A 119909-nucleotide genomic window follows, 5' to 3' on the forward strand; every position below is an offset into this window, starting at 1 on the left:
AGCTCCACTTCCCATCCAGCTCCCTGCTTGTGGCCTGGGAAAGCAGTCAAGGACAGCCCAAAGCCTGGGACCCTGCACCCGCGTGGGAGAAGCAGAAGGAACTTTGGAAAATGGAAGAACTTATACCTACCAAGAGCTACCTGGAAAAATAAAGATGTAATAGCAAGGAAATCAGCAAGATCAAAGAAGTCATGGTGGAGTGAGAGGCCAGCTGCTTTCTCAGTTTGTTTCGCAAACAAAATGGTTCAGGTCCATTTCTGGACCTTTATCACCAAAGAACGTGGAAGATTCCTCACCTTGGCTAGTTAGCATTTTCTAAATGTCCAACACTGTCAGAGTTTTTAGAAAGCAATTTAACATAAATGAAATATATTTTTATTCATTAAAGATGTCATTCCAGGAAGTTTCAATTAATATGCTGTTGGTAAGTTGCATTTCACTTAATTTGGAAGAATTTTAGGTAACTTCCTGGAAGTGTGTCTTCCTATAAAATTCTGCCATATCTTCACTGCTTTTCACTGGATTTTTGGCCACTTTCTGGGTCTTTCTGCTGGGAGCATAAAATCATGGTGTTTCAGAAGTAAAGAAGTTGTGGCCTTTAGTAAATCGTTGTCTCACATCCAAAGCCACTCTACTAGATTGCTCGAAGAAGCCCGGGCTGAATATTCAGATCCTTTGCTTTGTCAGCTACTCCTTCTAGGCTTTGACAGTAAAAGAGGCCATGGGAGGAAGAGACTTGCCGCTTCCAGCTTGTCTCTGCTTCCCTGGGCATGACAGTAGCCACGTTTCTGCACACAGCTGTGTGTGCAAGTAGCAACGCTGATTTAGTTTGCAGTGTTTCCAGTGCTCACAGACCAGCATGTGCCTCTCAGACACCAGCCCCAGCTGAGCAGTGCTTGCTTCATCAGAAACAGAACAATTGAAGAAACCAAAAACTGTCCCACATCGATACACTGGCACGTGTGGGTAGAACAGAGTCACCAATCAGTCTGAAGTTGATCACAGCCCGTTTCGTGTGAACGCTGTTTGAAGCAGCCTCTGAAGAAATTTGACCTGTTTAGGTGACAGAATGAGAAACATTTGATTGCCGATGTAGAATGATCACGAATTTATTTACAAATTGTCAAACAATATAATACAATTATTGAAATTTGAATCTCTAAACAACTGCAATGTGTACTGAGCAAAGAGTATGTTCTATTTTGTTTAGTCTTCTTCATGGGCCAGATACTAATTTTTTAAATTCTGATTTATTTGATTTGAAAGAAAGGAAGGAAAAAGTTCTGCCCTTCCCAGTCTGATGTACAATGGTGCTTCCTAACACAGCTTGCAAGCATTCCACGGGTGAAATCTCTGAGGTCCCAGATTCAAGCAATCCATGGTGAGGCTCAGGCTTTGGGTCTGCTTTAAAGCATTCTAATGATTCTAGCTTGCAGAGTGACAATTGATTCTCTCCCCAGCTGCCCACAACAGCCAGGACAAGACCCGGCTGAAGGCAGGTACATCCAGGTCTCCCATGTGATTGACAGGAGCCCAGGAACTTGGGCCACCACGCGCTGCTACACAGAATGCATTAGGAGGAAGCTGGATCAAAAGCCTAGAGTAGCTGGGACTCAACTGAGCATTCTGGTAGAGGCTGTGGACATCCCCAGCTGTGGCTGCACCTGCTGCGACACCTGCCTCGACTTAACTGCTTTTTAAAAAACATTTCATATTGCTTGAAAATACTGTAAGTAAAAGATTGTTAAAATGCACACAAATATAAAAATACTCCATTGTCATAGCCCTCTTTTCTTATGCAAACTACTGGTTGTGTTGTAGAATTTAACTGTTACAGTATGAAACAATGAGCTAAGGGAGGAAAGACACGCAGGGCAATATTTAGATTAAATGAGTCAAAGTTTTAGGAAGAAAACCATGACTTAAGGCTGGTTTGTTTCTTTGACACTGGGAAATGGACTGGAATGGATTTTCTTCTTCATGCCTGGCAGTCAAGGCTCGGTCATCCTGTTGGTGGACTCCTGCCTGGGTGGTCCACTTGGCTCTCATGCCCGATCAACAGTCACCAACTTTAGATCTGTCTGCCCTGTTCTCTGGCTGCCACTATCAGTGAGCGGCCATCTTTGGGTCATGCACTTGCTCCTCAATCCTCTTGACACTGTCCTTCTCTGGGAAACAAGTGGATTGGCTGGTTCATCTGCCAGGAGACTGCGGGGTTGTCCATTAGTCCTGGTCACAGGTGTCTAGCAGCTGGCAGCTCCTTGCCTGGCTGGCAACAGGCAGCTCCTGCCTGGCTGGCAGTGGCAGTGGCAGATTTTTGGCTAGCAGTGGGCAGCTCCTTGCCTGGTTGGCAGTGGGTATGTCTGTGGTGTGGTTTGTTAGAGTCAGCATTCTAGAAGCATAAAAATGTCCCCTACATACCTGCCTGGTTACAATGCTTCTTAGTCCCAATCTGTAAACCAATTTCCCTCTGGCTAGCTTCTTGTTTTCCTTCACCAAAGCACACACATTCTTGTGTTACTGGTGCCAGGCTACTGAACAGATTTCCTTTTGTTTCAGCTAGACCTCTGGTAGGGGTATGGCTCAAGGACCAAGCATGGCCTGCGACCCGTTTCTCTAAGTGAATTTAATTGGACACAGCCACACCCCATTGTTACTATGTTATTTCCACCTGCTTTCATGTTGCAGCATAAAGTGGAGGAGTTAGAACAAGCTGTGCAGCCCACAAAGCCTGAAATATGTTACTGCTGATGCTTTACAAGAAAGACCGACAGACTCCTGAGCTGGGTCCACTAGGATCATCTGGACCAGGTCGTGTTTGCAGTCTCAAAGACCATGTGACTTCATACCCATGGTAATGAGGTATGAAGGATAATGATCCTCAAAGATGTCCGTGTCCTGGGGCTGGCTCCGTGGCGTAATGGGTAACACCAACATCTCATATGGGTGCCAGTTCAAGCCCTGGCTGCTCCACTTCCCATTGTGCTAATGTGCCTGGGAAAACAGCCAAAGATGGCCCAAGTGTTGAGCCCCGGCACCCATGAGAGAGACCTGGAAGAAGCTCCAGGCTCCTGGCTTAAGCTGTTGTGTTCGTTTGGAGAATGAATCAGCAGATGAAAGTCTCTCTCTGTAACTCTCTGTGCCATTCAAATACAAAGAAATAAAGATGCCTGGACTCTCTGCCATTGTCCATGCTGGCAATGATGGACATATGGCTGTTTATGAAGAACTATGCTGTAATAATAATACGGGGGAACTTGGTGGGGGGAGGAGGGGACTTGGGGAGCTGGTAAGAGAAATCCCAGAGCCTGTGGAACTGTATCATAAAACGATAATAATTTTAAAAAGAAGTAAAATAAAACATTTTTAAAATAAAAAAAGAGAAAGAGCCCGTGACTCTGTTGCCCTCGCAGGTGTGAGTGCTTTGGCATCTTGAGTTGGGAAGGGAGCCTGGGTTACCCAGGTGGGTCCAGTGTAAGCCTCATGAGGTGTTTATAAGAGGGAACCTGCGCACTGAGACCACACTGCCGGCTTGGAGGATAGCGGGGGGCTTCCAACCCAGGGACGCAGCAGCCCTTGGGAGTCAGAGAAGGTAAGTCTCCGAAGGCGCTGGCCCTGTGGATGCCCCAGGCTGTGGCTTCTCGGTTGGTTTTTTAAGCTGCCTAGGCTGTTACAATGTCTTACCGCCAGTGTTGGCCAACTGAGGTCGGTTTCAGGTCGGCTCACTGATTTTTGTTGAATCCTGCTGCCATTTGAACCTGGGGGAGCCCTGGGTGAAAGTTGGCTGGGAGACACAGACACCCACCCGGCTCATCCTCACTAGAGCTAGCCTGCTCACTGAGAGGCTGTGCTGTGTTGGCATCAACAGCATCACCCAGGCTGGCCCGGCCTGCCCCATGCGAGGCTGCCACGGGGAAGTGCTTAGGGCCTGGCTCCTCTGGGGTGCCCCGCAGGCCTCTGGGCCTGGCAGAGCTCGCCCCTGCTCTGCTGCCGAGCCCCGCAGCCTGCTGGCACCCAGTGGGCGAGCTCACTGCTTCCGCCTGCCTGGCTTCTCCAGGGGCCACCGCCTCGCAGCTTACCGCGGGGGAGCGCTCCCCTCTTAGGGTCGTTTTTGGAGGGACACGAGGTAGATAGCCCTGTGTGGCTTATAAAGTCTGATTGGTGGTATGAAGCGTCCACTGGCAACCAAAGTAGAGGCTCAAATTGTCCATTCCTGTGTGTCCCTGCTCGTGGCACCGAGTGGCCTGCCGCACCACACCAAATACAAAACGATAGAAACTTCATCCGTGGGATGTGTGTGAGGGGGTGGTGGTCGGTGCAGCGGCTAGGATGCCCTTTCTTGGGATATCCACATCCAGTTATCAGACTGTGCACCTGCTTGCCTCTCCCCCAGGCTGTTCGTAGAGTATAATTGCATGCTGGACTTTGGTTGGCCACAGGAGGCTCTGTAGCCAATTAACGGAGCTCTAACGACGCAGTCAGGCAGGCGTCTGTTGGCTGGGTAGCGCAGCTGCAGCCGGTTAAGTTGTTTGTCTTGCTCGGGTTGTTCTGTAAGTGCTGTGGGGGTGCATTGCTCGCCGTGGATCTCCCCACTCGGCTCCGGGAGCGGCCGTTGGTGCACGTTGGTGTGCTATTGTCGATTTTGTATTTTTCTGTGCTCAAATACACTCCATGATATTGAGGGTCTGACTCTGCCTTCCAAGAGGCCTGCGATTCTGCAGCTGACACCCTCTCCATTAAAAAAAAAAAATGCCAAGGCAGAGTCTAGTCCAGTGGGCGAGTCGCCGATTGAGCTGCCCATGGGCACATCATAGGACCTATGAGGGTTCTGGCTGCCGATCCCACGTCCTGCTAACGTGGGCCTGGGAAGCAGTGCTGATGCTCGAGTGTAAGACCTGGACTGAGTGCCAGATGTAAGACCTGGACTGAGTGCCAGATGTAAGACCTGGACTGAGTGCCCTGCTGTGGCCTTGCCCAGCTGCACTCATGGTAGACACGTGGGTGGTAAACAAGCAAATGGATGTGGTTTGATTTCTGTGTGGAATTTTTTAAAAGCTTTATTTTCATTGGAAAGGCAGATATACAGAGAGGAAAATCTTCCATCCGTTGATTTGCTCCCCAAGCAGCCACAACATCCAGAGCTGTGCTGATCTGAAGCCCGGAGCCCGGAGCCTCTTCCAGGTCTCCCATGCAGATTTAGGGTTCCGAGGCTTTGGGCCATTCTTGGCTGCTTTCCCAGGCCACAAACAGGAAGCTGGATTGGTGGCAGGGCTGCCAGGATTAGAACTGGCACCCATATGGGATTCTGGCACATGTAAGGCAAAGACTTTAGCTGCTAGGCTACTGTGCCAGGCCCTCTGAAATTTTTAAGACCACCTTAGAAATCTCCTAGACAGATGTTTAGACAAATGTGTTTCAAACTTGAACACATATCACCTGGGGGTGTTGTTCCAATCGACTTTGATTCGGAGGCCTGGGGCTGGCATTGCCAGCGAGTTCCCAGTGACACGGGGTGAGGCGCTGGGCTGGGACCACAAGTTCAGGAGCGTGGCCTGGAAGCCTCTCCAGTTCAGAAAAGTGGCCATCTTTTCACTGACTGGCTCTCAGAGCAGCATCTCCCTCGTGCCAGCGGGCTGCTGTGTCTGAACTTTCTCTTTGATGCTGTTTTTTTTCTCCTTCTCAAAGTCTCTGCCCAAGTAAGTCAATTTTGTTTTCCTCAGAGGTTGGTGTTTCTTTCCTCTGGGTCTGTCCTCTGGCTGAGCCAACTGTTGGCGTTCAGCTGTCCCTTAGAGAGTCCCCGAGGGCTTCGGGCCTGACCAGCAGATCGCAGGGCCTGGGCTTGGCTTCCCAGCTCTCCAACATGCTCATTACTGCAAGTTTGGTATTTTGCCACAGAAGGCATGCTTAGTTTTAACAAAGTGTGGTGCCAACAACATGGTTTTTTTAAAATCTGTTTTATAGGGCCCAGTGTGATAGCATAGCAGCTAAATTCTCACCTTGAAAGCACTGGGATTCCATATGGATGATGGTTCTAATCCTGGCAACCCCACTTTGTATCCAGCTCCCTGCTGGTGACCTGGTAAGGCAGTCGAGATGACCCAAAGCCTTGGGTTCCTGAACCCACATGGCAGACCCAGAAGAAGCTCCTGGCTCCTGGCTTCAAATTGGCTCAGCTCCAGCAGCTGCAGCCACTTGGAGTGAATCATCAGACGGACGATCTTCCTCTCTCTCTCTCTCCTCTGTATACCTGCCTTTCCAATAAAAATAAATCTTTTTAAAAATTGGTTCTATAGATGTATCTGACAAGCAGAGGTGACTCTTAAACCACTGGCTTGCTCCTCAAAGGTCCGAAGCGGCCAGGGCTGGGCGCGGGCGAAGCCAGGAGCCTGGCACTCCACTGGATCTCACACGGAGTTAGGCACATGGGCAGGGAGCTGCACTGCAAGCAGACCAGCTGGTACTCCAACTAGTGTTCCCAAGAAGGTTGCCAGCTGGCATTGTAGGCACCAACTTAACCCGCTGTGCTGCAATGCTGGTACTAACACATCTTTAGAGAAGATCTTTATTGGAAAGGCAGGTGTAGAGGGGAGAGGCTGTGAGCTCCTTCCAGTGTGTCCCATGTGGGTCCAGGGGACTTCGTGTTTGAGCCATCCTTTGCTGCTGTCACAGGCACATTTGTAGAGAACTGGATGGAAAGTGGATCAACCAGGTCTTGAACCAGTATCCATGAGGGATGCCAATGCCATGAGGAATGGCTTTACCCACTACACCGCAACACTCGGCTCCACAGCTTCAAATGCGGACACATTGCAGGATGCCTAGGTTAATGAATGTGCATCGCCTGATATCTTTATCATTTTTATAGTGAAGAAAGTTTGGGGCTGGTATTATGAGATGATGTGAAGAGGAGATGAAAGAGGAGCTGCCAAGTTAGGGGGGTGAGAGGAGGAGCAGGAAGCGGGGATGGGGCAGGAGGAGAGAGGGAGAGAAGGGGTGGTGGACAGAGATTGGAGGAAGGTGCAGGAGAGCAGGGGTGATGGGGGAAGTGAGAGGATCAGGGTGGGGACAGCGAGAGTGAGGGTGTGGGGGACAGAAGCAAAGGGTGGAGGGTAGGCGTGGGATGGAACAGCAGGGACAAGTGGCAAGGGGGAAAGCAGTAGGAATAGATACGGGGGCATCAAGAGTGGGGGCAGTTGTAGACGGGGATGGGTGGCAGTGGTAGCAGGTGCAGGAAGATCTCAGGGCACAGTGATTGTGGTGGGGGAGGGGAGGAGGAGAGGAGGGGGGCTGGAGGCCAGAGATGAGAGTATCAGAGCGAGGGGAAGACAGGGTAAGCAGAGGTGGTTGATGGGGCCGCTTGGCAGAGGGGGCCAGCAAATGGGATAGGGTAGAGGGGGGATGGACAAAGGGGGTGGGAGACAGAAAGTTGGAGAACTGGGGAGAAAAGGATGACAGAGGTTACTGTAGACAAGGGTGGGACACAGAGGGGCAAGGAGGCCGGGACAGAAAGGGGTGTGAAGGAGAAAAGAATATGGGGAACAGAAAAAGTAGCAAAAGGGAAGAGAAGGGTGGGACAGAAGTGAGGGGGCAGGGGTGTGGGGGGAGAGGACAGATGGGAAAGGTGGAAACCGAGTGAGCAGAGGCAGGAGGGAGGTGCACAGGACGGCTTTCCTGATGACTCCCCAGATGCCTGCGACAGCGTGGGGGGAGCGGGGAGCCACAAGCTGGAGCCAGCACGTGCTGCTCTCTGCCCGCTGGCCTTCCCCAGCCCCTCGTGAATCCCAGTGTCTCTGTCTGCCACTTCCAGGACTACCCGCGGGTCCCCCAAGCTTTCTTCACCCCTTATGTTTCTTCTCCCTGACTGGGGGATGAGCAGTAGCCTACCATCACTCACTCTGTGTGGTCTAGTCTGCTATCGATGGCTTCTATCATATATCAAATGTTTAATGTCCTGGTCATGGCAAGGGTTTGTGATTTTTCAAGTACTTCCATCTCTGTGAAGTGTCTATATTAGAGTGCTTGAATAGTTCTGTTGGAACTGAGTTTCCTAACAGCTCTTGAATTCCTCCTCTGGGAACTGTGTCGTTGGCCATCTGATTGCTTTCTGGCATTTTATGTTTAGGCAAGGGCATGAGTCTGTACAAAAAATTCTTGTTTAATTTTTTTTTATTTGAAGGGTAGAATGTGATAGCCTAGCAGCTAAAGTCCTTGCCTTGCATGCGCCAGGATCTCACATGGGCGGCGATTCTAATCCTAGCAGCCCCACTTCCCATTCAGCTCCCTGCTTGTGGCCTGGGAAAGCAGCCGTGGACGGCCCAAAGCCTTGGGACCCTGCACCCGCGTGGGAGACCTGGAAGAGGCTTCAGGTCGGCTCCGCTCTAGCCGTTGCAGCCACTTGGGGAGTGAATCAGACAGATCTTCCTCTCTTTCCTCTCTGTCTCTCCTCCTCTCTGTATGTCTGACTTTCCGATAAAAATAAAAATAAATCTTTTGTTAAAAAAAAGATAGAATCGGGCCCGGCGGTGTGGCCTAGCGGCTAAAGTCCTCGCCTTGAATGCACCGGGATCCCATATGGGCGCCGGTTCTAATCCCAGCAGCTCCACTTCCCATCCAGCTCCCTGCTTGTGGCCTGGGAAAGCAGTTGAGGACGGCCCAATGCATTGGGACACTGCACCCGCGTGGGAGACCCGGAAGAGGTTCCTGGTTCCCGGCACCGGACCGGCACAGCACCAGCCCGTTGCGGCTCACTTGGGGAGTGAAACATCGGATAGAAGACCTTCCTCTCTGTCTTTCCTTCTCTCTGTATATCCGGCTTTCCAATAATAATAAATAAATCTTTTGTTAAAAAAAGATAGAATGGCAAGCCGATAGAGGGAGTGGTTTCTCGTCTGCTGGTTCGTTCCCCGAGTAGCCACAACAGCCAGGCCCGGGCCAAAGTCAAGCCCGAGGCTGGAGTTTCTTCCAAGTCTCATGTTGTGGATGTGAGCCATTCCCTGCTGCCTTCCTGGATACCATTAGCAGGAGCTGGGGCTGGACGTTAGTGCCACAACGACTCAAACCCAGGCACTCTGGCATTCCAAGGGGACCTTCTTAAAAAAAAATTTATTTTTCATGATGATTACATGATTGATCAGGGTGGGAAGGATTGAGGATTAGGGGAAAGTGGGTGAAATCATTGTTTCCAAAGTTGCTATTTCTTGTTTTGGGGGGAAGGGGAATGATGAGGGGGAAGACACAGCTGGCCTCACAAATGTCCCAGTCCCCAGGGATGGGGAACCGCCACCTGATATCCACCCAGGGTCCCGCTGTGTGCGTGTTCTGAGGGCTCTGCCCAAGTGGTTTGGATAGTTCGGAAATGCTGTCAATTTCGCTGATCCAAGGGTGATGTAGCGCTGCTAATGTCCATTGGCTGCCACGGTCAACCTCAAGTCCCAGATGTTTTTGTCATCATTTGGCTGAGGTAGTTGTCCAATTTGTTCTGTTCTGCCACGGTACCAAATGGGCTGCCACATCCTCCCTGTGTGTCAGGGTCTGGATTCACTCTCCGCCTTTTCACATATTTTTGCAGGTGGGCCTAATGGTCCCGGACCAGGCTGCCGGATCCCCCACCTCACAGGCACCAGATGCAGGCCAGTGACCCTGAGTGACCAGGCCTGAGTCTGGCACCAGAGCCCCACTGAATGCCTAGGGAGCCTTTAACCAGTGTGCCGATCACTGCCCGCCCCTGAACGCTCTTGGTGTTTGTTGGAGTACTATGTTGTCCATGCTCGAAAGGATCCTGTGATTTTTCCAGGCTTCAAGCTGGCTTTGTTGGTGGTTTTTGTTTGATTCTAAGCAACTTGCTTATTTATTGGAGTTGGTGGGCACTTCTGCTATTGTAGCACTAGATGGCGCCCTAAACTGAGGTTTGCCTGCACTTATTGCAGTGTTGCTATTTTGGCACTAGAGGGCGCACTGCAAGGAGGGTCTCAGACTGCAGTTGGTGTTAAGAAAGCATCAAAAAGGGCTGCTCCAGGCTTTGCCAGCCTCTTCAGGGACGGGGGCTGTGCAGACACCGAAGCGGCCCCTGACGTTGCGGGGCTTGGTCAGACCTGCCAGCGCCTCCTGGGGAGTTCCTGTGGTGCTGCTCAAGCCTTCAATTTTTTTTTTTTTTCAGTAAATAGGTTTCATGTGTTTCATAGACAAGGTTAGGAACACACTTCCCAGGGGCCAGCATAGACACGGCAGGCTAATTCTCTGTCCCGTGGTGCTGGCATCCCACATGGGCACTGGGGCAAGTCCTGACTGCTCCACTTCCCATTCAGCTCCCTGCTTGTGGCCTGGGAAAGCAGCAGAGGACGGCCCAAAGCCCCGGGTCCCTGCGCCTGCGTGGGAGACCTGGAGGAAGCTCCAGGCTTCCAGCTCTGAACCCTTCTACTTTGGCTGTTGCAGTCATTTAGGGAGTGAACCAGTGGATGAAAAACCTTCTCCAACTTTGTCTTTTCCCATAAACTCTTGTCTATTAAAAACAAAAACAACACTGTCCTCTCTTCTCCCTTTCTCTTCTCTTTCCTTTGAATTTTTGTTAACACATTTGTAATTTATAATCACGGGCTGAATGCACTCACAATGTAGTGTTCAACAAGTGGAAACCAGAAAGGCTTGTAGGCAGGCTATAGACAATAAGCAAATCCTAAGATGTCAGTTCTTACACATTCACTATTGTGTTCTTGTAAAAAAGCTATGTATTAGCTATCACAAATTGGAGGAAATGCCCCTTGTGTTTTGGGAGTTGGCTTATCGCTAAGCATAATCTCTAGTTGCATCTATCCATTTTGTTGCAGAAGATAGGATTTCATTCCTTTTTAAAGATTTTATTTAAAGATTTAATTAGAAAGATATACAGGGCCCAGTGCGGTGGCCTCCCCAAGTGGCCTCAATGGCTGGAGCTGAGCGAATCCTAAGCCAAGAGCCCGGAGCTCTTTCAGGTCTCCCACGCAGGTGCAGTATCCCAAGGCTTTGGGCCGTCCACGGCTGCTTTCCCAGGCTACAAGCAGGCAGCTGGATGGGAAGCAGAGCTGCCGGGATTAGAACAGGTGCCCATATGGGATCCCGGCACATGCAAGGCGAGGACTTTAGTCACTAGGCTACCATGGTGGGCCTGGGATTTCATTTTTTAATGGCTGAGTAGTATTCCATCATGTATCAATACAACTTTTTCTTTATCCAGTCATCAGCTGATGGACAGCAAGGTTGATTCCATACTTGGCTATTGTGAGTCAAGCTACTATAACCTTGGGGGTACACATCTGTCTCTCCTACACGGATTATTTTCCTTGGAGTATGTCCCCAGGACTGGCATGGCTGGGCCGTATGGTAGGTCTATTTGCACATCTCTGAGGAATCTCCCTACCGTCTTCCTGCAGTGTGTTAGGCGCTTTTTTCTTTGGCTCGCTAACAGCATTTATTTTCTGATTTGGGGTCATAGCCAGTGTACCTGGGATGGGCTGCAACCTCACTGGAGTTCCTGTTCGTGTTGCCCGGATGGTTCGTGATGCCCAGCATCTTAAGTGTCTGCTGGCTGTTTGTGCTCCATCCTGTGTGCATATCCTGACCCAGTTCTTACAGATTGCTTTGCTGAGTTTCTTGTTCCTTACAGATTCGAGCTACCGGTCCTTTATCAGATGCCTAGTTTGCAAATATCTTCCCCCAACCTGTCACTCACTTCCTCACTTTGTTGAGCATTTCCTTTACTGTATAGAAGCTGCTTAGCCGGATCCCATTGGTCTCTTTCTTTATTGCCTGTGCTTCTTGGGTCTTCTCCAAGGAGTCTTTGCTCATGTCAATGTCTTGCAATGTTTTCCTTGAGTCACTCGAAGGCTTCAGGCCTTGGGTTATGTCCTTGATCCACTGTGAGTTCATGGTCAAAGTGTCACCTGGGGGTCTTGTTTCAAGCTTCGTGGGTAGAGCTCCTGCTCTCCCAGCATCATTTGTTGCAGAAGCTGTCCTTGCTCCAGAGAGGGATCTTTGGCTCACTTGTTGAAGGTTAAATGGCCGGAGAGGTTCCAATTAACTTCTGGAATTTCCATTCTGTTCCATTGGTCCACTTGTCTATTTAGCTTCAGGCTGTTTGGTTGTAACTGCCTTTTAGTATGTCTTTAGATCTGGTCTTGTGGTGCCTCAAGATGTATTTTTCTTGATTTGGAAGAGTTAGAGGGAGAAAGGGAGGTCTTCCGTTTTCCTTCATTTGGTTCATTCCCCAAATGGCAGCATCAGCCAGGGCTGGGCCAGGCTGAAGCCCAGAGCCGGGAACCAGGCGCCTCCCCTTGCTCTGGCATTGGCTGCAGGGACCCGAGGACTAGGGAGAGCCACCCTCTGCTGCCTTCCCAGACGCATGCGCAGCGAGCTGGCTAGGAAGGGGAGCAGCCAGGACTCAACTGGTGCCCCTAAGGCATGCTGGCACTGCTGGCAGTGGCTAGACACCAGATCCATTTAGCTGTATTAATTGATTTCATTATTTGGGGGTCTCTTGCATTTTCATATGAATTATAGGATCTTCCTTCTGTATCTGAGCATGTCTTTGATATATTGGGCCACCCTGAATCAATTGCTTTGTGCAGTGTGGACATTTTGATGATATTCTTTTAATGGACGCAAAAGATTCTTACCATGTTGTGTGATCTATTTTTTTCCTGAGTTAATATTCTGTTCATTTCCTTCATAGATAACTTTCACATCTTTGGCTAAACGTATTTCAAGGTTTTAAACAATTCTATAGCTATTGTAAATGGGACTGGTTTTAAAAATTTTCTCAGCGACGGCATTGTTTGTGTTTTAAAGGTTGGTGGTTTATGTGTTAATTACATCTCCTGCAGCTTGCCAGCTCGCAGAGTTCCAATGGTGTCTCCGCATAGACTTTTGGTTTCTCAAAATACAAGGGAACATGTCACGGGCTGGTGTTGTGGTGTGGTGGATTAAGCCACAGTCCCTGATGATGGCATTTTATAGGGGCATTGATTTGAGTCCTAACTATTGCACTTCAAACCCAACTTGCTATTGATGCTATTGGGAAAACAGTAGAGGTGACCCACGCAACTGCTTGGGCCCTTCTTCCCATGTGGGAGACTCCTGGATGAAGCTCCTGGCTTCAGATCAGCCCCACTCACCTGCGGGACGTGAACCAGTGGATGGAAGATCTTACTCCTTCTTTGTCCCGTCATCTCTTGATTATTTACTTGAAAGGCAGAATTATTTTTTTGAACAAAAAGATCATGTCATCTGCCGACAAGGATAATTTTACTTTCCAATTTTTATCCTTTGATTTCTTTTTCTTGCCTAATGGCTGTGGCTGAAATGTCCTGAACTGTGAGTGCTCATGGTGGAAGTGGGTGTCCTTGTCTGATTCCAGCTGTTAGTGGAAGTGCTCCCTGCTGTTCCCATTCGGTTTGATGCTGTGTGTTCATAATATATTGTCTTGATTGTGTTGAGGTATATTCCATCTGCATACAATTTAAAGCTTCTAAGTTTGGTCATGAAAGTTACGTTTTCTCTCCTGAGATGTCCTGTGGTTCTTTTCCAGCTTGTTAATGTACTGCAGCATGCCTACTGACTTGCACATGTTGACCCATCTCTGCATGCCTGGGACATATCTCTCTTGGTGTGGGTGGATGATGTGTTGTTGAGTTCAATGGGCTGGAATTTTGTTGAGGATTTTTGCATCTGTTCATCAGAGATCGGCCTTTTATTCTCTTATCTTTTTGTGGTTTTGGGTTAGGGTGATGATGACTTCACAGAAGGAGTTTGGGGGGGGGATTCCCTCCATTTCAACTTTTTAGGTAGTTTTAAAGGAGGACAAACCGATCTGCTTAAAGTTTGCTCAAGGGCCCGGCAGCGTGGCCTAGCGGCTAAAGTCCTCGTCTTGAACGCCCCGGGATCCCATATGGGCTCCAGTTCTAATCCCGGCAGCTCCACTTCCCATCCAGCTCCCTGCTTGTGGCCTGGGAAAGCAGTCGAGGACGGCCCAAAGCTTTGGGACACTGCACCCGCGTGGGAGACCTGGAAGAGGTTCCAGGTTCCCGGCATCGGATTGGCGCGCACCGGCCCGTTGCGGCTCATTGGGGAGTGAAACATCGGGTGGAAGATCTTCCTCTCTGTCTCTCCTCTGTATATCCGGCTTTCCAATAATAAAAATCTTTAAAAAAAAAGTTTGCTCAAAATCAGTAAAGCTATCCAGTGTTGGGCTACTCGTTGACAGTATTACTGACTTAATATTCATTTGGCTCTTTGTTTAGATTTTCTGTGTCTTCCTGCCTCAGTATTGGTCAACTATACTTGTCTTAAAAAATGTTTCTCCTAGGCGTCCCAGTTTATTGGAGCATGGCTGTGCTTGTAGTAATTCTGATTCTTTTTCTTTGCCATTGCGTTTTCAATTTTAATTCATTGATACTTTTAAAGATTTATTTTTATTAAAAAGTCAGATATACAGAGAGGAGAGACAGAGGAAGGTCTTCCATCCGATGATCCACTCCCCAAGTGTCTGCAATTGCCAGAGCTGTGCCAATCCAAAGCCAGGAGCCAGGAACTCTTCTGGGTCTCCCACGCGGGTGCAGGGTCCCAAGGCTTTGGGCCGTCCTTGACTGCCTTCCCAGGCCACAAACGGGGAGCTGGATGGGAAGCAGGGCTGCCAGGATTAGAACTGGCGCCCATATGGGATCTCAGCATGTGCAAGATGAGGATTTAGCCACTAGGCTACCGCACTGGGCCTGAGACTTTTTTTTTCCTGTGGCCCAGCATATGATCTAGCCTAGAGAAGGTCCCTTGCACTGTGTGTATTCTGTGGCTGTGGGGTGAAACATCCTGTGGATATTAATGAAAACCGCTTGACAGTGTAGATTCGCTCTATTTCTGACTTTATTTTCAGGTCTGGCTGCTCGGTCCTTTAAGTAGAATGTTGAAGTCTCCCATTACTTTTGGAGCGTGTAGTTCTCTTTTCATCACATAGTGTTTGTTTTCGACTGCCAAGTTTCCCAACATGAGGTGCATACGCACTACCTGTACTCACGTCTTCCTGGACAGCCGATCCCTTTGTTACGAAGTGAGCTTGTTTTTGAATGGTTTTTGGAATATCTTTTCCCTTCCTCACTTTCACTTGGGTATCGCTGAGCTGCTGCTCGTATGCAACAAGCAGATAGGTTTTTTCTAACTTGTAAGTGGATAATTGAGTCCACTTACATCCAAGGCTAAGTAATGGTGCGTCCTGGCCCTTTCATGGGAACACTTCTTGCTTTATTAGCAAGAGATCTTCTGCCTTCACATTTTTTCCCCCTGATGCTGGTATTTCCTGTTTCTGTGTGAAGCCCTCCTTAAGGCTGGTCGATGGTGACAAACTTCCAGTGTTTGTCTTGGAAGGTCTTCGTATCATTTCTAAATGACAGCTTTGCTGGGTACAGTATTCTGGGCTGACAGGTTTTTTGTTTTAAAGATTTAAACTATGTCCATACTCAGCCTGTAGGACTTCTGATAAGAAATTTGAGTCTAATTGGCGATCCTTTAAAGATAATCTGGAATTTTCCTTGTGCGTTTTTGGGTAGTTATGTTTTACTTCAGGAAATCTGAAGATCTTTGATCATGTCTATTTGGAGTTACGAACTTCCTGTACTTGGGTGTCCATATCTTCTCCAAACTGCAGAAACCTTCTGCCATTACTTCACTGATTAGATCCTTGTAACCACGCTGTTGCTCCATTCCTTCAGGAATTCCTCAGACATGTATGTTGTTATTTCATGGAGCATTCACACCGTGCATGGATTGCAGTCACTCCTATAGTTTATTCTGTATCTCAGTACTCTTGCAATCATTCTTTTAAATTCCTTTTCAGGGATTTTGTCAAACTTGCCTTCACAGTGTAATATTTCTGCATTCCTTTCGGGGTAGTCATATTGTCTTATTCATGTTTCTTCACACTTACTTCTACATATCTGGGAAACTTTCATCTCTGTTGAGGGCCTCTGAGGTATGTACCTCTGTGGTCGAGTAGAAGGCCTTCCCTTTGGGTGGGCAACCAGGCGTGTGTGCTGGGTGGGGTCTGGGAGCTCTGAGCGCTGTGGATGGAGAGACCTGAGTGTCACCCGAGTTGGGTGTGGTCCTGCCCATCACCCACGGGCAGGAAGGGTCTGGCATGGTCATAGCCTCAGCCCTTCTCTGCCTTCCCCCTGCTGTGCACTCCACCCACACAGGTGCCTGAAACTCGCCAAGCATCTATGCACTTTACCATGGGAGCACTTGTCCTCTGAGGTGCTCTCAGCACGTGAGAGTCCTGGGCTGCTGCAGTCTGATAGGCGATTGCCACACCGCACACCCTTTTTGGTTTCTGGGATGTCGGGGGAGCAACATTCCCACCCTTCAGAGAGATAAGAGGGTCCCTGTCCCCCACAAGCACTCCAGGCTGGATTCAGTGGTGGCAAAACAGGGTGTCGGGGTGATTGTTTCGACAAGATCACCGGCAGGGCACCAGCTGATGAAGCACCATCTCAGGTTAAACATGGAAATCAAGAAAACATACTCGTGGCCATTAGAAATGCTTTTATTTATAAAATAACTACTTAAATATAAACATCTGTAAGTAGAAACACTGCATGAGACTGTTCCAGAGCCACGGGATGGTGACCCCCGGAGCCCGGTGCCTCCAACTGCACCAGGGTTTGAAGGCCCAGTGGGAACCTGGAGGAGCCAGGGGCTTAAGGCTGTCTTCAAATTCCCTTTCTGCAAAGATAAAATTGCTTCCTGTTCTAAGGCGGGCTTCGTGTTGGGGGGATGACTTTAAGAATAAGGACTGTGCTACGTCAGAACTTCTGGTGCCATGCTGAGGGCAGGGTCGGCTGGACTTCGGGGAGATAGCACCAGGCACTCTCGAAGCTGGCTGACTGCCCACCATCTCTGATGCGTGGAAGTCAGCGGCCAGAACTACTCTCTGGACTGCTTACTCAAATCCGAGCGTGTCCCCTGCGGTGATAACTGGCACTGAATGGTAGTCCTGTGCTTGAGGGAGAGGGGTTACCCTAGGCTTCCCTAGGCTGCACTGCTGTGAGGCTGTGCTGGGACTAATACTTGCATGGGGCAGCTGGCATGCTGTTGCTGGTTGGGCTGGCTGACTGCACTGTGCCAGAGAATAGAAACTTTCAGATGAAGGTGCAAGAAAAAACCTAAGGCCTTAAAGGCTGCATTGCCAATCTGGAAATGCAGTGAAGGAAGGGTTCCAGGAGGCGCTAGTTTAGAGACCTGTAGTGCGTAGCTAAAGCTTCAGGCTATGCTGAACAACTCCTTGCTACAGGCAAAGCTCAGCCTCAAAGGCCCCTGGGAACCTCCAGTCTGTCTTCTGCCCCAGTCGGATTCTGGTCGGCTGCTCCCAGCACACGGCCCACCTCACGCTCGGTCTGGCTACAACCTGGCTTCTTGCACACACAGAACACTGGTCTTCCGGTTGGCGGTCTCATCTTCTGGAGCTGGGGCCCGGGCCTTGCCTTTCTTCTCAGGACCAGGGTCCATTTCAAATTCTAGAAACACTAGTGAGCATCAAGGTTTGCAACCCAACCAAACAGGACTTTAATCGTGTTTCCACCATGCCATGACCCGGCGAGGTGGCAGGGCCCATGTCTTGGGAGCGGGTGCCCCCTCCTTGGCCTGGCAGAGCCTGCCGTAGGCCGAGTGTGAAGGCAGTGAGGCGGAGTGGGAAGCAGGGCCGCTCAGGTGTACTCGGTCTTGCGGATGTAATTGGATGGCACGTAGCCTTTCTTCCCGTTAAGCTCGGCCAACCACCACTCTGTGTTCCCTGTGACGTCTCTGAACTCCAGGATCTTGAGTCTCTGATTGGCAGACACACTCAGCTCATTCGGGTTTCGTGCAGTAAAGCTATATACAGCAAAGTAGACCTGGGGTTAGGGGAGAGAAAGCGGGTTAAGTGGGAAACGGCTGGAGGTGACGCTGTCCACCAGGACTTGGGGCGGCAAAGGGGCTGCCTGAGACAGCAGCACTCACAGGGCCGGGGAGCTGGAGAAGGGAGTTTTCAATACCTAACTTTTAAAATGCAGAGTTATGGACAGACACAGAAAGCCACAGCGACACATGGAGTCCAAGACGGGGAGACACAGCAAGAGTGACAACCAGACGCCCAGTGACGCAGGAACAGAGGCAGACAGTGAGCGACAGAGCTGTGACACATGCGCACAAGTGGACGCAGAGGTCTCGCTTTGTCCACACCTCTGCCTCTCGTGGGCCGTCCGTCGGCCTTGTTCTCAGAGTGACACAGCACAAGAGCCAGTTTGGTTCTTTTTGTGTCTGTGTCTCTTGCTCTCGTGCTGAGATACAACAGAGAGCTGTAGATACTTCATCTGGATTCACTCCCCACATGCCTGTATTAGGGCTGGGGCTGGCTGGTCTCCCATGTGGTACTGGCCCAAATGCTTGGGTCATCTGCCAGTACTTTCCCAGGCCATGAGCAGGAGCTGGATCAGAAATGGGGAGCCAGGACTTAAACCAGTGTCCATATGGGATGTGGGCACTGCAGGCAGTGGTTTAACGAACTCACCATAGCACCGGCTGCCCCACTGATCTTATTTGTCGCTTCCATTTCAGTATATGGCTGGTGTCTGCCCTAACGGATGGGCCAGATCCAGTCTTTTCACTCTGACTTGCCTTGCAGAACAGCCAGTCAGTAACGATGGAGGAGACAGAAGGATGCCCTACCCAGTCAGCGGGCATTCTGAACTGTGGCCACACGGTAGGAAAGGAAGCTGCCTAGCCACACATGGACCAAGAGAGTGAGGATGGTGCCAGGAGGGGGGACCCTGTCACTAATCGGAGTGGACGAGGCTAGGACCGAGTGCCCTGCTCAGGCTCAGAGTGTAAGAAGGCCCTGTGTGTCCCCTGGGTGGACCCAGCAGGACCACAGAGAAGCAAGTTTGCACTGAGCTTAGTTCTTGCCCCAGGGACCATGGCCTGGAAAGCTGGGGCATGGGTGGGGGAAAGGGGCCTTTGGGGCCACAGCCGCCGGCAGGGCAGCCCCTGCATGGCCCAGATCAGAACTAGGCTCTTGACTAAGCAGTCCCAGCCCCACGATGGGAGCTCAGACACATGCTGTAATGCCCACAAGGGGGAGACTAGAGGGCTATGAGAGCAGGCGGGCTGCAAGGAGCAAGGTGGAACTGCAAGCAGTTTCGGGCTGCCCTTGAAGGCCATGCCCATGTTTCCAAGCCAACAGTAAGCTGTCACAAGAGGGGACAAGGCAAACAGTAACAGAACAGATTTCACTTCTAAAGTCCAGAAATGAAGTCTCTTGGATGGCGAGAATGGGTGGGCTCCGCAGGCAGCTTCGTGCCCCTACTGGAGGAGCCTGTGGGTGATGTGGGTGGGGCGAGTTGCTCACCCTCATGGCTTGGAATTCCTGTATACACATCCCCACCTCCTCCCCCATGGTCTGGGTAAGCCTTGCCTGCACCTCTGCCACCAACCCTACCTGGTTGCCTTCTGCCTCGATGCTTTCCGGTTCTTTGCTTTGGTATTCTGCGGGCTGGGCTGCTCGTGCACATCCTCGGGGGAGTTCTCGGCCCTGCCCGTTTCGCCCTGGCACGGAGTAAGCAACCCCCTCTGGGGGCCTACTGCTGCGATAGCTCCTCAGGGTGGCAGTGGGCTGGCTTGTGTCTCTGGCTGCATCCACAGAGTCCCCTGCCCTGGGTGGGGAGGAGGTGGTTGGTTCTGAAGGACCATCCTCCGAGCTACTCAAGTTCAAGGAGGCGCTCCAAGTGCCAGCGTCGCAGTCCTTGGATGCACCTGCGTCCTGAGGCTGCTTCTGGAAGGCCACAGCCATGCTGCTGGGATTGAAGGTCAAAGTGCTGCCACTGTTCTGCCGGGGGAACCGGGGGGAGGCGCCGCTGTGCTCGGACTCGGTGGAGGAGTGGCTGCCCACAGAAGCGTCCGAGTGGCTGCGGCGGGGGTTGTAGGGCTTCAGGAAAGAGCTGTACACGAAACCCTTGGTGACTGCAGAGGGAAGCATAAAGGGTTAAAAGTGAGGGGCAGCGAGGAAAAGCCATGGCTGCCAGTTCGTTCCTGTTACAGCCCCTGACAGGTGACCCAGGCGGAGGACAACGGGGGACAGTGGCCACAGCTGTCAGAGGGCAGTAGGGGGCGGGGCTAGCCTTTAGCAGGGTCCTGAAATCATGGCCAAGTGAGATGCCACGAAGCATGGGAGCAGAGGGATGTGAGGGCCAGCTCCCTTCAGGACACCTGCCGTCTTGCAGAAGGCAGTGCTGGGCTGTAGGCCAGGCTTTCCTGCCCGAGGAGGGCTGAGAACGCAGGGAGCTTGTCTTCAGGGCCCTGCCCAGCTCTTACAGGGCTCAGGTGCTGAAACTGTCCCATGAGTCTTAAAGGGAAACCCACAGTATGTAACTTTTTTTTTTTTACTGCGTCTTTTATACACTATGCATGACACTTATGCTGGCTTTCCATTTCTAGGTCATTAGATTTTTTCCCCCTCTTAGAAATTACTTCGTTAGACAAATGCTGCTCCTAAACCATGTGCAACAACAGCTCTTGTGAAATTGCTGGTGACTGTCATGGATGAATTCCAGCTCCCCAGGGCCAGGAGCACCTGTGACCTCCCAGCAGTGGGCCCAGGTCTGTGGGAAAGGCCTGGATCGGCTCTGTCCTGCTTTTCCCTAGATGGTGACTAACACTTACTTAGCACACCTGCTTCAGGCATATGCTGTTTGTGATCTGGGCAAGCAAGACAACAGTCCACCCAAGGAACATTCTGAGTTCCAGACAGTGCTTAGGCCAGACCCTTGGGATGCGGCCCTTTCTGATTTGGGGAAGGTGGTCATGGAGTGATCTACTCCATGTTTCCTAGCATCCCCACAGGCCCTGGGACAGCAAACCGGGCTGGGAGTGCGCATGGGTCCGTGGAAAGCGGACTCCACACGTACCCTCACGGGGTTCACAGAAAAAGTGAGTTACAATGAAAGCTTCAAATCACTTGGTGCAGGTTTTGGCCAATGGAGTCAAAAGAAAAACCTTTTTCTTCCCCAATTACAAACTCCAAGAAGCTTTAGGAAAAATTATATATAGATCAGCATCACTTTTCATCCTGTCAATTCTATCCCACCCAAGGCTGGGAGCCGGTTTAAGTTCATCTCTAAATAGGCAAATTTTTGGGAGTGGGTGGAGAGAGTTTTTTCAAAAAGTAAACACCACAGCACAGGTTTGGGGGGGCAGGGTCAGGAATGGAGTCCCTGGAGGCAGGAACCTGGAAGGCCTGCTAGTGGAGCTTGCCAGGTGAGTCTCCTGGAATCCATCAAAACAAACACAACCGACCACACGCTTTTGTTTTGCTAATCTGGGAATTTACTCCCCGAGAGACTGAGGGACCTTGCAGGGCTGGTTTTCCCTGAAAGTTACCGCCCCGTGGGATCCCGAGAGCGCCCCAATCCACAGTTCTATCCCACGGTTGGTTGCTCGGGGCTCTCACCTCCGTTGTCAATCAGCCAGCGGTTCTGACTGCCCATGGGGTCCTTCTTTTTGACCACCCCCACCAGGTCGCCCTCTAGGAGTGAGACGTCCAGCTCCTGAGCCGCGTTGAAGTTCCGTTCTGCCTGGAAGAGCTTCTCAGGGGGGTACCTGGCCAGGAGGGAGGCCCGGAGCTCCTCGGACTGCAGCACGTAACCCGGCTACAAGGTGACCAGGGGACACATCAGGGAGGTGCCACCCACGGGACCCTGGGCAGCTGCCTTCCCAGCAGCCATGGGTGCCCCTCAGTGACCTTGCTACTGCCCCCAACGCAGTGGCCATGAGGGAGCCACCACTGCCTACTCAGCTTTGAAGAAAACATTCACCTTGTGACAAACCACTACCCTAACGCAAGGGCGTTTTAAATTCCATTTTCCTATGAACTGTTTCAAGAAATTTTGGTACAAGACCTTTGAAATCCATGCCTATATGAGGTTTTCAATATTATAAAGTATGCACGGTTTATTATTTTTTTGCGACAAACTTTAGTTCGATTTTTTAAAACTCAGTTCTAACATCTCTCAATCTGGCATATCTGAGCCTTTAGTGACTGTGGGCTCACTGTCTTAGAGCCCCAGCGTCACTGCTTGCCACGTTCTTGCCACCCAGGATCCTGTAAACACCATTTTTATGGCTGGGATTTTCTCGCAGAACGAGAAGGCTGAGAGGGCACTTACTTTGACCTGGCAGTATTTTGTCACAAGGGCCCTTACGCAGTTACCCACGGACAGGGAGGAGGGAGACCCGCGTGGGTAAGCCTCACACCCTGGGGCCTGAGCCCAGGTGGTCTGGCCCCAAGCTCCGCCCTTGACCAGAAGCCACACCGCCCCCTACCGGCTGCTGCTCACCATGCCCAGCAGGGGCTTCCGCGCCGACTGGCGGTCCGTGGTCTTCCTCTCAAAGGGCTTCCGGGCAGCGGGAAGGGCCTCGGGGAAGAAGGTGAAGACCTGCAGCTGCTGCAGCACCCTGCTGTGCTCCTCGTGGAAGATGGCGATGAGGTTGCCCTCTCGGCCGGCCGCTTTCAGTAACTGCAGGGAGAGCACAGATGAGGTACCTGGGCCCGCAAACAACTCTCTCTCCTTTTTCTTTAAAGAAAGATTAATTTTTTAAAGCCATAGATTTCACGGCACCATGGAAGGAGCAAGATCGATGCCCCCCCCATGACCCGAGCAGCAACTCACAGAGAGCAGCGGCTGCAGCTGCTCCAGCGCTTGCTGCACGAAGTCACGGTGGGCCTCGGCGTAGCCGTGCACGCAGTGGGCGAAGAGGCCCTGGGCGCAGCGCTGGAAGCGTGGCAGCTCGTCCAGCAGCTGCGCGTTGAGCGCCTCGTAGTTGTTGCGGGCCGACTGCAGCTCCTCCAGCGTCTTCTTGTCCTTGAGCTTCTCGGCCCGCTCGGTGCAGTTGTAGAAGTCGAGGAGCTTGTCGAAGCGCTTCTGCACCAGCTTGTGGGGCCCCGTGAACATGCTCAGCAGTTGAGTCAGCGGGGAGATGACCAGGCGCTCCGTCCTCTCTTTCTGCGGGATGGGGAAGGCATGGCTAGCTCAGTCCCTGGGCTTCCCAAGAACACGGTCCAGTCCCCAAGCTGTGCTCCTAGGGCACAGGCTATGGTTCCAACAGTGACTCCCCAACTTCCTCACTGTGCTCCTTATGCGAGGAGTCATCCCAAAGTGCTTAAAAACCATGCCTGTCCCAGCTCGGCACCCAAGGGGTCAGCGCTGAAGTCCTCGGTTCATTGGTGACACATGCGCGTGTTTTAGGAGAAGTCTGAGCTAGAGGAACTTGTGCAGAGCTACCCTACCTTCCACCACGTGGTGATGCCTGGTAATTCCCAGGCTTTCTCTCCCTAGTTCGTTCTAGTAGAAAGGACATGGACAGCATTAAGTACCTCACAGGGCACAAACAGGAACTGGCTAACCAACACCTTCCCGGGGCCACCAAGCAGCCAAGTCTGCACATCTGCCGCTGCCTCAAGCCATCCCGGGCTCTCCAACTCCCGCCCCACCTAGGTCAGTGATCCTGTGTGTGTCTGTTCAGAACTCCCTAAGCAATTTGACCTCTGACACTCCTTAAAGGTTGACACTTCACTATCCCTACTGGCTACTTTGAGCAGACTTTTCAACAGTAGCCTTGGTTAAATTTTCTAGTTTTGTCCTCAAATTTCTTTTTAACACAGTTTGAACCCTCCAGCTCCTACCTGTGCCTCTGGAAGTCGCCTTGGAGTAAAGGCCCTGCCTCACACACTGCCGGAGGATGGGGTGTGTCTGGTGTCGCGAGTGAGAGTCACTTACAAAACTGGTGAAGAGCTGGTCACTGATGTAGCGATGCACCTTCTCGAACTGCTCCAAGTCTCGGTGCCCCCTCTCCACACACACATCCCACATGCTCACGGCAGCCACCACCTTCACACACGCCGACTCCTGGAGCCACAGTGAAACAGCAGACGCGAGTGAGAATGAGACGTGCTTTCTAGCTAGAAAAAGTACTCTCCCTACAGCAGTCAGACAAAAGGGACCCACACCTGCAGTTCTTCCTAGGCTCGTAGTTAAGCTTGGAAACAGTATGCTCCTGTAAACCATGACAGATGCTGAGGCACACAGAAAACTGAGGAGTCTTCAAAGTCCATGGGCTTTTCTGTAAGCATGTCCTGAATGTAACAGTTTCTTGATTCACCAACAAGTGAAAAATTAGAACCAAGACAGCTCCTCCAGGGGCTGACATAGCCGGATAAAACTGCTGCCGAGGCGCTGGTATCCCATGTGAGTGCTGGTTCCAGATATGGCTGCTCTACTTCTGATCTAGCCCCCCCACTATGTGTCTCGGGAAGCAGCAGAAGTGGCCCAAATCTTTAGGCCCTTGCTACCTGGTGTGAGACCCAGATGGAGCTGCTGCTGGGTCTCCCGTGCAGGTGCAGGGTCCCAAGGCTTTGGGCCATCCTCCAAGGCTTTCCCAGGCCACAAGCAAGGAGCTGAATGGGAAGTGGAGCAGTTGGGAAACGAACTGGCACCCATGTGGGATCCCAGCACTTGCAAAGGGAACTATTGCACCAGGCCCTAAAAGAGAATTTCTACAAGATTACAGTGAGGGCCTCACCTGCCACAGGTCTTGGCCCACGAAATCCCCTTCAAAGACAACAGGCCTCATTGTCCCACTGACCGTCACAACCCCACTCCGTCTGAGGGCTGTGCTCTGCCCCATTGTGTAGAGGAGTTCACCAGTGCTGCTCGTCCTCCTCTGACCCCCCCTTGTTAAAACTTGAGCTCCCGAGGACAGAGATCTGAGACTGTCCGATTTGCCAACTCCTCACTCAGATTGCCCAAGAGGCCATAGGGGCACCCCTCCTAATTAATGACAGGTCTTTAATCCCGGGTGGGGACAATGTTGAGCTGTTGCCTGCTTCATTTAAACTTAAGAAAGGACTATTTTGATACTCAGAATCTGATCTGTACTGAAAACTTTTGTATGTTATAAAAGTTCCCTAATCCAAATCTTCAGTGTCCCATCCATTGGTTTGCTGTCTTAAGGCCTGTCTGCGTGAACAGTCAAGTGCTGCCAGAAGGGGAAATCTTTGTACTTCCTGTTGAGTGGACATCATCCCACATCAATCAGGGACTTGGCCACTCTGCCCCTTGATCCCCTTCCTGCTAATGTGCTGGGGAACGCAGCAGCAGGTGGCCTGAATACCCCTTTGGGAGACCTGGAGGGAGTGCCTGGCTCAGCCTGAGAAACTGTAGCCAATTGGAGAATGACCGCTAGATGGAAGATCTCTCTACTCTGCCATTCTTCCTTTCGAGTCAGTCTTTTTAAAAATATTTTTTTAACTGAAAGATTTACAGAGAAGGAGAGACAGAGAAAGATCTTCCACCCTACTGGTTCACTTTGGATTGAGCTAAGCAGGAACCAGGAGCCTCTTCTGGGTTTCCCACATGGGTACAGGGGCCAAAGGACCTGGCCCATCCTCTACTGCTTTCCTAGGCCTCAAGCAGGGAGCTGGATGGGAAATGTAGCAGCCTGGGAAATGAACTGGCACCCGTATGGGATTCCAGTATTTAGAGCGGGGGAGGGATTAGCCAATTGAGCCATTGTACTGGGGCCTCAAATCAGTCTTACAAAACATTTGATAGGAGCCAGTGCCACGGCACAGTATGTGAAGTTTCCACCTTTGGTGCTGGCATCCCATAACAGCAGATTCAAGTCTCCACTGCTTCACTTCCCAGCCATCTCCCTGCTTGTGGCCTGGGAAAACAGGATAGCCCAAAGCCTTAGGTTCCTGGCTTTAGATCAATTCAGCTCCAGTCGTTGTGGCCATCTGGGAGTGAATCAACGAGTGGAAGACACATCCCTCTTCTCTAACTCTTTCAAATGAAAATAAAATCCTAAAAAAAAAAAAATTTTTTTTAAAGCAAAAATCATTTGCCAGTGGAAGGTGTTGGGCCTGTTTAGACAGGCTCTGTTATAGCACCTGGGCTCAGCACCTGGCGCTCCGGCTCCTGATGCCAGCTTCCCGCTATGGTGATGAGTGGCATAACTGGGTTTTACGTCATATGGAGACTGGAATGAGGAATGGGTTTCCGTTCAGCCCTATCCTAGCCCTGTGGGACTCTGGTTAGCGAACCAGTGGTTGGGGGCTCTGTCTCACATTGGAAAAGTTACTGCAATCATGTTGGCCATCTTGGCATTTAAGTTCTAAAAAGTATACAGAAATCCCAAGAAAACTATGTCATGGTATAATGTTCATTATGTGAGTTCATGTTACTCAGCGTTTGATAACTAATACGCTGTAAGAACAGGAACACAGAAATGTACTGTCCATGAGTGGAACTATGGGGATGTCAACACTCACTCGAATATGCTGGAGGTAGAGGGACAGGTCCCGGATGAAAGATTTGATCAACCTTTCCTGCATTCGGAAGTTCTTTTCTGTTTCTTCAAATGCTTCATCTTTTATCTGTTCACGACAAGTAAGTGCTGTTAGCAAATTTGGACTCTGTCATCTTTCATTCAATTCTTAAAATTTTGCCGGTCTCTTGCCTCATAGTGAGCTGGGTCCTGACACCGGCAGGTTCTTTGGGAGCCCGCCAAGGCACACGCAGGTCCTCAGCAGTTCCCTCTGCCCTGCATAGATCACGCCGCCTTCCCCGCTGCTCCGGCTGCACTGTCACCTACCTGGTCAGAGCTGTGTCTTCCTCTAACTTTCAGATGACCTCTGAAACCCACACTTAACTCTCATCTTTCTAAACAATACAGCACTTAGGAACAAAATGTAAAATAAAAGTGAGTCTTTCCTGGTAACGTTTTCCACTGTATCAGGGGCCAATGGCAGGGCAGGAAGGAGTGCAGAGCCTTCGGGTCTACTCCTAGCACTGCTGCTGAACTGCTGCTCGCTCTCAGGCTCTCACATCTTGGATTTTCTTATGAGTAACATAACATATCCCACCAGGTGATCACGTGAATCCCTTCTAGCTTTTGTCCACCACCTCCATGAATTACAAGCTCCTATTCGTGTTGGAAACCACCACCTCGCCTTTGCACACCATGTAAGCAGCTCGAGGCGTACGAGCAAGAGGTGGCACGGGGGAATTCATGTCGTGCAGCCAAGCCCACCAGCTGGCAGAACCTGAGGTGGGCCCAGACAGCTCCCTGCAGAGCACAGAGAAGCTGCCCCCTATGGTAGGCGCTCACCTGGGGAGCAAAGCCAGTGAGGTGCTTCAGGTGGCTGCTGACCCGGTTGGATTTCTTGATGATAGAGTGGATATTCAGTTTGGAAATCTTCTCCATAAGGCTATCTTCATCACCTTTACGGTACTTGAGGACTGGAGAGTGAGTGAGAAAAGGTACTTTCTGAGCCTGGATGTACTACACACTGATCCACAGGCTAGGATGACCAACAACCGGAGGCAGTGCTTGTCAATGACCTTATAGCCAAGTGCACAGAACAGTACCTGAAGAGTGGCTTTTGGACACATCTGGAGCCTGAATGCCAGTGAGAGATGGAGAAGGCCAGGAGTGAATGAAAAGCCAGCCAAGGTATGGGGGACGAATCTAAGGTTGGAGCCAAGGAAATTTCTGTGTCCTGGGACTGTTACTTCATGAAGGTACAACATTAGTAAGTCATTAAATTTAAGCCTTGCTTTTCTATTCCAAAAAAAAATTTATACTTTATAAAAACATATGAAATGATCTCACGTGAAAAAGACTATGTTACTCTAGGAGATAAGAATCGAGAGGACGTTCAGATGGAAGACATTTCAAAAGCCACAGTCAGGTCGGCACAGCAATGCAGCCGATTAAACTGCTGCTTCCGATGCCAGCGTGCTGGTTCCAGACCCAGGAACCTGAGTGCATCCACCACCCTACCAGTGCACCCAGGAAGCAGATGATGATTTAAGTACTTTAGTCTCTGCCCACCCACATGCGACTCCCAAGCTCGAGTTCAGCCCAGCCCAGTCCAAGTGAATCAGTGGATGGCAGGTACTGGTCTCTCTCCGCTACTCTGCCTTTCAAATAAAGATTTTTAAATTAAAATTTTTAATTTATTTTTATTGGAAAGGCAGATTTACAGAGAAAAGGAGAGACAGAGAAAGACCTTCCATCTGCTGGTTCATATCCCCAAGCGGCTGCAATGGCCAGAGCTGAGCCAATCTGAAGCTAGGAACCAGGAACCTCTTCCGGGTCCTCCCACACGGGTGCAGGGTCCCAAGGTCTTGGTCCATCCTCGACTGCTTTCCCAGGCCACAAGCAGGAAGCTGGATGGGAAGTGGAGCAGCCAGGACATGAACCCACATGGATTGCCCTTATGGGTGCTTGGCACGTGCAAGGCAAAGATTTAGCCACTCAGGCATAGTGCCGGGCCCTCAAATATTAAAAAAGAAAAAAAAAAAAGCTACAATCACTACTACATACTAATGTAGGTGATGTGGTTGCAACAGAAGACATAGAAAAGCATTTTAGATAATTAAGTGTGGAAAATAGAGGGAACTTGGACACAGAGAAGGGTTCAGTGCACTGTACACTGTAAAGCAGATGGTGTGTAGACATTAGGGCTGGGTGCGGAGGGCAAGGGAGGGCAGGCTGGTGGAGATGGGCAGGAATGAAGAAACCAGGAGGGAGGCATAAATGGTTTTCTGAAGATAAAAAGTTCTTATTCTATCAGCGCCGGTGAGCCACCAAGTCAGATTTCAACATGGACTGGAAAGGACTGCCCCTCCTCAAACACACACAGATAGGCACCCCAGTGCTCCTGGGAAGGCTCTGAGGGTTATCAGCTTATCATAGATGCCTTCTTCCCAGTGTTCCAAATGGGGTCTCCAAGGTTGTTACCCAGTTCTACCATCCAGTTCTACCCCTGCCCTGCCCAATCTTGGCTGACACATTTCATTCTTTGAGAAAACCCTTCAATAGGGCAGAACTCCTTTTCAACGACCACACTTTCCTCACCTAGATCCTTTCGCCGTTTGTATTCGTTAATGTTCACATTGATCTCCTTGACCACGAGCACCGCGCTGGTCAAGGGCACCTTATCCGGGTGGGACTCCGGTGTGGAATTCAGCAGCTCCATCAGCAGCAGCGGGTAACGCATGACTCTCTGGACTGGCTTGATGAGGAAGGAGCCCAGGTTAATGTAGTTTGTGCATCCCCTATAGGAGAAAACAACAGAGACTGCAGTCAGTAACACGACGCCTGTGGGCAGCATCTGCCACCCTTCGAGTTTTCCTCCCAGTTCCATTCACTCAGCAAATGCTTGCTGGGCACTGGCTGAGCTGCTGCAGGCCTGATGGCGACCAAAAAAAAAGAAAAAAAAAAAGAAAAACAACTTCCTGCCTGGGTGTGAGAGAAAAGACAGGCAAGAACACAACCCATGTTTATGTAAAGTGCTGTTTAATGGAACTAAACAGGTGCTATGGAGGAAACATAGCCAGAAAAGTCTACTTTAAGCATCTATGAAGAAAGTGGTAAAATTGGTCTTTTAAAGGGTAGAAGACTGAAGAAATGAAAGAACAAGGGGACTTACCATTCATTGTACAGGCTCCTACAGGGCAGCGGCATGAAAAGAAGAGAGACCGTGTTAGGGAGACAGCGCTGACTTCCACATTCCTCACACAACATTCCTATTTGCTGGAGCACACAGGAATCACAGGGGAAGAAAGTCTCTAACTTCACTCTGATCTTATCTTTCGACTGTACTTCCTTCCGATCAAGGAGGTAAAGAATAATAGTTCTTGGGGTGCCAGCATGCCGTATGAATGCAGTTTGTGCCCTGGCTGCCCCACTTCCCACCCAGCTCCCTGCTTATGGTCTGGGAAAGCAGCAGAGGATGGGCCAAGTCCTTAGGCTGATGCACCCGTGGAGGGAGCCCGGAAGAAGCTCCAAAGTCCTGACTCTGGATGAGCTCAGCTCTGGCCATTGCTGCCATTTGGGGAATTAACCAGAGCATGGAAGACCTCTCTCTGTAAATCTGCCTTTCAAATAAAAATTTTAAAAAAATCTTTTTTGTTTTTAAAGAATAATAGTCCTTGATCTTCTTACCCACACTTTTGGCTTACTTGGACCAAACTCTTCCTGGATGATCTTTTCCTAAGCACGTTCATTGATCCTTAAGAGCCTAGATCAAAGTGGTGTCAGGGGACCAAAGTTTAAGCAAAAAGCCACTTAAACACATCTAGGGCCTGGCATGGAAGCCTAGTGACTAAAATCTTTGCCTTGCATGCACCAGGATCTCATGTGGGTGCTGGTTCAAGTCCTGGCTGCACTGCTTCCCATCCAGCTTCCTGCTTGAGGCCTGGGAAAGCAGTCGAGGGCGGCACAAAGCCTTTGTGACCTGCACCTGCGTGAGAGACCGGGAAGAAGTTCCTGGCTCCTGGCTTCAGATTGGCTCAGCTCTGGCCATTATGACCACTTGGGGAGTGAATCAGCAGATGGAAGGTCTTTCTCTGTCTCTCCTTCTTTCTGTAAATCTGATTTTCCAACAAAAAAATCATGATAAAACAAAACAGGATCTATAAGTACACAGCAGAATCTATAGTAACACATCATGGGTGTTCCACAGAGGACAGTCAGATGTCCTAAGTTTGGACAAACACACGGGGGTGGCTCTGGAAGGCAACACAGGAGGGCAGTGGTGGATACGGAGTGGGCAGCACTCCTACTTGAGATCTGCCAGGGCGTCCTGAAGATGCTTCTGGATCTTCTCGTCCTTCTCGTAGATCTCTAGCAGAGAAATGGCCTCGTCGTGATTCTGGCAGTAAACCTTGTAGGTCCCCTCAAGGTCATCCCGCTGATCAAGAAACACAGGCCCTTGGGAACAGACACAGGGCTTTCAGTCATACTGCAACATGACTATCATCACATGAACACGACATAACCTAAATGTGTAATCATGTAAAGTGGAATTTTCAGAATCCTGGCATCTGTGTATCTACTTTTCAGAACACACACACACACACCAGGCACGTGTGCACCCACACACGGCTGGTCCAGGGAGGCAGAGGGAGGCAGCTGCTGGCTCTCCCCAGGGAGACACTGAGCAGAAGCCTGCAAGGACCCTCACGCTCTCTCATCTCCAGCCAGATCACCACAGGATGCAGAACTACTTCCACAGTGGTAGTTTCTAACTTTGTACATAAATTCCTTTTTTTTAAAGATTTATTTATTTTTATTACAAAGTCAGATATACAGAGGAAGAGAGACAGAGAGGAAGATCTTCCATACAATGATTCACTCCCCAAGTGAGCTGCAACGGCCGGTTCTGCGCCAGTCCAAACCCGGGAACCAGGAACCTCTTCCGGGTGTCCCACGCGGGTGCAGGGTCCCAAGGCTTTGGGCCATCCTTGACTGCCTTCCCAGGCCACAAGCAGGGAGCTGGATGGGAAGTGGAGCTGCCGGGATTAGAACCGGCACCCATATGGGAACCCGGGGCGTTCAAGGTGAGGACTTTAACTGCTAGACCACGCCGCCGGGCCCAAATTCTTTACTTAGGACTACAAGTAATACCATTTTAAAATAACTATCATGTAAAAAAAAAAATCTGTGACATGTACTTTTTATTTTTCCTTAAAATTCATGTATCTTCACATTTGAAAGGCAGTCACAGGAGAGAAGGACTGAGAGATATCCGCTAGCTGCTGGTTCACTCTCCACATGACCACAACTGCCAGAGGCACTGGCCCAAAGCTAGGAGCCAGGAGTCTCCTTCAGGTCTCTCAAGTGAGTACAGACGCCTAAGCACTTGGGCCATCCTCCACTCATCGCCCAGACACATTAGCAGACAGCTGGATTGGAAAAGGAGCAGCCAGGATCTGAGCCAGTGTCCACGTGGGGCGCTGGTGCCACCGGTGGAGGATTAGTGTGCTATGCCAAGGCACTAGCCCAGGTATGTACTTCTTCATGAGGTTGTAAATAATAAGGTGAAGCAGTGAGGCTGGCTGGCTCAGGATGGGGACCAACATAAGAACTGGTGACCTTGGCTGCTTCTGGTTGAGTGGTGCTGAGATGTCAACTCCCTAATGTGACATTAGCATGTGACTCCAGGAGGTGATAAACTCACAGGTGCTAATACTGTCTATGACAGGAGGTTGGATAACTGAAAGACCTGAGTCTGCCAGTCCCATCAATTACCTGCTGTGGGGCAAAAACTTCTGTAAGCCTCTGTTTCCCATGTGTGGCTGCCCTCGTGGTACAGCAAGTTGAGTTGCCACCTGCAACACTGGCATCCCAACCTAGCTTCCTGCTAATGGGCCTGGGAAAGTGGAAGATGGCCCAAGTACTTAGGCCCTACCACATAGGTAGGAGACTGGGATGGAGTTTCAGGCTCCTGGTTTGGGTCCGGCCCAGTCCCAGCACTGTGGCCTTTGAGGAGGGGGCCTGAGGATGGAAGCTCTCGCTCTCTCTGGAACTCTGCTTTTCAAATTAATATCTAATATATTTAACTTAAAATATGTGTATATATATTGAAAATAAGATTAAGAATACTTAAATTGGGCCCAGTGTGGTAGCCTAGTGGCTAATGTCCTTGCCCTGTATGCACTGGGATCCCATATGGATACCGATTTTAATCCTGGCTGTTCCACTTCTCACGCAGCTCCCTGCTTGTGGCCTAGAAAAGCAGTCGAGGACGGCCCAAGGCTTTGGGAACCTGCACCCGCGTGGAAGACCCAGGAGAGGCTCTGGGTTCCTGACTTCAGATTGGCTCAGCTTCAGCTGTTGCGGCTGCTTGGGGTGTGAGTCATTGGACAGAAGATCTTCCTCTCTGTATATTTGACTTTGCAATAAAGATAAATAAATCTTAAAAAACAAAACAAAAAACAAAAAACACTTAAATCTCAGAGTTATAGGGAATCACTGGGATCCAGGCTGGCATACACAAGAGGGTGTGTGTATACCATAAGCACTCAGGATACATGAAATGAATAACGCTGCACCGTCTGTTACTCCCCCCACATTCCTCCAGAGGGCAGAACCCTAATTTTGTTCCCAGTTTCCTTTTTCTCCGGCTAATCAGGCACATAGCTACCTGGTCAGAGCCAACCACAAGACTCCACCTGCCTCCTAGCAATCAACTTGTACACACATGTGACTCAATTCTGCCAATGAAAATTAGAGGAGCAGGATGGGGCATTTTGGAAAGGCCCCAGGGTCACTTGTCCCTTGTGCTAGATGTTGTCAGGCGTGCAGCAGGATGGATGGACCCACTGTGGGATCTCGTGATGGAGTCCGGTCAAACAGCCAAAGAGCCGGACATCCCAAGACACACTGTACTGGGCTGGTGTGTGACCAACAGAACGTGGCGGAAGTGATGATACGTCATTTCTGAAATCCAATCGTAAAGGATACAGTGGCTCCTGCCACGGTTTCCTCCCTCACTGGGAGTGCTCCTTTGTATGGCTCCTGACTCAGCCATGTCATGCAGGAGGAAATGAGCCGGGTTGCGTTGGTGGTATATTGGTGAGCATAGCTGCCTTCCAGGAGGAAATGAGCCCTGACGAGCTCAGTGAGGGAGCGGATCTCTGAGCCCCAGGTGACATCCAAGGGCCTGGCTCCAGCTTCCTGAGGGCCTGGGCTCGAGCTAAGCCTCTTAGATTCCTGGCCACAGAAACATTAATGTTCCACATGGGCACAGGGGCCCAAGCATTTGGGCTGTCCTTCTCTGCTTTCCTGCGTACATTAGCAAGGGGCTGGACAGGAAGTGGAGCAGTCGGAACTTGAACCAGTGTCCATTTGGGATGCCAGGACTACAAACTGAAGTTTAACTTGCTATCCTTTTTTTTTTTTTTTAAAGATTTATTTATTTTTATTACAAAGTCAGATATACAGAGAGGAGGAGAGACAGAGAAGATCTTCCGTCCGATGATTCACTCCCCAAGTGACCACAACGGCCCAATTCCGGGAACCAGGAACTCTTCCAGGTCTCCCATGTGGGTTCAGGATCCCAAGGCTTTGGGCCGTCCTCAACTGCTTTCCCAGGCCACAAGCAGGGAGCTGGATGGGAAGTGGAGCTGCCGGGATTAGAACCGGCACCCATATGGGATCCCGGCGCATTCAAGGCGAGGATTTTAGCCACTAGGCCATGCCACCGGGCCCTTTACTTGCTATCCTACATCACAGGCCCTGGAATGTTTGCTTTAAGCTGGTAAGTTTTCGGGGAATTCTTTTAAAGATTTATTTGGGTGCGGCATGGTAGCCTAGTGGCTAAAGTTCTCACCATGAAAGCACCAAGATCCCATATGGGCACCAGTTCTAATCCTGGCGGCCCTGCTTGTGGCTTGGGAAAGCAGTTGAGAACAGTCCCAAGCCTTGGGACCCTGCACCCATGTGTGGGAGACCTGGAAGAGGTTCTGGGCTCCTGATTTTGCATCAGCTCAGCTCTGGTTGTTGTGGACACTGGGGAGTGAATCAATGGACAGAAGAGCTTCCTCTCTTTGTCTCCTCCTCTTTATACATCTGACTTCCCCCCAAAAAAATCTTTTAAAAATATATCTATCTATCTATTTATTTATGAAAGGCAGATTTACACAGAGAAGAAAAGAAATAAAGAGTTTTCATCTGCTGGTTCACTCCCCAAATGGCCAAAAGCCAGAGCTGAGCCGATTCAAAGCCTGTAGCTAGGAACTTCCTCCGGATCCCCTACATGGGTGCCTGAGGCTTTGGGCTGTCCTCTGCTGCCTTCTCAGGCCACAGGCAGGGAGCTGGATGGAAAGCAGAGTAACAGGGACATGAACTGGTACACATAGGAGATCCCAGTGCTTGCAATGGGAGAATTAGCCAATTGAGCCATCATGCTGCGCCCATTTTCAGGGGGAATTTATTACACAGCAATTGATAATCAGTAAGTTCCTTGATACAAGAATTAGATGAAAGTGCTGGTGTGTGCAAGAGAAGTTGCCTCCCATGCTGCCAGGATCGCTTAAAAGTGCCAGTTCAAACCCCTGCTGTTCACTTCCAATCCACTTCCCTATTGGTGTGCCTGGGAAACAGTGGAAGATGGTTCAAGCGTTGGGTCCCTGCCCCCTACCGCGGAGAGCTACACACAATTTCTGTCTGTGGCCTAGCCCAGTCCTTGCTATTGCAACTATTTAGGTGGTGAGCCAGTGGATGGAAGATCTCTCTGTATCTCCTCTCTGTGTATGTGCCTTTCCAACAAAAATAAATCTTAAAAATAAATAAATAAATAAATAAAAGGACTAGATGAATACTTTCAAATATTTTTATAATGACCCACATAAATAACTTAAAAATATTATACACATATGTAGAATGCAAATAGTGCTATTACTTATGGTATAATTTGATGTTTTCCATTTTATTTTGTGGAAAAATACATACTGTGTGCAATCCACTACATTGATGATCTCATGACTCACTAAAGGATTGCTACCATCAGTTTGAAAAACACGGTGCCATATGATATTTAAAACTTCTACTGCTGGGGCCCCGCGCGGTAGCCTAGTGGCTAAAGTCCCTGCCCTGTATGTGCTGGGATCCCATATGGATACCAGTTCTACACTTGATCCTAGCCAAAAGGTTGAGAAGCGATGGATAACGGTTCTAATCCTGGCTGCTCCACTTCCCATCCAGCTCCCTGCTTGTGGCCTGGGAAAGCAGTTGGGGACGGCCCAAAGCTTTGGGACCCTGTACCTATGTAAGATACCCGGAAGAAGCTCCTGGCTTCAAATTGGTTCAGCTCTGGATATTATAGCCACTTGGGGAGTGAACCAGTAGACAGAAAATCTGCGTCTCCTCCTCTCTGTAAATCTGCTTTCAATCCAACTTCTATTCCTGAACTCCTGCATTCTCTCAAGGCAGGCTGGGTTCAAAGGAGGAGCATGGGTCCTCTTCCTCCTGTTACTACTCAGTCTCAAAGAGGCCTCCCCCAATCCCAGGCCACCCGTGAAGGTGAAGGCATGAATGCCTACCTACAGCATCGCTGGTTTCCAGAGCAGCCAACAACTGTTTTGAAACCTTGATCACCACCTGCATATTTCCAAAAAGTCCCTCAAAATCAATGTTCGGCACCTGAGAAAGGGAATAAAAACATGAAGATGTATAGAAAAGAAATTAGTAACATGTTACTCACATTAGGGACACTGCCTCAAGAATTGTACAAAACTCACTCAAGGTCACTTTCTTCATTTGCTTGCATGAGGTTTCCAGAACAAAAACATGAAACACTATCTTTAGTGGCACCCAATTTTGGCCTCCATCCAACTACTCTCCGCTCCTCCCTCCATCTTAGCAAACTGATGATGGGACCACAGTGGGCAGTCATCACACTGAGACACTACTCCCATGCAGCATCTAAAACCTGCTGTCCCTGCCCACGCCTTACTTTAGTACTTGGGTATGAATGCCCTAAGAGTACAGCTCCAAGTAAGGCCCTGGGAGTGAAGCAGCAAGAAATGAAGACTGGAAATCCTTGAGATATTATTCCACTTTTTCTTTCAATTCACAACCACTAGGTTTGCCCTCATCGTACCAGTTGTAACACAAGGGCTGCCTGAATAAACTCTGTGGGCAGGTGTTAGAGCCAGGAAACGCATCATCCCAAACTCTGTTACATAATCATCCAGCCTGCCCAATGGAAACACAATTCAAACAGGACATGTCCTGTGTGTTGGTGCGGTAAGCATGGTAGGCTAAGAGCAGAACTGCTGGGGAAAACACTGGGGCACAGCAGGCACAGTTAGCACCTGCAGTGCCGACATCCCATGTCCTGGCCCCTTCACTTCTGACCCAGCTCCATGCTGATGGCCTGGGAAAAGCAGCAAAAGACGGCCCTAGTGCTTAAGCCCCCATCACCCACATGGATGACCGCAAGAAGTTTCTAGCTCCTGACTTTGGCTTAGTCCAGTCCCAATTGTTAGTCATCTGGGAAATTAGCCAGTGGATGGAAGAGCTCTGTCTCCCTGCAGCTGATTTTCAAATCAATCAATCAATCTAAAACAAAAGAGTGGACCTGCTAAGTTACAGGCCCTTGCATTAGCAGCAGCAACAGCAGCTGGAGCCTCTATTTCAAACCCAGGAATTCTCTGAGGTGAAGGCTCCTACCTGCTGAAGCTCCAGGCTTGGGCCCCACATTCAAGGTCAAGCTGTGTCCGTGGTTCCTACCTGGGCCTGCTGCAGTGGTACCATGATGTGCTCAATACACATTTCCAGATCCCGAATGTAGTCTCTTTCCGTCTGAAGAAGTTCTTCCACCACTTTGGCTCTCTTCTCCAGCATTCTCTGCTCCGGGTTCTCCGTGGACACAGTTGCAGCAGGGGCTGCCAGCGAGGAAGACTGGGAGGAGAGCAGCGTCATTTCTACAGGGAAAGACAGGAGTGCTCACAGCCCTGCTGTGCAGGTGGGGCTGGGCCCAAGAGAACACATTCCTTGGGAACCGAAGGCTTCACTATCGTTGGCCACCAGGAACCCTGCCACATGGTCGGTCCTAGATGGGAACAGAGCTGGGATTCAGACAGCCGCTCCCACAGAGGGAGCTTGGACTATGTGATGCTATACCACATGGGGCTGGCACTGTGGGTGAGGCCACTGCCTATGATGCTGGCATGCCATATGGGCACTGGTTCAAGTCTCAGCTGCTCCACATACAATCCCACTCTCTACTAAGGGAAAGCAGCAAATGATGGGCTCTGGCTACCTACATGGGAGACCTGGAAGCAGCTCTGGGTTCCTGGTTTAGGCCTGGTCCAGGCCTGACTGTTGTGGCCATTTATGGGGGTAAACCAGCAGATAGGCAATCCCCCTCTCCCTGTCTCTGCAACTCTGAAATAAATTTTTTTTGTATTGTCTTACAAAGGAGCAGCCGGCCGTTTTGAGAGGAGACAGCGGCATCCATGGGCTCCTCAGGAATGAGGCTGAAAGGGGTGTTCCTAATCAACTGCTGTCACTTCACCAGATGGAAAACCCGTCCCACGACCTGAGCAGCAGCAAGGTCATGCAGGAGACCAAAAGTATCGCCACAGCATGTCAAAAACATGTCACGGTTCATGTACAGGAACTGACTTGCCAAGGTTCAGGGCCCACCTGAGCTCCAGGGGCTTCCCACAGAACCCATCCTTTCATTCATATTCCCACCTCCACCATCCTAAAACCCAAGCTTCACGCAGTCCCCCCTGTAAACACGTCAAACACAGATCCTCCCTGTCAAAACATTAATGGAGATTTATGGCAGGCCTGCCACTTGAAATGTACTTGGAGACAGTTACAGACTATCCACAGAGTTCTTCAATGACACCTGCAATTTAAAACTCTACAAAATAGACCATATAACTCTAAAAGTGAGAACAAAATACATACCTTGTGTCATTAGCTTTTAAAATTACCTGTTACATAGATACAGGATGAGAGAAATTAACATCACACTCTAAAAATTCCACAGGGGGACCGGTCTCTGCTTAGTGTCTTTCAAATTCCTTCAGATCCACTTAAACCATTGCAGATCTTTTAAGTAAATACACTAGTAATTCTAAGCAGGATGAGAAGATCTAAGAAGCAAAACCACAAGTACTCAAGCTATTTAGGGAACTAAAGTGTAATGCTAGGCTTTCACAGATTTCATTCTCCAAAATCTTTCCCACTGCCCTTGCTCAAGGAATGTAGGAATTCACTGTTTCGTGTGTGTGTGTGTGTGTGTGTGTGTGTGTGTGTTTACAGAGTACAACCTAGATTGCAGTTTCTCAAACCCTTCTCAGTAAAAGGGAGTGGAGTTCTTACAGAAAAAAAAAAAGATTCATTTTGTTTATTTGAAAGGCAGTGTTATAGACTGTGTGTCAGAGAGAATTGAGAGGTTTTTCAATGGCTGGTACACTCTCCACATGGCCACAACAGCCAGGGTTGGACCAGTCTGAAGCCAAGAGCCGGGAGTTTTGTACAGGTCTCCCATGTGGGTGCAGGAGCCCACACAGTTGGTCTGTCCTCTGCTGCTTTTCCAGGAACATTACTGGGAAGCTAGGTCAGAAGTGAAATACCAGGGTCTTAAACCAGCACCCATTTAGAATGTTGGTGCTTCAGATGGGACCTTAACGTGCTATGCCACAGTGCAGACCACAGGGGCAACATGGCTAGTTCCAGAGTCAGAATGCATGGATAAGCCTGAAGCATCTGTGGCAAAGGACACAAGAGCCCACTGGGGAGAAGGGGCTCCCACTGGTCCTCGTGGCACAATTTCAGAATCAAAATATCTAGGTACAGCAATGTAATCGACTCGATAACATGCCAGTCTATATCACACTGATAACGGGAGAATAGAAAGCTTTTGTTTAGTTAGAATGTCAATGCAAAAAAATAATAGAAGAGAAAAATCACCCACTTGGGTCCAGTGTTGTGGGGCAGCAAGTTAAACCACCATGTGCAGTGCCAGCATCCCCCAAGGGATGGGTTCAAATCCCAGCTGCTCCACTTCAGATTAAGCTCCTCACTTATGTGCCTGGGAAAGCAGCAGAGGATGACCCCAGCACCCATATGGGAGACCCAGAAGGAGCTCCTGGCTCCTTTCCAATAAATAAAATACATCTTTAAAAACAAACACGAACAAACTATACACTTTCCAACCAGCAAGTGCAAATCACCAAGGAGTGCCTGCAGCAGTGGTGGTAGACGCTGATATGTGCTTGGCTGAATTCCTCCCAACAATTCACAGGATTAAACATCACCAAAAAGCAGACAGACATGATATGCTCCCAAATGTCATGTCCCCCAGGCAGCATCCCAGCCAAAAAGGTCATAGAAAATGAACCTTGAAGAAACATCAGACAAACCCAGACAGGATTCCTAGTCTGTAACAGGTCAATGTCACGCGAAACCAAACCAAACCAAACCAAACCAAACCAAACCAAACCAAACCAAACCAAAAAACAAACAAAAAAAACCCCCAAAACCAAAAAACATGCCCCAAAGAATCGTTCCCAGTGAAATATCACAGGACATGCTGTGCAATGCTATTCCCAGATTCTAGTTCAGAGCAAATTTTGCCACAAAAAAACCCAACAATGGACAGGAGCTGGTATGTGGTGAATTAGGTTAAGCTGCTGCCTGTAGCACCTGCTCCTATTTGGACAAGGATTTGAGCTCTGGCTGCTCCTCTTCCAGTCCAGCTCCCTGCTAATGCACCTTGGAAAGCAGAAGATGCTCAAATACTTGGCCCCTGCACTCTATGAGACACCTGGCATTGGACTGGCCCAGTCCTGCCAAACCAATGGACAGAAAATCTCTCTCTACATCACTGTAACTTGCTTCTAAAATAGAACACTGGAATCTACACAGGAAATCTCACACATAATTAAATCGACCTTGCATTGTCTGAACTGGCAAACAACTGTGATCACATAAGAGAGTACCCATGTTCGTCTACACCTACGTGAAGGGTACATGTGGTACACTCTGATGGGTTTGGGGGAAAAAAACCTACACTCACAGGGGTGGGAGAGGGAATGAAAATGGAAACATCAAAATTTTAACCACTGGGGACTCTGTGGCGTAAGTTTTGCAATGTGTTGTCAGGCAATTCCACTCCTGTTTACACAAACTAAGGTGGCTGAGCCCATCCCCAGACTCATTCTACATGCAGAATTACTATCCTAACATGCAGGCCATAACGGATCAAAATGTCATTACATGGCAACGATCTTAAGTGTAACTAATGTAAAATTTCTTTTTAATGGCACTTGGTCCCGGTGTGGTCTCACTGGTGGCAACCTGAGAAATCTATTTGCTGAAACCTTACAGCAAGCCAAGCACTTTAGAGATCACATCTCTGAACTCACTTAGCACACCTAAGCTTTGAAGTGGGTGTTATTATTTGCAATTAGTAGATAAGAAAACCTAAGCTGAGAGAGGCTGACCAACTTGCTTGGGGTCAAGCAAGGAGTAAACGGCAGTTCTTGAATTACAACCTAAATATAATTAAATCCACATCTTATGTACTTAATTCCACACCATTCTGTCTCCCTAATTCAGATCTTAACCACAAAAGATCAAAGGTACTTCAAATGTTAAAAATTCTTTGTAAAATGTTCTCTCCTGGGAATCGAAGTTCTATTAATTATAGTTTTGGAAGGGATTAAGTACAGGTAAGCACACACTTATGAATCTGAAGCCAGCAGCCTACGTTAAGAATCTCAATAGGATTTATTTATATAACGGAGAAATAGTAAAAATTATCTTAACCTGCCAATACTTCCCCCTCCCCTTTGCAGATGGGATTTATAAATTATTAAAGAGCCTTTAAGAACAAAACCACTTGGGTGTTACTAGAAACCCCTGGGACATGTGTTTGCTAAACTGCAGTTTCTGATCCAACAAGCCTGGGTGGGACCCAGGAACCTGTGATCTTAACAGAAGCCAGTTGATCTTCAAGATCCACATATGAATCACTGCTTAGTTTCCAAGCATTAAGCTCAATAAGAAGTATCTTGCTTGAAATAACTCTGAATGCACAGTTGCTTTTGCTTTACTCCACAGACATTCTAGGAAATTACTGACCTCAGGTTTTAGTATCTGGGACAGGCAAGTGAGAGAGAGCAGCAGTGGACACAGAAGAATGCAATCCTGTGCCGCCTCAATGTTTCTCACCACTTCCTTTTTTTTTTTTAATTTATTTTATTGTATAGTTGTTGACAATCTTTACATAGTTAATTATGGTTAACAAAAAAAGGTTCAGGGGGTATAGGGAAGTGGGTAATACTATTATGTCCATATTGTTTCCATCGTGTATCTGAAGTAAAGGGGGATATTGAGAAGCCCCACCCGGTTTCCCGCCCACCCTAAGTCCCGGATGTGGGGCATGCTCTGAGATATTTGCTCAAGTGGTTTTAATAGTTCTCCAGTTATGAATCGCTGCCAGTTTCGCTCGATGAGGTCGTCCACTGATTGATATGGTCCATCATAAAGTCTCCGTTTGCCCCATATTTCGCTGCCAACATATAGCTGATATGAATGATTGACCTGTTCTGTCTTCTGTTTTTTGAGGGTCCTATTAGCTTCTGGGCAGAGTTGTAAGGGAATTACCCAAGTCAGCCACTCAACCAGAGGTAGCCCCATCCCCCACAACAGGCCAGAAAGAACCCTCTGCACCAGGAAGGAACAGAGGCCTGGAGTAGAGAGGGCCGCGTGCCGGGGTCCTACAATCCTGCTTCTCTAGCAGGATAGCCAAGCTGGGAGGTCAGCAGACACAGGGAGAGTGGCCCAGTATCAATCGCACGTGTAGCTGAGCCCCCACTTTCTTCCCAGCATAGCCTTGCAGGCTTTAGGGAGCAGGGGCTAATCTCACTGAACCACTCTGTTAAACAGCCCTAAGTCTGGGCCTCTATTGGCTGCCGTCCCTCCTCTTCCCACTGCGGCCCCCAGCCCCTGAGTTCATGTCCTCTCAGGGTGACCCAGACTTCACTCAGGTGGATGTACCAGGCCCATTTCCCAAAGTTCTAAGCCTTCCTACACGTGCTTTCAAGCTGTAGGACAAATTGGTGTCCCCCTCCTTGGGAAGCTGGTGTCTCCCGGAGCCAGCCTGGGGCAGGGACCCCGAGGATGTGCAGGTCCACCCACCCCCAACCCCAACCCCAGGAAGTACCTGCAGCGGGCACGCAGGCGGACGTGCAGGCCGAGGGCCAGGGTGCCTGGCAGAAGCTTCCCAGAGCTCTCTGGAATGCTCCACAACCCCCTGAAATCCTTTGAATAGGGTCGGTATTTCCCCCCCAGGCTTTGCCTATTTACATATGAATCGCCCCAGTCAGCTGGAGGGCTGGTTCCAAACGCCGGAGCTGGAATATTCGCCTGCTGGACTGAGCGGTAGACACCTTCCTCTGCCTGGTTTCCTTCCCAAGTCCTAACACCCTCAAATACTATCCGCAGTGCTCCTAACCCGAGATCATCATCTCTTTTTCTTCTCCCCTCTTTAAGCTTGGTTTTCAGGGAAGAACTGCCACAGCCAATCCACACCTTGTGATCACAGAGTAACCGTGAAATGAGCAGCACCTGCCGACTGTCTGCCCCAGGGCCTTTCTTTGCAGCCCGTGTCCCTGGCCAGGCGGGGCTTTCCCTCGGCTGGAGGTCTCCTGCCTGCATCCCTAACCTGAAGCCACCACAGCTGTGAGCCCTGCGCCCCACTCCAGTCTTGCAAATATTTGCACTTTAAAAGGATCTGAACCAGAGAAAGTTGCACAGACGTAAGTCATTTTTTAAATAACACAATGAAGAGAAAGAAAAGGGAAAAGAGAGGGAATCTGACAGAAAGGAATCTTTCCACACACGTAAATACTAAGGAAGTGTGTGGGAAAGGACTGGAAAGAAAACATACCAGTTTCATCAGAGTTTACCTTAAGGAAGGATCTGGGATTTGGGGTAGGGTTAAGCCAGCCCTGGCTGCCTCCTAGGGTGTTCCTGAGCAGCAGGATGCTGGAATTGCAAGGAGTGCCAGGATTCAAACCCAGGCAACCCCAAATGAGAGGAGATCCAGGTGTCCCAAGTACCGACTTTCAAAAAAACAAGTATTCATGGATTTATTCTCATTTTATTTGAAAGGCAGGACTCACGCACGCGCACGCACACACAACTGCCCTCTGTCAATCCACTCTTCAAATGCCTACAGCAACAGAGCCTGAGCAAGGCCAAAGCCAAGAGCCCAAAAGTCAATTCATGTCTCCTGTGTAGGCAGCAGGGACCCAAGTGCTTCAGCCACTACCTGCTGCCTCTCAAGGTTGACAGCAGGAAGCTGGAATTGGGGACAGAACCAGGACTCAAACACAGGTCCTCATATATGGTGTGCAGGCATCCAACATCCACCCCAAATTACATGTATTTTAAAAGGAAAGAGTGTTGAGGGCCTGGCGGCAAGGCCTAGCAGCTAAAGTCCCTTGCCTTGTACACACCGGGATCCCATATGCACTGGTTCTAATCCCAGCAGCCATGCTTCCCATCCAGCTCCCTGCTTGTGGTCTGGGAAATCAGTAGGGGACAGCCCAAAGCTTTGGGATCCTGCACCTGCGTGGGAGACCAGGAGGCAGCTCCGGGCTCCTGGCTTCAGATCAGCTCAGCTCCAGCTATTGTGACCCCTTGGGGAGTAAATCAACAGATGAAACGATCTTTGTTTCTGTCTCCTCTCCGCTCTGTATATCTGACTTTGCAATAAAAATAAAATATAAATCTTAAAAATTAAAAGGAAACAGTGTTGAAGAAAATTGCAATTTTCTCCTTTTGTTTTCACTCACTCTTCTAGTATTTCAAAGGTGAGCATGTAATAGCTATAGGACAGAATAAAAGTGGGAAAACCCTGCTACAAAATCAGGATATTCTGCTCTCAGCCATCCTATTAATCCATTTCAACTTTCCTCACTTTTTAATGACCTGAGGTTTCTTTTGTGACCTAAAATAATAAAAGTGACAAACCACTGCTAAAACAACGACTTGCAGGGAAAAAAAAGGAAGAAAAAGAAACCAAGAGAATAGGAAAGAGAGGAGGGAGTGCAGGAGGGGAGGAGGGAAGCAAGGGGAGGGGGTAGAAACACGGCTGCCGGAGAAGCAATCCACCCCAAGCCAGCGGTGTACAGGGTCCTTCTCCCCAGACCGGCCTGGAGGAAGCCTAAATCCTGGTTTTCCTTATTCCTTCAAGTTCAGCCCAGCGCAGCCCACCCAGCCCCCAGCTCTCCCTCCACACCACCTTTAAGCCTGCAGGCAAAGTTTACCCTGACCCTGGGAATTTTCTGCTGGGCTCTCAGCAGACTCTTTCGGAATCACAAGCTCTGGGGGTGAGTGAGTGAGATTTAAATAGCACCTGAAAGATCTTTCAGGGGGCTTCCGCTCAGGCTTGCCCGCCCCCTCTGCAAGCGGCTGCAGTAAAACCCCGGTGGGAAGGATTCCACGGGGAGGCCGGTGATAAGCTTCTCACCATGCTGTCTGTCTGCCACGTCCCCACCAAGGTGTCTGAACTCTGGGGGGTCTACTGCCCCAACTTCCAGGGGGTTCCAAAACTTTGTGTAAAAATAAAAATAGGGGCTGGTGAGGTCTGCTCAGCTGATACAATGCCACCTCCAACCCTTCCAATCCAGCTCCCTGCTAATGCCCTGGGCCCAGTGTCGAGGCCCTGCCACTCACATAAACCAGGATGAAGTTCCAGGCTCCTGGCTGTGCCCTGACCCAGTCCTGGCCATTGTAATCACTAGGCCAGTGACCTGTGGGCAGATGAAATATCTCTCAACTCCCCTCCCCCCATCATTCTTTCAAATAATAAATGTCTTTAAAAAAAAAAGAAAAAAAAAAGCAGTGCTACAGAGGGCATTGCAAAAGTTGCTTGTCTATTGACCCTCTGGCTACTTTTCCATCTTACTCTATAAAACCAGATTTTTCCTTCACTTTACAGTGGGAGGTCCACTTTTTATTCCTTCTACCGGCTCTCATCACATACTGACACATAGCAGTTTTACGCGTGTCTCAGGTGCAGTGTGCTATTTGCTAGATCTTTCCAAGGGAATAATGATCCAATCAGGGCAGTTAGCACATCCACCTCTTCAGACATCATTTCTTTGTGCTGGAAACATTAAAAATCCCTGCTTTAGGTTAATCTGAAATATATAATAATTTTTAAAAAATTTGAAGCAGGGCTGCTGGGACATGAACCAGTGCCCATACAAGGCGAGGATTTAGCCACTGAGCCATCTGAAAGGCAGAGTAAGAGAGAGAAAAGAGACTTTTTACCCACTGCTTCATTCCCCCAAATGGCTGCAACCACAGGGGCCAGGCCAAAGCCAGGAACTCCATCCTGGTCTTGTATAGGAGTGCAGGGGCCCACGCACTTGAGGCACCATCTGCTGACTTCCCAGGTACACTGGCAGGAAACTGGATCAGAAGTGGAGAAACTCGGACTCAGACTGGCACTCTGATACGGGATGCCAGCCTTGTAAAGAGGCAGCGTGGCCCACTGCACTCTGTCCATCTCCTGGACCCTTCCCCTTCTCTGGTCTGTTATTGATTTTCTGTAACTGTGTGCCCACCCCAGCAGATGGTCTGAATTAGGATCCCATGAAAAGTGTTAATTATATAAAATTTTTTTTAAAAAAAGAAAAATGTTAATTATAAAAATGTAAGAATATTTAATAACAAAATTTTAAGCAAAGTGCTGGGAGAACAGACAAGGGCACAAAATGTTCAGAGTGCACCTAGAACCTTCTGTAAGATGTTTCACGAGCTGACTCGAGCAGCAGTAAGACAAGTGGGGTTAAACAGAGAGTATGTAGAGTTATGTGCTTGCGAATGAATGAATCAGTTCACCGAGCAAGGTATCAATCTATGAAACGGAAGAATGCTATGAAACAAAATTAACTGAAGCCCTGTTTAGGCTATATTTAAATGAATTGATCCAGTATATCAAAGATATTTCCAAGGGACAATCATTGACAATTTATAGTTCACTATTTTGTTAAAAACTATTCAGGACCTGGTGCGATGGCTCAGTGGTTAAATCCTCGCCTTGTATGGGCACTGGTTCATATCCCAGCAGCCCTGCTTCACATTCAGCTCCCTGCTTGTGACCTGGGAAAGCAGTCGAGGATGAACTAAAGCCTTGGGACCCTGCACCTGCGTGGGAGGCCTAAAAGAAGTGCCTGGCTACCGGCTACCGATCGACTTGGCTTTAGTTGTTGCTGCCACTTGTGGAGTGAACCAACAGATGGAAGATCTTTGTCTCTCCTTCTCTCTGTAAATCTGCCCTTCTAATCAAAATAAATAAAGCTTAAAAAAAAAAAAAACTGAACCTGTCAATTACTTATGTAGCTGAAGCCATTTCAGGCAGAAAATGAGGCCCAGCCAATTAAGCCACCCCTTACGATGCCAAGCATGATGCCAACATTCTGGATCTGAACAATGGTTCAAATCCCCGATATTCGGCTTCCAACCCGGCAGGCTGCTACTGCGCCTGAGCCAGCCACGTTGTAGACTGGGATGGCATCCCAGGCTTTGGACTATAAACTGGCCCAGCCCTAGCTGCTGTGGGCATTTGAGGCAGAGTCAGCAGATGCAAGATTCTGTTTCTCTCTCTCTCTGTCTCTCTATCTCTATCACTCAGCATTTCAAATAAATAAAGGAATCTTAAAAAAACAAAACAAAACAAAAAAAACTTCTCAGTGGGCCTGGAGCAGTAGCCTAGTGACTAAAGTCCTTGCCTTGCACGTGCCAGGATCCCATATGGGAACCTAATACCAACAGCCCCATTTGCTATCCAATTCCCTCTTTGTGGCCTGGGAAGGCAGTGAGAATGGCCCATAGCCTTGGAACCCTGCACCTGTGTGAAAGACCTAGGGGAGGCTCCAGGATCCTGGCTTCAAACTGCCACAGCTCTGGCCATTGTGGCTGCTTGGAGAGTGAATCAAAGGACAGAAGATCTTCCTCTCTGTATATCTGACTTTCCAACAATACAAAAAAATTTTTTAAAGAAATCATCTCAGTTTGAAGCACATCAATAGTGTATCTTGCCAGAATTTATTTGAATTTCCGAATAAGTGGCTCTTGGCCACTTGAGACGGCCACATCCCATACTGCAGGAGCTGGGTTTCATTTCCAGGTTAGCTTCCAAGTCTAGTTTCCTGCTACTGTGTGCCCTAGGAGGTATGGGAGACGATTCAAGTGGCTGGGTCCCTGCCACCCACACAGACCTGCATCCTGGCTTATGCCCCAATCCTCAGAGGTGTCTGGGGACAGAATCTGCAGCCAGCAGCTTTATCTGTCTTTGTCTCTCTGCTTCTCAAATAGTGCTTTTTTAAAAATTTTTTAATTTTTGAAAGAATAAAGCTTTCAGACTAGAGGTCAAAAACCTGAGCTCTTGCCCTGTTTCCCTCTGACTTGTGTGGTCCTGGACATTGTATTTTGGCAACCAGAATGCACATATCAAAAGTTAAACAGTGGAGCCAACATTATGGTACTGCAGGTTAAGCCACTTCCTATGACGCCAGCATCTTTTACTGGAGCAATAGTTCCAAGTCCCAGCTGTTCTGCTTCCAATCCAGCTTCGTGCTAATGCTTTTTTTTTTTTTTTTTTTTTTGAGTGTGTAACAAAGGAGTTGCATCCTTTGGTTCCAGTTCAAAAATTCCAATATTCGGGGCCCGGCACAGTAGCCTAGTGGCTAAAGTCCTCGCTTTGAATGTGTCGGAACCCCACATGGGCACCAGTTCTAATCCTGGAAGCCTCACTTTCCATTCAACTCCCTGATTGTGGCCTCGGAAAAGCAGTTGAGGATGGCCCAAAGCCTTGGGACCCTGCACCCACGTGGGAGACCTAGAGGAAGTTCCTGGCTCCTGGCTTTGGATTGCCACAGCTCCAGTTGTTGCGGTCACCTGGGGAATGAACCATCAGACAGAAGATCTTCCTCTCTGTCTCTCCAATAAAAATAAATAAATCTTTAAAAAAAAATCCCAATATTTGACTTCATTTACTCCTCTGAGAGCTCATTAGCTTCTCCCTGGGTCCACAGGGCGCACCAAGCTGTTAGCCGGTGAGGCTCCTCTGGACTCACCAGTTAGCCATTTCCTTTCCACAAGCCCAGAGCACCACACACTTGCCGCTCTCATGGAACCTGGAACCACACAGCTTCATGATCCTTATCACTACCTGAACAAGACAAGCCCTGCTGTGTCTGCACCTTCCCCAACTGGCTGCTCACCTACTGTCTCTTTCAAGCTTCTCTGGTCCTTGGATCACTCTTTTCTCTTAATTGTCACTTCTCAACTGGCAAAAGAATATAACCTTTGCTATTCACATTAAAAAATATATATATTGATGTGAAAGGGAAAGTGACAGAGAGAGATCATCTGCTTGCTAGTTCACTCCCTGAATGGCAACAACCACTAGGGCTGGGCCAGGCCAAAATCAGGAACATGGAGCTCTAGTCTGGTCTCCTGTGTGGGTGCCAAAGAACCAAATACTTGGGCCTTCTTCCACTGCACTGCCAGGAGCATTAGCAGGGAGCCGGATTGGAAGCAGAACAGCTGCTCCAAAGTGGGATGCTAGCATCACAAGCAGAGGCTTAACGGGCTCTACCACAATGCTGGCCCTGCTATTTACCTTTGGTTACACACTCTCTGGTTCCCAATAGAAAATATTCTGCTTGGCAACAAATAGTTACTGAGAATCTGTCATAATTCCACATTAGTTCCTGGAAACCCCCGTCCAACTCACTGTTGCCATGGAGCTTGGATTCAACTGATCTATTCCACATACCCAGTGTATCCTTAATGAGCACCGTAACTAGCATTGCATAGACGGCAACCATTAGCAAGCAGTAAGCTCTGCCATGATTGTGATACAAGATATTACACAAGGGTTTTAGGAAATCATCAAGTAATCCTAACTTCTGTTGGCTTTAACTACTATAGCTGCCACCCTCGCTTAGGATTTATGATCAACGAGGAGGACTAAGGCAGGATTCCAGTCTAAGAGAGATGGGGTGGGGCTGGAAAACAGAAGACGCCGAGTTCCCAGACCACAAACCACAGAGGAACGAGCCCGAGAAGCTCCACAGTGTGCGTGACTGAGCATCATTGCAGGTCCCCACGAGTCAGCAGGTGCTGAAATGCACATTTCTCCCACATATGCTACCATCTCTGAAATCAACAGCATGTCCTGGTTTAATGGGCAACCTTCCCTCTAGTGCTGCAGAAAACCATGCTGTGCTTCGGATTCAGCAAAGCCTGATCCATTTCACTGATTATTTCCTCTCAGTTTGTGATAAGAAAGGTGTTTCTTGTTACACTGTCCTGCTGTGGAGCCTAAAGATGTCTCCTCTGCAAGCCTTGGCTGGGCTGAAACATCCAACAGTAAAAAGTGGAATGGATTGAAGACTAGCAAAGAGGGTTGGCCCATGGAACCACCAGTATGCACAAGATCTGGCATAGGGAGAGGTTCTGATGGAGGAGCTTGGGAAACTCCTCTGTTGGAACGCAGTCCCACAGTGAGATCCAGGGAGGGAGGGGCAAGGCCGACAGGGAATGTGGGCTCCCCTGCTGGACAACCACTCCCACTGGAGAGCGTGAGTTGGGATGGGGGCAGACCAGACCAAGCAGGGCTACAACACCTGTGGCTTCATGTGAGCTAGATCAGGGAAAAGCCAGGCTCGGCTGACTGTTCTGACTGGTGCAAGCATAAATTAGAGTGGGTGAGGGTTGGCTGGGCTTTGCTGCAGCATCAGTTGGCAGAGGCTGGCACTGGGGGCTTAATCTATCAAGTTAAATTACAGACCCACCTGCAGAGTGCATAATCCCGGAGTGGGAGTGGCCTAGTAGGGAAATAGTGGGCACCTCCCTCTTGGGTTACCACACCCACTGGAGAGCAAGAAAACCAGGACAGGGGCTGGGATGGCTAGACAGAAAGGCAGCCACCAGTATGTGTGTAGGCTGGATAGTAGGGTTGGTTGGGTTGCACTAGGCTTCGATACCCATTGACATGTAAGAGAGCTAAACGGGATGTGGAACAGACTGAACAAGTCTGCGGTATATACTGGCCAGCATGGGAACCAGGGCAGGGGGCGGGCCTGGTGGGGGTTATGGGGAGTCGCCCCAACTAGGCTGCAGCTCCCACTGGTTCGCATGAGGACTGAGTATGAAGTGGGCAGGATTGGGCTGGACTACAACACCCATTGGTTCCAGTGGAAGACAGGGCTAGAAACAGAACTGACCCAGCAATTGCAACGACCAGCATGTATAAGCTGATTGGGAAGATGGACTGTGCCAGACCCTGTACTGGCAAACACACAAGAATCAGGTTTGGGATCATCTCAGATGAAGTTTCTTTGGAGATCCCTCCAACTGAACTGCTGATCTCAGAACCCAGCCATGAAGAGACTATGTCAGCCAGTGGATTCTGAATAGATTTCATTGCGATTGGAACGGCGAGATTGGCAGCAATTCAGAAATGTTGAACTATCAAAACTGCTTGAGCGGGACCCTCGGAGCATGCCCCACATTGGAAACCTGGGATGGGTGGGAGGTCGAGTGGGGCTTCTCCCTTTGTTTCTCCCCAACCCCAGATACAAGGAAAAAAGTGATGATATTAGTGTGGAAACAATGGTCTTACCCACTTTCCTGTAGCCCTACCCTTTGTACCCTAATCAACTAAATAAGATTATTAAAAAAAAAAAATGTCTTCTTTGGCCTCACGCCGCCAGCACCACCACACCTCTCTGGCCTGACCACCTGACGTTTCTGCACAGCTATGGGCACTTCCTTGTTCCTCAGTAAATAACAACTTATAAAATGCTGAGGTGCCAGGGTGGGTGTGTCAGGTTTCTGAGTTCCCACCCGGAAAAGCCATGACATTGCAAATGATCTGCCTTAACGTAGCCTTCCCCCATAGCACCTCCTCAGGCCCCTAAAGAATGAGAGCCCTGGAGGACAACAGATCCTCCCTCCACGTCCTGCCTTCCCCTGACACCTCCAGCTCATACAGGGACTGGGAACTCCCCAACCAGTGTTCCTTCATGGTTCCTGGAACATCATGCAAAACTAACTTGAGAAGGAAAGGAAAGTGATTCCTTAAGAATACAGCTCATGACCCCAAGAAGCAAGGTCTTGGGTTGGATGTGATTTGGCCAGATCGGAACACTCTAACCTCAGAGGAGGAATTCCTTCTTGTCTCAGAAGCTTCAATTACCTCCCAATTTGAAAGAAATAAGGCTTCAAATTTACTGCTCCTTGTCTCCTACCCACCTATTTATCTTCAATCACTGAGACCCTTAAAAAAAAAAAAGTGAGCTTGTGCAGATGAGCTCAACTCCACGTCCCCTTCACCAAGGTCAGATCTCTCTTACATTGTCCTAACAGCGGCTTACGTGTCAGTCCTTAGGGCCTCATTCTCCCAGATTTCCTTTGAAATCTTTTGCAACTGATTACGTATTCTCAGTCAACACTCTCCTCTACAAATCCAACATGGTGGCCATTCTCTCTAAATTCTGATTTTCTCCTGACCCCAAATGCTCTGGTGCCACTCCCCCTTCCTCCTGCCCTATAACAGTGGGCACCTCCCAGCCCAGTTCTGACATGCCTGCTCTGCCCTCTGGGAAATCATCTGCTCCCACATGTCATGATTACATCCAAGGGGATGACCCACACCACCCAAATTCAGCTCTGACTCCTTCTTCAGGCCAGATCCTAACTCGTGTCTGGTTTCTAAGACTTCGAATTGCTATTCTCCCTCTCCAACTGGGTCCCTCACCTCCTTCACACTCTCCTATGCCACCACAACTCTATATGGTTGTTCACATGAGTTCCTCAAACAGGAAATCACACCCATATTTCTTTCTCCCTGTCTCAACCCCACTATTTCTGCCAGTTTTCACCAAGTTCAAATATCTCCCTGAAGTGTTTTCCAATGACTCAAGTAAACAGTGATTTTCCTCCCTTCTGATTGTTCATAGCACTCACTGCCTGTGGTGTATATGTCTGTACTTTAGCTAATTGTTCATATTTTACATTTGTCTTTTCACCCAATCAGCCAACTCCAGTATGCGTGGGGAGAAGGGGAAGCCTTCTCTACAGACCTTAATGCTTGGCATAGTACCAACCACAAAAAACTAGTTGTTAAGACACTTGTTGAGCTGCATGGAAAGGGGATATGCCAACACACTGGCATAATGAGAACAAACTTGAATATAGTCTGTGGCTGCTGAGAAACCATGTCCACAACCTTGCAATGAAAAGAAACCTGAATATCAGAGGCGTAGGTAACGCCATCGGATGTGCCTCCAGACTGTGCTGCCTTGGCTTCTTCTGGGAGAAAAACACCACAGAAGATCCCTTGGACCCTTCATCTCGAAGGTCAGAATGTGCAAGAAACTGCCGGTAGCTTTCCCGCGCTTCCCACCTGAACTCCCAACATTCACTCAGTTCTGCCACACCAAGCGCCGGGTCTCTCCCAGACCTCACCCCCACCTGCGGCTCTGCTTGTGCTGCTCCTGTTCAACCTCCCTAACGGTACGGTTTGCTCTTCCAAGTTCATTTACGTGGAATGCTCTGGCTACGATTCTAGTTTCCAAGTGTGGCAATGCAGCAAAAGTGCTGGTCAGGCCTCTAGACACCCAAATGCTGTTCCTGACCTAACACTTGGGTGGGTCACCCTGAACACACATTTCAATTTCTCTGAGCTCTCTGGTTACATATAAGACAAATGTGTTGCATTTGAGTGCTCTTCAGACATTTTGTAATTGTAACCCAGACTTCCCATTGTGACTCAGTGCAGATGAGGGTGCCTCAAAAAGTGGAAAGATGAAATGAAATGAAAAGGTATGTTTATTTGGTGCACTTTCCCACCATAGTGACTTGCTATTGGCAAATTCAAAACCTTGCAGCCAACTCTCTACTGATGGGACAACAGCTTATATTGTTCTGACGTCCCTGCTGATAACTGTGAACAACTCAGGACAAGATCTTCAAACAATAACAATATTCATGCATTGGAAAGCAACCAAAGGCAGGCAGAAACTGGAGAGAGTCTGGATTTAAAATAAAAAGAACCAAGCTAGGTACGGTTCATAGTTACCCAATTTCCCCTGAGGGCAACCAATCTCTTTCCCTTCGGCAAGCAAGATAATAAGGCAAAAGGAAGCAGCCAGCAAGGGGGAGATCTTACTGGGCTGTGGCAGCCAAAGCTTTGAGTCCAGGGCACTGAGGGGGTTAGATTGAGGGGGACAGCCTGGGAAAGAGGAAGCTGTAGAAGAGGGAGCCCCAAAATCTGTGCAGAAATCCCCCTCAAACTGCACCTGGCAGTGAGGAGACTGAGGGGTCCAGCCCACGCCTCAGTCCCAGCTGCTATGGGAAGGCACCTTGAGGAGGGCCTCTGAGTTACAGGGTTCCTTCATCAACACAGCCACCTTCCTCCTGAAACCTCAGAGAAGCCACACCTCAGCAATGAGAATCAGCTCCCAGGAGACGGGCCACACCCTGGGACTAAGGGCAAAACCATAACATTCCTGCCCCCACACCACCCCTGGAGGCCTGTGGCAGAAATAGATCTGATAAAGCAGGGGAGAAGCCGGCCTGGTAGGGAGAGAGCTGCCACCACCAGGCTGCAGCTGGGGAGGTGGGAAGAGCAGGAGCAGCAGGGAGGAAGGAACAGGGATCCAGTTGGACAGTCAGCTTGAAGCCCTGTAAGGGCTCAGGGAGCACAAAGTCACAGCTTGGTGGGATGACATGGAAATGGGGAGGAGATTGGGAGGAAAAGGTACAAAGTGGTGGCTATAAATGAGCACTTACTATGTCCCAGACCTACAATTAAGTGTCTTAGTTAGGTCTTTTCACTGTGTGACATATTCTACCATCTTACTTTTCAAATTGGGAATCTAAAGCTCAGAGAGGTTAAGTAATTCGTCTGAGGCTACATTACTGGTGTATGGCAAAGCTGAGAATTTAACTCAAACAGACCAACCCCAACGCTAGTGTCTTTTCTGGAATTATACAATACTGAGTGACATTCAGCAAGGGAAGTGGTTCATATCTTATTGTATGGTGGCTAAAAAGAAAGTCAGAAAAACAAAGGTTTCTATTAAAGACCAAGATTTTAATACAGCCAGGGAGGAAATGAGGGGCATACAAGGGATGCCAGCTTAACCTAACACAAATACACTTTCAGCAGCTGAGACCTCAAATACAAACAAAGACAGTTGTAAAATGAAAACGTTACTGGGTGTACCTGAGTCGGGTACAGCGAGATCATAGGGCACGTTACAACACCCCAGGGAGAAGGGCCTGGCTGCTGTTAAGCCAAACAGAATACACGCACTTTGATTCCAGTTAGGAGGCTTAATACAATAAGGAACTAGAGATAGAAAACAAAGTTCACTGGAGAACCGGTGTGGGGGAAGGGAATCCGAAAATTGGGACTTTTTCAGCTGGAAGGAATTTAGAAGTCACTTAATCCTTCTTTCAGGCGGAAAAAAAAAAGGCTCCTAGAAAAGAAATACCTAAATACCTCAGGCTACCAAGCTGGGTTTGGTTTCACTCTTATCTTACAAGCACAAGTGGAGAGCAAGCTTTGTCCAAAATGGTGTCCTGAAGATGGGAGTTCAATCAAGCTTGCGCAGGTGACACTGGATGCCACCTCGGCCTCCAGTATAACAGCGGGGCACCCCTTCTCAGTGTGGGATTTCTCTATAAGAAATCTCCCACTTCGGGACAGGGCTGTGAGATGGCTTTCCACATCCGGCCTGTTTTCGCACTTAAACCCTTATCCTCTGGTGGCCTGAACTCTCCCACATTGACCAGAATTAGAAGGGATGTGGGCCCGAGGAGAGTACCCAACAGGAGTCCTGTTTATAAAAACAGCACGGCCAAAATCAGGGGGAAAAAAGTTCACTCAGGAGAATCAGAAGACAACAAGGGCAGGAACTCTCTTCATAACGAACGCCTATTAATTTCCCCATTTTTGTGATCATTTCCACAATACTAAAAAAAATGGAAAGATACTGAATATGACAGACGGCCCACAGAAAGAGAAGGAGTAGACAAGTTCCCCTGAGAGCGCAGATTTCGAAAACCACGTGACCCACGGACACTATAATAGACCCGCGCTCTCCAGAGCAGCCCCACAGGAATGGAGTCTCCGAAGGGATCGTTCTTATCCAACTACGCTAGATCAGAACTTGGGGTGTCAGCTTCCTCACATACTCCAGCGCCCTGGGTCCCCAGGATGACCTCTCCTCCCGTATCCGTTCATGCTTCACCCTGATGGCAGGCTTGCTGGGCTCCTACCTTGTGGTTTCTTTCTGTTCTGCACAAACTCCGAGCGCCTCAGGCTGCTGGGTGCGGTGCGGCGAAAGCAACTATTCCTTCTCCAACTCTCGGGGCCACTGAGGGTTCTCTCTTCTTCCAAACGCCAGGAGTATTCCCCGCATGCAGGGCTCTGAGAAACCCCAGATTGAGGTCCTCGTGGGCCTTCCCTCACAGACCGAGCCTGCACACCACCCGGGCTGACCCTTCTGCCGGAGCCATTATACTCCTCTCCTTGGTAATTCGATTTGTCCTCAGCCTTTGCAAGCAAAGTACCATAGTTTTTATTTTCCACGTCCAAATTACCCTGATCCAGGGAAGGAGTCCTGGCTGTGAGATAGATTTTATCATTTTCATTAGCATTTCTCTCCCTTTCAGAGTAGTTGGTGAATTCACCTTCATTGGCACCACTCAATTCTGGAAAGCCTACAGACCCACCATTAGAGTAACTCCTGGGAACATGATATAAATCACTGAGGTCTTCATCGTACAAATGAGTTTCATTATAATCCTCAAGATGAGCATCCAACTTCCTATAGTCCACGGACCAGTTCTGAGGGCAACCTACATTCCCCAATGCATCGTTCAGGCCCTTGTAGCTGGTTCGTTTTTCAGTTTTGTTCAAATCCTTGGGATTGTAATTCAGACCTTCACATTCAGCGTAGCCATTCGTCTTCCTGTGTCCTCCAGCTTCCCAGGACACATCTGGGCTTCTGGAAAGACACTCACCCTTCCTCCCAGAACTGGGACTTGCATAATCTGCGTTTTCTGGATTCCTATAACCATTATAACTTCCTGGGAACACATAATAGTCCTTTCTGGATGTGTTGGCTTCCCCATAGTCCATATACCTTGGCTCACTTGGCTCAAAATCCCAGTATCCACAATCCCTTTTCCTGTAGGGCCGATTCCGCCTTTTGGCCCAGTATCTGGAATCCAAATCATTTTCTCCATAAAGGCCATCCAGCTCTATGAATCTGCTTCTCCGTAGACTCCGGTAGTCTGCATACTCCCAGCTGGGGCCCCAGGGCCCTTTCTTTTCCACTTCTCTTTCTTTTCTAATCTCTTGGGTTTCACACATGTTCAAGGTGCTTGAAGACCGGAGTTTCACTTATTTTTTCCATGGGTCTGAGCTGGGCGCAGACAGGTGCAGTCTAGCCTAAGGCTGGTTCACTCCTGCTAAAGATGGCCACTCCTCTTGCTGCGCTCTGCTCGGAGCACGGAGAGATGTGGAGCTATTTCCACCTCGGGATCCAATGAGTGAGCTACTCTACCTTTCCCAGAGAGACCAGAGGATAATTAGTAACCAGAGTCCTTGTGATTGGAGCTGGCAGCTGGTTGGTGCTTCCCAGGAGCTGGTCAGACTGGCTGGGTTGCTTTACCTGCCCGAGGTAGAAGCATTCTGCTTTTCTAAGGGTTTTGCTGAAAAGGCGGTGTGAACGCCAAAGAGCCCTCCTCATGAGCCACAGAAAAGGTTCAATATTCCTCTCACCTGCTTCTGTATTCCTTTCACGTACCACCATGGGTGCAAACAGGTGTTTTTCCTGAAGCTCAGAGCTGCCCCCTCCCCGATCCCCACAGCAGGTGTAGCTTCTGACTATGTGATCAGCCAAAACTTAGGCACAGGCAGAGCTTTTCCTCGAAGCAGGTGCATGCTTTACTTTTATGGGATTCGAGTTGGCTGGAGGTTTACTCAGTCACAAATTGGTGAAGTCCCACTAGCTGGTATAGGAGACACCACATTAAGGAGAAACACTTTTGACTCGGCGCTGGCATGTGGGTGATTTTATAGTAAAAAAAACTCTACCCCATAACAACAGTTACGCATGCTTTCACATTCCCTAGATACCTGTCAGGCTAGGTACGTATCAAAACCAGTCATTACCAAACCCCTACTTTATCTAATTGATATAGCACATTTAACAACAGGATAAGGATTAGTGTAAAAGCATCTATTTGAATCCAACAAAATGAGAGAGATAGTCACATGTGAGGTGCTTCTCACAGTGCAAGGTAAGAGCCAGGGTGATCAGTGCTTTGAAACACCTGGATCATGACAACCAGGCACAGCTGTGGCACACCAAGGGAGCGCTTTCCTGGATACGGTGAAGTCTGAATCGTGCTTTCAAGAACAAACTTTACAATCCAGGTCCCTGCTAACGTGCCTAGGAAAGCAGCGGACGATGGTTCACACGCTTGGACTTCTGCACCCACTTGGGGGACTCGAATGGAGTTCTGGGCTTCTGGCATCAGCCTGGCCCAGCCTCCGCCCTTACAGCCATTTACGGAGTGGGCCAGTGGATGGGAAGCTCTCTGCCTCTCTCCTGTTGCTTCTTTTGTAACTGTGTCTTTCAAAAAAATAAAAATAAATGCTTGCTTTTTAAGAATAAGTAGTGCTTCCACAGACTTTCTATCTGGGGAGTGTGAAGAAGCGGGGAATAGTTTGAAGGACCCACCCTGTGGAGGAAGGAATGAGGTAAGGCTGGAGGGGCAGACCCTCAGGGGCCTCTGCCATTTTCATTCAGTGGTTAAAGAGGAGATCCTAGAGGGTTGTGAGGGAGCAGGGCGTTTAGACAGGTATTAATTAATCTGACTGCTGTTTAAGTGACAATTTACTGGATGTCCAGAAGAGATTCCTTCAATTCTTATTCAATCTATTTATGAAATAGCATAAAGATCTGACATTAGCATTCTATGCTTCATCCACAATTATACATTTACCCTTGGATAAACTACTTATTTTCTCTGAGATTCAATCTACCCATCTATAAAATGGGGCAGGTGGCCTTGATGACTTCTCTGATTCCTCCAACTCTAACAACCCATGGTTTTATGTTTCCTCAACACTTCCTTTCTTTCCTCAAATACCAAATGCGCTACCAGGTATTCTTAGGAGCCTCTCCTAATGGTTACTGAATGAACCCCTAACTTGTCAAAGTTCTGATGTTCATGTAAGCGTTCTTGTCCATTCTGTTCCCTGGTACCTTCCAAACCAACAGCAGTAGCAGTCTCAGAAGCTTCTGTGTTTCCAGTGTGTGTCCTGTGCTAACATCAGCATTAGCAAGATGACACAAATTTTCTTTTTGATCTTCACTACCTTGCAAGGAAGGTACATATTATCCTTATTATCCAGATAAAGAAATCATCTGAGAGTTTTAACAACCTGTCCAAGGTCACATAAGCCACTGCATGGCAGGGCCACAATTCAAGCCAGTATCTTACTTCATGGCACGAGCCTAAGAAAACTATCTGAACATGAAACCTCATTTTCTCTGAGCCCAAGTGAACAAACTTTATCATGATGGAATGCACAGGTGGACCCCCCTGCCACACTTCCATTCCTTGTCTTCCAAATTGCAACAGTGCTGCTGCTCAGCACCTAGCCTTACGGAACACACTGTCTGGCCCAGAACACACGAGCCTGCCCAGTACTCATTCAGCAACTTCTCAAGATGACAGACATTCAGCAGGTGCTGTGGAAAACAGTAAGAGTTACAGGATTGGGGCTGACACGCTGGCTCAAATGGCTAGCTTTCCACTTCTAAGCGCCAGCATCCTGTATGGGCGCCGGTTTGTGTCCCAGCAGCCCCACTTCCCATCCAGCTCCCTGCCTGTAGTCTGGGAAAGCAGGTAGAGGATGGCCCAAAGCCTTGGGACCCTGCACCCACATGGGAGACCTGGAGGAAGCTCTGGGCTCCTGGCTTCAGTTCAGCTCAGCTCAGCTCCAGCTCTTGTGGCCATTTGGGGAGTAAACCAGCAGACGGAGGGTCTTTCTCTAGGTCTCTCCTTCTCTGTAAATCTGCCTTTCAAATAAAAATAACTAAATATTAAAACAAAAATTATAGGATTGAAAGTATCCTGTTGGACTCAGCACAATGGCTCAGTGGCTAAATCCTCTCCTTGCATTTGCCAGGATCCAATGTGGGTGCTGGTTCATGTCCTGGCTACTCCACTTCTCATCCAGCTCCCTGCTTGTGTCCTGGGAAAGCCATGGCCTGGGGTCTTGGGATTCTGTACCCACGTAGGAGTCCTGGAGAAGGCTCCTAGCTTTGGATTGGCTCAGCTCTGGCTGTTGTGGCCACTTACGGAGTGAACCAGCAGGTAGAAGATCTTTTTCTCTGTCTCTCCTCTCTGTTAATCTGCCTTTCCAATAAATACAAATTTTTAGGGGGGAAAAAATAGAGAAAGTGCCCTGAGGCAGAGACTAGAAAGTGAGCAGTGGCCATCGGAAGCCAGTGGGAAAGTGATGTCCCTTTGGGTGACAACATTTGCAGCATGAGCTGTAACTGAGTGACAGGATGATATGGAGAGAGCAGCCAGGAGGAGAGAGGACACCCAACTCCTTGAAGTGAATCACTGCTATCAACAGTTAAATATAACCTCTTTGGCTGTCAATTTCTTTACGTGTGAAATGAAAAGGCGTATAGTGTCTCTGCCACTTTATTGCTCAAAAGTACTGTGACCTTGCTTATTTCTATTCAATTAAAAGTAAAGATTTATCTTTGCTTAACTGTTTTAGAAAACAAAGTTCTCTTGAGCAACTCACCTTTGAAAGAGTTAACCTGATAAGAAAAACAACCTCATAAACAGATCAAGAGAAGAGATAAGAGGAAGACCAAAGGATAGCTAAGACAGATGCTAGTTACAAAAGCATCCAGGAAAGAGGTTGTGTATAGGGCAGCATCAAGGGATGATCACACATCCCCTGGTACTGATGTGGCTTGACAGCAAGGAGTGGCTCTCTCTCCCTCCTCCCTTGTGGACACAGCAGAGAGAGAGAGAGCGACTACAACGTGTGTTCCACCCACCTGCCTTCATACCTGACCCTCCCCACCCTGATCAGAGGTCCACATGAATTTGCAGCAGCTTTTTGTGAACAGCTTCATTGATTTGACAGATAAATATTTGAACCTGAGGTATCAAAGACAGAGGTGCTTCCTGGGCTTGCAGTATTCTGTATCTACAAATAAAGCAGCAAATAGTTTTGTATTTAGCTAATAGTTAACAGATGAAATTATTTTCTAATATATCTAGAATTAGTAAAATTACCAAAATGAGAAAATGTTAGGTGAGAACGTTGTTATCACATCCTTAACTACCACCGTGCCCTTCCCCTCCCATTTTTGTTTCGAAGATATATCGCCCACTAAAAAGTGTCCCATTCCATTTCTTCTTACAGAGAGTGGGACTATTTTCATTGCAAGTTGGACTATATAAGAAGTCTAAAATTGTTTTTCTCATTTATACCTAAAAGTAAACTTGAAAGAAGCTGAAAATTGTTCTTTTTATAGGTATGTTTTGCCTGGTTTAAAAAAATGAGGGTGTATATAATTAAAACATTTGTAATTTTTACCAATTTACCAAAACAACAACAAAAAAAGACTGCAGCATGTGTCCTCCCATCTACCTCCCCATCAGAGGCCCACATGGGTGTGCATCCCTCTCAACTATTAAACAATATTAAAAAATAAAATAAAAGAGGCTGTGTGAAGCTAAATGAAATCACTGCCCAAGCGTTGAGTGGGGTGGGAGTTTCACCTCCATGTGTGATGACCCAGACCTCAGGCAGACTGTGATGAGGCTGACGGCCACTCTTCTCTTTTTCTAGGCTCTACCTTGGCAACTCATATTTCTGTGGTCCCTGCTGTCACTCAGAGCACCTTGCCCCTGTGACTTCATTGTACTTGTTACTGAAAAGCTGGAAGTTGCTGGAGGGTGAGCGCCCCATCTTAATTTGCCATTAATTCAGCACACTCTAGCTATGAGAACAGTCTAGCTTTGAGGTTAAGACTTCCGGGCCCAGCGCAATGACTCAATCAGTAAATCCTCACCTTGGAAGTGCTGGGAACCCATATGGGCACCAGTTCGTGTCCTGGCTGCTCCAGCTCCCACCCAGCTCCCTGCTTATGCCCTGTACTGGGGCTGAGCAGAAGTGATTCCAGCACCCTGCCAAAGTCAAGTGGACACTCTCGTCCAGGAATGTTTGGAATGCTGAATCTGCGCAGAAGGTCAACACCTACCATGATGACACATCACAAATATCGACTGATCTATCTGCCACCAGAGGCACCCCCCAACACCCTATTAAAACAAACTCATGAGACTACGTATTCCTGCGAGTCTTTGGTAGAACTCAAACTACCTTTCAAAAAGGGCTTTTGATAAGTAATCCCTCCCTCCATTTCTATGGACGCCAGCCTCTTCAAACATCCCATTCCTCCCCCAAACCATCGTGAGATGGCCACCTAAAGAACACTGCACCCAAACTCAGCTCAAAGAAGCTATAGAAGGGAACAACATCCCTTTTCCTTTATATAAAACAAAGGGAAGGAATGTGAAGAGTGACTTTAACATCAGCCCAGAAGATTGACACGATCCCCACAATCATTGACTTGGCGCCTTCGCCATTTTAAATACCATCCGCTGTAACTTTGCAACCCTGTTCCACCAATCCGCTGTCATCTCATGGCACTGTACCTGATGTCCCTACCAGCCAATCCCTTGTTGCCCCTCCCCTCAGTACCCGCCTACCATCACATCTATAAATCCCTCATGGCTCTGACAGTCCTATGTACAAACCCCTCGCAGCCTGCCCATGGCCCTATCCACCAATCCCCTCAAGACCCTAAGTTCCCAATGTCAGCTCCTTGGCCATAGAGACATGCTCCCACGTGCATGGCCTCCCTCAGTTCTTGGCTCTGCCACTCAGCTCTCTCATTGGCCTCCCTTGGAGCTCCCTCCTCACTATGGCAGGGAACGTCTCTTCTTCTATCTGCTCTTTGCTTTTTCTCTCCCTTCCCAAGGCCATCTTCTGCCCTGCTTTATCTCCCTTTCCCATGCCCACCTCTTCCACTGGAATAAAGACCTCCTGTGTGACTCGCTACATCTGGCATCTTGGGTTACTGGCGAAAATTCCTAACAGCCTGGGAACCAGTGGAGGATGGCCCAAAGCTTTGGGATCCTGCACCTACGTGGGAGACCCGAAAGAAGTTCCTGGCTTCAGATGCGACCATATGGGGAGTGAACCAGTAGGTGAATATCTTTCTGTCTCTCCATAAATCTGATCTGACTTTCCAATAAAAATAAAAATAAATAATTAATTTAGATCCCTTTTTTTGATAATTAAGATCTTGATCTTCCCACCGACTAGCTCTTTAATTTAAAAAAGTGATTTAATCCCTCCAAGCCCAAACCTGTCTCCACATCCAATCTGTACACTACTGTTACCTGTACCCATTTGCCCTGCCTCCCTCCTTTTATCTGATCTGGGAGAAATGTCTTTGCTTTGATTCTAGGCTAACCTCTTTGTGATTCACAGGACCCCACCTTCTCCTGAGCCTTAGAGGCCCTTGATTTCCCACAAGTAGTCCTCTCCTATTGCTGAGGTGCCGCAGTTTTGCATTTCCCATACTTTTAATTTGAAAGGCAGAGTTACAGAGTGAGGAAGACAGACAGAGGTTCCATTGGCTGGTTCAATCTCCAAATGACTACATCCAAAGCCAGGATCCTGCAGCTTCTTCTGGGCCTCCTACATGGGTGCAGAAACCTGAGGACCTCAACCATCTTCTGCCGCTTTCCTACATCATAAGCACAGAGCTGGACTGGAAGCAGAGCAGCCAGGACACAAACTGGCACCCACATGGGATGCCCCACTGCTGCAGGTAGAAGATTCACTGGCTACACTACGGGGCCTAGCCCTGGAATTTCCCGAGTTACAAACATTCGTGAGCTCCTCAGTCTAATGTTGCCTCCAGCTTCCATGTCGTTTCTTTGCCTTCTTTTACAGGAAGAAAGACTTTTGTGCAGGCCATATACTGACGGTCTCTGTGTCCTTACTTCTCATTCTTTTTTTTTAAAGGTTTATTTATTTATTCATATTGGAAAGTCAGATTTACAGAGAGAAAGATCTTTCATACGCTGGTACTCTCCCCAAGTGACCGCAATCGCCAGAGCTGAGCTGATCTGAAGCCAGGAACCAGGAGCCAGGAGCTTCTTCCTGTCTCCCACACAGTGCAGGGTCCCAAAGCTTTGGCCATCCTCTCCTGATTTCCCAGACCACAAACAGGGAGCTGGATGGAAAGTGGAGCAGTCAGGACATGAACAGGAGCCCATATCGGATTCCAGTGCATGCTGTGCTGGGCCCTTCTTATTCTTTCCTTTTTTTTTTTTTTAGAGGTTTACTTTATTTATTTGAAAGGCATAACTACACAGAGGGAAAGACAAAAACGGTTAGCTCTCTCTGCTGGTTTACTCCCAAAATGGCTGCAACAGCCAGGGCCATGCTGGGTCAAAGCCAGGAGCCAGGAGTTTCTTCCAGGTCTCCCACACAAGTGCAGGAGCCCAGTGGATTCCTGATATCCCAGGTTCATTTGCAGAGAGCTGGATTGGGAGCAAAACAGCCAGGGCATGTAAGAAACTGGTGTCACATGCAACAGCTTAACCCATTATGTCACAATGCCAGCCCCTTCTCATTGTCTGGCTCCTCTAGTATCATCATTATCATTTCAATGAAACACTCCTGCCAGAGCCAACAAATTCTATGGTCATGAGATTGGGTCATTCCTGGTCTCTTGGAGGCCTGCTCTGACCCAGCCATCCCTTCTGTGGGCCTGCTTCTTCCTGCTCACCTGCTTTACCCTCCACATTAAATTTTTTTTAAAGATTTATTTATTTTTATTGGAAAGATGGATATACAGAGAGGACGAGAGGTAGAGAGGAAGATCATCCATCCGATGGTTCACTCCCCAAGCGGCTGCAATGGCTGGAGCTGAGCCAATCTGAAGCCAGGAGCCAGGAGTTTCTTCCTGGTCTCCCACTTGGGTGCAGGGTCCCAAGGTTTTGAGCCATCTTTGACTGCTTTCCCAGGCCACAAGCAGGGAGCTGGATGGGAAGCAGGGCTGCCGGGATTAGAACCGGCGCCCTTATGGGATCCCGGGGCGTGCAAGGCGAGGACCTTAACCACTACACTATTGCACCGGGCCCCCCTCCACATTATTAAACCCTGCCTTCACCACCTTGGTGAATGTTGACTGGTGAACAGCAACTCCAATCCCTCCAGGTGCTCGGCCGCAGGGTCTTTCTCAGCTCTTCCCATTCGCTTGCATCTCACACCCAGTCCACCCCAAGTCCTGCTGGCTGTAACTCAAAATATCCTAGGGCTAGGCACCCACATTGCTACTGACCTGGGGCACACTGCCGCCATCTCTCAACTGGGTCACCATGGCTACCTCCTGCAGCGTCTCTCCCTCTGCCCTACATCTCCTATCCACAGCACCCAGCACAAGTCAGGTGATATTACTCAATACCTCCCAGTGGCTTCTCTCGCTCTGCATGGGGGATGACCAGGCCTATGCCACCGCTCTGGTGGACCAGCCTCCTTGCTCTTGCTCACATACCTCACATACGCTTACTTGCCCTCCAGTCTGCTGGGCGGGCACATTTGGACCCCCTCCCCAGAATTACATAGCTGGTTCCCCAGCACCTTCCTCAGTTGTCACCTCCCAGGAGAGCTTTGACTTCTGTACCCGGGAGGGCCAAGAGCACTGCCCAGGGTGGGGCAGGAGTTGAACACTCCTGGCTGAATGGTGGCTGCCCTCTCTTTCAGGTCTCGCAGCTAGGGAAGTGGGTCTAGAAGAAGGCAGCAACAGGCACGTGCAGGTAGGGGTGTGACAGCATGAGGGTCCCATGCTAGCTGAAGACAAGTTCTTCTACTGTGTGCTGCAAGGTCTTGGTGAAATCAACATGACACACCAAGAACCTTGCTCTGTTCCAGCGTCCCCACCCCTGTGCCTGGAGCCGAGAGCCACGCAGTGTCCCAGAAGGCACACGACAGACTAAGAACGAGGCTAGCAGTCAGTTCTGACCGAGTGGATCCCACTCTCTGCTACACTGAACACATACTTACCTACGTCACCTAAAAGGAAAAACTGCTTTCTCTCCCGAATGAACACAGACTGCTGATGGGTTCTGCCTGTAATTGCTGTTTTGCGCCAGGAATAATCCTCTAGAAGTAACTGAGCTAATTTGCAGAGAGCCAACACCCTCGGCCAGATGTCACTTGCTTTCTCTTTCTTCTCATATTCTGACGCACAAGGAAAAAAACAAGACGATTGTTCCTCTTACATAAGCTTTCACTTTCTTAGAGGACCACAGACTGCATTGTCTCCTACCAATCTGAGAAACAAGTCTTAGACCTGAGGCATTCCAAGAAGCCTTCAGGAGGACACTGTTTCTGAACATAGGAAAACCATGCTTTCCAACTGCAAGCATCGGAGCAGTAAAAGATCACTTTGGGATAAAGAGCTTTAGCTTGTTGCCCTGCCGGAATCTGCCCAACATCTGCGGAAAACACTACTTCCCTGAAACACACATACACACACACACAGATTTTATTTACAACAGTTATCATTAAAATTACCCTGTTAGTCTCTAGTCAACCTTCCTCTTGGCTTTGTCTGAAAGGCTGCGGAGAGAGGGGCTTGGGGGCAGGGCTCCTGCTGTGGGGGAGGCTGACTCAGTCTGCAACTCCCCAAAATGCTGCTACGCCTACAACAGCCAGTCCTACAACAGACCTACGACAGCTGGATCCAGGCACTGACCCATGGCTGAATTCCAAGGCTGTGACTCAAAGGCAGCCAGACACACAGCATGATTGGCTACAGAGGTCAGTATCAGTATGGTCACCAATGTTTCAAAACACACAAATATGAATCAACGTGTGGTCAGTGCCTGGCTCATAGTCCATGCTCAAGAAATATCTGAGTAAAGAAATGCACACCCTGACTATCTGTCATACTCAGGTACTAGAGAATTCCTGAGTGTGAAAGGAATAGGACTAACTAACCCTGGAGAATTTACAGCTGGCTTCGTGATACCTGAGTCACCGCAGGCATGATACATGAAGCCTCGACAACTACTGTTTCCATGTGGAAATTCCTTCTTAGTATTTCAAGGAAATGTATGTATGTTCAAATCCTAACAAAAACCAGTTGACCAATCTGGAAAGGAGAAAGTCCTAGAATCTTCCTGTAAGGATAAAGCTTAACAACAAGCTAGAGATGCTTCCAGCTCAAAGGAGTCCCCCAGTGCCGGGCTGACAAGGGCAGAAACACTGACACACAGAGCAAAAGGTCACGGAGAACACAACCAGCAACCAGCAAAGAGTGGGCAGGAGAGGGGGTCATTACAGAAGCCACTCGCCCTGCTCACAGCTGTGGCTGTGCCACCCACGGGTTCTGAAGAGTGTGCGCTCACAGCCCTGGCAGTGAGCCTTCTTACAAAAAAAAAAAAAAAAGCCCATTTTCACAGCAGAAGCTAAATAAATCCTATTAATGATGGTCCAAGAAATATCAAGCTTTGGAAGCAAAGCTGTTATGACGGCAATTCTGACACATGTTCTCTGCGGGGTCATTGAATCACACTGACAGAGGTGAAGGTTTCAACGCTGCAATATTTTTCAATGTTTGCCTAGCTTTTTCAAGTTCAATATTTGCCACAGGTTATGGTTCTCAGTAAATATTTTAACAGAAGAAATGCAAAGAGAAATATTCCTACACAATCAGAAATTTATCTAAAATTTGATTAGCAAAACCAATGTGGATTTCAATGACAAAGTCAAAACTGGAACAAACAGCCAGAATACTTTCAGTGTTGGGGTGCATTCATTCTGGTGCAACACGTTAAGCCGCCACCTGTAATTCTGGCATACCATATGAGCATAGGTTCAAGTCCTGGCTGCTCCACTTTGGATCTGGCTCCCTACTAATAAATCTGGGAAAGTAACAGATGACCGTGCCATCCACATGGGAGACCCAGATGGAGTTTCAGACCCCTGGCATTGGCTTGGCCCAGCTTCATCCACTGCAATCACTTGGGGTTAAACTAGCACATGGGATGATCTTCCTCTGTAACTCTGCTTTAAAATAAAAAAATTAATAAACCTATCAAGAAAATACTTTTGGGATCGGCATCCTGTCATAACAGGCTAAACCTCAGCCTATGACCCTGGCATCCCATAGGGGTGCCAGTTCAAGCTCTGGATGCTCTTCCAATTCAGCTCCTTGCTAATGGTCTGGGAAAGCAGCAGAGCATGTCCCAAAATCCTTGGGTCCCTACACCCATGTGGAGATCCAGAAGAATCTCCAAGATCCTGGCTTTGGATTGGCTCAGCTCCAGCCGTTGTGGCCTCTGGGGAGTGAACCATCAGATGGAAGATCTCTCTCTCTCACTGTCTGCATTGCATCCTGGAGTACTTGATTTCAACCCCAGATCCTTTACTTCCAGTTCCAGCTTCCTGCTGATGCCCACTCTGACAGGCAACACATGATAGTTCAAATATTTGGGTTCCTGCCACCCAGGCTGTTGATATTTGGGGTGTGAACAAGGGGATGGGAGATCTCTGTCTCTCTGCTTGTCATATAAGTTGGCAATAAAAATATTACCGAAAAATAAAGTTAGCTTATAAAAAGTAATACACAGGGCCCCGCGTGGTAGCCTAGCAGCTTAAGTCCTCGCCTTGAATGCGCCGGGATCCCATATGGGCACCAGTTCTAATCCTGGCAGCTCCACTTCCCATCCAGCTCCCTGCTTGTGGACTGGGAAAGCAGTCGAGGACAGCCCAAAGCCTTGGGACCCTGCACCTGCATAGGAGGAGATTCCTGGATCCCGGCTTCGGATTGGCACAGCACCAGTTGTTGTGGTCACTTGAATCATTGGACGGAAGATCTTCCTCTCTCTCTCTCTCTCCTTCTCTCTGTATATCTGACTTTCCAATAAAAACAAATAAATCTTTTTTTTTTTTTTTAAGTAATATGCAACCAACATCAACACAAAAATGAAAACTTTTTTCCTGGCCCCAAGATGTCAGTCACAAAACAAACATCAAAAACTACCAGAAAGGACAGCTCATATTTTGAGTCTCCAATCCCCTCCCTTAAAAAAAAAAAAATTTTTATTTTTATTTGAAACGCAGACTTAGAGTGAGCCTGGAACTTCTTCCGGCTCTCCCATGTGGGTGAAGAGGTCCAGAGACTTGAGCGGTCTTTCACTGCTTTCCCAGACACAACTGCAGGGAGCTGAGTTAGAACAGAAGCAGTCTGGATTAAAACACAGCTCCAACTCATCTCATATGGGATGTTGTCATCACAGGTGGAGACTCAACCTACTACACCACAGTGCAGGCCTCAAATCCCATTTCAAGAAAAGATTTATTTATTTTAAAGGCAGAGAACAGAGGGAGAAGGCAAGACAAAGAAAGAGACCTGGTTCACTCCACAAATGGCCACAATGCCCATGGCTGGGCCAGGCCAAAGCCAGGAACTTCATCTGGGTCTCCTCTGTGGGACGGCAGGGATCTAAGCCCTTGGGCCATCTTCCAGTGCTTTCCTAAGCACATCAGCAGGAGCTGGGTCAGAAGCGAAGCAGCCAGACTAAAACTGATGCTCCCCTGGGCTCCTGATGTCACAGGTGGCAGATCAGGCCACGCTAACAAAATGCTGATGCCAGGAATAATTTTAAATTACTAAATATTCATGGTATTTCCCTTCAATTTTTAAAATATTTTTTATTTGATATTTGTGTTGTTCTCCTCTTTACTCTTTTATAATATCATACGTTATCATGTTAATTTTCTGTATTTGATATTCTATAGTTATATAAGATGTTCAGGTGGTAAAGCTAAATGAATAGTGTACATGAGCTCTATTATTTCTGTGACTTTTTATAAATCTAAAATTATTTTGAAATAAAAAGTAAGACATTTCAAAAGTGTTACTAATGGGGGAAGCTGCACTGTTTTTTTTTTTTTAATATTTATTTATTTTTATTACAAAGTCAGATACACAGAGAGGAAGATCTTCCGTCCGATGATTCACTCCCCAAGTGGCCGTAATGGCCGGTGCTGCGCTGATCCGAAGCCGGGAACCAGGAACCTCTTCTGGGTCTCCCACACAGGTGCAGGGTCCCAAAGCACTGGGCCTTCCTTGACTGCTTTCCCAGGCCACAAGCAGGGAGCTGGATGGGAAGTGGAGCTGCCGGGATTAGAACTGGCGCCCATATGGGATCCCAGTGCGTTCAAGGTGAGGACTTCAGCCACTAGGCCACGCTGCCGGGCCCCTGTGCTGGTTCTACATGAAACTTCTCCACATGTTCCTCTCAGTTGTGCTGGAATCCTAAAGCTGCTCTAAAAACATCAAGACTCATTCTTGTTTAAAAAACTGATTGTTATCAGGCAGAGAACCTCTCAACCTGCTATTGAAATACATAATCATATCACAGCATGTAAATTCATGATAACAACCATGTACTTATTTCATACATATGCATGTATATAAATGAGGGTACTTTGAAAAGTTCATAGAAAAATAGAATTATGTGGAAAGTTGATAAGTGCATACTTCTATATGTTTACAGGTATATAAACAACTATAGTATGGAATAGCATTAGATGAATGTTATACTAAATGTGTGTAAGTATTTTTAAATCCATACCTTTTAAAAAATATACAATTTAGATAAACTTTCTGAAGTACTCTCACATAAATCACTCCTGAAAATTTAGGTGTAATCTTTTCATGGGATAATTATTCACTGTTGATTATTTTTTAAAGATTTATTTATTTTTATTACAAAGTCAGATACACAGAGAGGAGGAGAGATAGAGAGGAAGATCTTCCATCCAATGATTCACTCCCCAAGTGAGCGCAACGGCCGGTGCTGCACCGGTCCGAAGCCAGGAGCCAGGAACTTCCTTTCGGGTCTCCCATAAGGGTGCAGGGTCCCAAAGCATTGGTCCATCCTCGACTGCTTTCCCAGGCCACAAGCAGGGAACTGGATGGGAAGTGGAGCTGCCGGGATTAGAACCGGTGCCCATATGGGATCCCGGCGCATTCAAGGCGAGGACTTATAGCCACTAGGCCACACCGCCGGGCCCTATTGTTGATTACTGTAGTCACAACTTCAATTCAAACATGGAAACATATATAAACATGGGCCAACTCTTCCTCAGCCTGGTTGTTATCAGGACCCAGCAGGGCTCTTGACACTATTCCCATCACTTACCTCTGAGCTGCTGGAGCTCCACGGTCAGACTTTCAATGTTACTCTCATAGAACTCGAGATTCTCAAGGGTCTCGGCCCTCAACGACTCGTCTTGCTTTTCCTCCAGCATTAAAGTCAGCTCCTCTTGAGCTCGGCTGTACACGTCCAAGTCCCGCTCCACTTCCTGAATCCTCACCAAGACGAAGGGGTGTGGGGAGGTGTGGTTTGGGCTCCCCTGCATGTGTTCAGGGTGCTCCTCTTCTGGGGTGTCACATCTGGGATGGGGACCAGCTCCAAGCTTGGGGGACACTGTGCTCATCCTCTGCTGTGCTGAGGGAGGGAGGGGAGCTGGGCGGGAGGGGCGCATGGCCAAGGGAGGTGTAAGTGTCTGGCTCTGGTCAGTAAGCAGACGGGGAGAAGCAGGTGCAGGGACGCAGGGCCGGGGCGGGGGAGGCCTCAATGCCCTCCTCCTCTCTGGCAGCTCCTGTAGGGAGGCTGGCTTGGGACAACCCCGCACGATATCCTTCTCGGAGTTAAAGTCCATGATGGAAAAGTGGCGGAAGGCTCTATCTGGTCCGGTGCCAGGGCCTGCCAAGCTCTTCTCAAACTCTATTAGCTGCTGAGTCAACTTAGAATCCAGATCAAGGCTGCCCTCTGCCTGGGGAGTTGCTGGAACTTCCAGAGTGGGCCAGGCTTGCGGGCCAGGCTTGAGTTCTGGTTGCTCTGGTGCATAGCCCAAACCAGTGGCGTTTTCTTTGCACACCTGGTATTTCTTAGCACAGGGAGCTGGACCCTGTGGCTGGGGACTCCAGGAGTTAGGTCTGACTCCTCGGCAGGCTGGAAGGGATGAGCCCCTCTGAAGGGCAGGCAATGGCGCGGGCAGAGTTCTCGGCTGGGAACCAGTCCCTCTGGGAGGTAGGCTGGCGTAGTCTCTAGTCCTGGCTGCTGAAGGAAGGTCAGGGCACCTTGCTGAGCCCCGGGGTCCCCCTCCTGCAGTGGTGTAACACTGGGTTCTCTGCAACTTGGTGTGAAAAGGTGCCTGTGGCTGGGAGGAAAGGCCATTGACGACCCCTGTATGACCCGATGTGGAGGAGTCTCTGTCAGGAGGCTTTGCGGGTCCCCCCGGGCCTCTTGGGGGCCCTCCAGAGGCACCCTCACCATGCTGAGCATGCTGGTTGACGGCACACTCAGAGGTCAGGTGGTGGTGGGCTGAAGGGGATGTTTCAGAAACAACCTCACTGGCCCTCTGGGCTTCCTCCACGGCTAAGCCATTCTCTAAATCCTCCGAGGGGGGCTCGATGATCTCAGGATGGTCGCCTTCCTGCGGTGGGGTCTCCTCAACCCGCTGGTCAGGACACAACTTCACGAACCGGTAGGGAAAGATGCCCGTCCTGCCCCTCAGGGAGCCTTCCAGCCAGCCATCCTCCAAGGTCGCCAGAATCCGGATTTTATCCCCAACATCAAAATCCAACTCGTTGGGCTCCAGGGCCTGGAATCTGTAGAGGGCAATTCCATAGGCCCCTGGCTTCTCATCAGTGTCACCTAGCTCACTCTCTGCTTCTCCGACAGGCGTTTCCACATCACCATTCACAATGCAGTCATCCTGCTCTCCAGAACTTACCGACTCATCCACAGTCCGCAGGGGCCCCAAGAGCTCTACAAATCCTTCTGGGAAGATGCCTCTGCGACCCTCCAGCTCCCCTTCAAACCAACCTGGTTCTGGAACTCCGATAATAGTAATCACGTCCCCTTCCCTGAAGTCCAACTCCTCATCCAGCTGGGCAGACAGCCCCATCAGGGCCCGGGCTTGTCCCATGGAATAGTCAGGAATCTGAAGCAGGGCACTCTGGGAGTGCCACCGCTGACTCTGCGAGGACAGGTAGAGCTCCCGGACACACGAGGATGGGAAGAAGCCCCGGGCTCCCCAGCAGCTTCGACCCTGAAGCCAGCCTGCCGTGAGAGCGCCATCGAGAACCACCAGGTCACCTGGAGAAAGAGAAGCCAAGGTCACCCCAGCCAAGGTTTACTGTCACGAACAAGACAGCTTGTCACTGCAAACACCCATCAAACTCAAGGGAACAAGCCTAGGGTTGGAAGGGTCCATGTGACAATTTCCTGAATGTGGAGCATTCCAGTGGGCCTGTGGTCTCTGCCGAGCCATCCATGGAACCCAGGGGTGTGTTCCTGAGATCCGTTCTGAGATCAAAGCTACTTCCAGAGTTCAGACCTCACTATCAGGTCTTCACTGTGCTGACTCTTGCAACAATTGTGCAAAAGCCAACAATGGGTAAAACTGCTGGTAATATGTACCAAGGCACTGAAAGAGATCACACACATGGTTGCTGTCAGACCATTGTATTCCTCACTGCCAAGCATGCAAGGCTTGTTTGTTTTTTTTGTTTGTTTTGTTTTACTTGTTTTTTTGAGGTCAGTTTCCGTTAAGAATGTCTTTGGTGAGGCAACACAAAATATTTAATAAGCCTCAATCTTTGGGAATGTTTCTTTTTTAAGATCCTGTGTGATGATAGGGGAATTGCTTTCAAGTCCAATTCCTGGCTGTCTCCAAGAAAAGCTCTTGAGCGCTGGGATTACAAGCTTGAAGTGGTAGCGTTTCTTCACAGTACACATCATGTTATGTAAAAACAGTGATTGACAGATGATGATTATTCAAGGTTGGACACCTGGCAGATATTTTCTCTAAAAGCAAAGGAGGAAGTCTGTAATTTCAGGAAAACAAGCAACAATACATGTTGCCAATGATACAGTTCCAACTTCCAAACAAAAATTCAAATTTTGGAAACCTTGTGTCTCCTTGTGACCCTTTCTCATATGTTAATATTTTTCAGGGCCTGGCGACGTGGCCTAGCAGCTAAAGTCCTCGCCTTGAATGTGCCCCGGGATCCCATGTGGGCGCCGGTTCTAATCCTGGCAGATCCACTTCCCATCCAGCTCCCTGCTTGTGGCCTGGGAAAGCAGTCCAGGACGGCCCAGAGCATTGGGACTCTGCACCCAAATGGGAGACCCGGAAGAGGTTCCTGGTTCCCGGCTTTGGATCGGCGCAGCACCGTTGCGGTCACTTGGGGAGTGATTCATCGGACGGAAGATTTTCCTCTCTGTCTCTCCTCCTCTCTGTATATCTGACTTTGTAATAAAAATAAATAAATCTTTAAAAAAAAGATTTTTCAGTTGAGCTCACTAGAGATATTAATAAATGTCATTTTTTTGTATATCACATCTAAGTACTAACGAGACCTATTTTTTGGACGTTCTACAATGAAATGATCAACCTTTGGAAAAATGAAGTAATTCACTGAATCAGTTTTCTCCAAGTTATTGATGATATTACAAATCCAATTATGGCTAAAAGTTATTCCAGAAGCAAGATAGATGAATAGATTGTTATGTAGTAATACGAAAAGTTTACTGGCACAGTTTTGGATCCTACACTGCAATTAAGAAACTGCCACTTGGGGCCAGCACTGCAGTTCAGCAGGTTAAGCCATCACCTGCATTGCTGGCAAACCATATCCAAGTGCCATTTAATTAAGTCTCAGCTGCTTCCCTTGTGACTCGACTCCATGCTAACACATCTGGGAAAGCAGTGGATGATGGCTCAGATACCATGGTCTGTCACCATATGGGACACCCAGATGACATTGTTGGCTCCAGGCTTCATCCTGGCCCTGGACAGCTCCAGGCCACTGTGGCCATCGGGCAGCAAACCAGCGGATGCAAGATCTTTCTCTCTGTGTCTTCCTCTCCTGTCACTTTGACTTTCAAATATGTAAAACAAACCTTTAAAAAAAAAACTCACTCTTCGCATTTTGTTGTGGTATTAAAGAATACAGGCCACTACCTCATAGATTATTTTTTTTTTTTAAAGATTTACTTTATTTTCATTACAAAGTCAGATATACTGAGAGGAGGAGAGATAGAGAGGAAGTGGAGCTGCCGGGATTAGAACCAGCGGCCATATGGGATCAAGGTGAGGACCATAGCCACCAGGCCACGCCGCTAAGCCCTACCTCATAGATTATTAAAACTCTTCTTTCTGTCTCAGGCCTGGCGCGATAGCCTAGTGGTTAAAGCCCACACCTTGTGTGCCACGATCCCATATGGGTGCTGGTTCTAATCCTGGCAGCCCCGCTTCCCAACCAGCTACCTGCATGTGGCCTGGGAAAGCAGTAGAGGATGGCCCAACACCTTGGGACCCTGTACTTGTGTGGGAGACCCGCAAGAGGCTCCGGGCTCCTGATTTCAGATTGGCTCAGCTCCAGACACTGCAGCCACTTGGGGAGTGAACCATTGGACGAAAGATCTTCCTCTTTATCTCTTCTCCTCTCTGTATATCCGCCTTCTAAATGAAAATAAATAAAATCTAAAAAGAAAAAACCCCAAAAAACCCAAACTCTTCTGTCTCCTATTATGTGAGGCAGGATTTTTTTTTCATTACTTCAACAAAAAGCAGGAGATTGAATACAGAGGCAAGTATGGGAATCCAGGTGTCTTTTATTAAGCCAGCCAAACATTAAAAAGACTTTTTAAAAATGTAAAGCAATTGGAAAACTATTTGTAGATTACGTGATGGGTTTTAAAAGAACTGATATGTAATTTTTAAATTCCCAATATTAATAGCTAATATGATAAAACAACCATTATAGCCCAAATCAGAATTTCCCTTTGAGGTCTCAATAACTTTTTTTTAAATATTAATTTTTTTGTAAGAGTTACAGAGGGAAGGAGTGAGCCAGAGAGAGAGAGAAGTCTTCCATCCACTGATTTGCTTATCAAACAGCCTCAACAGTAGGGCTATTTTCCACTCATTGTTTCACTCCCTAAGTAGCTATACCAATCAGGGCTGGGCCAGGCTGAAACCAGGAGCCAGGAGCTTTCTCCAGGTGTCCCACACGGGGGCAGGGGCCCAATCACCTGGGCCATCCTAAACTGCTTTCCCAGGTACATTAGTAGGAACTTGCATCAGAAGTGGAGCAACTAGAACTTGAATCAGTGCCCGTGTATGATGCTGGCGCCACAGGCACTGACCATAATGTCTTTTTTTTTTTTTAAAGATTTATTTTATTTTTATTACAAAGTCAGATACACCGAGAGGAGGAGAGACAGAGAGGAAGTGGAGCTGCCGGGATTAGAACCAGCGGCCATATGGGATCAAGGCGAGGACCTTAGCCACTAGGCCACGCCGCCGAGCCCCTGACCCTAATGTCTTAATGTCAAAGGACACAAAAGGATTCTGAAGTCTGAGTCTAATAAATAAGGTTGCTATAGTTCTTGCTATTAGATGAGTTTATAAGTGATTAAGGACTGAGATTTAATACAGCTCTTTGAACTGGGTTCACCAAAGATCTAATTTCTCACACTAACTCTTATTTATCACTAACTCTGAACAGTGAAGAACGAAGTCTTCAGGAATCGGTTCTCGGTTGGAAGGGCACAGAATGGGCAATAAATTAGCTCTTCCTTCATTTTTTCTCAGGGGGCTTCTTGCACTACCCTATCCTGAAGAGACACTAGCAACTCTGAAAACGAAGTTCCTGGTGCCTGTGTGTCATAGTGAATTAAGCTGGCACCTGTGACATTGGCATCACATGAGCACCTATTCAAGTCCTGGCAGCTCTATTTGCAATTCAGATCACTGGCAAAACAGCAGAAAGATGGCCCATGTGCCTGGAAACCTGTATCCACAGAAGACCCAGAAGACCCAGACCCCATCCAGGTCCCCCACAGGGATGGCAGACGCCCCAGCTGTTCTGGGGGCATGAGCAGGAAGCTGTGCCGGATGAAAGCAGAACAGCCTAGACTGGAACTAGTGCTCTGTTATGAGATGCTAGCATCGCAAGAGATGGCTCAACCTGGTGTGTCTCAATACCAAGCCTCAATAATCTTCCTCTTATTGCCAGCATGGGGCCACACAGGGAACTGTGTGTTTGACAATCCAGACTTAAGGGCCTCTTGGTGCATAGGAAGTGTAAAGCTTGCCCTAACTGCCACACTGGGGGGCTGTGGAATGAACCCGTTTCCTTAAAGCTGGGGAATTAGGGTATTTTCTTTGTTTGCCTATATCTACACAAACTCATACAAAAAGGCTTGCTTTCCTTTCTATTTTCAGAGGGACAACTGTTTTTGATAAGCGCTATTACCTGGCAGACTGTCATTCTGTTGGTTATTTCCACATTATAGGTATATTTCCAAAAATCACAATTTAAGCCTTGAAAAGCACTTTTGGGACTATTTCCTTCAAAGCCTTGCTTTATAATTTCTGACTATTACTGAGTTTTCCTCCTGTGAGTCTCTTGTTCCCACTGGAGAGAGGCCTGCGCTGCTTCCCTGGGATCCTGCTTGGGCCCTTGGGGACAGAGCTGACCTAGCGGTCGCCTGCAAAATTCTAAAACAGAGCAAGCAGCTCCTGGAACAGTAGGGCTGTATCTGAGAACAGAACATGAGGAGGTGTGGTGACCCTTAGGGGTCCCCAGGCTCATGTCCAGTTGACCCTGGTCATGCTGCTCATTTCCTCTGGTGGGATAGGTTCTATTAGAACAGGAACTGCATTAGGAATAAAATCCCAAAATGGATACAGTCTGATGTCAACTGACTCCAGTGTTGGGTTTCCCACTGACTCTTTTTGCGCCTCTCTCTGAAGCCAGACAATGATTTTATTTAGGTTTCCACACGAGCCCTAGCAGAACTTTAATCCTGAGATCTCACGTGTATGGCACTGACAATTTAACAGAATACGCCCTGATTGATAAATGCCATTTAAAACTGGCTAATAAATCAACTTACCAATTTATTTTTATTGGCCTTTTGTTTCTTTTTATTTAAGGTTTTTTAAAAATTCATTTGAAACTCAGAGAGAAAGAGAAAGAGAGAGAGAGAGAGAGAGAGAGAGAGAGAGGGAGAGAGAGAGAGGGAGAGAAGAGGTTCAGAAAGAGATCTTCAAAGCACGGTTCATTCCTCTCATGGCTGTAACAAGCTGGGGCTGGACCGGGCTGAAGCCAGGAGCCAAGAGTCTCTTCCTGGTTTCCCATGTGGGAGCAGGGGCCTAAGTACATAGGTCATCCTGCTTTCCTAGGCACATTAGCAGGGAGCTAGATCGGAAGAGGAGCAGTCAGGGTTTGAACTGGTTCCCAAATGGGATTCTCGCAATGCAGGCAACAGCTTTACCCTGTTATATCACAGCACAGGCCTTTGGTTTCAGAGTAGGGGCTTGTGGCTTAGATTCGGCAGGTCTATCCAAGGCATAAGGTCATACCCAAGGCATGAGACAATGACTGTGAGCCTAAAAAACCTGTAATTTTGTCTCTTGTTTCTGTCCTTTTCTTGTCATAGTCTCTTGTTTTTGTTAGTTTCGCCCCTCTGTTGCTTTTATTTTTATCAGTGCCCTGGCCCTCTCTAGGGATTCTTCTGGAGTCTATTTCCTGAGTTTAAATGCAACGAAAGGTCCAAAACAATGGGGTGGCTTTAGGAAAAGGAGGAAGGGTGACACCTACTGGAAGAACCACAGGCATGCACCTGTACACGTGCACACACACACTTCTCAGAGCTCTTAGGAAACAAGGTGCTCAGAGCATATCAAGGAACTCCAGGAGGCTGGCACAGTGGTGTAGTCTGATAATCCTCTTGCAGTACTGCCATCCTATCTGGGTACCAGTTTGTATCCTGGCTGTTCCAGTTCTGATTCAGCTCCCTGCAATGGCTTGGAAAAGCAGCAGAGGATAGGTCAAGTCCTTGGGACCTGCACCCACATGGAAGACCTGGAAGAAGCTCCCAGCTCCCAGCTGCAGATCAGCTCACCTCTGGCCATTGTGGTCATTTGGGGAGTGAACCAGTAGATGAAAGACCTCTCGCTTGCTCTCTCTTTCTCTGTAAAATATGCCTTTCAAATAAAAATAATTGAATAATTGAAAGGAACTCCACAATACTGGATAACACTAGTAAAAATAACATTTACCAAGTGCTAACCTTTGCCAGATGGTTTACAAGTTTAACCTCAGTTAAATGCCACAGCTACCTTGAAATATGTAGTATTACACCCTTTTATAGACATGAACATGAGGCCAAAAGATTTAAGTAACTAGGCCAACATCATGTTGGTATTGTATTTCAATCCAGGGTTGTCAAGATTCTTTTCCCCTAAGCCATCCTGCCTGCTCTTAATACAGAGGAACTTCAAAAAGCTTACAGGAAAATGCAGCAAACTAAAGACAGAATCACTTGGTGTAAAAATTTTTGAGATCCATGCAGGAAAAGTTTTCAGAAAGTTCATGAAATCTGTATATTATTTAAAAAAAAATATGGTGATGGGGCGCGACACAGTGGCCAAGCAGCTCAAGTCCTCGCCTTGAACACACCAGGATCCCATATGGGCACCGGTTCTAATTCCAGCAGCTCCACTTCCCATCCAGCTCCCTGCTTGTGGCCTGGGAAGGCAGTCGAGGACGGCCCAAAGCCTTGGGATCTTGCACTCACATGGGAGACCTGGAAGAATTTTTTGGCTCCTGGCTACGAATCGGCACAGTACCGGCTGTTGCGGTCACTTGGGGAGTGAATCATCGGATAAAGATCTTCCTCTCTGTCTCTCCTCCTCTCTGTATATTTGCCTTTCCAATAAAAATAAATAAATCTTCACAAAATTAAAAAAAAATTTTGAATGGTGGTGGGCGTTAAGACCCTGGTTAGCGGTCTGCATCCCATCCCAGTACCCAGATTCAGATCCCAGCTTCAGCCCTCAATTTCTGTTTCCAGGAAATGCAGCCTCAGGGAAGCAGCAGGCTATGGCGTAAGTGGCTGGTTCCCTGCCTCCCATGTGGGAAACCCTGATGGAGTTCCTGCTTCCTGGCTTTGGTCTGGCCCAGCCCGCCCCACCTATGGAGGGTATCTGTGGTGTGAGCTAACGGACAGGAACGTGTACTCGCTCTCTCTCAAATAAGAAAAAGAGAAAGAGAGGAAGAAAAAATGGTGGGGGAAGAGGGAGAGAGAAAGAGAAAGTGTGTATGCACAGATTTCCAAAATGTAGCTTTTAACTCCATTTTCACAAACTTTCTAAAGTATCCCCATAATACATATTTATGTATACCAATTACATACATATATCTATGTGTAATTCTTCTTATGAATATTAATCATACTTCTTAAACAAGTAATAACTGATTAAAAAGGCAGTCTGGTTGCACAGAACAGATCTCAGACATTACCCCATATACACTGGTGGTTTCCAAATTCCTTTGTGACACATTTTATCACCAGAGTTTGGTTTACACAGAAGAGGAAAAGCTACACCAAGGAGTACTAAGCAAAGATAAAACAAACGGCGGACATTGGGATTAACAGTGCCAGAGAAGAGGAAGGAGGGAATGTATAGTGCTCAGGGCTGCCATGCTGAGCTTATGGAAAAAAACAAGTTTAGCACAAGTGTAATCAACTCTATGTAGTTTAAGACAGCATTTTCGTTTTGCTTCCAAAGAAGAAAATTAATTCCTGCTGATGTGGCCAGTCATGTATTAGAAAGCAAGAAGAATGAGACTTACGGCTGTGTCTCAAGCTAAGCTTTCGGGGAGGGCTGGGGAATGAACTGTGTGAGAGCAAACCTGATTTGCCTACCCTCAAAGGTCGGTGTTTCCAGCTCAGATGACACGCAGAGCTAAAGACACATGACGAAAGGGCTCACGGGCAGTCAGAGCATCACTGGTACGGCAGGACAAACCACCAGCAGGAGCCTGCTCAGCAGCCTCCCCTTCCTCACCTACCCGCCGCTGCACGTGACCTTTCTTCAGCTCCATTTCTAAGCTTATCAGACTTAACTGGTTAACCAGTCACCAAGATAACATCTAGGGATTCCAGCATTCGGCCTGACTGCAAGTCCATCCTGGTACAGGTGACTCAAGGCTGAGGCCAATGCCAGATCCTTCCTGAGGATTTCTCAATGGATTTGAACCTCAAAGAAAGTTTAGAGCATATTACATTAGACCGGTCTTCCTAGGTAGGCATTTTACAAAAAAAAAAAAAAGTCTGTATTGTTAGTATGGAAGACATAGTTATACACACGTAATTTTTTTACAGAAAAATCTGTATTGTTAGTATGGAAGACATGGTTATACAACACATAATTATCAAACAGAAAAGCTAATTCCAGAAGCCACATCCTCAAATCTGCATTAGGTTGCTTATTCCCACACAGTGCATTCTTTTGCCCACTATATATTCAAGGAATTGGGAGTAGAAAAGCAAAACTTGATGCTGTCCGCACACTCTGCACAGCCCTGACAGGCATCCCTGGCCCCTGCCCCTTCTCCATGTTATCTTGGAGCTGCCTCAGGTGGACTCCAGACCTTGGCTGGGTGAGCAAAGGTCAGACAGAGCCCAGCTCTAATCTCGGCAGCTGCCTCTATCAGCCTTCCCATCACTATTTCGCAAGGGAGTATACAGAACACAGTATATCCAACCATCTTAAGAAGTGTACTTGAGGGACGAGCTTCTTGGCACAGCTGGTAAAACCACCACCTGCAATGCTGGCATCCCATATGGGCACCAGTTCAAATCCTAGCTGTTCCTCTTCTGATCCAGCTCCCTGCTAATGTGCCTAGAAAAATAAAAGAGGATTGTCCAGTGCTTTATCCCTGTACTCATGTGGGAGATCCAGTAGAAGTTTCTGGCTCCTGGCTTTGGCCTGGCACAGCCCAGCTGATGCAGCCATTAGAGCAATAAAACAGTAAATGGAAGATCCTCTTACCAATCCTTCCCTCTCCGCAAATTTGCCTTTAAAATTCATAAATCTTTAAAAAAAAACCCACTTAATTAAAAAAGAATAATAAGGGCCAAGCACAGAGGCTCAACTGGCTGATCCTCTACCCTCAGGCACTGGCTTTCCATGTGGACCCAGTGCATGTGTTGGCGGCTCTCCTTCCCACCCAGCTCCCTGCTTGTGGTTTGTGAGAACGACAAAGGATAACTCGGGTCCTAGGGACCCGGCATCTGTGTGGGAGATCCTGAGGGGGCGCCAGGTTTCTAGCTTCAGATCAGTTCAGCTCTGGCATTTGGGGAGTGAACCAGTGGATAGAAAATCTTTCTCTGACTCTTTTCTCTATGGATCTGCCTTTCCACTAAAAATAAAGTGAACCTTTAAAAATAAATAAATAAGAAGTTCCTATGGAGTCAGCATTGTGGTGCAGTGGATTAAGCTGCCCCTTGAGATGCTGGCATTCCGTAACTGAGCACTGGTTGAAGTGCTGGTTACGTCATTTTCCTTTGAATGTGCCTGGGAAGGGAATGTGTTCAAGTACTTAAAAGACCCAGATGGAGTTCCTGGCTCCCTGTTCTAGGATGTCCTGGCCCTAGCTGTTGTAGTCATTGGAGAGTGAACAAGTGAACAGAACCTCACTCTCTCTGTGCTGTGTCACTGTGCCTTTCACAATATTTTTGGGGGGTATGCGCTAGCGTAGCAGCTAAATCCTTGCCTTGCATGCGGCAGGATCCCATATGGGTGCCGATTCTTTTTTTTTTTTAAGATTTATTTATTTTTATTGGAAAGGCAGATATACAGAGAGGAGGAGAGACAGAGAGGAAGATCTTCCATCCGATGATTCACTCCCCAAGTGGCCACAATGGCTGGAGCTGAGCCAATCTGAAGCCAGGAGGCAGGAGCTCTTCTGGATCTCCGACACAGGGGCAGAGTCCCAAGGCTTTGGGCTGTCCTCAACTGCTTTCCCAGGCCACAAGCAGGGAGCTAGATGGGAAGTGAGGCTGCCAGGATCAGAACCAGCGCCCATATGGGATCCTGGCTTGTTCAAGGCGAGGACTTTAGCCATTACACTATCATGCTGGCCCTGGGTGCAGCTCTTCAGGCCTCCTCTGCTCTCTCCCAAAGCTGTGCTGAAGAGCAAATGAGACTGTATCTGCCAGAAAATACTTGGACATTGTGAATCGCTACTAAAATCTAAGTCATCATTGGGGCCAGCACCATCCTTGTGTGCCTGGGCACTGCCTAGAGGTTAGTCCACTCATAATACTTTAAAAAGGTCTAGGTCCACATGAGCAGACTCCCCTGACCGCATTTCGAAACGGCCCGCCTTTGGAGGATGAGCTTACCTCGGTGGAGGGGGAGGCTGTTCAGCTCTTGGGAGGTAAATTCACTGATGCACACGAGCAGTCTCTCTCCCTCCTTGAGACTGGGAATGGTTACAATCTCCACAAAACTGCTAGGGAACTGTCCTGAAAATAAAACAAACACATTGAGCTTGAATTTCCTCTTAATATTGAGATTTATCTTTTCTGGTTATAAGCATGGACAAAAACTTTTTTTGAGTCCATTCATGGACTCTGAATTGAAAATATACTCAGTATTGATAACTGGAGACTGTACTTTCAAAATGGTGTACAGCCCAAAGCAAGATGTAGGCAGAACCCAGAAGATGCACTTTGAGTCAGTAAGCATTCACGGGGGAGGTGACGGGGACAGCATCATGGTATAGTGGATTGAGCAACTACCTACCTGTGACGCCAGCATCCTATATGGGTGCTGCTTCATGTCTTGCCTGCTGCACTTTTGATCCAGCTGCTTGCTAATGCGCTTGGAAAGCAATGGAGGACAGTCCAAGGCCTTGGGTCCCTGCACTCACTTGGGAGACCTGGAAAAAGCTCCTGGCTACTGGCTTTGGTCCAATACTGGCCATTCACCACTGCAGTCATTTGGGGGGTGAATCAGCACATGGAAGAACTCTCTTTCTCTTTCTCCCTTTCTCTGTGTAACTATGACTTTCAGATAAATAAAATGAGCCTTAAAAAAAAACCACTTAATTGGGTGCCATCCCTGTGCGAGTTGCACAGCAGAGAGAAACACAAATAAACAGCATTGGTCTTCAGAGATCTGAAAATCTGATTCACATACAAAGTCTGATTCAGGCGTAAGTAACCAATCTTGAGATCCAGTGTCTCAGCACAGGAACACAACTTGCTACAGAAGATTGCAGAAGGCAGATAATAGGTCAGGAGGAACAAAAAATTACATGAAAAAGTCAGCATTTGAGTCTGAAGATGGGTAGGGGTTTCATGGGCAGTGGTAGAAAGACAGGGACAGCTGGAGAGGATAAGAAAGCCTGACTGGGTCTCCCTTTGGAACCACTTTGCATCTGTCCACTCACCTCCAGATCTGCTCCCTTACTCCGAGCCACATCACCTCTCACCTGGAGGGCTGCGCCAACCTCCAGGCCTGCTCCCTGCCTTCACCTCCACCTCCCACTAATAGATATTTTAATGAGTGAAAAGCAATGGTGCGAGGATGTGGGTAGGCAGGGAGCACTCAAGGGTTGTGAACTGTGGCTCCAGGAAGGAGTGAGAAAAAATGACTCATGTGGCTTTAAGAGTGAAAGGAAGGAAAGCAACAGTCAGAGGACTCAAGATGGACAGCACTTCCAGCTCACAAACCAGAACGAAGCCTTGCCATGAAAGGTAATGGGTGAAAAACAGAGGTCCTGAAAAAAACTCCTATTTATAAAAAATTTTTTAAATATTTATTTATTTTTATTGGAAAGGCAGATATACAGAGAGAAGGAGATACAGAGAGGAAGATCTTCTATCCACTGGTTCACTCGCCAAGCAGTGGCAGTGGCCAGAGTTGAGCCAATCCGAAGCCAGGAGCTAGGAGTTTCTTCCATGTCTCCCACGTGGCTTTGGGCCATCCTCGACTGCCTTCCTAGGTTACAAGCAGGGAGCTGGATGGGAAGTGGAACAGCTGGGACATGAGCCAGTGACCATATGGGCTCCCAGCAGATGCAAGGTGAGGATTTAGCCACTAGACTATCGTGCTGGACCCCTTAATACCAATTTTCTATATTATTTTTTTTCTATTTTTATTTTTAATACTAAGGAGGGAAGATAGGTGGTCTGCTGTGTGCATCAGGAATTATGGACCTCTCACCTGTGACATCTTCTTTCTTTCCTAGAAGCCAAAATTCATCCACCACTGCCAGCACCTCGATGACATCGCCCACAAACAGTGGCAGCTCTTCTGACACACTGGGGCAGAAGTCAAAGATGGCGCGAACCACTGAGCCCGTCTCCATGTCTTCTAACCTGAAACAACAATACAAAAGAAATAAAAGGTTTCAGTATTTAAGATTTTGACATACAGATCTATTTCTTCAAAAAAATTTTTTTTTCATTTTTTTAATTTACTTGAAAGACAGAGAGAAAGAGAGAGGAGGGAGGAGGTGGGAAGGACAGGAGGAAAGAGCGGAGGGAGAAATGAGATCTCCCAACCTTGGTTCATTTCCCAAACACTCTCAACAGTCAGGCTGGTCCAGGTGAAAAGCAAGAATCCAGAAGTAAATCTGGGTTTAACTGCCAGTGGTTGGCACAGACTCAGACACTTGGCTCCTCATGACTGCTGCCTCCCTGCGTGAGCAACAACAGGGAGCTGGCATCAGGAGGGGAGCCAGGATTTGAACCCAGGCACTTCCTGGGAGGAGGACATCCCAAGAAGCGTCATAATCACTGTATCAAACACCTGCACCCACAAGAATGCTAAAGTTTATGATATAGTTACTTATAATGAACTCAAAGCTAAGGAAGCAAGTCTGTATTGTACTTTTCCAAAACCATAGTGCTTTCACATTTATTTTTAAACATTTATTTATTTTTATTACAAAGTCAGATACACAGAGAGAAGGAGAGACAGAGAGGAAGATCTTCCGTCCGATGATTCACTCCCCAAGTGACTACAACGGCCGGTGCTGCGCCAATCCGAAGCCAGGAACCAGGAACCTCTTCCGGGTCTCCCACACGGGTGCAGGGTCCCAAGGCTTTGGGCCATTCTTGACTGCTTTCCCAGGCCACAAGCAGGTTGCTGGATGGGAAGTGGAGCTACCGGGATTAGAACCGGCACCCATATGGGATCCCAGGGCTTTCAAGGCGAGGACTTTAGCCATTAGGCCATGTCGCCAGGCCCACATTTATCTATTTTAAAATAGCAATTTCCTCACATATTTTTTTAAAGACTTATTCATTTTATTACAGCCAGATATACATAGAGGAGGAGAGACAGAGAGGAAGATCTTCCGTCCAATGATTCACTCCCCAAGTGAGCCACAACGGGCCGGTGCACGCCGATCCGAAGCCGGGAACCTGGAACCTCTTCCGGGTCTCCCACGCGGGTGCGGGGTCCCAAAGCCTTGGGTCGTCTTCGACTGCTTTCCCAGGCCACAAGCAGGGAGCTGGATGGGAAGTGGAGCTGCCGGGATTAGAACTGGCGACCATATGGGATCCCAGGGCTTTCAAGACGAGGACTTTAGCCGCTAGGCCACGCCACCAGGCCCTCCTCACATATTTTAAATTTTATTTTCAAAGTAATCCTGGAATTGAAAGTCAAAAGTGACCTGTCTCTCTCAGGAACAAAAACAGATTCTAGTCACAATGTGAGTTTTCTGGAGTGTCTCAAGAAAGCAGTGAGAAAACTGACATTTTTAAGTCACCAGGTAACACGGTAATTTAAACATACAGCATTTAAAAGGCAAGGATTTTAAACATGCATTTCATTTATTTCTTATAACCATCTTAAAGATTTGGATACTAAGCCCAGCAAGGTTGGAAACTCCATTTGTCCAAGACCACAGAGCTCATGGCAGCAGGCCGACGCACGTGGAGGGCCTTCTTGCTCCTATGTGCTGTGTCCGCACAGAGCTGCCCCGGGGCCTGGGGAACAGGTACCAAAGCACAGATGGGAAGAGAAGCTCACACCTACAGTTCAGCAGTGACAATCCATCCATGAGGGAGACGAAGACCGAGTTCTGGGGTCCTAGCTTTGCCATAGCCCCGCCCTGGCTACTATGATTATTCAGGGAGTGGATGCAAGACTTCCCTTTCCTTTTCAAATAAAAATGAGTATGAACACATACAGTTTTCAAAAGAAGTTTATTTGGGTGCACTTTTGAAATTCATGCCTCATCTTTGTGCACCCGTTGGATGTCCCTGTAGGCGTGTGAGTGCTAGAGGACAGGAGAGCATGGGTGACTACATGTTCACCTGTATGCAATAAGCCCCCATACGCGCTACAAGCAGCAGCCAGAGAGCCCAAGGCCTGGGGTCTGTTTTCTTTTATTCACCTGAAATACTCATTTGGCATTGGTAGAGATGAGAATTCCAATCTCCAACTCACACACAATTATAACTAAAGCAAAAAACACTAAATGCCTAATTACAAAAAGATTGTAGCACCAAGCTAGTATCTTAGAAAACACTGAAGTAAATGAACTTATTAGGTATACCGCAAACAGTTCTGTATTTTCTGAAAAATGCTTATTTATTTCATCTACTTGAAAAGCAGAGAGGACGGCAGAGGGAGACAGAGGAAGAAGGAAAGATCTTGTATTTGCTGTTTTATTTCTCAAATGACTACAAGTTGGGCCAGGCCAGGACAAAACCTGGAGCTACGAATTCCATCTAGGTCAGGCAAGGGCTCAACCACTTCAGCCATCATCTGAATCCCATGATGCGTTAGCAGAGAGCTGGATTAGAAGCAGGGCAGCTGGGTGGCAACTAAATACTTAGACATGGCAGGCAGGCATTTCAAAGGGCTGCTGACCTGTGCCGCAGCACAAGCCACCACCTTATAAGACTTTAATTAAGTCCTGTGACATAAACATTACATATTTAGTTCGTACTAGTGAGCAGAAGTGGTTTATCTTTTATCACTGGGACATTTTTTCTTTAACGAGATAACTTGGGGCCACAAAAGAGAAGCGAAAAGTTACCCTTCCCACATCCTCTGTCTTCTACCACTGATGTTCTTTACGTACTAAAAACAATCCAAGCACAGGCTGAGGCAGAGTAATTCAATGCAAAGCACTTCAGGAGCCAAAGACCCAGGCCTTAACCCCAGCTCCACTACTTATTAGCGATCAACCTTGGATATATTTATTTAACCTCAGTTTCCTTGTCCAGAAAACAGAGATAATGATAATATCTTAACAACCACCATGAGGATGATTATACTGATAAAAATAATTACAGGAGCAGGAGTTTGGCACAGTAGTTAAACATGCTGCTTGGGACACCTACCTCCTGTATTGGAGGGCTCAGGTTCCCCAGCTCCATTCCCGACTTCGCTTCCTTCTCATGCAGGGAAGGCAGCAGGTGGCCGCTCAAGTATTTCCACCCTCGCCATCCCCGTGGGAGACCTGGATTCTATGGCAGCTGCTGACCTCACCCTGATCCAGCCCTGCGTGATGTGGGCATCTGAGAAGTGTACCAGCAGGTGAGAGATCTCACTCCCTCCTGTCTGAATCTCTCTCTGCTTTTCAAATAAATAATTCTAAAAAATCCCTAATATTTATTATTCACCATGTACCATGCACTGTACTATGTACTTTTCTGCATTACAACTGTACCATTCTCATATGTATTTATTTATTTTCTTTATTTGCAAGGCACAATAATACAGAAAGAGGGAGGGAGGGAAGGAAAGAGGAAGAGAGAGAAGCAGGGAGAGATACAGGTAGAAATATCTTCCCTCTGCTGTTTCACTCTCTGGGAGGACTTGAGCTATGGGCTGCTGCCTCCTGGGGAGCCGGGGCAGAAGCATGGGATAGCCCAGACTCCAACCACTTGGTGGCACCTAGACCTGTCCCCTGTCATGTATTATGGGTTCTTATTTTCAAATGAGGAAAGAGGCTCAGAGAGGTGCTGGAGTCTATACAAGGTAACACAGTAAGTAGGAAATGAAAATGAAAACCCAAGTTTCTCTCCCTCTAAAGCCTTAACCAGTAGGCTAACAGGAGAAAACACCACTTCCACAATCGACTACAGGCTCAAATCTGTCACAGATAACAGCATCACCACTGAATGTATTATTTCAGGCATAGAAACACTGTGGAACTCATGTCAACATGTCAACCAAAATGTTGGTTATTTTGACATTTTAATTTGACACATTCCTGCTGCTGTACTGCAGCAACCTAAACTGCTACCTGCAAGGCCAGCAACGCACATAAGCACTGGTTTGAATCCCAGCTGCTCCACTTCCGATCCACACTCCCTGCTAATGTACCTGGGAAGGCACTGGGGGATGGCCCAAGTATTTGGGTTCCTACCAGCCATGTGGGACACCAAGACATAGTTCTAGGCTCCTGATTTCATCCTAGCCATTGTGTCCATTTGGGGGCATGAACTAGCTGATGCAAGATCTTTCTGTCTCATTCTCTCTTTCATTCTCTCTTTTTGTAACTTCATATTTCAAATTCAAAAAATTTTTTTAAAGAAATGGACACTATATACCCTCCTGCTCTTTTCAACAGAAGACATTGAACATGATTTATTCTGTGGCTATCTGGACTAAGTTCATTGCTAACATCATGTGTTATTGTTTGGTCCTATAACAGTTCTGTGCAACTTTTTCTTAAGGTCAGTCTACCCTCTGCTCACAGTTCACCTCCTCATCAATGTTTCCACTTTTGCTACATTGTTGCTTAAAATCTGCCTGGGTTAGGGGAACATACATACTCCACCAAAATGAGTAAGAGTTACTAATTCACAAAAGTAAATGAGTTCTGAATGAGGCTAGCAAACCCTTCCATGATGGTAAGAGACACACATTAGCACTGAAGTTTTCCAAGTTACTTTCCTGTCCTCTGAGGCCTCCTCCTTACTTTCTGGCTGTCTTCTACGGGGCTGAAGTGGCTAGACGTCACATTTCTGCACAAGAGTGATGTCTACTTTCTTTTTTGAAAAAGAAAACAAACAAACAATACTTTGCGAAGTTTTTAGCCATCTCTACATTAGTAAAAAAAAAAAATCACTCAAGGTCAGGCTAAGCTACGTACATTTTTTTGCCTTCTTATAGTTTATCAAATTTAATTTCTCTATTAGACTCACTATATGCTTTGCCAGTAACTATGACAAGCTTACGTTATTAGTGCGCTGTCCTTGGGTGTGCAGGGATAGTCCCAGCCTTGGAAGGAGTTAAAGATCCTGCCCGAGAACCTTCTGCTCCCCCAGAGTGACTCAGAAGCAGAGGAGATTCTGGCACAAGATACACTTTTCCTGCCTGGCCTCCTGCTCTGCCAGGATGGGTGTGTAATTGCTGAAAAACACCGCCTGAGCATGGGTGCTGAAGCCACGCCTTGTCAAGTTACCCAGTTGGTGTGAGGCCAGAAGGCACGTCTCAAGGTGCTGCAGCCATATGATGATGGGCCCATCTCAGTCCTTCCTGCCCCACACACTCCGTGAACAGCAATTGCTGCTAGTCATAGCAGGGCTGTGACTGGGAACTGGGCTCAGGGTTGACAATGTGATCATAAGCAGCTCCATCAGCCCCAGCTGAAAGTAAAAGGAACTATGCAATCAGGACACTGGAGCGCTCCAGGGAAAACACAGGGGGTGACTGCCCAAGTGCTGCAACTTCAGGGACATTAGGAAAGTTTGCTGTGCCAGCAGCCCTTCTTGCCTCACTGGGAGTGCCTGCCGTGTTTCCACCTTCTGGGAGTTGTTCTGAATTTGACATACAAACATCCCTGCCAAGATTATTCTTAAACCCTTTTCGAACATAAACTCGGTGAGGAGAGAGACTTCTGTTCCCTGGTCTACAGCAGTACCAGCACATAAAATGTGTGGTGAACCAATGAATTACTGAACTTCGGGAAAGTGTATGAGAGTATGCATATGTCTAGTTCCACTTGTCTAAAATTAAACTAACTACCGCTTTGCCAACAGTGCTACCTTCCAGCTTTGCCTATATGTCTGCCACTGATGACAGTGTTGTACTGAAATCTTGGACTTCATCCCCTAAATTTAGCCAAGAGTCCACTAACAACAGCAGCTGCCATCAAAGTATCTCCCACTATGTCCCAGACACTGAGCAAGGAGCTGCAGCCATCACTTCACTGCACAGTGCACAGGAAGGCCCTAGAACCAGGGTACCTGGGTTCAAACCCAGACCATTGCCGGGCAATCCCTTCAACCTGCTTGGCCAACAGAGAGCTAAGGCAAAAACAGCACACAAGGCCCAGGCCGTCTTTAATTACAATCATTGCTTCCCTCAAACCCAACTGGGTTCTGCCTTCAAGGTCTTCCACACTCCTACCATCTTCTCTCTGCTTCTCCAACATTTTCCGGTGAAAATTTTCAGACAGTGAAGTTGAAAGAATTTTACACCCATCCCTAGATTCCACCACCAGCATCTAACTGCAGCTACTTTGCTTCATAGTATTCATCCCTTTATCCGTTTCCTTTTTAAAAATTATTTAATTATTTTATTTCGATAATCTTTACATGGTTGATTAGAGCACAAAGGGTCAAGGGCTACAGGAAAGTGGTTAAGACCATTATTTCCACATTACTATTTTTTTTTTCTGTATCTGGGGTCAGGGGAAAGATAAAGGGAGAAGCCCCACCCAGCCTCCCTGATTTCTCAATTTACATTTTATTCATTTAAAAATATATGTGCAAGTACACATTATGTTGAATTGTTTCAAAACAGACCACTGGCATCTGACATTTCTTTCCAAACTTTGGCACAATGTGTTAACTACAGCTTAATATTTGTTTAAAGTATCTTTTCCCTCTCTTCTTGGCTAAAGTTACAATTATTTTCTCTCCAGTGAACCTGATTATCACTTTCATGTATTATTTAAGAATGCACATGGTCTTCTGCTTTCCATAATTCATGCATATATTCAACACATATATATGTATCAAGTCAAATGGAGTCAACCCAATCTCTACACAACACATAAACATGGTTCTACTAGATAGTATAATATATTCAAATATATAATCTTTTTGGTGGTTTCCAGTGCATTTAGACTCTCTCTATTGTCCTGGGCAGTTCAACTCCTATGGCAGATAACCTGAACACTATTCTCTGAAAGGGCCACTCAGCTCCTCCATTCAATGAGAAGGGGTCGGGCAGGGAGGGACTCTTCAATCTGCATTAATTTCTTGGTACTGCAAGGATATTTTAGCACTTTCAGTAGGCTAACGCTCTTGGCAACTACATCTTAATTCAGCTTTGCTCTGAGAACATGCCCAGGAATATGCTATGGGGGACAAATTATGTTCCCTGTCCTCAAAAAGCTTAGCTTAGCCCCTACCATTTCCAGATACGTTCTGAGAACACTCCTCTTTGGACTCCAAAACACAAGTGCACCATGGTTATTACAAACTCAAAGATTACTATGAACAACTAGTGCAACCCGTGGGCAGCAGGGATCCAGCTGTTAGGGTCACCCTGTTAGAGTCCTGGGGAGGCTGGAAACAGGAGCAGAGCTGAGACTCAAACCCGGGCGCTCTGACCTGACACGTGGCTGTCCCAGGCAGCGTCCCTACTGATGGCCAGCCACCTACTCCACATTTGCCATTTTAACTGTTGTAAGCCTACAGTTCTGCAGCATTAATTAATTCACATAGCTGTGCAGCTATCACCACCATCAACCCCTAGAACATTGGCACGGGGTGGAAAAACCCACTGATACATTAAAGACTGAGGCACTCTAGCCAAGAATCCTTCATAATCCCACATCTCTAAACTTATCCAGCCAGAGAACACTTTTTCCAGCTCACCTCTTAGATTCTTCAGCCTCACCTGCTCAAGCACAGCACAAGGTGCATGCTCTCCATTCTCGGCGCCTCTGCTCCGGTCAGGCGCCTTCTGGCAGAGCCAGCTTCTGGCTTTCCATGCTGCTTCCTTTCCCTATGGCAGATGCCCCTATCTTTCCCTCACATTTAAATCCTTCCCACTGCCTGCTTCCGCCAAATAATGCCCTCTCCTCCTCCTCAAGCCCACTCTATCTTTCATGTTGCAACTCCTATAGTCCCAGCTCTTCTGTGTTCTTACAGACCATGATACATCACATTGGAAATACCAAACTTAAATGCATGAGAGTCACCGTATTCATGAAAACATCTTCAGGATAAAGCAAGATTTTATATATATCTTGCCACCCAAGTGTTCATCAGGTGGTAGATAGGTAAGCAAAATGTGATACATCCACACAATGGGATCTTCTTCTGACTTCAGAAAGAGAAAAAATTCTAACGGATGTTTGGATGAATCCTGAAGATATTATGCCAATGAAATAAGGCAAACACTAAATGTACAAGGGCAAATATTGCATGACTCCACTTATGTAAGCACCCAGAGTGATCACGCTGATAGAGACAGACAGTTGAATGGTGACTGCCAGGGGCGGGGTGGAAGGTAGGCGGGCACAAGGAGTTAGTGTTTGCTGGGTACAGTCTTTGAGTCTGAATAACACGAAAGAGCTCGAGAGGTGGGTGGCGTGATAGCTGCACAGCTATGTGAATTAATTAGTAGGCTCAAAACAGTTAAAATGGCAAATGTGGAGTAGGTGGCTGGCCATCAGTAGGGACGCTGCCTGGGACAGCCACGTGTCAGGTCAGAGCGCCCGGGTTTGAGTCTCAGCTCTGCTCCTGTTTCCAGCCTCCCCAGGACTCTAACAGCTGGGTCCCTGCTGCCCTCGCAGGAGGCCTGGACTGAATGGCTGGATCCTAAGTTCAACCTGGCTCAGCTCCAGCTGTTGCAAGTATTTGGGGAATGAATGGGAGATCTTTGTTCTTATTCTATGTGTGTGTATATATATGAATGTGGCATGCATCTGCCTTTCAAAATAAAAAACCCAGAAAATTACCAATTTTTAATTTACAAAAGTAGTTAAGTTTTGTTTTATGTATATTTACTCTGATGTATATATTTTTTTAAATTTACATCATAGGGCTGGCATTTTGATGTGGTAAGACCAGTTTGTGTCCTGGCTGCTCCATTTCTGATCCAGCTCCCTGCTAACAGCCTGAGAAAAGCAGTGAAAGATGGTTCAGGAAGATGGCTTGGGCCTGTCACCCCACCTGGGAGACCCGGATGGAGTTTCAGGCTTCTGGTTTCAGACTGGCCCAGCCAGTTAGGAAAAACGAATTAGAGGATAAAAGATCTTTTTCCCTTCATCTCTGTCACTCTGCCTGTTAAATAAAGAAAAATGTGTCTTATGATTAAAAAAACATGAGGTAGCATTGTGGCCCGATAGGTTACACCACTGCCTGTGACACCAGCATCCCAGATCAACACCAGTTCTATTCCTGGTTGTTATACTTCCAATCCAGCTCCTAGCTAATGCTCCTGGGAAAACAGCAAAAGATGGCACAAGTGCTTGTACCCTGCCAACCACACAGAAGACCAAAGAATCAAATATTGATCTTTCTCGGTCACTCTACCTTTCAAATAAGACCTTTAAAAAAACCTAAATAAACAATAATTAGAAAACAAGCCATGCTCAGATTCCTACTCTGTCAGATCAACCAGTACATTTTTTCTAGAAGCACTGGAGGTACCTTCTCCACTCTTTCTACCACTGCCTATGAAGCATCTTCCTGAACTGAAAGAAAACAGGCTATGGCTGCTCTGCTTGCTCCTACAAAGGGAGACAGGGGGCAGCAGCATGGTATCCTCTGCCCACCAGGCAGGTGCTGGAAAAGCAGCATTTCTGTCCGGCCCCTCCAGGATCGGGTCCTTCAAGAGACTATGCATTCATGAGCATCTAAAAATTTCCTTACGTCTTAGAACTGAACTTTCCAGGAAATATTTTCTCTGGAGAATGACAATATAACATTTTCAAGTCCAGCAATGAGAAGGCATATTTAACCTCAAAAGCAATTGCAGAGTGTAAGCACCCAACACCAGAATACCCACTCCAGCTTCCTGCTCATGGCAGACCATGACAAGCAGCTCAAATAATAACTGGGTTCCGCCACCTGCATGAGAGACCCGGAGAGCACTGCCAGCTCCCAGCTTGGGCGTTGGCTGTTGCAGACAGACAGGCAGGGAGTGAGCCACTGGACAACAACACTCGTTCCCACCCCATGCTTCCTCTCAAATAAATACTTAAAAAAAAAAAAAAGCAGCTGCACATTTCTCTAGTATTTGAAAATAAAAGGCTAAAAAATCAGTTTTTTGCCCTTTTGCATGAAAGAACAAGAGGTGTCAGAAAATGAAGTCTAAATCTGCTTCAGGAAGGAAGGAAATGAGAGCGGCTAGGAAAACAGCATTTCCTCCTCTGGTTATGTCACTGGAGCCGCTGTGGACCGAAGGTCAGCGACCAGACAGGGCGGCAACAGATAAACAGGGAAACAGAATCCTCCTGCAGAAAGTAGAGGTGCCAGCCAGAGCCTCCAGACGCTCTCCTCCACACACGGCGTCCTCCTCCCTCCCCACGCACTCCTCCAGGGACCTCATCCTGTGTTTGGTGTGGCAGGCAGGCTTAGGAACACCAGGCTCCAAGAACAAGGGGAAACTGGCTCAGGCGGGAAGATCAGAAAAAATGGGGCAGATAAATGAAGCAACCTGCTGTCGTGAGCAGTCTTCCCATTACACTGCAACTGTGCCTTTCCTCAGACTTGTCCCAAGTTGGAAGGCAACAACCTACGCAGAAGGAACAGGATACAGCCCTACGTGCCAGTTTGTACCAGTCCTGGAAGAACTGGGACCTGAATCTTCAGGACTGACTTGGACAGCACAGCAGTTTTGAAGAGTCTAAGGCTTCTACCCCAACCCTTCGATCTGATATTTTTCTCTCTTCTGATTTTTTTTCTTTTATTAATTACTTGTATATCTTCACATTCATTTAATCGTTTTGACAAAACTGTTACTGGTAGAGGAAGACTGCATGATGAGCAGTAGGAAATGCAGGTTAAAAACCATTTTCAAATGGGTTAGCTGGGGAATTCCTTTGATACTCTCTCAGATTCACATTTCTGAAATCATACATGGATCTCAACTAAGGGTGGGAATGTAAGAACCACTGACTCATAACAAAGTACACTGGACAAGTCTGAGCTAAGCAGCCTGGTGACACATTAAAATGAAGAGCTGCAGAGCTGCGCTACACTGGGTATGGAACAAACGCACAGATGACACATAACGATAGCACCTGTACAGCCACACACTGGGGGGGAATTGTAAAATGAAACGTTGGGGTGTGGCTGCCGATAAGGTGCACAAAAGGCATGTAAAAACAGGCAGCTTTTAGCACAGTTTTCATGTGATGTTGAGAAAACGTATTTAACCCAATATTCTGAGCCATAAAGACAGACGTTACCGGGTTCTGCAAGATGGGTGTCTTTTCTGTTTCAAGAACACACAGTTCTTTTGCTAGAGAAGGTTTAAAGAAAGGAAGAAATTTAAAGAAAGGTTTAAAGAAAGCTACCCTTTAACTCATACTTAAAGTATTCTTTTTAAAACTGTAATATATTTAATTTATTTATAAGGCAGAGAGACGCAAAGAGACTGAGAGAGACAGAGACCTTCTGTCTGTTGGTCCACTTCCCAAATGCACACAACAGCAGGGCCGAACTAGGACAAAATCAGGAGCCTAGAACTCAAATCTGGGTCTCCCACGTGGATGGCAGGGACCCAAGTATTGAGCCATCCCCGACTCCCATCCCAGAGAGCACACCAGCAGGTAGCTCCCGGAGCCAGGAGAGGAGCCGGGACTTGAACCCGAACACTCACTATGGGACATGGGCATCCCAAGCAGCAGCTTACCCATTCTGAAACTAATGTTGATGCTTCTGGAAAAAAGAATCAGGAGAGGAATTCAGAAAATTGAAGATTCTGAGATAGAAAGGTAGGCAGAAAACAAACTGTCCAAATGGAATTAAAAATAACCAAGGTGATGCTCAGGGTGGGTAATTTTACTATTTTTTAAGGTGGTTAATTATTTTTCCTTCAAAAGGCAGAGAAACAGAGAGATAATAAAGGAGATCTTCCATCTGTTGACTTACTCCCCAAATGGTTGCAACAGCAGGGGCTTGGCTAAGCAAAAGCTAGGAATTCTATCTAGGTCTCCTTCGAAGGACTCAGAACTTGAGCCATCTGCTGCCGCCCAGGAAGGTAGAGTGAAGTGGCTAGGATCAGATTCCGGGCACTCTGACGCGGGAGGTGGGCACCATAGATAGAGGCATAACGTGCTGTGCCACACACAGTGTCCAGCCCAGGGCAGGTGATTTGAAATCATTTTACGAGCACTAACACCCAAGCACTATGAAAAAAAGGCTGGCAAGTTTATGAAAACAAACGACAAAAACCACTATCTGCCTTTAATAGAAGTTACAGTCACTATACCAGAAAATGGAGGCATAGAATCTCTTGGTACCTTCTATTTAAGAACAACCAACACAGGGGAAATGCAGTGAATGGCTGATTCCTTAGCCCTTACCTGGTGTCCCTGAGGATTTGCTGTTCTGAAACAGGAGGTTTAAACCCTGTCCCCGCCAAGACAAGGGAAACATACTTTCGACTATTTGACAGAGTACGAAGATGTATCAGTGAGGAAAGCTGATGTTATTTCAGGGAAAATCTTGATCAACTTTAGTATTTCCACCACTAGTAATAACTGAACACAACACACCACGGATCAACAGTATCACAATGTGAAGGACAGTGGCTTCTCACAAAAGCAAGGTAGAAAATAGTTGGTGGGGAATGTGCCAAAATATTCACGACTGTTTCAAGCTGAATTTTGGGGCCAGATATTTGGCACAAGAGTTAAGATACCAGTTGGGATGTTTCCATCCCCTACCTGAATACCGAGAGTTTGGGTCCTGGCTCCACTTCAACCTCAGCTTCCTGCTATCGGCACCATAAGCAGCAGGTGATGGCCCAGGTAAGCTGGGTTCCTATCACCTAAGAAACGTGGATGAAGTTCTGAGCTCCTAGCTTAGGCCTGGCCCAGCTCTAGTTGCTACGGATACTTAGGAATAAACTGCAGATGAAAGCTCTCTCTCAATCTCTCTTTGATTCTGAAATGAATGAAATGTTAAAAAGAACAAATACACATGGAAACTCTTGAATCTGAGGGCAATACATTTATGAAATGAAACTGGGAAAAGACAAAGGGAGGGGCCCAGCACGGTGATCTAGTGGCTAAAGTCCTCACCTTGAACGCACCAGGATCCCATATGAGCACCAGTTCTAATCCCAGTCGCCCTGCTTCCCATTCGGCTCCCTGCTTGTGGCCTGTAAAAGCTGCTGAGGACGGCCCAAAGCCTTGGGACCATGCACCTGCACGGGAATCTTGGAGGAGGCTCTGGGCTCCTGGCTTCGCATCGGCACAGCTTTAGCCATTGCGGTCATTTGAGGAGTGAATCATCAGATGGGAAGATCTTTCTCTGTATCTCCTCCTATCTATATATCTGCCTTTCAAATAAAAATAAATAAATCTTAAAAAAAAGACAAAGGGAGAAATAGGTGGGAAACATATCACAGAATTCGCATCTAGCTAGAGATGAAAGAACAGGTTTTAATAATACAAAAGTGGGGCCCGGCAGCATGGCCTAGTGACTAAAGTCCTCGTCTTGAACGCACCAGGATCCCATATGGGCACCGGTTCTAATCCCGGCAGCTCCACTTCCCATCCAGCTCCCTGCTTGTGGCCTGGGAAAGCAGTCGAAGACGACCCAAGGCTTTGGGACCCCGCACCCGTGTGGGAGACCTGGAAGAGGTTCCTGGTTCCTGGCTTCAGATCGGCGCAGCACAGGCCAGCCGTTGCGGCTCACTTGGGGAGTGAACCATCGGATGGAAGATCTTCCTCTCTGTCTCTCCTCTCTGTGTATCTGACTTTGTAATAAAAATAAATAAATCTTAAAAAAAAAAAAATACAAAACAACATAGAATAGAAACTAGCAGCAGTGTCTCGCAGTTGATGTGAACTGAAACACTGATTCTCATTTTAAAGGTTTATTTATCACTGTGCCACCACTGGCCACTTTGAATACAGACTTGCAACAAATAGAAATGCATGTAATTACAGGGCGATTAATTCGCCATGTCCTAGAAACATGCAAGACCTAGGCAGCAGGTCTGTCTGATCACAGGGATTCCTGCTTAGTGGAGTGAAGGACACACGTCATGATCACCATGACTTTGCCCTAGCTTTTTTTTTTAATAAGACTTATTCATTTGAAAGATTGACTGAAAAAGGAAAAGTAAGAGATGAGGAAATCTTTCACTTACTAGTTCATTCCCCACTGGCTCGGAAAAGCCAAGGCTGGCCTAGGCTGAAGCTCCATCTGGGTCTCCCATGTATACCTTGCAGGGCCCTGTAGGAGGACGTTGTGACCCTAGAAGGTCAGCAAGCACAGGATTACAATTGATTGGATAATGTTTGTATGATAACAACCGAATGGATACCTTTTGTATGAGAGCAGTTGAGTGGACAGCATGTGAATGAGAACACTTGGTAGAATATACAAAACAAATGAGTTCCAAACAAAAGTATAGAAACAGTTGATGGGTTTTGTTGATAAGCTCAATACTTCCTCCCTTATCCCATATGACCCTCAGTGTATAAAGTCTGACCATCAGTCCAAGACCACGTGTGTTATTATTGGCTCCGAGCACCAAGTCCATCGCTGTGGGACAGCGACAGGGCTCAAGCATTTAAGCCATTATTTATTTGCTGCCTCCTAGTTTGTACATTAGCCACAAATGCCTCCTAAGTAGGACCCTTGGTCTCAGTTTTTTTTCTTTTTAAAGAGTTAAGGCTAGAAAGAGATAGCGCTTCTCAGCCTCTTGGCAAAGATCAAGTGTAAGATCAAGAAGAAGGGCCTGGAGGCATGGCCTAGTGAATAGCGCGGCCTAGTGAATCATCGGACGGAAGATCTTCCTCTCTGTCTCTCCTCCTCTCTGCATATCTGCCTTTCCAATAAAAATAAATCTTAAAAAAAAATAAAAACAGATTCTGGGAGGAAGCAGGTAATGGAACAAGGACTTGGGTTTCTGCACCCACATGGGAGTCCCCCACTGAGTTTCCAACTCTCAACCTTGACTCACCCCAACCTCAGTCCAGAAAACAAAGCTCTCTCCTTTTCTCTCTCTCAAATTATTCTTTCAAAAAAACTTATTATAAAAAAAAAGTCATCACCTAATATATGTTTTACAGTCTTTAATGTCTTAGAATGGTTGCATCCTGATAAACCCATAGGAAGTTGAAATACTTATAAGACACCTCCTCCTCTGACCATTGTGGCTTAGTGCTGCAGGACACTGCACAGTATTGGCCATTCGCCCTCACAGCTGCACAGCTGACCGGCAGCTGCAGCTTCCTGCTGTGGCCCAATGCTGCAAGAGGGTATCAGACCACATATCATGAGTCTGGGGGAGAAAAAAAAAAACTAGGCATGGGTTCTCTTGAATGAATGGAGCTTTCACACCATTAGGAAGCTGAGAAATGCTACGTTGATCACCTTAAATAGAACTCTGTATAGGTCCGATACCAGTTACTATGTCCCAGGTAGAGTATTTCACAGCATTTTTAATTTGCAAACGCTTCATTGTATACTTACGGGTTCACAGATTGCAACCCTTCTTTGCTGCATTCTATGAAATCTAATCTGTACACATGAACGGCAGTTTTCTACTATAACATTAGGAGGCAGCCTCCATACCCTAAGACAAGAACCCTTCTTCCAGTTTTCCAGCATCATATAGACCTAAGAATATTTACGATCCCACCAGGCATGGGGAATGAAGACAGGCTCCAGTGATGCCTAAAATTAAGTTTTCCGACGGCCAAATAGAAGAAAGCTTACAACAGGTGAAATATGACTTAGATGAACAGTCAGTGCCTTCATACCGAGGTGTTGTGAATCAAAATTTATACTAGCACTGCTGAGCTACAACCAGTCTAAGAGCAGCAAGGCACAGGTGCACTGTGACTCACAGGCTGCCTCCACTGCTCTTGTGGTGTCTTGGCATGCCCTGGCAACTTCAAGCCATTCCCACACCATGTGCGTTCACTCCTGCATGCCCATCTTGCTCAGCCATTTCCTATCTTAGAACACATGCTTTACTCTCTCACAGCAGTGTGTGACTGCAGGGCCGCTCACTGTGAGCAACGTATTCCCCTATTATATTCTGGTTGGACTTGGCCATGTGACTTGCTTGGAAGAAACTCCCTACTATACCATCACACTAGCCTGTCAAATCATTAAAAAAAAAACAAACATGTTGGGGCCTGGGGCTAAAGTTCTCACCTTGCACACACCAGAATCCCATATGGGCACTGGTTCATGTCCCAGCTGCTCCACTTCCCATCCAGCTCCCTGCTTCTGGCCTGGGAAAGCAGTCGAGGACGGCCCAAAGTCTTGGGACCCTGCACCCGCGTGGGAGACCTGGAAGAAGTTCCTGGCTCCTGGCTTCGGACTGGCTCAGTTCCAGCTGTTGAGACTGCTTGCAGAGTGAATCATCGGACGGAAGATCTTCCTCTCTGTCTCTCCTCCTCTCTGTATATCTGCCTTCCCAATAAAATGAATAAATCTCAAAACCATAAACAAATGTAGAACACTTCAACACCTCATGCAGAAGTCCCATACCTGCTGCCCCATAGCCCCTCTCCCCTCCAGCCCTAGGTAAACACTAGGCTATTTTCTCTATACATGGACCAACTCTGGACATTCAAGATGAATGGAATCATTCAGTATGTGGCCCTTGGGGGCTGCACTCCTTCACCTGGCCTGGTGTCTTCTAGGTCTTCATATCATTTTCAAATAGAAATACGATCAGCTTGAACCGTGTACTTGAATTCATAGCCAGACTGCCTGGACTTCTACTCTGGTGTCACCCTTCGTTAGCGTTACAGGACTGGGCATGGGCCAGAATTTCCACACCATTAAAATGTATTTAATAACAGAATCCAATCACAGGATTGTAGCAAAATTTAAGGGTGTTAATGCATGTGCCTCACCGCTGGAAGTACTACATACAGCTGCTGCCTGCATCACAGACAGGACAAGGGGCAGGCATTTGGCCTTGAGTGAAGAAATCAACTGTGTCCCATGTGGCAGTACCGAGAGCTCCTTCTCCTGGCTCCTTCTCCTGGCTCCTTCTCCTGACTCCAGTGCCAGCCCTGGGAGGCAGTGCTGATGGCTCAAATGACTGGGTTCCTGCCACCCACCCATGTGGGAGACCTGGATTTAATTGCTGACTCCGGGCCCGGCGGCGTGGCCTAGCGGCTAATGTCCTCTCCTTGAAAGCCCCGGGATCCCATATGGGCGCCGGTTCTAATCCCAGCAGCTCCACTTCCCATCCAGCTCCCTGCCTGTGGCCTGGGAAAGCAGTCGAGGACTGCCCATTGGGACACTGCACCCATGTGGGAGACCTGGAAGAGGTTCCTGGTTCCTGGCTTCAGATCGGCGCGCACTGGCCCGTTGCGGCTCACTTGGGGAGTGAATCATTGGACGGAAGATCTTCCTCTCTGTCTCTCCTTCTCTCTGTATATCTGACTTTGTAATAAAATAAATAAATCTTAAAAAAAAAAAAAAAAGATAATTGCTGACTCCCCACGTCAGCCTGGCCCAACCCCAGTCTTTACGGCCATTTGAGAAATAAACCAGTACATGAGAACTGTATTTGCCTCTTAAGTAAATAAACAGTTTTGAAAGAGAGAGGGGGTAGCATGACAGTTCAACTGACTAATTCCCCAATCGCAAGCACCAGCATCCCATATGGGAACTAGTTGGTGAGCCCTGTAACCCATGTGGGAGACCGAGAAAAAGGCCCTGGCTCCTGGCTTCAGGCTTCTCTGGCCATTATGGCCATTTGGGAAGTGAACAAGGGGACAGAAGACCTTCTCTAGTTCTTCTCTCTGCAAATCTGCCTTTCAAATAAAAAATAGAGAGGAGAGTAGTGGATAAGTACTGTCCAATTATGATTTTATTTAATGGCTTTGGAAATGAGCATCTCAGGAAAGGGCAATGGGGAGTGACTGCTGATGAATTTGTTTTTTATAAATGTATAATATATATATATATAGGCTAGTGAATTTCTTAAGGGGAGAGGACAAGGTCTCACAATCAGCAACAATTAAGACTGTTCAAGTCTGCTAAAATCTTGGCCACATCTTCATGTAGGCAGCACAAGAATTATCCAGTGCTTTCCTAACTGGTTGAGAGACTACCAATGAGGAACAATTTCCCTGCAGACTTCTGCCTAGACAAGCAGGGATCAGGGAACCCTTAAAACCCCAAGATTCTTTCCAAAACCTTTTGCGTCTCTCAAGAGGCACCCCATGTCCCGGATCCCTCCCAGGAGGTGCTCTCCCCTTCCTTCTTGCCACCTTTATTTGTTCATTTTGCAAATACAACTTCTCTGTCTGCAACCAATTCCTGGCTTCTTATTCCTACACTAAGCTGAGGAAAAAACACCCAAAGCTTCACAGTCACATGTGAATTTCATGGTACATGAATTGCCTCATGTTTTAGAAATGAATGTTTCTCCCATTTTAGAGATGTCTGACTATCAGCAAAATAGTGAATGCATATGTAAATACTGTGTCTTCAGTGAGCTTCCCTATTCTGCCCTCAAGCCCCACTTCTGCCCTGAAGTTCTTCCCACACTGGACATTCTGGTAAATAGTTTTTACTTTTATATATCCTTGCTACAGGCTGGGGGGTAGGTAGGTAACACACTGCTTGATGAAGGGAAATGACACTAGAAGGGTGGAGCTTTGTAACAGAATCAATTTCAAAAGAGAAATCATACATGGTGCAAAACTATACAAAAAAATTAAAGAAAAACAACTATCACAAATAACCACCACCCACATGATAGTTGAGAGGTCAGACTCCAACCTCGGAGAACTTGTTCTAATTCCTACTCCGTCGGTTGTAAAGCTAAGTGACCTCGAGCAAATGACTTAAGCCTCTCTCAGCCTTAGTCTCATCATCTGTAAACGAAAAATACTACATTTGACCTCATGGGGGGGTTATGAGGATTCAATCTGACATAATGTGGGTAAAATATATAATGCAAATGGCAAGAGGAAGAGGAGGAGGAAGACTATGCCTAGACCAACTCTAATATAAATAATATAGATGAGGCAGCAAGTTCTGGGTGCAGCCAACTTCTCAAAACTGCCACCGTCCTGAGGCGGAGGGGTGACTGTGGCTGCTAGTCACAAGGACAAAGCAATTGACATCCCACTCCACTCCAAAGAGCTATGTGTTCACATGAACCCACAAAGACTTGGCAGCAGTTTATGAAAGAGATGCCTGCGTATGGATCCAAGAAAACCTTTGCCAAATGTCTCCCAGGGATAAAAGTGAATTTATTCACTTTTCTAAAGCATATGCCATACTTCTAGGAAAAACATTGCCATGTTTGCTAAACCTTTTAAATGCATCCATCAGTGACGCACCACCTGTTCTTTGGGGCAACTCCTAAAAGGTGACCCACTAGCCTCATGTTTGGTCCCATATTCAACACTGCAGCTAGGATTATCTCTTTGGAAGAAAAATCTTGGGGTGTGTGTTGTGGCACATTTGGACTAACTTACCCCTTGGGATGACGCCCACTTACCACGTCAAAGTGACAATTTCAGTCCAGTCCACAATCCAGCTTTCTGCTAATAAGCCTGGAACGGCAGCTGATGATGGCCCAAGCCCTCAGATCCCACCACCCACATGGGAGACACAGATGGAGTTTTTGGCTCCTGGCTTCAGCCTGATCTAGTCCCAACTGTTACAGGCATTTGGGAATTAAAAGAAAATGGATCTCTCCCTCTGTCATTCTGCCTTTCAAATGAATCTTTAAAAAAAAAAAAAAAAAAGACAAAAATCTCATCCTTTTCTACTTCTTCAAGCTCATTAACACAGCGCCGCTCACTACTTGTAGCAAGCACCTCGTACCACAGCCCTCTAACTCCAGCCTGCCCACAACAATGGCAGCTCTCTGCAAGGGCACAGATACCTTGGCATTTGTTTTTCCTTCTGCTCACAGGAAGGGCATCATATTCAAAAGCAGAACTGAAACACACCAGAGCGTTTGTTCCCTTAAGGACAAAGGATAGTGCGGCACTACAGCACACATGACTATAATACAATATCATTACATCTACAGACTGCTTTTCAATTTCATTACCTCTTATACACATAGGTATTACTGCCACATGTCACCAGGTATGAACAAGAAGTACTTATTTTTTTTTTTAAAGATTTATTCATTTTATTACAGCCAGATATACAGAGAGGAGGAGAGACAGAGAGGCAGATCTTCCATCCAATGATTCACTCCCCAAGTGAGCCGCAACGGGCCAGTGCCCGCTGATCCGAAGCCGGGAACCAGGAACCTCTTCCGGGTCTCCCACGCGGGTGCAGGGTCCCAATGCATTGGGCCGTCCTCAACTGCTTCCCCAGGCCACAGCAGGGAGCTGGATGGGAAGTGGAGCAGCTGGAATTAGAACTGGAGCCCATATGGGATCCCGGGGCTTTCAAGGCGAAGACTTTAGCTGCTAGGCCATGCCACCGGGCCCAAGAAGTGCTGTTCACTGATCACTTGCAAAGAAGAACAATTAGTAAGCTAGCAAACTTTTGATTAATGTTTTACTGTAAACAATAAGTAAGTTCTGGGGCCAGTGTTGTGGTGCAGCATGCCAAATGGCTACCTGTGACATCAGCATCGTCTGTGAGTGCCAGTTGAGTCCCAACTGCTCCACTTCTGATTTAGTTCCCTGCTAATGCAACCAGGAAAGCAGGAGATGACGGCCAAAGTAGCTGGGCCCCTGCCACTCACAAGGGAGACTAGATAGAGTTCCAGGCTCCTGGCTTCAGCCAGGTCCAGTCCCAGCTGTCCTGGCTCTTTGTGAACCAGCAAAGGAAGACCCCTGTCTTTCCAACTCTGCCTTCCAAAGAACTATTTTTTTAAAAATAACAATTAATGTTTAAGAATTAGGAGTCGTAAGAAGAGAATATTGACCAAGTCTGAATCCCATTTGTGAAATATAAGAATAAAGTTTAAACACACTGGTAACATTCAATGTAAGAAAATTCATTAATTTAATGTTATCAAACTTTCAAGGAATCTATTAACACATTAGATCCATAGGTTTATACTAAATGCATAATTACTATAACACAATTCTCATCAATATCTTATCAATGTTCTTACACAAAGCAAATTTCTTACTTAAACTAACCAATCAGTCTTCACTATAAAGCATAAACAAGATTATAACAAATTTATTGCCTGTCTTTTTCTGCTAAATTTTTAGCTTTGGTTAATTAACCATTTGGCTTTAAAACCAGATTTAAAAATTGGCATTGAGACACTTCAGGCTTGTCATCTTCAAATCATTAAACAAATTCATTCCAGGGTAACATCATGCTTTAACAATCTTCATGCTTTTTACTTTGACATTGTCTCAGTACACCACAGAACTATCAATCAGTTTACTACCAGGTCAAGGCAGCCAAATGAAAAGAAAAATAAAAGTTAGATTCCATGTCTACAGTGGTCCAGAAATTATAATCCCTGAATGGCATCTAAATACTGGCAGCGGAAAGAACAGGTGAGACCAAGTGGGCATCTGGTAGTGGCAGTATGTGCCACAGGGTCCAAGAGAACACCATGCCAAGCAAGGGGGTAGGGCCCCAGGAGTCTCCTCCTCCCAGACCTCCGAGGGATTCCCAGTTAAGCAGCTCTGCAGATAAAAGGATAATAGGGAGGTTCCAGTACTGAGCCCCAGCAATCCTTAAAGCAACAGGCACTGGCTAAGAGAAGACAGCCTGGGCACTCTTCTCAGGCTCCACTACCACCCTGCCACATACTCAGAAATCATCAAATGCCTCCTTACTTCTTCCCTGATCTTCCCTTCTTCCGAGGGAAAGCCCCTCTTGAATGGTCCCTGGGCACCTTCCTGAAGTGAGCCAACAGATCAAAGGGCATGAGAAAGATCTTGAAAAAATCCAGAATGTAAGAGTCTACAGAACAATGACCAGTCTCTCCAACTTATACACTGCAAACACTTTCATTTTAACTGCCAAGTCACTTAAGAAACACATTAACACAGCAGGTTAGATGCTACCTATGACACCAGCATCCCAACCTAGCCCTGGTTCAAATCCCAGCTGCTGCACTTCCATCCAGCTCTCCGCCAATTTACCTGGGAAAAGCAGCGAAGGATGGCCTGAGTGCTTGGGTCCCTGCATATGAATGACAGAGACTGGGATGAGGCTCCTGGCTAGGGGCTTCAGGTTAGGGGCTCCTGGCTAGAGGCTCCTGGCTAGGGGCTATTGCAGACATCTGGGGAATAAACCAGTGGATGAAAAATCTGTCCATCTCTCTCTTCCTCACTTTCAAAACAAATAGGTCTTAAAAACAATAGCAACAAAAATCTAGTAGGACCAGAAGGTCTTAAAATGGTACAGAGAGGTAGAATATAGAAATCAATCAGGGCCTGGCGGCGTGGCCTAGCAGCTAAAGTCCTTGCCTTGAACGCCCCGGGGTTCCATATGGGCACCGGTTCTAATCCCAGCAGCTCCACTTCCCATCCAGCTCCCTGCTTCTGGCCTGGGAAAGCAGTCGAGGACGGCCCAAAGCTTTGGGACCCTGCACCCGCGTGGGAGACCTGGAGGAGGTTCCTGGTTCCCGGCATCGGATCGGCGCAGCACCAGCCCGTTGCAGCTCACTTGGGGAGTGAACCATCGGACGGAAGATCTTCCTACCTGTCTCTCCTCTCTGTATATCTGACTTTGTAATAAAAAATAAATAAATCTTAAAAAAAAAAAAGAAATCAATCAACTTCATAGGTTTTAAAAGTGTTGAGACAATGCATTTAATATGATAACCGGCTACTATCAGCTGCTGCTGGTACTTTATTATTCTTGTTATATAAACATTTCCTTTCACTTGAGTTGACTTAGTAAAACCAAGTAAAATGTAAAGAAGAAATATTTACAATTAATATAATTATTGCCATTATTACTGTAAGAAAAAAACCCATTCAATTAGAATAGAAGGGGGTTGGGCCCCATGCAATGGCTCAATGGCTAAATCCTCACCTTGCAAGTGCCAGGCTCCCACATGGGTGCTGGTTCGTGTCCTGGCTGCTCTGCTTCCCATCCAGCTCCTTGCTTATGGCCTGGGAAAGCAATAGAGGATGGCCCAAAGCCTTGGGATCCTGTACTTTCGTGGGAGACACAAAAGAAGCTCCTGGCTCCTGGCTTTGGATTTGCTCAACTACAGCCATTACGGCCATTTGGGGAGTGATCCAGTGGACAGAAGATCTTTCTCTCTCTCTCTGTTTTTCCTCTCTGTAAATCTGACCTGCCTACCTGATCAAAATAAATTAATCTTACAAAAAGAAAAATAGAAGGGAATAGGCATTTGACTTAGTGGTTAATATGTCCACTGTCTTTCTAACAGTGCCTGCGTTTAATACCCACCTCTAACTCCTGCCTCGGGCTTCCTGCTCATGCAGACCCTGGAAGACAATGGTATGGCTTGAGTATCTGGGGCCTTGTCACTCACATTGAGACCCAGACTGACTTTCAGGTTCTTGGCTTCAACCTTGCTCCAGACCTATTTGTTGCAGATGTTTGGGGAATAGGACAGCAGACGAGAGTTGAGTGACAGTGTGTGTGTGTGTGTGTGTGTGTGTGTGTGTGTGGTACATGCATGTGTCCTGCCTTTTAAATGACAGATTAAAAAACAGGAAGAAGAACGCGAAGGAGAATGAGGACACAGAAGCAAATCCATGCACGTGAGCAGATGTGGGCCAGGCGGCAGAGCTCAGGCCCTGGTGGGTGAGATGCGGGCGGCCACAGCACAGTAACAAAGGAAAGGAGTAGCTCACAAAGAGGCGGCCAGCAAGGGTCTCCAGAGTAGACCACGTCTGAGGCAGCAGCTCAAGCACAGCCCACAGTGGAGTTGTGGCGCTTTTTTTTTTTTCTTTTTGCATTTTAAACATTGCTGTTCATACAGTGGAAGGCCTGGCTTCAAGGAGCAAGCGACCAGGTGAACATGGCCTCACGTTCATCCCAACAGCCCTGAACCACATTCACAGCACATAGTGTTCAGAGACGACAGAAAAGCCAAAAAGTTTCCGCACTGCTGGAGATGAAAGAACCAGCTAGAAAGGGGAGGACCTGGGCGCGAGGCTGGGGAGTTCCGCATACCTCGGCACATCCATTGCAACTTTTTCTGCTGATGGTGAAGGTTCATTTGTCCCAAGATAATCACCGCATGAAAACAATGGCGAGAGTGTGCTGGGCCAGAACCCATGGCCTGTGCGTCAGCAGGATCGTTCCCTCCCGCTTCCTACTCCCACCGCAGTCCGTCGGCGACGCTGATACTCCCACTCCGCTTTGGGGAGAATGGCAGCACCTACAAGGGGACACGATGGCCACAGAGGAATTAGCTCTGTGTCCACAGAGCCCTGAACTCACACAGTAAAAGGAGGTGAGCTCTGAGGTGAGCATCACAGTGCTGCCTGCTGCCAGCTGACGTGTTCTGTAGACCCAAATGTGGAGGGCCCGCTACGCCCTAAGCATGCCTGAGGTGCCCAGGCTGTTACTAGTGAACAAACACCCCTCCCTTTACAGAGCTTCCTTTTTTTTTATTTTTAAATATTTATTTATTTGAAAGGCAGACACAAAGAGAGAAAGGGAGCTCTTTCAGCTGCTGGTTCACTCCCCCAAATGGCCACAATGGCCAAGGTTGGGCCAGGCCAAAGCTGGGAGCTTTAACTGGGTCTCCAGTGTGGATGCAGGGGCCCAAGCACTGGGGCAGTCCTGTGTCGCTTTCCCTGACGTATCAGCAGGGACTGGGATCCTAAGTGGAGCAGGACTCAAACTGGTGCTCACATGGAACACTGGAACGGCAGGTGGTAGCTTAACTCATTGCATCATAGTGCCAGGTCCCCTAGCAGAACTTCTGAGAGCTAGGGAAGGCAGAGAACAGCATTAGAGAAAGTAACATGTGTTATACCACAATGAAAAACTAGAGCAGCTTAAAGGGATGAGAGGGAGAGGGCTGCTAGTTCTCTGCCGAACCTACCACTGGCATAGGGATGTGAACTGGGGAATTTTGTCATTTCCTGTGATTTATTACCCCAGGACCTCCACACTCACCACACTGGCAAAAGCTGAACAGAGCTGAAACGTTAGCGTTGGGTTTTATTTCAGAGTCAAAAGAAAATAAATTAGCATTTTCATCATTCTATTTCGTTTTCTGAAAAATGAAAGTAAGTTTGCCTCCCTCTCCCACCACCCACCTGCACCAAAAAAAAAAAAAAAAAAAAAAAAAAAAAAAGACCAGAAAGAGGGAAATAACTAGTATCTTAGCAAAGATTGGTGCCAAAAGGTGGGATCATAGATTTGCTTTTTTACATTTTGCTAAATTTTCTACAACAAAGTGGTTTGATTAGGAAAAAAAATAGCTAATTTATAAAGAAGAAAAAAAAGGGAAGAAACAGGCATAAAAATAATTTATCTGCCACTTCCGAAGTCACTGCTACTGAGGAGTGACCTATGCCCCTACCTACTGCATTAATGCATGTTTTCTTGAGATGAACTTAAGATTTATTCCTGGACTACAGCTTGATCCACAAAGCATGGACACTGTAATCTTACACATCTTATACTTAGTCACGCTGACGGTTCCAGATGGGATGCTAAACAGAGCTCTTTCTCTCATTCTTCATACCAGGTATTTAGACTAGACTCTTCATAGCAAGAGGAAAAGGCTGACCTGATCATGAAATCAGTTTATATTGGGCCTTGGGATGTTCACCATATTCTGGATGTCACTGTCACCTGGAACACAAATCGTGAAAAGGCTACTGGGGCCCCACATCTGATGGGAGCTCTGGAGAACCCAGAAATGGAAGGAGACAACTTCTCTTAGTAAATGCTACCATATGAAACCTAAAGTAAGCATGAAAGAAAATGGGAAGCCTCAGACTCACTCTCCCGAAGGGTATAAGACAAATACGCCCACCATCTTAGCAACTGTTCCAACATGAAGACTTGGCCCATGTAGTGAGAAAAAATGAAAGAAGAAATAAAGGATGGGAAAGCAGCAACAAAACTGCCTCCATTTACAAAGGGTATGATTAACTATGCAGAAAAAGAACAAACATCGGGCCTGGCACAATAGCATAGCAGCTAAAGTCCTCACCTTGAATGCACCAGGATCCCATATAGGCACCGGTTTTAATCCTTGCAGCTCCACTTCCCATCCAGCTCCCTGCCTGTGGCCTGGGAATGCAGTCAAGGACAACCCAATGCTTTGGGACCCTGCACCCACATGGCAGACCAGGAGGAAGCTCCTGGCTTTGGACTGGCTCAGCTCCAGCTGTTGCAGCTGCTTGGGGAGTGAACCATCAGACAGAAGATCTTCTTCTCTGTCTCTCCTCCTCTCTGTATATCCATCCGCCTTTCCAATAAAAATAAATAAATCTTTGAAAAAAAAAAACAAACATCAACAGATATTTGATTAAGATAGGGAAACAAGGCTGTTGCATGTAAGATTGGCTTGTAATAATCAGTATCATTTTTCCCAAACTACCAATAACCAACTAGATGATACCAGTAAAAAGAAATATGTGAGAATGGGCATTAGCCCAGCAGATAACGTACCCTCATCCTATATGAGAATGCCTGGGTTTGAAACCTGCTCTACTGCTGGCAGCAGCATGCTGCTATGCACATTCCCCAAGGCACAGCAGCGGCTCAGGGAACTGGGTTCCTGCCACCTACACTAGAGATCGGGATGAAGTCCCTGGCTCCTGGCTTCAGGGCCAGCTGTTGCACACTTCTGGGGAGTAAACTGGTGTATGTCTGAGAATTGTCTTTCTGTCTCTAGGTGTGTACATTTCTTCCGTCTCTTTCTCTCTTTCTCCCTCTCTCTCCTTCTCCCTCTGTGTCTTTCAAATAAATTTTAAAAGGAAAAAAAAGATGATTCACCATAACAACAAAAAAAGATGAAATATTTACAAACGAATCTAACCAAGAATACTCTCTTTAACTTTTATGGAGAAAACTTTAAGGGACTTCACTATGAACTGTTTTAGTATTTAGAGTTTTTTTTAAAACGGTACGATGTCTACAACTAACTTGGTGGAGTTACAGAAAAGAAGACGGAGAGAACTGTGGACAGGAACTAATAAAGCAAATATGGCAAAATGCTAACATTCAGAGACTTGGAGTAAGGGAGATACAGGACCTCTTTGTACTAATCTTGGAACTCTCCTGCCAGCTTCAAATTATTTCTAAATTTTACAAAATGCTAAGAAAAGTAGATGAATAAGTGGAAAGACACACTGCATACTCTTAGAGAAAACATACCACCATTACAAAGATGTGAAGCCTCCCCACAAGTATTTATAAATTCAATAAATCCCAATAAACACTCTTCAATAACAAATTTGGAGCAACTTGATGTACACATGCCAACTTTTACATCAAAAAATAAAATTTGGTTGAGGTAGAACAAAGCAAATTTTAAAATCAAAGACCTTCTGTGGCAATTATTACAGCATACTATAAAGTCACTATCATAAAACCAGAGCCATTAAAAAAAAGAGTAAGAACTGTTCTGACTAATGGAACAAAATAGTGGTTTAGAGACAGACTAGTATGTTTGTAAAAATGCACATAAGAGGCTGCCACAGTCAATGAAGGAAAGCATGGATTTTTTTTTTTTTGAGATGCTATTAGACAAAAATAACTCATTAGGACCAGCATTATGACACAGTAGGGTAAGCTGCCGCTCTCAATGCCAGCATTCCATGTAGGACAGCTGCAACCTCATGCGCTCCATTTCCAATCCAGCTCCCTGATAATGTGCCTGGGAAAGCAATGGAAGATGGCGCCAATACATGGACCCCTGGCACCTCTCCCATGTGGGAGATCTGGGTGAGTTCCTGGATCCTGAATTCTGCCCGGCTATTGTGAGCAACAGGGTGTCTATCTCGCTCTCCCTTCTTTGTCTCTCTTATTCTCTTTTGCTCTTTCTGTTGCTTTGCCTTTCAAATAAATAAATCTTTAAAAATTTTCTCATTAAACGGAGAAGAATGGGTCTGGATCGTGAAGTCACACCTCAGGCCAGTGAGGTTTCTCGACAGATCAAAGCCACAGACACAACCCAGGGATCAGGAAGAGCTTCTGAAACACAACTCCCAGGGTGTAACGCACAAGTCAAAGAACTCAACTGCTCCACTGTATCAAAATAAAAAATTTTCGGGCTCGGCAGCGTGGCCTGGTGGCTAAGGTCCTCGCCTTGATCCCATATGGCTGCTGGCTCTGGTCCTGGCAGCTCCACTTCCTCTCTATCTCTCCTCCTCTCAGTATATCTGACTTTGTAATGAAAATAAAATAAATCTTTAAAAAAATAAATAAATAAATAAAAATTTTTCTTAATCAAAAGTTAGCAAAAACAAAATTACCAGATGAACAACCAACAAGATATATGCAAAGCCAAATGTGCGAAGGGGGAGAAATCAAAATCAGAAAATTATTTCTGCACATCAACGCCAACAACCAACCAGATATCCACTTCACTGAAAATAGCCAAGATGAAGATGCTCAAATTTCTAAATAATCACAATGGGACAAAGTAAGACAAGGTTGCACAGACAAGTGGAGAGCTGAATGTTGATGGGACAGGAGAACCCCTCTGCAGGGCCAGGAGATACAGCCATTGGAGAGAATTCCAGCACTATTTACCCCAACTCAGACATCCCAACAGTTCTTTCTGAGCACCCATCCCACAGACACACTTCCCAGCTGTGGGTTTGCATGAAAGTGTTCCCAGCCAACATGTGTGATGTTGGGAGTAATGACCACCAGGGAATCCGTAACCACACAGAGGCAGAGAGACAAAACGGTGGTGCCTGAACACAGCACAGGTCTAGCATGGCACTCGTAAGGAAAGGCTGAGACAGACTGGCAACTAAAGGGATGGAGCTTAAAACAGCACTCCAAACAAACAAACAAATAAAAAGGCAGCAGCGAAATGAATGGCAGCATCACACATTAAAACACATGCCCAGATCCTATTCAGATCAAAAGAAACACGTTAAGCCTGGCGGTGTGGCCTAGTGGCTAAAGTCCTCGCCTTGAAAGCCCCGGGATCCCATATGGGCGCCGGTTCTAATTCCGGCAGCTCCACTTCCCATCCAGCTCCCTGCTTGTGGCCTGGGAAAGCAGTTGAGGACGGCCCAATGCTTTGGGACCCTGCACCTGCGTGGGAGACCTGGAAGAGGTTCCAGGTTTCTGGCTTCGGATCGGCGCAGCACTGGCCGTTGCGGCTCACTTGGGGAGTGAATCATCAGATGGAAGATCTTCCTCTCTGTCTCTCCTCCTCTCTGTATATCTGACTTTGTAATAAAAATAAAATAAATCTTTTTAAAAAAAGCATGTTGGCATGAGTATAAGAGAAAGACCAATGAAACAGGGAATTAGAATCTTTGAGATTCCTTACGCGTTACAAGAGAAGGATTCAAATGACCTATGATAAATACAAAATGATAATTATTTCCTTCCCCAAAGATCCCAGTTTTCCCAACAACAAAAGCCACTCTGGCTGCCAACTCTGCTGATGAACAACAGCTTTCACCCCGTTCAAGTGGGAAGGGAAGACTCAGGCCTCGGACACCAGCAAGGCGGGACAGCCAGTGGGCAGGGGGTCTTCACGCACTACACGGCATGCTTGTCCTCCACCTGCTGGCTTGTGGGGAGGACCTGGAGGGCTCCTGGACACAGGGAGACCTCACTCTAGGTGGGCCGGTGGCACGTTCTCAGGCCATGTGAAGCTGTTTACTCTTGGAATCTCTTCCTACGCAACCCTCTTGCCTCCATGGAGAAATATTCCAGATGCCTGGAATCCTGACATTCTTGAGCTCTAGGGGCCCCAGCTATTCTACAGATGAGGAAAGCAGCGCCCAGAGATCACTGTCTGGGGGGGGGGGTGTCACACCACTAGCCTGAATAGAAGGGTCTCCCTCATCCCTCCGTGTCCCCTCACCCCTACCCTGTCTGTGCTGAACCCTTTCCACAGGCCAGCCACCTTGAGCCTCTTTAATGACTGCTCCCTCACTCCGCCACAGCCAGCATGTTTACAAGGGCCGCCACCTCCTTGCTCCCACAGCCCCATATCCACAGCAGCTTTCCCTCACCTACTTTCTGCTGTCTGGCCACCAATGCCTTGCTACCCCTCACAAAGGTGAAACATGTTCTTACCTCAGGGTGTGGAATTCACTCCTCAAGCCTCAGGTCAAAAGGGATCCTGCTGGCCTTCCCTGACCACTGTACAGAGTCAACTGTGTGCACGCAGGCACGTGCACACGCATACACACGCTTTCATCATTCACTCACTTCCCAGCTCCTACAGCTTTAACATCTACCATAGCACTGCAATCATCTGAGCTGTTTGAGTCCTGGCACTCAAACCCAAGCCCTCCATGTGGGGATGGTGGCCTCCCAAGTGTGTCAGATGGTGGTTGGATGGTGGTGGGGTGACTTGCAGGCAACAGAGAAAGAGCAACCACCACCAGGATGTCAGCCCCACAGGGCTTTTGCTCTGCTCACAGCAGTATCCCAGCACCAGTAACCATGCCAGACATACAACAGTGCTCGTGAAGTTTTGCGGTATGAATGAACAAGTCAGAACTCCATCCATGTTTCAGACTTTAGACTCCCAACACAATGAACTGTACACTCTGCCATGCTCATTCAGTCTCAGTGGGCACATGTTACAGTCGGAAGGAAAGAGCAGGTCGGGCATCTGACACACGTGGGAGGCCTCCATCCCCACAGGGGGGGCCTGGGTTTGAGTCCTGGCTCTGCTCGTTGTGAGCCCAGCTTCCTGTTAATGTACACTCTTGAAGGCAGCAGGTGATGCCTTCAGTTAGCTGGGTTCCTGTCACTAAGGCGGGAGACGCAGATGGAGTTCCTGGCTCCCAGTTGCAGCTTGGCCAAGTCCTGGTAAATGCAGGCATTTGGGGCATGAACCAGCAGATGGGAGGAAAAAGCTGCCTCTCTCCTTTTCCTTTCAAATAAAGAAATTTAAAAAAAAAAAAAACCTGACAAATCATAATGCCATACAGCCATGTGCCATATGATGACATTTCGGTTAATGATAGGCCGAGTGCATGATACAATGGTGGTGCCACAGATTATGTCACCAATGAGGTCATGGTAGCATTAATTTCTGTAAGTTCTCTGTCACGTCCATACAAAGATGGAGTTGCCTCAACACGCATTTCTCAGATTGCATCCCTGCTGCTACGCCAAGCATGACTTTAGTCAGACACCTTAGTAACTTGTCTATTTTCCCTCCCATGCTGCCTTTTATAGCTTCAAGCACAAAGCACCTAACCAAAAGTTAACACCTCGGTTTGTCCAATGGCTTTTTCATTAAAGAGTTGTTCTGTGATCTGATTTTATGGCTCCAGCTCTGGCCCACGCTTCCTTTCCAGGCACAAGAATTGCATAATTAGATTTTAACCTGCAGGATTAAGTCATCCAATCTTGAAAACTTAGATGCCTTCCTGAGCTGGACACAATATAAAGCCATTTCATATGGACTGAGCTGAGGTTGTGATGTGTTTGAGAAATATCTGTATGAATTTTAAAAATGGGCTGGGGAACCTTTTTTTGCCCAGGGCCACACGAAATTACGCACTTAACAATTACCCTGCTGTACGTCTACCGAATCTCAAGTCCCACCTGTGGACGCCTCGGCAGGGCCAGACTTAACAACTTGGGAAGCCTTATACAGCCCGGAGGCTGCACACTCCCCACCCGTGCTCCAGCAGGAGAGCAGGCAATTGCAATTAATGCCACCTGCTAGGTAACTTGCAGACTTCAAAATCCACAGACGAAAAAAATCTAGACAGTGAGTCAGGCCCTGTTCCTGGTAGGAGGTAGGTCAGTCCCCATTGGCACGCTATTTTAACTGTTTTAATCATTCAAAAACAGTCCCTCAAATAAATTTAACAATACTGGACTGTTTGTATTTTGGAATATCCCGTTTTGTTTCCTTTAGCCCAACACAGATAAAATGACTCAGGGGGTGGGAATCACAAGCACATGATTGACAGGTGGGCTGCTGAAAGGGCAGCCTTCTGGGCCACAGGTAGGCCAGCTCCTCCCTCTGGTGGCCTCTTCTGTGGTCTCCAAGCACAGAGAAGTCGAACCCTGCACCACTGACCCCTTCCAGAACCAGAGCCTCGAGGAGTGTCACTGTGCTCCTCCCTCAGTGACCGCCTACCCTTATTATAGGACATCCTGGTGACTCAAGAACGATGATCTCTTGGGCCACCTATAAGCACTGCCATGCCATTTGGGTACCAATTTGTGTCCCACCTGCTCCACTTCCGATCCATCCCCCTACTTGTGGCCCGCGGAAGCAGCAGAGGACAACCTAAAGCCTTGGGACCCTGCAACCTTATGAGAGACCAGGAAGAAGTTTCAGCTCAGTTCCAGCTGTTGTAGCCATTTGGAGAGTGAACCGGTGGACAGAAGATCTTTCTCTCTGTCTCTCCTTCTCTCCGTAAATCTGCCTTTCAAATCAAAATAATTTACAAAGGAAAAAGAAAAAAAATGACTTCTCCCACTGTCTAAAACAAAAGGCAGGACCAACACTGGTATTTCAAATGAGTGCAGGTTCGAGTCCCAGCTATTCTGTTTCCAATCCAGCTTCCCACTAATGCACTTGGAAGGCAGCAGAGAGTGGACCAAGGACTTAGACTCCTGCCACCCACGAGAGAACCAGATCGCATTCCAGCCTCCTGGCTTCAGCTTCACCCACTGGCCATCACTGTGACCAGTGGATGGAAGGCCTTTCTCAATGTCTCTCTCTCTCTCACTCCAAGACAGTAGGGTGAGAAGAGGAACGTTGCGGGTAGGAGGGGCACACAAAGAAGGAGCCACCTGCAAGGCAGAGGCTGCACACATCTGGGCAGTGCCAGTAAAGATGCCTGCTGTACCTCAGGCAACAGAACACACAATCTGAACGCCGCGAGAAAGTCCTCTTATCGCATCTTCTGAGTCAGAATGTTCTTAGCTCACTGCAAAAGCTATCCACAGTTCTGCACAGATACCCGGCCAGATTCCCAGGCTGGACGCTCGCTGTCCTCCAGCACGCAGGAAGCATTCCACTCCAGCCTCCAAACCGAAGTGACCTTAACACCGAAGTATCTATATTTGAAAAATCACCTCTCACTTATTTCACCCCAACACAGATGGAATGACCAGGAGAGCTGGGGATAACCATGAATTTGAGGACTCGGTATGCATAACAAACATGCAATTATGTTCTCTAGCCTTTAAAAACATTTTTTTTCTTTTTCTTAAAGATTTATTTATTTGAAAGAGTTGGAGAGAGATACAGAGACTTTCCAGCCACTAAAGTTCACTCCCCAAATTACCACAACAGCCAAAGCTGTAGGAGGCTGAGGCCAGGAGCTGCATATGGGTCTCCCACACAGGTTCAGGCACCCAAGCACTTGGGACATTTCTGTTGCTTTCCCAGGTGCATTATCAGGGAACTAGATGGGAAGTGGGGCAGCCAGAACTTGAACTTGTGCCCATACAGGATTCTAGCATCACAGACAGCAGCTTAACGTGCTAGGCCACAATGCGAGGCCCTAACCTTTTTTCTCAGAACGTATTGTTTTTTGCTGTTGTCGTCATCCCAATGAGTGACACGTGTTTCACATTAACATACAACCTCACAGAACTTCAGACATGAGCCTTAGAGATCCTTTAACTCAATATTTTAGAGCAAATGGATGCAGAGGAATGAGCTAGCTTGTTCATCACCTGGAGTCTGTTCAAGCTGGGACAGCAATCAACAAGCACCCACTGACAAACGTGCCTATGCGTTCCCCAGGACTTCAGCACGGGCAGAACTGCCCACTCCCTGTAACTCAGCAATGTCAACAACTGGAGCCCTAAATGCGGGTGTTTCCACCAGCCTGCCACAAGGCACGGCATCCCCAATTAGGACAAGAACGTGTCAGCACAAGGAGCCCACCCTACTGGGCAGTGGACCCAAAGTCAATACGCCCATATTTCCGAATAACGTCCATGTCGAGAACCTCTACTTCCACTCCTGGGCATTCAGGGCGACAGAGTGCAAAGGAGGAGATCGTCTTTTCCTTAGTTAGGCTTTTGACTTTGCATTTAAAATCGACCTCACCGCGCGCCAAGCATTTGTCGCGGCTCCCACTCTACACCACAGTCTGTCCTGTGGGCGACTCCCACATTCCTGTATTCAACTGAAGGTGTCTTTATCCTTTGGGACACAGATGCCCGACGGACGTGAGGCCGCGCTGCACAAACACAGGTGTCCGCGAGTTAACTAGAAAACTCCACGGCGGGCACAGCTGCGCCTGCAACTCCAGTGCTCTTGGGAAGCCAGGCATCCCTGTCTCACGCACTCCCAACCCGACTCAGACGCCAAGCTCGTGCATGGGTGACATGAAGGCTGTCGCTGATTTCCTTTTCAAACTCTCGAATTCCGCCCCATCGCCAGAGGGGCAGAGCGGTGCACCATCGCACAGCGCTTGCCTCACTCCCGCTTCCCTCTCGCTGTCTCCCGCACCCCCCGGGGCTCACGCGGCGCGCCCTGGCCGAGCCCGAGCGCCCAGCGACCGGCCCCGGCGGCGCCCACGGCTCCTTGAGAGCTCCGGGCCGGGCCGGCGCGCAGGCCAGGGCGCTCGGCGCGTCCCTTCGAGGGGGCTGCCCCGCGTGCACGGCCCCGGGACGGCGACTCCGGCTTCCCGCCCGGCCCCGGCTCCTGACCTGCTCTCCGCTGCCCGGCGGTCCCCTCGGCGCGGCGGGCTGTGGCAGCCGCCCGGCCCGGGCCCGCTGTCACCTCTGCCCCGGCCAGCGGCGGGCGGGTCGATCCCGTGTGACTCAGCGCGCCGCCCCGCCTCCCGCCTCCCGCCCCGGGCTTCCGCCTCGGCCGCCTCGGCCCGCACGGCCCCCGGGAGCGCCGCGCTGCCCGCCCGCCCGCGCGCCCACCCACTCCCGGGGCGCCCGGCCCCCGGGAGCGCCCCCTGGCGGCCGCTCGCCGTTGCCGTCCGCCCAGCGACGTCAGCGGGGCGGCGCTGAGAGCCTCTCCGCGGGAAACTGAGGCACTGGGCCCTGCCGGCCGTGGTCCCGGGCCGGCCTCGGTACAGCTCCGGCTGGGAGCCTGTTTCTTTCCGCCCTTGCTGTTCCTTCACGCTCGATCCCGCCCTCCCGCTCAGAAAAATGTCCATTCCTGTCCGTATCGTCGGTGACCGGTTTTTGATGATGTTGTTGTTGTTGTTGTTTTGTTT

The 119909-nt window shown here is 47.8% G+C and overlaps 1 protein-coding gene across 2 annotated transcripts; it reads right to left on the minus strand.

Annotated features, from left to right (window-relative positions):
* Positions 1 to 17044: 17044 nt before the first annotated feature.
* Positions 17045 to 119545, minus strand: DNMBP (dynamin binding protein). Of its 2 annotated transcripts, XM_058671219.1 has the most exons (17): positions 119389 to 119545; positions 84722 to 84876; positions 82894 to 83016; positions 70816 to 72780; positions 37132 to 37325; positions 35940 to 36039; positions 30678 to 30825; positions 29543 to 29560; positions 28969 to 29168; positions 27214 to 27344; positions 26375 to 26479; positions 23823 to 23951; positions 22716 to 23048; positions 22383 to 22562; positions 21497 to 21695; positions 19490 to 20010; positions 17045 to 17906 (listed from the first exon to the last, which is right to left on the minus strand). In XM_058671219.1, exons 2-17 carry the CDS (start codon positions 84864 to 84866, stop codon positions 17721 to 17723), a joined length of 4677 nt encoding a protein of 1558 aa, XP_058527202.1. In that variant the 5' UTR covers positions 84867 to 84876; positions 119389 to 119545; the 3' UTR covers positions 17045 to 17720. The 2 variants fall into 2 exon arrangements, with proteins under 2 accessions (XP_058527202.1, XP_036351695.2); XM_036495802.2 differs by lacking the exons at positions 70816 to 72780; positions 82894 to 83016; positions 84722 to 84876; positions 119389 to 119545 and adding an exon at positions 55741 to 57187.
* Positions 119546 to 119909: the final 364 nt, after the last annotated feature.

This window comes from Ochotona princeps, chromosome 13 (genome assembly GCF_030435755.1).
Source record: "Ochotona princeps isolate mOchPri1 chromosome 13, mOchPri1.hap1, whole genome shotgun sequence".
NCBI lineage: Eukaryota > Metazoa > Chordata > Mammalia > Lagomorpha > Ochotonidae > Ochotona > Ochotona princeps.

What these genes read in the sequence shown, in the direction of transcription:
- DNMBP (XM_058671219.1), bottom strand. Translation starts at nt 84,866, where the DNA reads ATGGAGACGGGCTCAGTGGTTCGCGCCATCTTTGACTTCTGCCCCAGT. An exon ending in TCTACCTCCAGCATATTCGA is followed by an intron (nt 23,952 to 26,374) that starts GTGAGTGTTGAC and finishes CTGTGGCTCCAG; the next exon opens with GAGTCGGCGTGTGTGAAGGT. An exon ending in TCGAGGCAGAAGGCAACCAG is followed by an intron (nt 17,907 to 19,489) that starts GTAGGGTTGGTG and finishes CCCTAACCCCAG; the next exon opens with GTCTACTTTGCTGTATATAG.